Source organism: Phalacrocorax aristotelis, chromosome 6, assembly GCF_949628215.1.
Source record: "Phalacrocorax aristotelis chromosome 6, bGulAri2.1, whole genome shotgun sequence".
NCBI lineage: Eukaryota > Metazoa > Chordata > Aves > Suliformes > Phalacrocoracidae > Phalacrocorax > Phalacrocorax aristotelis.
In genome coordinates, this window is record NC_134281.1 from 41,130,600 (window position 1) to 41,241,799 (window position 111,200).

Consider the following 111,200-nt stretch of genomic DNA (forward strand, 5'->3'; position numbering starts at 1 on the left):
TCTAGACAGACTTTTCTAGCCTCAAGTTTCTTTGCTACCAGTGTGAGTTCCTTGAGTAACTACCCGTTTCACCCACACTTTAGACCACTCAGTACCACTCCTCTGTCCACACGCGCAGATTTAAATTCTAGTACTACCTGACAGTCAGGTATCTCTCCCTCTCTGAATATACCTTTCACCACACTGCTGCTTGAAACAAAGCAATGCTTTACCTCCCACTTCCTCACTTCCACAGTAATTTTCAAGGCTTGCATGGTATCCTCTTGTATGGCTTATTTTCTCTTAAGGACATTACTTCATTCAAATCTCTCAAAGACCTGCTTCTGCTGTAACACATGTATCCATTACCTGCTTGCTCTCTTTTTCAAGAGCTGTGGATAAAAGTCACATTTTACTTCACAAGTAGTGGAGTAAATCATATTTTGACCCTTTTGCACTTCAGTGTTTGTCCTCATGAATAAAGGGCTCTGAGAAAAGAGCTGACATGTATGTAAGGCAACACCACATATTTAACAGGAACTCCCAATTAAAAAACAAAACCCAGAAATTATGTCAAGGAACTTAAAGTGAGGACTGAGCCCTGCTAGAAAAATGCACCTTTACTCTTGCTTTTGCTTATCCTTTTTCTTGGAAAAGGCAGCAAGAGTTTAGAACCAGCATACAAGAGACTGTTAAGTCCCAGGTATGTGCAACTGAGGTTTTTTACACTGGTTTATTATTTTGAACAATATTATTTTAAAATAAATGCAAAAAGCAGTATCTCTGCTTCATAAGGTACGAAGAAAAATATTTAGATTTACCTACTGCAAGCCTTTCTCAGTAAACAGACTTGACCATATCATGCTGTCTTTTGTATTGTGTAAATAGTTCTACCATAGCTGTATAAACAAACCTACTGATTGGCTTTAATTTATTTATTGACTTTCCGTAATTCATGATCCATTTCCTCAAAGTAGCATCAGCCAATTTCACTCCTTATTAAAATAACCACCATCTCTAATTGACAAATTCTATTTTTAAAATATTTCTGTATTCTAATACAACAGTTTGGGAATTCTGACTACATACAGTTTGTGTCTGAGGTTAGGAAGACATTGAAGCTTTTGTATCCCACACTTTCATAGTGTAAGCAAAAGCTGTCACAAACTGTCTAGTCTGCCGTGTCTCTGATAGGCGAGGTCCAAAGAGGGACCACTAGAAAATAATTTTCTATTTAGGTTAGAACATCTTGAGACAGACATTTGACAAAGTAAGCTTGCTTTCTCTTCCGCGTGTAGCACTGGTGGTCACTGAACCAGGAAAAAAATCTTACTTACGTAACTTACACTAGTGCATATTTATTTATTTATTTAAGGTTTTTATTTTCCTCCCTTAATATCTAAACTAAATCTTCCTGACTTTTAATCCTTGTACTTTTTCCACGTACTTGAGAAAGACAGAAGACAGGTAATTCCTCCTTTCAGAAGTCCTCTGATGTATGTTGTGCTTTTGTCTCATACTGATCATCCTTTGTGTAAACTGAAGTTCCATTTCTTTCAGTCTTTCTGTATAGCTCCTCTTTTCTGGGGACCTGGTAAGGCTTACTCGTCTCCTTTGGACTTATTCCTGTCAGTCTCTCTCTTCTGAAGAGCAATGCCCGCAAGTACTCCAACCAAAGTCCTGGTAGTGCTATTTAGGGGGAAGAAATATCTCACTTTTTACACGATGCAACCATGTTTAGACATCCCATAAGGTCGTTTGCTTTTTTAAGTCCCAACAGCGCGCCTGTGTTGACGCAGGCTCTGTTTGCACATCTCCCTAACCCTCGGATCCTTCCTGCAGAACTCTTGTTTGTGCAGTTTCTCAGTTTGTCTCTCAGCTAAGTGCCTTGCACTTGTCTTTATTGAATTACAGCCTATTTATTTCAGACCACTTCAGCAGTTTGTCAAGATCACTTTAAATTCTAATCTCGTTCTCTAAAGTGTTTGCAACTGTTGCTAGTATTTCATTATCCAAAGATTTAATATAACATACCCTTTTCAACTGTTGAAGGACTTACTGAAAATATCAAATAGTTTTAGACTTCAGGTGTACCCCTGAACAACCACCCCATATACAGTCTTCCAATCTGTGACTTGTTGACTGCCCTTTTTTTTTTTTTTTTTAAAGTGCCTTTATGTCCAAGTGAACGCTTTACAGTCATTTAAGGTAGCCTAGACTTCCCTAGCTTGCTTAGGAGAAAGTAACATGAGACAGCATAAAAAACATCACTAAAGATAATATGTTATGGTGTTATAAGTTTTCTGTAGGTAGGAATTCCTCTCACTACCAAGAACAATGTCTTGGACACCTTGAGCGACCCTTTTAGTCCTATTTTTTCTGTCCTTTGTCTTTCTGATTTACCTCTATATGCTTGTGTTATTTTTTCACCAAGTTCTCTTCAATAACTTAACCTAGCTTTCAATTCCAATTAAAGTTTCACATTACTGAGGAAAATATCATTTGCTCCTCTACTAAACTTTCCTGCCTTTAATTCATATTGAGCAGGCACTTTCCTGCCTCTCATGTGTATTTCTTTCAAGAAAATGCCAACGCTTCTAGACAACCTTTCTTCTCAGACTTACTTTCAATTTGATGTTCACTGTATGTGAATTTATTGACATTTTCTTTCTCAACTACTTTCATCTCTGTTCTGCTGTAACCTTACATCTTCACATTCTCAACTGGTTCCTCTTTCTCAGTCCAGAAAAAAAAAATATCTAGAAAAATCTTCTCAAGATGTTAACCAGCTCTGGTTAAGAAAATCCTCATCCACCTGACTTCTTCGGCAATACACAATAAACACTTACCTTCATCTTTTACTTCATATCTTTGCCCAAAGTGAAAGTTCCTTCACCTCCTATATATGCTGGATCTCAGCAAAAATCATACACGTCCTAGTGAGAAAGACTCCATTCCTCCCATGCCTTCAGACCTCTCTGAACAAGTCTTTCCTTTCCCATGTGAATTATCTCACAAAGTTTCTATTTTGCCAGTGCAGTGTTGTTTTGACTCAATAAAAAGATTTTCAGTTTCTCCATAGTTTATTCATGTGTATACAGGCGTCCAGGATGTTAAGCAAACTGACCCATGATTTTCCTTCTTTTGCTCCTGTAACTGTATCTTGAGTGAGCTCCACAGCTTTTGCACCTTTACCATGTTATCAAAATGTGTACTTAACCATTGGGCCTATGACATTGGGCCCTGCCAGTCCTAATTCAAAGGAATCCACTCCAGTTTAGCAAGCTTGTGATCAAAGATGACGTTCTCCAGCTTCAGCACAGCATCCCCTCTTCTTAGGGCCTCACTCTTTGTGGAAGCGGAACATTTTTTTTGAGAGTGGTTTTTATAAATACAAACAACAAGGACATTTATTCTCTCTCAGCATCTGCATTTCACCTCAGATTTTCTCCCTTGAAGCATTATAAAAATAACAAAGGTCCAGAAGCCTTTTAAAGAGTTACACATTGAAGAACAACACCAAGTCCCAAGTGTTTTTGCAAAGCACATGACAAGACTTTGGTGACCTACGTGCATGCTTTGCAATTGACTGTGAGCAAGAAACATGTAACTGTAAATGAAGTTTCACTGACAGAACAAAAGTACTCAATGTTATTTAGCCTTGAAGGTTTATTTATTTTAAAAACACAAAATTAAAACAATTCCTTCCCTTCCACCAATCATGCTGGATACAGTCGTACAGGGCACTGTGTTGGCAGGTGATAGTACTCTGACCTCTTACAAATAAAAACATCTGTGATCTCCTGCACAGCTTTACATCCATATAGATGTCTATTGAGATGCTAATCTTGCTGCCAGGTAGTACTGCAACCAAGTCTCTTCTAGGCTTGTAGAAAGACCTGCAAACTTCCCACTCAAGAGCGTAAAAAAAAACCCCACACCAACAAAAAAGCAACCCCCAAGTTATTTTCCTCCTGTAGCGAGGAAGAACACTACAGCCATCTGCCCCAACAGTGACAGGTTAGTGACAACCTAAGTCTAAACAGAAGTACTTTTCTGAGGTTTCCAGTTCTGAATAAAGATGCAGAAATATAAAGCATACTAACCTTATGTCATGGTTTTAGCTGGGATAGAGTTAATTTTCTTCACTCTAGCTGGTATAGTGCTGTGCTTTGAAATTAGCATGGAAAAAAAAAACCTGTTGAGATAACACACAGATGTTTAGGCTGTTGCTGGGTAGCGCTTATACTAGTCAAGGACGTGTCCAGCCTCCCATGCTCTGCTGGGTGCACAAGAAGCTGGGAGGGGAGGGGGCACAGCTAAGAGAGCGGATTCAAACTGACCAAAGGGATATTCCATATCATGTAACATCATTCCCAGTATGTTACCTGGGAGGGGCTGGCTGGGGGAGGGGGGAGCAATCACGGCTCGGGAACGGGCAGCGTCAGTCGGCGGGTGGTGAGCGGTTGTATCGTTTGTGTTTCTGTGGTTTTTTTCCTGTTTTCCCTATCCCTTCCTTTTCCCTTTTATTATATTAACATTATTGTCATTATTATCATAATCATTTATCATTATAATTTTATTGTAATCATTAAACTGTGCTTATCTCAACCCACAAGTTCTTTTGCTGGTCCGATTCTCTTCCCCATCCCACAGGGGTGGGGGGGTGAGCGAGTGGCTGCGTGGTGTTCAGTTGCCAGCTGAGGCTGAACCACGACACCTTAGCTACTTGGTGCAAACTGAGCTATTATGCATCTGAAAGAGCCAGAAAAGGTGTTAGAAATTCAGTGTCAGTCCTACCAGGTTAAATGTCATTTCAACATTTTTCTCTTGGGTTTTTTCCCCTCTAATCTATCCAATTTGATTCATGCCAAGTTAACCAGTTTATTGTAGAACGGTTTGGTTGGAAGGCACCTTAAAGATCATCTAGTCTCAACCCCCCTGCCATGGGCAGGGACACTTTCCGCTAGACCAGGTTGCTCAAACCCCCATCCAACCTGGCCTTGAACACTTCCAGGGATGGGGCAGCCACAGCTTCTCTGGGCAACCTGTTCCAGTGCCTCACCACCCTCAGAGTGAAGAATTTTTTCTTGTATCTAATCTAAATCTACCCTCTTTCACTTTAAAGCCATCACCCCTTGTTCTATTATTACATGCCCTTGTAAAATGTCCTTTTCCAGCTTTCCTGTAGGCCCCCTTCATGTACTGGAAGGCTGCTATAAGGTCTCCCCAGAGCCTTCTCTTCTCCAGTCGTTTAAACAGGTCAAAGAGACTAACTATGGATGGAACTGCTACAGAAAAATCAAATACTGTTATTCTACATAAAAACAACTCACATGTATGCATGTATGCATCAGAAGTTTTTCTGAATCATTTAATGACCACCAAAGGTGAAGTCTGTTTTCATAGCTGTCGTGGTTTAGCCCAGTGGGCAACTAAGCACCACGCAGCCGCTCGCTCACTCCCCCCTGGCGGGATGGCGGAGAGAATCAGAAGAGTGAAAGTGAGGTAACCCATGGTTTGAGATAAAGACAGTTTAATAGGTAAAGCAAAAGCTGCGCACAGAAGCAAAGCAAAACAAGGAATTCGTTCACTACTGCCCATGGGCAGGCAGGTGTTCAGCCGTCTCCAGGAAAGCAGGGCTCCATCACACATAGCGGTTACTTGGGAAGACAAACGCCATCACTCCCGATGTCCCCCCCTTCCTCCTTCTTCCCCAGCTTTATATACTGAGCATGACGTCATATGGTATGGAATATCCCATTGGTCAGTTTGGGTCAGCTGTCCCGGCTGTGCCCCCTCCCAGCTTCTTGTGCACCCGGCAGAGCACAGAGAGCTGAAAAAGTCCTTGACCAGTGTAAGCGCTACTTAGCAACAACTAAAACATCTCCACATTATCACCACTGTTTCCAGCAAAAATCCAAAACATAGCCCCATACTAGCTACTACGAAGAAATTTAACTCTATCACAGCTGAAACCAGGACAATAACGAAGTTAACACAAAGATGGGCTCTGCCTCCACAAGGGGATGTTTTCAGTAGTACATTATTGCTGCTGCAAGAATATTTTGCACTTACCTCTCTGCCAGCATCCAAGCTTAATCAGTCAACCAAGAGCTTGCTACTGTATTAAGACCATGAACAAAATGAAACTTTACTTTCTGTGGGTGCACAGAAATGCTCTCTGCAATCTGCATTACAAATTAAAAACAGCAGAGGTGGTGATTAAACATGTTCTGTGCAAAAAAAATTTGTTCTTTCCCCTGAAAGATTCATCTGTTTCCCACAGTTGTACACATACTGCAGTCCCGTACTTTGACTGATACAATAAATTGCCATGAAATACACTAACAAACTAGAATTTTAGTTGCAGAATCAAAAAAAATAGAGTTGACTTATAACCAAAATAAAGAACAACTGAAGAGACATTAAAACTTCTTAGACATACCATCAAATGCCAACAGGTAATTACACGTATGTTCCTCCTTTGCTGGAAACCCCTAGCAACTGCATGCTCAAATTTCCTCTCCAGATTGATGCAAGTGTAACTATATTAATTTAATAAAGATAAATTAGAAAGGTTGTCTGTTGGATTAGAGCAGAATAACTCCTCCCCATTATTCCGAAGTCCCCTGCTGATTCATTTTGTTTTAGGACAAAAAATAGTGTTGCCTTGGACTGGAGAAACAATTGCAGCTCTGGAAGCACACGTTTACCTTCCAGGACAGAATCATTCATCGTTAGGTGTCTAAACCTCATTGACAGTGATTCACCTTGGAGGCATACACGAATGAATCACATCTGTTAACAGCAGAGATACTAGCAGCAAAACAGGGATCTTAAAACACTGACTCACTCCCAGACATTTATGCCAGCATCAAGAGAAACTTTTGAACAACAGTGTAGTATGAATAGATCTTCTCTTTTTTAAAAGATCTGTGAAACTTGTATCTTTGTCTCACATGATGGCAGGGTAAGACCAGTTTGGCTGTGAACAGTGGAACAGTTGAACCATCCTGTCTGCAGAGCAATTATCGAAGAGTGCCCTGGTAACGTGCTATTAAGATGCCCTCGGGGGAAAAGAGAAGTGGGATTCCAAGTCTGTGTCTTTATATGAAAGGATAAAATTCATCCCTCTGACACATTGGACAAGCACCTAAAAGGGAGTAGATCCTCCTCCTGTGAGAAACTAATCCAGGTGAAACTATTGACAAATGATTACCAAGATCTGTCTTTGGGGTTAAATTTAATATTAATGAAAAACCTGCCTCACTCTGCATAATTGTATTAACCTTAGATCCGTTTACCAATGCACTGTGAGAGGATTCTCCCTGTCCCAAAAAGCACGCAGAAAAAACCAGAAGGATACCAAGAGACAGATTAAAACCTTGTGAAATAATAGGCTAATATTCAACAAAACTTTGACTTAGAACTGTTTGGCTTTTCACTGTAGTTCCCCTAGCATGAGTATTCCCACCCTGGCTGTCCCAAGATGGATGTGGCCATCCATATTGGATCTAGCAGCATGTTGCTAAACACCTGATGGAAACACACAGAAGCGAAGGGAAGAAATCGCCACCAGGCTAAAGTAAGAAGTGTTGTCATCAGGATATTTATGTTCAGCTGCATATTCTAGATGCTCAGAAATGTGTACATTGAAATATTCCATTCCTAATATAGAGAGAAAAAAAATTGAGACAACTAAATGTATGTAGATTGTGATATATACTACTATTGCCATCTTAAATGAAAGTTTTTGAGGCAAGAAAAGAGTTGTAGAGGATTGAGTAATTCAGTGAGTCATATAGATAGAAATTACGCAAAGCCAAGAAGTCTCTGAGGATAATAGAGACTTTGAAAATTATTAATGAGAGAAGTGTAAGAAGTTTGATTCATATGAGACAAATTGCCCGCTTTTGCATCATGCTTTTTTTCCACACATTAATAATTGAATTCAATAGACACATCAGGTTTCTAAATTTTTATATTTCCTTGTGCTTTTAAGCATCTGTATTACTTCCATGAACCATCTCAGAGTTTGCCAAATAAGTGTGTCTGAAGCGTCTTTACAAAAAATACTAAAAATACTTACAGAACGGCAGGCATTTTTGCAGAAAAAATGTCATCATCTGGATGTATCAATGCCAAACTGGTTCACAAATTGGTGAGTAGTGCACAAATTCCCAAGGGGAGGTTATCAAGACAGAACCAGGCTCTTCAATGTGGTGCATGGTCAGAAGAGACAACAGGCATAAATTCAAATGACAGGGTTCAGAAATGATACAAAAAACTTTTTCCCCCATGAGAACAGTCAAGCAGTGGAACAGGCAGAGCAGTCTCCATCCTTGGAGATTTCCAAAACCAGAATGGATAAAGGCCTGAGGCACCTGGGCTTGTCTCAGAGCTGGCTCTGCCTGAGCATAAAGTTGTTTTAGACAATTCCTGAAGTCCCTTCTAACCTTAAATACCCAGTGATCCTATCATCCTGTGGGAGTTGTACCTCATCATCAAGAGTAATTAATGATAATGTAGTCAATATATGCTTTTAAAAAAATAACTGGGAAAGAGATTAAAACAAAAAACCTAAAATATTAAAGTTCTCCCTTATGAATGCATATCTTTACACAGCCAGAGATGCATTTGATATTTGGTGTTATCCTGAAGAAAGTTTTTCTCTTTCCTAAGGCAGCCAAGCTGTGCTGGTTTTGGCTGAGAAGGGGTTAATTCTCCTCACTGTGGGGGTCGCTACCTTTCCAGCTTCCCGCGCTCTGCCACGTGGCGGGGGGGCTGGGAGGGGCGGGGCCAGGGCGGGGGCAGCTGACCCCGACTGGCCAATGGCAGGTTCATTCCATACCATGTGACACCATGACCAGTATATTAAGGGGGGGGCAGTTGGAGGCTCGGGAGTGGCTGCGTCGCGTGCGGTTTGTTTCGGCGGTAATTCCCCTCCCTCCCTTCCTCCCCCCACCCCCCGGGGCTTTGCACCTCTCGTTGTTCTCTTTTACACTGCATTTCTGTTGTTGTTTCTTTTAATTATTAAACTGTTCTTATCCCAACCCACGAGCATTACCCTTCCGATTCTCTCCCCCAGCTACCGGTGGGGGAGTGAGGGAGCGGCTGTGTGGGGCTGAGCTGCCGGCTAAACCACGGCACAAGCTTACAAGGTTTAAGCTGAGTTTGTAACTGTGCTCACTGACAGGGCAGCCTGAGCACAGCGCAAAAGGCCAGCTCTGGCCATGCTAACAGGTCTCCTAAGTGCTGGGGAGCACGTTGCTGCAGCTCTGCAAGCTGAGCCTACTGCCTCAAGTGCAGTCCCAGGAGAAAAGGTCTGTGGTGGTCTTGGGCCTACACTGTAAATTTGCATGGTGTCACACTGGCCGTGTGGACTTGTCAGCCAAGGCCTCTGCTATTTGCACCATGTTTATGTAGATTTGGTTAGTCTGATCATAAGTGAGTCACTGGAAATCGACTCAGCCCATCTGGTACTCATTGTTAATACTGGCAATTCTTCTCATCTTGCCTGCTAAAGTATAAACCTCCTCAGGGCAAGTGATAATCAGCAATATCAAAGCAGAGTTTTAACTAACAGCTTGAGAAAGATCACTATTGACAGCAAGTGAGACTTAAGCTGCATCTCTGTCATAACCCCAGATGCACTGTTGCAAACTAACATTGATTTTTCTGTGGCCTAGGTCAGATTACAGGCACTATGCATATAATTTTCCTACTTGCCATAGCCAGGAATCTAACCAGACAACACAGTGCACTGTTGCCATGTGGAGAAGCACCTCAGTCTCCCTCCATCCCATTGCAAGCTGCAGAAAAGCTTTCCCTCTCTGTCCTGGCCAGGTGAGTTGCATCCCGATTCTCCAGTTTTCTGCTTGCTACTGCCCTGTCTCCCCAGGTGAGAGTCTTAAAATATATTTGAGCTTCCTTCCCTAGCTTCAGGTTAGTTCCTTCCATTTATAAACAGGCTTCACACCCATTTGCTCTGGTCTCTTGGCTCGTAATCTTCCCAATCCTTTGTCAGGACTTTTTCTTCAGCCTGCCTGGGGGCTCAGATCCCGTTGACAATCATTCTAAAAACTCTCATAGGAGGCTTGTTCCCTTCACACCTCCTTCCTCAGATCACATCCTTCCCAGCAGAGAGGAACCCTGCAGGACATACCCCATGTTTAAAGCCTGAAGGGTACCAAAAACCCTCGGAGAACTTAGAGCTGGCAAATGCAAAGGTTGTATCCCAACCTCTTTGCAAGAACCTGCTAAGCTTTTGACATTCCCATATGCTTCTGAGTATGATCTTTTAGAAAACAAGCTATGTCAAATACAGCACAAGATGGGTTTCCTCCTGGCACTCAACCTTAGATGCATCAATGGTCTAGTCACAAAAGCCTCAGAGTCCGCCACAAGATATGTAATATCAATATCAGGTTGAACAGCAAGACCCCACTCACTCATTTTTAGGCAAACAGCTAACATTAATTTATGCTAGCAAGCACAGGGAAGGTTTCAAAATGAAAAATATTAGCACAGAAAGCAGAATATATCCCTGATATTCATAAGACATAATTCCTCATTTATGCAAATCTGTAATTACTTTATAATCAAAGCATACAATGCAAAGTTGAGAGAGCAGAGCTGACACCTCAGGGGACAGTCAGCTCTGATGGCAGCCCTGGCTGTGGCCAGCACAGGGTCAGGAGGGGCAGAGTCACACCAGCTGCTCAGATGGAGCAAGAGGAAGGGAGAGAGGTAAACAGAGCAGCACTAAACACACTTGGCTTCTCAAGGGACCCGTCTCTCCTGTTCAGCTGAATCAATGGAATAGAAGGGAGGGGTACAGAATTAAGAATATGTTATGAAATACTCTTTTTATAGTTAGGTAGCTCTAGCTCTTAGAAATAATCTTTCAGGGGAGGCAGAAGGGAATGATCTACAGAAAAATCCCTAGAAGGAATCTTCATCCCTCTTTAAGCCTTCACATGGCTGCGTGAGAAGTCCCAGGTAATTAGTGCTGTCACCATTACTGAAGACTGAGTGCCAAGTGGCAGTTTGGCTACAAGAAAATACTGAGTGCATTTGGGGGAAATTGCAGCAAAAATACAAGTTTGGCAATAAAAGTGTTCCTTCAACTAGCAAGCTCTGCAGTTCAACTTATATTTTGACAAGCTACATGGGTTTGATATGTCAATTTACTGGGCTTTTAAATAAAAACACTAGTTACTATAGTAACATTTACATCATAGGTTGTACTTATGTTGCCTCCGAGATACAGAAAACCAATCTGCTATGTGAACCTTTGTACCTCATTTCTGCAGTATTTTAAATGGCAAACCTGTTTTCTAATAAATTGTCTTTTTCTCTAATTATTTTACTTCTCAGATTATAAATTAGAGTACATTTGATCTAATTTTCTTTTAAATTACTAAGCCCCATGTGGGGGAACATGAAACCTTCCAGGTTCCAGGGAGAACAAGGAGAATGTAGGTAGAAAGAAAACTGCAATATGGAGAAATAAGACAAATCTTGCTTTTCTGGTCCTTCTGTAATTTAGTTTCCTCTTGTAGGAATCATGGTAAAATGACAGATTATTATTTCTTTGGACAAATAGTCTTCTCCTTTGTAGCTTTTATTTTAGCCTGTTAGAACAGCAAAGCAGCATGGCCCATTCTGAGCTCTGCCTCTACTGTCCTTCCCACTATTTTCCCAGCCTCTTATTAGTTGATTTGTTACCATTTTCAAGTGCTTCTGTATGTCTGCTCTATTTGCATCCCTGCATACCTATCAGTTTACTTTATTAAAGTTACAGTTAGTAATCACAAGACAGACATAGATAACCTTGCTCAGCTATCTTAGGAAGACCTATTCTGCTCTCCATAACGTCTTATTTCTGCAAGTCGGCATGGTTAAATTCTATTCTAACTCTACAGAAGCAAGATATTTTGATAGCAAAATGTGTCCCTCTTTGGCAGATAAGGAAGAAATGAACCAAGGACATACAATGCTATAGTACAGGTGCCTACAGCTGCACCTTTCCATTGTTCATATCATTATGGGCAGGAATAAAGACCAAGAGTACAAAGACAAGTTAAACTAAAAGCAACTATTGAAAACCCTCCTCTCATGTGTCCCTGTGGTGGGGAAAAGAGAAACAAGCTCTCCATATGTTCTTATGTGTTGATTTCCCTCCCTGAACTCTTCACCTTACAGCATTTACCTAGAAGTCAGTTTATGGACTGTGTGTGATTTAATATGTTTCCAACTTTTAGCAGCAGAATGAGATCTTGCAGGATTTCTCCCCTCTGATGTGCTTAAACACTTACCAGGCAAAAGTGCTGAGGGGAAGGAAGTGCATAAAAAAAGGGAATTAAAAAAATGCAGCTTGACAGAATAACAGATCATTGGTGCTTTAGCCAGGGTTCTTGGTTCCATTAAAAACACTTTGTAATCATGCATTTGCCTAAGAGCAATTAGCAGCTAGAAAATATAGAGAGCAGAGGACGATGGAAAGAGTGAAGGTAACTTATGTAGAGCTATCAGACACCTCTCCAATGTGCTGGCCTGCTTTTTCCTTCAATTTTTCTTCCTGATGTGTATTCACTCAATTCAGACCATAGTGAAAAAGTACATGAATGAGACTGTAGCACAGGCAAAACACTGCTGGTCATGTAAAGTTACTCTTTGCTGATGCTATAACCATGGGAAAAAAACCAACATTCTTGCTTTTGGTTCAGAAGAGGAGCATTGTTTAGTCTATTATCTCCATAATCCCTGCCAGGATGAGAGCACTACACAACCACATTTCAGTGAAACAGAAGTAACACCACTGCTTTTTCCCTAAGGGGGTGGTGGTGGAAATCTATCTCCAAAAGCACTTTATAAAACCTGGAACCAACCCAAGTTTCTCAAGTGTGTCACCTAGTACAGAGGATATGAATTCACAGAATATAACTGGCAAGAGAGCTAAAAGGTGGAGAAAATGAGAAGGAATTTTGAACAAATAACTTAAAGGGAAAAAAAAAAACCCAAGACCTTTTAGCAACTTAGACATTTCTAAACCTGGCAGAAATTCAGCCTGTTGCCCAGTGTGACATTCATGCACTCAATACTACACAGGAAAAATACCACATGGAACAGTGGTCTAATCCAAATCTTTTGTGATTTTGGCCATGGAAAGAAGATTTTATTTCAAATGTTTATGTATCAGTGATGAGTTTCATCCAACACAAAATAGAAACCTCACCTACTTCATGCCCACAATAAATGAAAATGCCACCATTTTTTCATGAAAGCAGGGGAAGTTTGAGAATGAGTACAAGGATCCTCACCAACCTTGTCCCACCATCCCAAAAGGGAAAAAAATCCATAAATAAGAGAGACCCTCATGTGTCTTTCATAGCTCTTCTCAGATGCATTTCTCTTCTCTAAAAAAGGAAAGGGTCATATGTCTATCCACTATAGCTTAAGAGGCCTTTTTACAGGAGTACACAAAAGGCATTCCAGAAAAGAAGCAAACCCAACAATAATCTTTGGTAAATGTAACCGCAGCAGAGATTCACATCAATGCACACAAAGACTGGCAGGATCTGATCATCATTTCATTTTCACGTTCTGTTTATAGTTAGAATCTCTTTGTTACTATTTCCCTATACTTTAAGGGTAGCCAGTGCTTTCATAAACCACTTATCAGACTTTACCCTGCAAAACAGAAGCCACACAACTACACTGGCAATTCCTAACCAAACCAATTCCTAATCCATCAAGACATATTTAATGTCATTAGTCTCGTATGACTTCAGCCAGTCCTATATCTCATCTTCTGTCCTTTAAGTGCCTGCAAGGCCACAGTGCCTCCACCCACAAGGTCAGCCTTAATTCTGCCTCTTCTCCCACTCCCTACATATTACCTTCTCCCAAGCTGCACTGTGTATATATCTTCTCTAGCCTACTAGCTGTGACCCCCAACTGCTTAGTCAAAGACTCCCTCAGAATTTGTTTTCTCCAAAATCAATTTCTACCTCTCATGTAACAGAGTATGAAGGAAGAACACCTCTGCTTGAATGGATATTTAAATAGAAATTTTTTTAAAACAAATAAGGAAGAAGAGATTAACTAGAATTTTGAGTGTTCAGGTGGACTGTAGCACTGTGGAGTCTCTGTGACTGTAAATTCCTCCAGGCAGAATCCATCTGGTTTACATGACTTGTACAATATTGAGCTGATGCCATGTAAATGTAGTGATTAAATTGTAAGTTAGTATACCTACATGCCTAGAATACACTATACATGGAAAAGATTTCCTTGTTATGCATTTGGAATGGGTGCATTCTGACACATATTCTGAGTGTCAGGGTCAAAAGTACATGGAGATCGTGGCAATATATGACCTGCTGGTATGAACACTGCATGCATTCATGACAGATCAGTAACACCTACTTCTGATCATAATCACCTGTAGAATATGGTTAAAATCCTAGTAATAGCTGCAGAGCATTTTATAACGCCAAGATGATGTGCTCTGGCAGCCCAAGATGCCATGCTCCTGTTCTTACAGGAGCATGTTCTTACCTGTTCTTACATATGACTCCATTTGCACATGAATTCAACTCACTGAAGATAGCAGGTTATCTTAAAAGCACCATCCTATGTTTGCTGCTCCAGTTTAGTAATTGTTACTATTTGGAGTGATTTGTCAAGCAACTATTAATTTCATGGGGCTTTTTGGCAGCAGACCTTTTGCTGAGCTCTCTCAGCCTTAGAATCTTCTTCAGTGTTTGGATCTGTTTCATAATTGAGTGTCTACTGAGAACATGATTTTTTCTCCTAACTTCGAGAATTGTGTAATTTGCCCCAAAGTAGCTGCAACAATGAAAAATCTAAAAATCAGATTATTTTACCTAAATATTGAGCAAAGTCCTAGCACACATGTCCAGTTTTCAGCAACTAGTTTTTCAATGTTCTCCAAACCACATCTTAGGCACTAATTTTAGGGGGAATTTGACATCTACCCTTGAGGACCTGGACCTTGGTCTCCAAGATCTGGCAGTATTTCATCTATATTAAGATGCACTGTGATCAAGACCTACTAGAAAGCACATCTTACATGCATCTCAAAACCAGATGTACTGGGTTGCTGAGACATTATGTACAGCAGTGAAGACATTTGTATCTCGGTAACTTTTCAGACCGAGATCTGACAATTTCAAAAGATCAGTGAATATTCCAACGTAAGTGGCCAATAGTTTTGGAAGGAAATCATTAAAATAGAGTGAAAAAGAAAGTGGGGAATGGGTGGACCCCTTTCTATGCTAAGATGTTGACATTTTACCTGACGTATTTTTAGACAAATAATAATGGGTGAGAGGAAAGAGGCATAGCATGGCAAAACAGCATGGGAAAAAACCCAAAGGTTATAGAAAGTGTGTGGTGGGAAGACAGGGAAAAATGGGCTAGGAAGGGCCAGATGTGGGAAGAAGCAAGAACAAGCAGCAGCAGATGGATCCCGCCAGGGTGGAAATGACGTTGTATATAGATAGCCCTGGCACAAGAGGAGGTGTGACTGAAGGGAAGACCATGGGATTCTGATATGAGGGAAAGGGTTAGCAGGAAGACAGAGCCCCAGCAAAAGCAGAGGGTGAAGCCCCTGTGGGGGGCCTCATGCTACCGGCACAAAGCATCTACACGTTGCCAGCAGGCAGGTGCTATTTCCTCGTACTTAGGGGCAGGTGAGACCACTTTGCAGCACTGGATTTTGAAATTTTTGCCCTCTGTGCTTGGCAGCAAAAATTGAAGCAGTAAGGCATGGGCACCAAGCCAACAAGCACTGAACTGGACAGCTGTTTCCTATTGTAACCACCCCAGTTTTCAGTGCTATGTGGACTAGGCTCAGAGTACACTGACACATGGAGGGAGGCCTGCGGGGAGGGAGGTGATCTGTATGCCATGTTTCATTCCCACATGAACCCCACATGGGAAATGTTCCCTCAGACAATATTACCTCCCTTTGCCAAATGCTCTTGCTTCTGCACGAGGAGGTAAAGGCTAAGCCACTGCTGATGCTGGAGAAGACAAGAAGAGGAGGAAGGGAAGGAGTAAGCCCTCTCACGCTGGTTTCTACTGGCAAGGACTCAAACACCAGTGAACCTAGAATCTGTATCACAAGGAGAACAGGCATGAATTTCAGTTCTTCCACACACAGATAAAAATGCTGTGCTGGATGCAGACCAGAGGTCTTCATCCAAGACTTGATTAGACTAGAAGAGATTCAGCTACAGAACATACTCTAGTCTTTTACTCACATCCCCTGCCTTGCATCCTGTTTAAAATGTCACAGTCCTTAGTTTTGCACATTTAGAGGTACTCTGCACCTCCAAACATCAAAATTCTTCCCTATTGATTAGGTATCTTAGCCCAAAAGCCTCCACTTGAAGTGTTTCAAACACAAATCTGATTATTCTGTGATGCGTCTGGCAGCAGGACATCTGAACAGCAGCTAATACTGTGGCACCCACAGATAACCCCAGCTACACATCTGTTGCCTTTCCCTCCACCTTGCCACTTCTCATTTCCACCATTCCAGTTTCTTTATTCGTGGGTTGAAGAGAGATAAAATTGATTATTGAACGTTAATAAAACTAACTTCAAAAGGTTTCATTTTGGGAAGGAAGTTTTGATGTTTAAATGAGAACTAAATAGCCTAAATCCTGTTCCCACACTGTCTCCAAATAGAAATACAGCAATAACAAATGGCCTATTAGTGCAATTTAAAAGTTTTCAGAAGGCCAGGGAAATGCTATCAAGTTAACGTGATTACTAAAAGCGCTACAGGAAAACACGTATTGACTCATCCTCATAATGAGTTTACCTACAGACTTCCTCATTACCTGCACATTACAGAAGAGATTTAGCGAAGAGAATACAATTAGCTTCAGTAACTTATAATACCTTACCCATAACTGAGAAGAGTTGTGTACAATAAAAATGAGCACTTAAATGTCAGACAAACAGTTGGAAGAATGATGGGTTTACCCTTTGATTTACAAAGCCTTTTACAAAGAATCAGAAAGTTCAGGATCTATTTGTAAACAATCCACAAAAAAATGAACTTTATGTTTATTTCTGCCTATCAGTGTAATTATTCTTGTCACTAAAAAAAGGAGTATGCATAGATATCTGTGCTGTCATTAACCATGACTTCCATCACTCAGAAGCAGCATTCACCGTATAAATGGAAGACAAAGTTAATATTAATTGGGCCATTTTTCATACCAAATCAAAAAGGTATAGATTTTTAAAATACCTTATGGCTCACAAAGTTTGAGAAACCATTTTTGAACAAACTTCACACAGCAAAACACAGTAAATCATAAACACTGACAGAGCATATACTTTCAAGAATTATAAAGCAGACATTACGTTCTTATATTTAATGAAAATTCTTCCATTCTGTACACAGCTTAGGACATGAGTAAGAGATTATATTTAAAACATTGAAAACCATCCAAATATGCCAAATCAGAGCTAGTGAAAAAATTTGTTTTAAAATTATTTTTAAAATTATTAACACAGCCTTTAAGATTTATCACAAGGAATTTACAGTATATCTCACCACCAAAGGCAGATAAGACATTACAGCCCAATTACAATCATCTGTGACTTTTTTTTAAAGTCAAAAATATCACTACTGCGTCTTAAGAGAAACTGTAAACTTTAACCCATCTGTAGACACCAGTGTAGAACCACAGCTACTGATGGTCTCATGTGGAGCTGCACCATGAGGAACTATTACCTTTTCATTTGCACTGCACTCCATTGCATTTTGCCTCCTCAAAAGCCACCAGACATCACATTAATATATTTCAGCTGCACTCTCTCAAGTTTAATTAAGATTTTCACTGAAATTAGATTGGACTATGAGGTACCAAACTATGTACTGCTCACTGAGGGAACAGAAAATTCAGGCCTAACCTGAAACCCCGTGATTTTAACAAGAGATGAATCAAACTCTGAGAAGAACAGGATTGACTGACTTATGCTGGAATCCTCTCACTAGTAAATGATCAATCTAGCACCATTGTTTAGTCCAATTCAACCCCTGGACATTTCACTGACTTGCAAGAGAGAAGTTATTCTGTAAGATTTTTTTTTTTGTCTTTGTTGGTGACTTGCTGCAGGGAAACAGATTTTTCTTTTTAATGTACACACTGATTTTATTTTCCGTCAGATATTTTCTTCCCTGTTCAAATCTAAGTTCTGTCATAGTGAAAGAGTGGACTCTTCCCTCATCCTGGAGTCATTACATATAATCTACGTTTTAGAAAGAAATTATACCTAAAAAGTCTGCATAGGAATATATGAAAATACATATATGTACTTATACATTTAACAGGAATTAACTACCATTTTTCCCCATTACCATGATAACTCCCAGCTGTGTCTATACAAATATATCTTTACATGCTGCTAGAAAAGCACAAGTCCTGACCTACTACAGGACTTCCATTATCAGATATTCTGTGGCAAACTCAGTACTCAAATCCCAAAGGTGGAAGTGTTGTTGCAAGTTTGTAAAACTATTCCTGCCAGGACCACATACAGAATTAACTGAAACCACCATGAGGCTTTCACTGATTTTTAGGGAATTTTGGGTTAAGCTTTGAAGTGAAGACAAACGGTGAACTTCCAAGAAAAAAAAAAAATTTTCTCTCTACACGGGGGCAAATCAGGGACATAATCTAGGCGCTTCTGCTGTACCTGTTGTACTGGAGTAAGGTTAAGGAAACGCATCCCGGTATAGTGATTACTGGCCTTATCTAGTAATGCTGGATTCATATCAGGTATTAATACATGATGCTTAAAAAGCACATTCTTTAGGAGCACGTGCTAATTTCTCTGAAAATAAGGACTTAATCTAAAGGCGACCCATAGATCTGTTCTGTTTAGTCTTACCACATCTAAAAAGAGGCTCTGGATAATCCTTATTACATGCCAAGAGACCTTGTGGGGAATGAACTTTATGCTTCTGCCCAAGCTCTGTGGCTCATTAATACATTTGACAGAAAAGTGACTACAACAACAGGAGTTAGCATTCAGCACCTCAACATAAACTGTTGTGCAGCTCTCAAATTCAAGGCCAAGCATCCACCTTAGATGGACAAGGTGTTTTAAAAGTTAGCCAGCATTGTGGTTAGAAAAGCAAACTCAATTTTTTCCTTAAATGAGGTTGTGCAAAAGAAAAAAATAATTGCTTTTTTTATATGCATGTTGCTATAGCAAGTTATAAACAAATCCTGGTTTTAACAGCAAATAAACCAAAAAGCAAATAAGGGAAATAGGACAATCAAGACAACAGCACTCAAAAGGAGAAACTATAATTGCCCAAGCTGTTTCTCTCTGGTTAAAGAAACTGTCATCTCAGAATGGCTTCTTGGTATATCTGAGAAAGTCAGTCCTTACAGAAAAGGACAGAGTATTTTTAGTCTTTCTATTAAACACAAGTTTTAAGTAATTAGAAACTGGAAGTCAGAGCCATCAATTCACATCTAGAACCAATTAGTATTTTATGACACAGTTATTTCTAAATTGCCACTTGCCTGTCCCTCTTTCCACCTTGTTAATACTATCCATAAATCAGTGTTTGTTGTTTTGAATGTATGACTCACTTTTGGCTCAGCTTCTTGTGACACCCGGAGTAGACAATAGCTCAGTCCAATCAGGCAGGGAAGCAAGGCCCAACTGCAGTTACTGACTGTGGGAGTTTAAAATTCACTCTCTTATTTGGAGAGCCTGGAACTGCCAGCAATTGGGGGAGGGTAGCTTTGGGTTGGTTTTTACTGAAACTGTTACTAAAGGCACCTGTGGAGTAGGGAGGGGACCCGCTAGGCCCTGCTATAGGCTAGGGTTAGGTAAGGTATCTGAGGATCTTCTGAGCAACCCCAAGAGTTAGGATGAGAGCTGGAGTCAGGACAGAGCTGCAGCTCAATATCTCTTTGGAGCTGGGACCTTCTGTGTTTTGCTTACAGGGCTGGGCCCTGGGGTAAAAGGACTAAATAAAGAGAACAGGCTAATGATAGAGTACAACCACTGTAAAAGAGGAGAGGAACAGAGACACCTGCATCAATCTTTAGGTATCTAAAGGGATCTGAACAACCAACATCCTACCTGAGGATATTTCCTGAATCCTAATACTAACTTTATACATTGCTCACTTATGAGACTACCAGATAAAGACTGTTCATTTTGAAATTGTTTCTAATGAGTATCTGTCTAGCTATTAAAAGATCCTTATAAACTAATATATTTTCTGCTGTAGATTTTAATTAAACATCAAAATATTTGTTACGAATGCAGTCTTCTCTGAAGGAATGAATAGAAGAGATAGCATGCTCTGGATTGCCTAAGGTGTATTATTTTGTACTGTTTGATTCAAAAGGTAAAATTTACTTTATGTATACAGAAATATTCTGTGTTTCTTAATATTTTAAAATTAAACTAAAAGCAGACTTCTCTTTCAAGACTTACCAAATGGGAAATTGTTTTATCATCATGGAGTATTGTTTAAAACATCCTAATGTCTTACTGCAATTATTAGCATTTATTTAGTTAGAAAAAAACAAAATACCAAAGAAAGCTTGGCCATGGAGGGTGACACTGAACCATGTTACTACAAACAAGGACAAGCTGTTAAATCTTCTCTGGGAGTAAAGTGCCCTCTCCTGAAATACAGGCATATAGATTTTTGGAGCCAACTTCACCCCCATATCCTGTGTAGTGCAGCCAGCAGAAACAGACACTCAGACAAGATGGACCATCTATTCCATAGGAGTGACTCATAAGCACGCTCACAAACTGCCCTCAGGCAAGTGTTTCAAGGCATCCAAGGGGATAAGGCCTCTTTCATCTCTCCTTCCCTACCCCAGTGACCCCAACAGCAAATTCCCACCAGCTTCAAAAGGGGAGAACTTGATCAGTAGCCAATAAGTTACAACTATTGTGGCTTTTGTGTCCATGTTGTGTAAAGCTCCCCCCCCCCCTTTTTTTTTTTTAAGATGGAAGACTGGTAACAAAGGCTCCTATTATATTGTGAAATACCAGTCTTAGGCAGGAATTAAACGAATAACAAAATCACAAATCCAATTGAACAGTCATAACAAAGGGCAAGCAAAACATACAAATGTCATGATCAACCCTCTTATTCCAAGCATACCCTTTCTAAAGCATAATACCTTTTAAGTTCTCCCCAAATCCTCAAGCAAACAAAAATATCCAAGCAGCATCTGTCATTTATTCATACTGACCATGAAAATGAAAGGACCATAGCCAGTGTACTGGAAAATGAAGCTCAAAGCAGGTGATAAAACCAAAATTCAGACATTGATGGCCTTAGCTGACCTCCTGGACCTACCAGGAGACATTAACATCGCTTTTTGCCTCAAGCTCTGTTCGGGCCTCAGCACTCTATTCTCTACTTCAGGGTTTCAGATGAACTATATACAACTTGAACTTGGATATGATTTTGGGGTGTGCGTGTTCAGTTTGTTTTTTCTTTAAACTCCACAAAAGCAAGCCATTAATTTCATTAGCATTCCCAGGGAAAACATGCAATTAAAAATACAATATAACAGAGGCAACCTCCACCACTGAATACCAGTTCAGCTGCTACCATGCAAACAACTAACAAAGAAAATACCAGGGTTTCAGATCACAACTCCTGGGAGGACTGCTGTTAACTGCTGTGCTGGTTTTGGCTGAGAAGGGGTTAATTCTCCTCACTGTGGGGGTCAGCTACCTTTCCAGCTTCCCGCGCTCTGCCGCGTGGCGTGGCAGGGGGGGCTGGGAGGGGCAGGGCCATGGTGGGGGCGGCTGACCCCGACTGGCCAATGGCAGGTTCATTCCATACCATGTGACACCATGACCAGTATATTGAGGGGGGGCAGTGGCAGCGCGCGGGCGGCGCGGCGTCGGGTCGGCGGGCGGCGAGCGGCTGCGGCGCGTGCGGTTTGTTCCGGCGGTTCGTTCCCCCTCTCCCCTCCCCTCCCTTCCCCCCTCCCCCGGGGCTTTGCGCCTCTCGTTGTTCTCCTTCACATTGCATTTCTACTGTTGTTTCTTTTAATTTTCATTATTAAACTGTTCTTATCCCAACCCACGAGCGTTACCCTTCTGATTCTCTCCCCCATCTACCGGTGGGGGAGTGAGCGAGCGACTGTGTGGGGCTGAGCTGCCGCTAAACCACGACAGTCTTTTTGGCGCCCAACGTGGGGCCCGAGGGTTGGAGATAACAACAGCTGCTGGTCACAGCACCATGTTGTCCTTTTTGCAGTGGGTGTTAAAAATCGGTGTTGGTTGTTTGAGTCTGCTGTGTTCTGCTGTGATTAGTAATGTTTTGCCTACGAGATTTGTTATACAAACACTCGTTTTCAGCTTTACCTGGTATTTGGGGTTTTTGCTGAAACCGTTACTGTACTTCGGATACCACCTTGTTGAGGCAATTAGCAATTATACCTCCTCCTCTGAGAGATTTTATATGGAGGAAATACAGAATAATACCTTTGCAACTTTGTTCTATGATGTCTGTGCCTTTGTTACAACAACGTTTTTGTATCTTGAACATCCTTGGGTGGTTAAGGTGCAGTCATTGTTAGTTTTTGGGCATGTTGTTTTGGTTTTGACTAAGCAACTTAAGAATATCACCCAGAAATCTGCCCCGAGGCTTGATAGTTACGAGTGGCAGGGCATGTGGGATAGCATGGGCAAATACCTAGGGCAGTGGGCACCCCCAGTGTTTTGGAGTTTCACCCCCGAGCAAGTGCAGAATCCTAAAAAACTAGTAGAATATTTGGAGAAAGTATGTTGTTACGCTGGGAACTCCAGAGAGACACAGATAACTGCAACGTGCTGGGGTCTGGCCCATGCATACCGAGCCCTGCTCAACAGTATTCAGTGCCCCCAGGGGGAAGAGAATGTCTCTGGATTGAAATGCAAAGTGACTGGCACTGTAGACAATCCAGCCCTGACAACAGGCACTGCAGCCACTCAAACCCCCACAACAAGTACCGGAGCTAGCTCAGAAAATAAACCCGTACCAGTATCAGTTGCCCCCATACATAAGACGAAATATTGGAAGCGGACATCAACCCGTTTAGAACGGGATGATGAAGAACCAGGGCCATCGCGGGGAGAGGAGGGAGAAGTAATAAATGAAATAGAGACCACCCGATCTCTGTCCTTAAGCGAGTTGCGAGATATGCGAAAAGATTATAGCCGTCGTTCAGGTGAGCACATTGTCACCTGGCTGCTCCGATGCTGGGATAATGGGGCCAGTAGCCTGGAACTAGAGGGAAAAGAAGCCAAACAATTGGGATCCCTTTCTGGGGAAGGGGGCGTTGACAAAGCAATTGGAAAAAAAACCACAAGCCCTCAGCCTCTGGAGGCGACTCCTGTCTGGAGTGAAGGAAAGGTATCCCTTTAAAGAAGATGTTACATATCGCCCAGGAAAATGGACAACTATGGAGAAAGGCATCCAGTATCTCAGGGAATTAGCTGTGTTTGAGGTGATTTATGGTGACCTGGATGATCAACGGTCATCCAAAGATCCAGATGAAGCCGAGTGCACACGACCCATGTGGCGGAAGTTTGTACGGAGCGCACCATCTTCGCATGCAAACTCATTGGCAGTGATGTCCTGGAAAGATGACGAGACACCAACGGTGGCAGAGGTGATAGATAGGCTCCGGGATTATGACACAAATATCTCTTCCTCGCTTGTCTCTGCTGTGGAGAAACTATCCCAAGAGGTCCAGCAACTCAAAGAAGATCTGTCCTACTCCCCACCTCGACAGAGCAGTGTCTCAGCTGTTAGGAATAAGCGTCCTTTGGCTCAAAGAAGGGGATACACACCACGGGCCACCCTATGGTTCTACCTGCGTGACCACGGAGAGGACATGATGAGGTGGGATGGCAAGCCTACTTCGACCCTACAGGCACGAGTACATGAACTGCAAGGAAGAACAGTCACTCAGGGAGGTTCTTCCAGGAAAGCTGCTGCTCCAGTTTCCAGCGAGCAAGTCCCCAGACAGAGGAGTAGAAGCGCAGATTTTATTTCTAAGTGTAATAGAGGGACTCCTGATTCACATTTACAGGAAGTGAGTTGTGACTGCCATGATCAGGACTAGAGGGGCCCTGCCTCCAGCCGGGTGGAGGAAAGGGATAACCGGGCTTACTGGACTGTGTGGATCCGATGGCCTGGCACGTCCGACCCACAGGAGTATAAAGCTTTAGTGGACACCGGCGCACAGTGCACCTTAATGCCATCAAACTATATAGGGGCAGAACCCATCAGCATTGCTGGAGTGACAGGGGGATCCCAAGAGCTAACTGTATTGGAGGCCGAAGTGAGCCTAACTGGCAATGAGTGGCAGAAGCACCCCATTGTGACTGGCCCAGAGGCTCCGTGCATCCTTGGTATAGACTACCTCAGGAGAGGGTATTTCAAGGACCCAAAAGGTTACAAGTGGGCTTTTGGTGTAGCTGCCTTGGAGACGGAGGAAACTGAACAGCTGTCTACCTTGCCCGGTCTCTCAAAGGACCCTTCTGTGGTGGGGTTGCTGAAGGTCAAAGAACAACAGGTGCCAATCGCCACCACAACAGTGCACCGGCGGCAATATCGCACCAACAGAGACTCTCTGATCCCCATCCATAAACTCATTCACCAACTGAGGAGCCAAGGAGTCATCAGTAAGACCCACTCACCCTTTAACAGTCCCATATGGCCAGTCCGGAAGTCTAATGGAGAGTGGAGACTAACAGTAGACTATCGTGGCCTGAATGAAGTCACTCCACCGTTGAGTGCTGCTGTGCCAGACATGCTAGAACTTCAATACGAACTGGAGTCAAAGGCGGCCAAGTGGTATGCCACAATTGATATTGCTAATGCATTCTTCTCAATCCCTCTGGCAGCAGAGTGCAGGCCACAGTTTGCTTTCACATGGAGGGGCGTCCAGTACACCTGGAATCGACTGCCCCAGGGGTGGAAACACAGTCCTACCATTTGCCATGGACTGATTCAGACTGTACTGGAACAGGGAGAAGCTCCAGAACACCTTCAATACATTGATGACATCATTGTGTGGGGCAGCACAGCAGAAGAAGTTTTTGAGAAAGGTGAGAAAATAGTCCAAATCCTTCTGAAAGCTGGTTTTGCCATAAAACAAAGTAAGGTGAAGGGACCTGCACGAGAAATCCAGTTCTTAGGAATTAAATGGCAAGACGGTCGTCGTCAGATTCCAATGGATGTGATCAACAAAATAGCAGCCATGTCTCCACCAACTAGCAAAAAGGAAACACAAGCTTTCTTGGGCGTTGTGGGTTTTTGGAGAATGCATATTCCAAATTACAGTCTGATCGTGAGCCCTCTCTATCAAGTGACCCGGAAAAAGAATGATTTCAAATGGGGCCCTGAGCAACGACAAGCCTTTGAACAGATTAAACGAGAAATAGTCCATGCAGTAGCTCTTGGGCCAGTCCGGGCAGGACAAGATGTAAAAAATGTGCTCTACACTGCAGCCGGGGAGAATGGCCCTACCTGGAGTCTCTGGCAGAAAGCACCTGGGGAGACCCGGGGTCGACCCCTAGGGTTTTGGAGTCGGGGATACAGAGGGTCTGAAGCCCGCTATACTCCAACTGAAAAAGAGATATTGGCAGCATATGAAGGGGTTCGAGCTGCTTCAGAAGTGGTTGGTACTGAAGCACAGTTGCTCCTGGCACCCCGACTGCCAGTGCTGGGCTGGATGTTCAAAGGAAACATCCCCTCTACACACCATGCAACTGATGCTACGTGGAGTAAATGGGTTGCACTGATCACCCAGCGGGCTCGAGTAGGAAACCCCAGTCGCCCAGGAATCTTGGAAGTGATTATGGACTGGCCAGAAGGCAAAGATTTTGGATTATCACCAGAGGAGGAGGTGACACGTGCTGAAGAAGCCCCACTGTATAACAAACTGCCAGAAGATGAGAAGCAATATGCCCTGTTCACTGATGGGTCCTGTCGCCTTGTGGGAAAGCACCGGAGATGGAAGGCTGCTGTATGGAGTCCTACACGACAAGTAGCAGAAACTGCTGAAGGAGAAGGTGAATCGAGCCAGTTTGCAGAGGTAAAGGCCATCCAGCTGGCCTTAGACATCGCTGAACGGGAAAAGTGGCCAGTGCTCTATCTCTATACTGACTCCTGGATGGTGGCAAATGCCCTGTGGGGCTGGCTGCAGCAATGGAAGCAAAGCAACTGGCAGCGCAGAGGCAAACCCATCTGGGCTGCCACATTGTGGCAAGATATTGCTGCCCGGGTAGAGAAACTGGTTGTAAAGGTACGGCATGTGGATGCTCACGTCCCCAAGAGTCGGGCCACTGAAGAACATCGAAACAACCAGCAGGTAGATCGGGCTGCCAAGATTGAAGTGGCTGAGGTGGATCTGGACTGGCAGCATAAGGGTGAACTATTTCTAGCTCGGTGGGCCCATGACACCTCAGGCCATCAAGGGAGAGATGCAACATACAGGTGGGCTCGTGATCGAGGGGTGGACTTGACCATGGGTATTATTGCACAGGTTATCCACGAATGTGACACATGCGCTGCAATCAAGCAAGCGAAGCGGGTAAAGCCTCTGTGGTATGGGGGACGATGGCTGAAATATAAATATGGGGAGGCCTGGCAAATTGACTATATCACACTCCCACAGGCCCGCCAAGGCAAGCGCCATGTGCTTACAATGGTAGAAACAACGACTGGCTGGCTGGAAACATATCCTGTCCCCCACGCCACTGCCCGGAACACTATCCTGGGTCTTGAGAAACAAGTCCTGTGGCGACATGGCACCCCAGAGAGGATTGAGTCAGACAATGGGACTCATTTCCGAAATAGCCTCATAGACACCTGGGCCAAAGAGCACGGCATTGAGTGGGTGTATCACATCCCCTATCACGCACCAGCCTCTGGGAAAATTGAAAGGTACAATGGACTGTTAAAAACCACACTGAGAGCAATGGGGGGTGGGACATTCAAGCACTGGGATACACATTTAGCAAAAGCCACGTGGTTAGTCAACACGAGGGGATCTGCCAACCGAGCTGGCCCTGCCCAGTCAGAAATCCTACATACTGTGGAAGGGGATAGAGTCCCTGTAGTGCACACAAAAAGTATGCTGGGCAAAACAGTCTGGGTTCTTCCTGCCTCTGGCAAAGGCAAACCCATTCGTGGGATTGTTTTTGCTCGAGGACCTGGGTGCACTTGGTGGGTGATGCGGGAGGATGGAGAAATCCGATGTGTGCCTCAAGGGGATTTGATTTTGGGTGAAAACAGTCAATGAACTGAATGGCACAATGTGAACTGCTATATAATATTGTGTGTCACCTCTGTGTTGTATCAATGATATCAGAGTACGAGCCTCCCAACCCATGGAAGATCAACTATGAAACAAGCCGTGCAGCAGTGATGGAACGATGACTGACTCGGTATGCAGCAACCCAACGCCACACACCATCTCTCCCACCCGGAAAGACTGATACAACAGATGGAGCCCAGAGTCATGGACTGCGTGAACTCAATGGACATTTTAATGGACATTTTACAGGGAAGATCCATGAACTAAGGGAATGATGTCTGTGTATTATGTTAAAGGATGGGAAGGGGAGGGGTGGTGGTTGGTACGGTTGTATTGCATCATATGGGACCTGGGCATGGTGTAAGTGGTATGGAATAAGGGGTGGAGAATGTGCTGGTTTTGGCTGAGAAGGGGTTAATTCTCCTCACTGTGGGGGTCAGCTACCTTTCCAGCTTCCCGCGCTCTGCCGCGTGGCGTGGCAGGGGGGGCTGGGAGGGGCAGGGCCATGGTGGGGGCGGCTGACCCCGACTGGCCAATGGCAGGTTCATTCCATACCATGTGACACCATGACCAGTATATTGAGGGGGGGCAGTGGCAGCGCGCGGGCGGCGCGGCGTCGGGTCGGCGGGCGGCGAGCGGCTGCGGCGCGTGCGGTTTGTTCCGGCGGTTCGTTCCCCCTCTCCCCTCCCCTCCCTTCCCCCCTCCCCCGGGGCTTTGCGCCTCTCGTTGTTCTCCTTCACATTGCATTTCTACTGTTGTTTCTTTTAATTTTCATTATTAAACTGTTCTTATCCCAACCCACGAGCGTTACCCTTCTGATTCTCTCCCCCATCTACCGGTGGGGGAGTGAGCGAGCGACTGTGTGGGGCTGAGCTGCCGCTAAACCACGACAACTGCATACTTGAAATTCTTTTTAATAGGCAGCAATGTTATAAGCATACTTCACAGTAAGAAGTCTCCCCTATATGCAAAGACTCCAAAGCAAGACTATATTACATGCAATTTTGCACAACTATGTTCATGTTACATAAATTACTTTGTTTTCAAAATGAGACTAAACCTATGGCTTTGTTTAATAATCTTCCTCCTATCATCTAAGGATTTTCAGGGGGGAAATAGTATGTTTTTATAATCCCTGTGCTCTCCCCAGCAGTATCTGCCTCATAGATGGCCATAAGGACCTCCAGGTCTTGAGGGCCAGCGGGAAGAAAGCCATCTGCACAGGCAGACAAGGGATGATTGCCATCAGGGGAGAGGAAGCAGGGAACAATCAACCAGTCCATTTAAAATGAGCCCTTAGAAAGAAGCAGTATCCAGAATATTTGTTAAAATCTAGATCTAGTCTATGGGAAGTAGTAATTCCAAAAAAATAAGTGAAGTACCTCCAGCTGAAGTCCTTAGACATGAGGCATAAACAACTGTAACCAATTTTTGAAAGTAACCCAGACAGCTGAATAACCGTAACACAACTGAAATATACCTCAACATAAAGAGTGAAGCAAAACAATAAAAAAAGGTAAATATAGAACAGGCCACTGGAGAAAATATTTCTTTAAGTGTGTCCAGCTGATCTTTAAAATTTACCCGTAATTCACTAGTCAACACTTCCTTACATGTTTCATCAAGAGACACTTCTCTGTAAAGCCCTCTAGTACATACTGGCCATGTATTTGCAGGGGTCACTTAAACAAAAATAATTAGTCATTAGTACCTGGTGTGCATCCAGCTTAATGAAATAGTCTTTTCATCCATTATCATACATTGGAAACAATCCCTGCAGAGTAAATGATGCAGCATCTTAGAAGTCATGCTGTGTTAACAATTGAGATCAGGGTTATAGTAATCATTTTAGAGCTTTACATAATCTTCAGTTTAACAATAAAAATCTACATGTGGCTATCTAGGACAAGCTTGTTTGGTTAACTCCTACGTATTAATGAACTTACATTCATTTTATGGAACTAATGTCTGTTTAAAGTTTTTAGAGTTACCCAAGGTCATAACTAGTTATGAAGGTTACCAGTTTTCTTAAAGGACTGAACAGACTACAAATCCAGTGTAAGACCGACCAGTATGCCCTGCTCCTGCTCCCTTATGTCTATTTTATTTTTTTCCTTCACCGAAGTATAAATTGACAGGGAACAGCTCTGTTAACTACAAAAACAAGCAGCTACAAAAACAAAGGCAAGAGTGATAAGAAATGAGTTATACCATACAGATAATACTGGCAAATCCAGAACCAGATTAAATAAGGGAGCTCAGGAACCAAGCCTAGAGCCTGGAGTTACTCTACATGCAAGGTATGAGTTGGGCTGGGCAGTAACAGGACAGCGATCCCAAACGTTCATTTTGCAAGAAGAGGGCAAAGCCAGCAGCTAACTGATTCAATGTGCAAATATACTCACCTTCTCCAAAGCGTAGTTGTTCAAGTCATTGCTGTTAAACAGAAAGCATCAACTGTTCATAACACAGACACTAAAGCCTCCTTCTCTTGGTGGTAGGTGCTTTCACAAATTGATTAAAATCACTGAGCTTCATTTTCACAAGCACTGGTGGGATCAAAATCACCCACTTAGTGTATTCACCAACCTAACTACAGGAGTACTGACCTAGAAAAGAGAGCGAGCTTTGATGTCTTCTGTATCCCCTGGTTCCATCAGTGCTACCAGAGCAGATGTGTCTTACTATAGACTCTTTTGAAGCAAGGGAAGTAGAAGAGTATTATCTTATTATCTTACATACCATCTTTTTTTGAACATCTTTAAAAAAAGCTCTCAGACGTATCATGTATATAAGTGATGATAATTTGCCTTCATATTTGAATACGACCTCTACAATAGTGCATGATGTAACAGTAATTACACCTATCACAATTAGATCATGGCTTCTGAAATTTGTTCCCGTGTTTTGATCTCGTCAGCACTGACTGACCATCCTGATGACAGAGCAGCCAAGAACCAAAGCCACTGCAGAGCCACGAACCACAAGCACTTAATATGTATCTCCAGAAAAAGATGTGAAGGAGCTCTGAGAAAGAACACCTGGAAAAATAGTCCCCAAGGGTCCCAACACTGAGATTCCACTTGAACACCCATTTCACTACAAAGCGATTAAGAAATATCAACACCAGTACAAGAGACACTTGAACTGCTTATTAACCTCCCACTGTGGCCATGGTTGTCAGCTACAATACCATTATGAAAGCACCACTGGATACATTTCCCTTCTTTCCTCTCACAGAAGAACCTTTTGTCACCTCTTGAAATTTAAGGCAGACAAATACTTAAGCATCAGAAATGTTTATTAGACAATTCAAAAAGTCAGATTTTATTAGACAATTCAAAAAGCAAAGTACAATATGTTTTTATTTTCATGTTTTAATACTTCATTCTCTCAAGAATCTGGTGATCACAGAAAATAAAAAATAGTGTTTACAAAAGTTACAAAAGCTGCACTGCATTCCAAATTACAGAAAACATGATTAGTTGACAAGGAAGCTTTATAAAATGCAGTAACAGATTTTCACCTGATTATGAAACACAGCGATACTGCCATGTGTATGCATTCATGAAAATTAGCATAGTATTGAAATTAAGGCACTTTGGATACATAGTATTCGCTTCCATATAGGAAAACAACTTCGGAGAAATCCCAGTGAATTGCTACTGGTAGATAGTGATGGTATGCCCAGTACTGGCCATCAAAGCACCAGGTTTGTGTGAATGAGTGAAGCTCTTGATAAAAAAAAAAAAGCATTGAAAATTTTTTTTACCCTGACTATTTGATATCGAAGACTCATTCAAGCAAATTTACTTTTAAAGAGGTCAAGGAAGATTTCCATGATTTAAACATCGTTAAACACAATTTTTAAAGCTGAACATTTTAAAATAAAAGTCCATGGTGAAAACCGCATGAATTTCACATTAAGGATTAGTGCATGTAGCTGCTTCAAAAGAAGGAAAAAAAAAAAGCATTGACTTTCTCCAACATTTACCTGCCATTTCATGAGGTACCCACCAACCACAGTAACATCAAAGGAAATACAGTACAAAAGAAAAATTTATCAAAGCAGCAACCTCTCTTTCAGACTGTACTTTCTAGTCCTCCTTTTCATTTTAGATTGTCATATGTTCACTGCCTGTATCCCAATCAGCCACAAGGACACATTTACCAACAGATCTAGAACAGATTCTGCAAATTGTGGATCTCTAAAGAATAATTAGTCTCAGCTGTTTTTCACACCACTCTCTTGAAAGCAAAATTTCATCAGTAACTGAGTAGTTTTGTAGACTTCTGTTGCAGCCTTTGGTACATAAATTCTATGGAGTAACAATACTGAAGAACCTAACCCTGTAAGCACATGACTACTTTAAAAGGAGTTAAATAGAATTGTTAGCAATGACTTTAGGCATTTACAGGATCAGGCACTTAAATTGTGTATTATTTTTGCTGTTTTACTTCACCAATTTGAATGAAAAAATGCCATGGTATGAGAAAAACCCAGCTTCTTAAAAAATGAAAGCAGGAATTATACATTGAAACTATGATTACTCTAAACAACCTGCCTCATAATTAGAAGAAATAATTTCCCCAGTGGTACTTTACAAATCAGTAGGCTCCAACAGATTTCATCTAAGTCAGGAAGAAAACACTGAAAAGAACTTGCTTATGCAGAGCATCTTTACAAGCATGTTCCTGCTATGTCTTTGATAAAGCATTAACATCCAGAAAAAAGACCCTGGCATTTAATGTTAATTCTTTTACAAGAATGACAGCCTGGACACACCTCAGTATAAGACACAGCTACTCAGCATTCCTCAGCACTGAGCAATTACACACATCTGAAGTTTAAATTTAAAACATGTAGTTAACCTTCCATTCCTACTTAAGTGTATTACATTACTTGGACCACAGAATGATTTCTGTACCCTTTTTCTAGGGCACTGAGCATGAACAAAAGACCCAATATCAGAACGCTCATGTAACGTTCATTATTTTTGAACTTTTGCTCTGCACAGCAATCCACAGGACACCATTCTGTAGTACAGGAGTATTGAGGGAGTTTGGAGAGCAGCATAAGTAGTTCCATACAACTTAGGGGGAAAAAAGCACTGTGTTGGTGAAGCTGCCACATCTTGTAGGGTGGATTCTATGACCTCCTTATACAATGGCCCTCATAGCTATACAGGGCAATAGCAGTCAGCTGTGAACTAACTCACACAACCATAAAAAACTCATTTGCAATCTGCTAGTCTAATGAACTTGCAATGGTAAAACATACCCTACACAGGAATTCAGCTTTTAACTTCACAGAGCAGAAACCTCTTTATGTCCATTTTTCTAGGAAAGAATAAACTAAGGTGTCTCTTCCTTTACCCCTTTGCAGATTACTGAAATGGCTTCTAGAGTTAGGGTTGTATCAGAATGCAGTTTTAGAAAACTGCATGCCTCACAATTTGCAGGATTCAGCAAGTCAGACCAGTAATAAAGTTAACTTTTATAAGTGTGATTACATGAATCTTTACTAGAGTAATGCCATTTAAAAATATAGTGTTTTAATATAACAATCTCTTTTTGCAGAAAAAAAATAGTAGCTGAATAAGTATGTTTTAAAAGCAATGAGAACTGAGGAGATAACAAGTCCTATCCAGCAGAACACTCACTTCTCTGCAATTTGGGCATTTCACACATAAGAATACAGAGTTGTATACTACATTGGGATTGTAAGTGTCCAGAGCATAGTTTCTTCTTTTGTGAACCTTCATAATAGAAGTAACATCAGCTCTAACCATTAAAGAGGCATTAAGGTATATTATTCCCAAAATATACCTACAGTTGTTGAGTTGAATAGGGACAACGCCTGAGTATCTTGGGGGAAGAAGAATTTTTTAAATTAGCATCATAAATGGAAGAAAGATTTTTTTAAACAGTGTTATTTTGTTTTGCTTTCATTAGGTAGTAAAAGAGTGGGCATAACCTATACTTGGTTTTATGTCATCAAGAAAAAATACTAAAATTAATTACTCAAATGAAAAGTACTTATTCATCCCTAATCAAAGCAGAAAGATCAATCAAGTTGAACAATACCGAGTAGGATAATCTTTATATTGCCCTATTTTGATAACATAGTTAAAACACCAACATCATGTGTATCAATGATAGTACTGTGATTAAAACAAAAGTTAGTGCATGAGAGTGAAAAAAAATAGTAAAAAAGCTTGTCTTGTAAACTTATTTGGGGATAAATTTGCAACAGTGATTGCAGCTTTTACGGAATACATTAAGACAGCTGTCACAAGGGCCTTGTCCCTTTGGCTGAAATACATTTTTTTAAAAAAGCATGTTATGATCTGATAATGTAAAATTACATGCAGATGCGCATACATACATCTCAGCGTGCACACACACATATGTTAATATTTACACATATACACACACAGAGTATACATACGGTGATACATGCTGTAAAATATTACCAGCATCAGAGCGATGTCCTACCACTGTTCCCAGCTAAAGTCATCTCCTCTACCAAACACAAGAAAAAAGCCTAAAATAGTAAGGAAAATGACTGCATTGCCAGCCAGCACCAGACCACAGGCTCCCCATTTGATCTGAAACGCAAGGAAATGAAACAATCAAAGCAGTTCTTGTAAGATAGGTTGAGACCAGTTATCTATACGCGTTAAACTAAATGAAATACTATAGAAGGGTGCTAAAAGCATAAAGAAAAAAGACAAAATAATTGAATTTAGGTGACTAATTATTCAATTAGCAACCACTCATATTGTGACAGGCTAATAATTCTATGCCTTAGAACCAAATTGTTACCTAGCTAAACAAATGACTAAAACACATCTAAGTCAGAAAAAGATGGTTAAACTAGTGCTCTCCTCTAACTGCTATGCAATGAAATAAAAAACTGCCTTTCAAATAAACGCCGGTAACAAGCATGGAAAACAGTATGTGGTCTTAAAGGTATGTAGCTTTCTTTAACGATCAGCCCGACTAAGTTTACTCAAATAAGCGACATTTACTCTTAAAAGATATAGCTATGAATTAGAGTTCCCCCACGTGGTCACTTCTGGTTCTGCCTACTGTCGGGTCCACAGCTTAAAAACAAAACTTCAGTGTCAGGGAAATTGTGCATTACAAGTAAGTTAAAGCTAAGCACAGAAGTTTTAAGCAAAACTGAAAGACTGAAGCCAAAAACCAACACAACACATAAAAACGTCATTGGGTAGTTTGGGAGACAGGACAAAAAGAGTTTGTTGCCTTGCAAAACAAATGTGACAAGATCTCACCACTGAGGAGCAGTTCAGAAAGAAAAGAAAAAAGAAGCTAGCAGAATTTCCTCAGACTTTGAGGGGACAAAGCATGAGCTTGCGAAATGCTCTGAAAACCAAAAGGGCAGCTCTGGAAGGTTGGCCTTTTATCTTTTAACTGATCATGCACTCCAGTAACCATGTTTTCAGCATCCTAAATGAAGAAAGCAGACATTCTGAAATAAAAATAGGGAAGGTGGTGCAAGAAGCAGTGCAAAAGCTGATAAGACAGAGGCAAGAGATATAAGAGGAGATAGTACCTGGTATTGGACCAAAACAAATCTGGGGAAAAAAACCCAGCTAAAAACTTTTCAGTCAAGCAAGTCCTTTGTTCAGGTCAAAAAGCAGCAGATGAAATTTCAGCAGAGTGACTATTTTCATCAGAATCCAGAAACATCACAATAATTAAAGACAGGATTTACAAGCAGTAACAGCACACTTAAAGATTATACTTGGTAACTGGATTTTACAACAAAAATTAGCAAGCAGAACTTACCGCTTCGACCCGTGCAAGGATTATAGGAAATCCAAAGGCAGAAACAACAATTCCAGTTGTGAAGAAATATGCCAATTCCCTGCAGGCGCTGCTGGCTGCATCACTGTCATCACTTACTCTTTTTGCAATGAAGTGGGGAATGGGGCAGATGAAGTAAAATATTAAGACAAACAGAGGCCAGTATACACTGGGGAGGGGGAAAAAAGGAAATACACAATCAGTTTATATGGATGCTTTCATAAAATGTATTTTCTGTTTAGAAAAAAATAAATGCAATAGCTGTAATCCTACTTTATGGTTTGAAAAGTGGATTACATGATATAACCACAAGCTTTCACCCAAAGGGGCAATCCTACCTCGTTTTCCCTGCATACTGGCACAAGCATTCACACAGCCTCCTGTAGAGCAGGATCCACTCTTTCACACAACCAAGCCTTGCTTTATTTAAATTTGCACCATGTCACTGATTCAACTCACACGACCGCCTCACAAAAACGACAGTCGCCACACAGGGAACAGGAAACACATGCAAGCACGACAGGAACCAAGCACGTTCCCAAATTAGAGGGATCCTGGAGTATAAACAGGCTGACCACACAGGCACACCCTTGCACGCTCATTCCTTCACAAGCACTCTCAGTAGCTACACCTGTACTTTAAACTGTAATAGACACTCCACTTGGAGTCTTGTGGTAGGAAGGTTGTTTAAAGAAACAGGGAAGTAAGTGAAAGAATTGTAAGAAGTTAAAAATTACTGTTTAGCAAGATGGCACTGCTTTTCCTGAAAGAGTATAGAGCTGTTTTCAGTCATTTTTTAATGGAAATGCAAGTACTGGCTAAGGAGGCGGTATTTACTCGGAACAAACTGCCGTGTGTCAAAAGCCAGAAAACAGGTGACTGCTGGAAGGCACCTAGAGCTAAACAGCTCGGTTAGAGGAGATTAACACCTCCACTAACAGACATGAAGAGGGGGAAGCTTTGGGAGCGCAGCCAGCCTGCTCACCCGTAATACTCCAGGGCGCAGCCCAGCATGAGGAACGTCAGCCCGATGGCTCCGCTGAAGGACAGCGCCACGAGAGCTGCAACGGCACAAGGCAGGCGGTCAGGCGGGAGCCGCCTCACCCGGTACCGGCCACCGGCCACCCCCTCCCGCGACACCCGCCGCCGCGCCGAGGGGAAGCGGAGGCACCACCCAGTCAGCCCTGCTCCCCTAGAGGAAGGACCCCAACCCAGAAGCCAGCAGCACCCAGTACCTTTGATACCCGCCATGTTCGGAGCTCCGAACGACGCCAAGCTGAGGTGACTGCGCGCGACTTCCGCCTACCGCCAGCTTTTACCCCGCCCCCCTCCGGCACCACGTGACAGCCCGCTTTAAAGGGCCGGCGGCACCCATGAGGAGATACCCGGGCTGTCCCGCCCTCACGCGGGAAAGGGGGCGGTGCGCTCCTTAAGGCGGGAGCGGTGGCTGGTGGGGGACGGGGCTGGGCCGCGAGCCGCCCGTCGCCGTGGTTACGGGGCGGTGTTTCGTTGCTTCCAGTCAGGACTTGGGGCGGGCGTTTAATGTATGTTCACACAAACATATGCATATATGTCTACGCAAGGTGTATATATGTGTAAACAGGTATATATATCCATGTACGATTTAAGCACACACACACAGTTTTGAAGAGCCCCCACCCATCGCTCACTGCCATTTTGCAGGCTGCTCCTTAAAACCCATTTTCACCCCAAAAAACAGGCCCAGCTGCCTACTTGTCTGATATGGTGGCTTTGCAGGACGTAGATCAACAACCGGTGACAGGGCCCTGCACTTCTGCTACTCCACATCAGAAGGACACATCAGCATTTTTAGAGCAGTATTTTTCAAGCCTTAGATTTTTGGGACCCCATTTTTGACCCAAGAACAGCTTTTTTGAGGGAGATTTTGCGCAGCCCTTTAGACACACCTCCTGAGGGAGATTTTCTTTAGATATCTCTCATCTCTGGCTCTCAGCTCTTCTCATTTCATATCTTCTCTGATACAGATTTTTTTCCTGCTTTTGTTATTAATTTTAAATAATTTAGAGTCACAAAAGCTGTCTAATTAGAACAGCAGACTTAAATAGCTAAATGAAAATTTTGTTAGGTGCTGAGTTTGCTGACTTGCTTGGCTGTGGGTCTCTGAAGTGTAGTAGCATAAGAATAGGAAGTGACAAATTGTTTCCAGAATGTCTTAATTGGGGAAAAGCACCTGTAATGCCAAACTGAATTACTGCATGGCATTAGTGACCACTTTAAGAGGCAATATTCATACTGGCCAAGGCACAGCACCTGTGTCATGTGAGCTGGTGTATGACATTAACCTTGTGGTCTAGTCACAAGTTGTGAGCAACAATCAAGCTCAGCATGTCTGGGCTTATTTTGAGGCATGCAAACAGCAAATGACATGGACACCCTTTCACTGTACCCTCCCATACTGTAAATCCTTCAGCTGTCATCAACAAGCAAAAAACCTGTGGGAGTTAATAAAGTTTACATCTTGGTACAGCTGTTGCTAATGTAAACGGCTTTGTACCTACAATAACTATATATGTACACACCTGACTTAACTTGTCTAACCAATCAAAAGGTAGAAGCACGTTAAGGTACCACCTCTGTTTCAGCTGGGTTGAAGGATTTTTCTTGTAAAAAAAATCAGCACAAAAGGCTGCATCTTTCCCCAGTGCAAATGTCTAAATGAAGCCCTTACTGATCTTATAATCTGCCTGCAGTAATGGGAACTGGTTTCTTCATGTAGCTTGTTAGCTCTAGGAAAAAGAAGTATTTGTTTCGAGACCAAGTAATTTATGATTACCTTTATGTGTAGCACATAGGTCCCACCCAATGCTGCACTGGAGCAACAGAGGTATGAGTTGTACATATAAGGCATTGTAGACAAAAGAAGTTTCCATTTAACATCCCTGGATTTGTTATTGTTTATCCAGCATTTGCAGAGAAATTACTCTGAACTGTTTGTAAAGCAAGAAGGTAGAGTTTTTTCCCCACAATCACAGAAGATACCTGAATTTTAATTTGAGGTTTTTAATGTATATACAAATGTTTTAGACCAGTCACAATTCCATTCAGTATATACTGTATTTACAAAAAGTACAATAATTTAGTCAAGCAGTAAACCTGAACATTGATAACCTCTGTCACTACAAGATATGACAAGAAAGTTTTTTTTTTTAGTGAACTATTTTGATATACATACGTCCTAATACTTTCATGCATCCATAAAAACATCAGGGATGGAAGTAATCAAAGCTTCAGTGGGGTAGGGTTTCTTTTGGTAGATAAAGTTTAATGATGAATTTGTGTTTTGTGGACATATGAGTATCCAGAGTTATGTGCCATGACAGACTTGATACAAAGCTAATGTAGTTTTCATTATTAAAAAAGTACATTATAGTAATGAGATCCTTTTTATTATATAGGTATAGGTCACAAATATCTACAAATGTGAATGAGAAACAATAAACCAACAAATCACAGGAACATGATTCACATTCCAGTTATCTCTTTAAATAAGACAAGCACATACTGGATCAAAACATTAATAAATAACATCCAGTTTGTTACTATTATCTTAAGGTCTTTTATATAAAAGGAGACCTACGTGTTGGTTTCACATTTTCAATTAATGGTAGTAAATAATGGGCCAATACAACAAAAGGATGACTTTTATACAGAAAGCAATGTACTGTGATACACTGTCTTTGCAGTAAGTTTTGCCACTTGAAAATTAAGTGCAACAAGTGGATTGTCTTTAAAAACCACCAGCTTTAAAGACTCTCATCAGATGGCAACCTGTTCCTTAAGCAGTAAATACAAATTATTTCCTGCCTGAATATACCTGCCTTTTCAAAGCTCAAATACAGATACAACATGCTGGTAAATAAGCTACTATAGTTATTCTACAAAAAGGAGAATACAAGAATTTGGGGTGAAGAGCATAACTTGATTTTTAACTAGGAAAGATGCTTCAGCTTTACTATCAGAGATATTTCCTTGTGATATTATTGCTTTTGTCCAATATAAACTTTTTAAAGATAATCAATTTGCACTGTATTTACCTCAAAAATCAGACCATGTCTACATGACAGCTTGTACACCATGGTCTGAGAAATGAAGTTGCAACAGGTTGCATTCTGCCAAGAGCCTTTGCCAAGTGCTCTGATAAAGGCATAGAGGTGACACAAGTGGGCTGGAAAAAGTCTGCCGAACCTTCAGGAGGGGAAGTGTTATGTGTAGACTGGAAAGTTTCTAAAACTTTGTAGCAGAGTTTTAGTTTGTTGGTATTTCTTTTGTTTGATGGTTTCAAGCTATTAACGAGAACTTAATGGGAAATGCAGTACATGCTCATTCCTTACTCATTTACCTCCCCCCCCCCGAACTGCTGTTTAACAAACAAACAAGGTGCTGTTTAATCTCAGTTACTTGTTGTTTGCTTTAAAAAACACTTGCTCCATAATGCTGAGGAATTTCTTCTGCACATTTCACTGCTGGACTGTGAGGTGGAGTACAGTGTTAATGTCACACTGATCTAACCCCGGATTCAGTTTGGTCTCTATTCAGGCATACTATACTATAGGAGCAATTAAGCAGCAAATGGTGACTGTTACAAGTGTGCCTAATCCACATCTGAGCACTTAAATTTGATAGAGTTTGATCCAAATCTAGGAAGAAAGTACCTCGAAGTTTGGACTTTACCACCAGTTATTGAACTCAACTGAAGTGTTGCCATATCACAAAAAAGTAGGAAATTTGCCAGCAATACTGTGCCAGAGACAGAACAATTCCACCTTTTCCCAGAATGTGTTCTCTCACCCCACTTGAATCCAAAGGAAAATACAAAAGTTACAAGAAACTGTAGCCCCATGGCTCTCATATGGCAAGCCAGGTGGCTAGAGTTCCTCTGAGCTCAGGATTCTTGATACAAGTATAAGGAAACTTTTCTCTCATTCTTCATGATAAGTATTAGGCTCTTAGTTTTCTGAAACTTCTGAACTTCCAGCCAGAGTTCAGTTGATCTGTGACATTTGTGACAAGAGACTATATAAGCACTAGCACAGGTCTGTAGTGGAGACTGAGGAAGTAACTAATACAAGGGTTTTTGTCCTTGGTTTTCAAATTCTGACCAGGCATCATTTAGCTCCATAAATATCATCTTTGCATATTGTTCATATGGCTGCCCAGTAGCCTGGAATAAAAACAGAAAGAGGGATATCACATCTAACCAAATCAGACTACAAAAAGTTGACATTTGAGCAGCTAGATTCTCAAGCTCTTATCATTCACTCCCCACAAATGGCTTTCCCTTATTCTTTGAAAGAATGAGCTACTGTTAAGGGCTGCTTACCTTGTTTACAGCTTAAGAATTTCTTGGATCTTCGGCTTTTCTCCTTCTCAAAGCTGATAAGCCCCCCCAAGTGTGATAAAGCACTGCAGCCCCAAGGACAAAAATATTTCACCTAGGCTTTGCAAGAGGCATTTTACCTGCACTGAAGGGAAGGAGCTGCCACCTGACACAGTTTCTTGATAAAAGCAGTATTACTGCAAGTCTCTAGGCAGCCCACATCTTCTCAAGCCTTGGCCACTGCCCTGAAACTTTCAGGGCCTCCATTTCCTTAAGAGTGGAGGCCACATCACCGTAGGGTTTCCCAGATGGTATCATTGCACTCTGGTTGGCAAATATAAGCAGCAAGTTCACAAGCCACAAGTTGGATAATCAGATAAAAATCAAACTTCTAAAATGGAAAAATCAGGTTAAGATCCTTGTCCTTTCATATGCCTTTGTCACACCCCCACCTCCTTTAGCAGGCAGAATAGTCTGGACTGTTGTTCACCACCAGTATGGCTTACAGTCAAAGTGAGGGTGACAAAAGCTGAAGACCTGAATGTCTGTTCCTTGGAGCAGCATGTACCAAGCACAGTCTTGGGGCTAAGAGTGGTTACAGTTCTCACTTTTCAGAAACTGGCAAAAATCTTAACTACTACTTTCTACAAAGATGTTTGCACCAATAAATTAAATAATCACATTCAACACTTCATAATTAAGAGAACAGTGACAATTTCTGAACAGCGTGAAACTAGGAAAACCTTACCTTGTCAGGATGAACGACAAGCACTGCCCGCCGGTAGACCTTCTTCACTTGCTCTGGTGTTACAAGATCTGCCATACTAACAGGTTTCCACTTGGTCTCCCCTGCCCATAAGACTGTATGCATTGTAGACAGCAGGGCCCTTATATTTCTCTCCTTCCCTTCAATCCATTCCAGGACCTAGAGGGAAGAATAAGAGTCTCAATTTATGCCTTACATTAGATATTCTGATAGGAAAAAGTTTCTTCATTTGAATAGCAATGACTCCAAAGAACATCTTATGTTTCTTTTCAAGCTTTAGAAAAGCTTTGGACAATATTTTCGGTCTCTACTTTGTCAATTTTTATATCACTGCATGAAAGTTAAGACACACCTTGAGCAACATCCCTGCTAAAAATACTGAGTTGGTAACGCTTATGAGCAATCATTAAATGGAACTGTCAAAAGATAAATGAACTGTGTGGCTCTTTAGCAAGCTTAATTACCTACCTAAAGTAAGCTCAACTAACCTCTGCTGTGAATGTGTATCTTTTGTGCATGTTTAGAGTCAAGTCTTCTAAAGACTCATATTGAAGGTTGGCTTCAATACAAATCCTTTTAAGCTCTAAAGTCAGAAGCCTCAATTTTCTCCATGTGTCTATTTGCTACCTGCAATCCAGCAGTCAAATAAAGCAATAGGTAGTCCACTTTCCTAAATGATGTAATCCCCCTTACTGGTTGCCATCTTGGCCTACAGCTGGGGAACGGGAGGAAGAAAGGGAAGTAAATGTGAAAACCGAAGTCTGAATAGATTTAACAGTTCCAGGCTGAACTGAAGTGATTCAATGAAATAAAATGCATCAGGGCAGAGGGAATTGTATTGGGAAGGGAGAATCACCTAGGTGCTTTGGTTTGCTGGGGGGTACTTGTTGCACACATTAAGTAGTACCTCATGAATCACTGAAGTTGTATAGCTTATGTGTTGGGAAAAGTATTGCCCACTTGGTGTTACAGCTGTCCATCTTGGTTGGTGACTGATGTCCATGTCCAGCATGGTTGCTGGCACATGCTTTCCAAAGGTTAAAACCTTTCCCAAGGTTAAAAAAAGAAAATAATTCACTCATTCTATTTTCTAGAAGTTTGCTTGGGCTTTTCCTCACAGTTCTGTATCCTTCTTTAATTATAATTCATTGTTTCATATTTCAAATATAGAGTGGGACAGACTAAATTTCCTTCCCTTCATAACAGATCTGTAGTTTGGTAATTTATTGAGGAGATATGAGGGAATTCTAAAGGCAAGATTAATGAGACAGAGGATTAGTTCAATTAGCTGTGCCTGCTAAGCAGAGCTGGAGTGATGTGGAAGACCAGCAGCCCTGACAGTAACACTGAACAAGCCACTGTTTGCCACAGTCTGGTTTAGGCAGAAATGTAACCTTGGGAGTTTTAAATCTATTCCAAAGGATGTTCACATCTCCAGGGAGGGCATGTGGATTTGTTATCTAACAGCAGGTAGTTTTCACTTTCTGCCCCAAGACAATCTCATCATAAGTAGAACATCCCTTATTTTACCAAAACCTGGGTTTGGCAGAAGGACACCTACTTTATGGAAAGCACACATGAGAGAGAGCACCTGGTCCTTGGGATCCAGCAATGCTGTGGAGGCTGCACACTAAAGTAAGTGCTAAGACAGGAGGACAGCTTCTGGGACTAAACAATCTAAAAGATTTGCTCAGCTGCCTCTCAAATGCAGGAAGGCTGGTGGCTTACTGCCCCCTCCACCTTCCCTTGAAAGTGATTCAAGCAGCCTCCAGCACGATGACAACGAAAGACACACTGAATGATTGTAAGAGCATAAACAAGAATATTGCTTACTTTTAGTTTTTCAGGGTCCATCTCCTTAGCCATTTCTTCTTTTCTCATCTCAGCTATTGTTTTGGGGCCCTTCTTGTCCTTGTGAGCATTAAAACCTTGACCAGATAATAGATCTTCAAAATCTGCAGACACTTTTGGTTTTGAATCTTGAAAAACAAAAAGATTTGAAGTTATTATCAAAATACAGGTTTATTTAACACTGCTTTTCTACCCAAGCCACCCCCCACACTTATCACTATCAGTCTCCCAGTGCTAATGAGCATGCGGGTTCTTACAGACGAGGTAAAGTCTAATGTTACTTTTGAATTATTACTGAAGCCCATTTAGAATAAAGGATTTCCTAAATATTAGCAAGCTTTGGAGTCTGGGACAGGACAACTAGGGTTGAACTGTATGTATCATTAAATGATGAGCATGACTTACTGGCTTACACCCTAGCCTGTTAAGGTGTTTGAGCATTAAAGCAATATTAGAAGGAGCCAACATTTCGGATGCTGAACTCTGAAAAGCTTACCGACATTGGCTGGTCCTTTTCCACGTTCGTTTTGGGCTCCTGGCATTGCTGAGAAACTCACGTTGTAATTGGGTTTGTTCTGGGGAGAAGCATGAGGCATGCTTGGCTGAGCTTTGGGTTGTGCCTGCTGCCAGCCATAGCCAGCTCCTTGCTGCCAACCACCGCCGCCCATGGGCTGGGGAGATGGTTTCTGTGGTGAAGGGGGGAATCCTCCACCCATGCCTGTTGGTGTGGTTGGTTTACTAGCAAATGAAGGGCCACCTGCAGAGTAGGGGGAAGGAGTGATAGTGGGCATTAGCAAACAGGATACCGACTTGCCTTCTGAAAAGGGAACATAAATAAAATCCCCGAGGCAGCTGGCTTCTATTTTCAGCTCTGCCACAAACGTAGTTTATTTTTGCAACATCAGGCAAAACCCTTCAACTTTCCTGTCACTAAGCTGCTTAAAAAACAGCACCTGCCTTTGAAGATTGCGCAGGAATTAGCAGCTTATTGGGGAAATGCAGGGAAAGCTACATGCAGCTAGCTGGAAACCACAGCTACTGTGCATTACAGTGGTAACATCAAGTTGACATGTGTTCAAATACTATCTCCTTATGCTGTGCTGATGTAATACTATCTCAGAGTTGTGTGTTTCAGCACCTTATTACTTGAGAGGATACTCCTCTGGCTTACTTTGTGGTAGAAGGTACACAGGGTTAATGCGTTATTTGAGACTAACATCCATGCTCAACTTTGAGCTCTGAAACATGTCATGGAAACGGGATCAAGTGCTTTTGACTTAGCAATGAACAACAAAAATATGGTTAAATATTCTGTGGATGCCAAGTCATTTGTTTTTAAACTCCATAACTTTGCTACAGAATACATGCTTTAAAAGCACCTCAATGGCTCTGACATGGGTTTTGGCATACTTTTTATTTTGCTCCTGCAGAGCAGCTAGCGATCCAGCAGAGGGAACTGGGAAACCTAATTCCAGAACCATGCTGGTACTGACGCAAAGGAGAAAACAAATATCAGATAAAACCACAATTGCTTGCAAAGAGCTGAGGGCAGTGACAAAGGGAAGAAAATCTATTTGCCAGAGTCGGAGAAGCCAGACATGCTGGGTTTTAAGGAAAACTTAAATAATTTGTCAGAACGGCCTTTTTAACACTGGGATGGAGGCCTTGCTGATCGTTTTCTGAGATAAAACAAGGAGAAAATACTTGTCTAAGCAGTCAAGCAAAAAGACCTTTGTAACCAGGTGCAAGTGAAAATGGATTCAGAATCCACTTTTAGATAGTACTGCAAATTATTAGGCAGATTAGTGAGGTTCCACTGGTTTCTTCACAAAGGACAAAAATGAGTCAAGTCTAGAAGGAAGCAATTCTTCAAGGACCCCAGTAGCTTTGAAGAGCCAAAGTCTCCTCCCAGACACTGCTGCAAGGTCTGTAGCAACAGTTGTCCAGTCAGTGTTAGACACAGAGCATCCTTAGCTAGAGACTGTTTAGACTTACAAGATAGAGGTTATACTTTGCAATCCATTGGGACCTTGGTAGGCTATACAGGTTACTAGCAGTTTTTTTTTCTGGAGGATCAGTAAAAGCACAGATTTGTGAGAACTTAGAGAATCAGGCAGGAGGAAAAATTTTAAAGTGGCAATAGCATGCAGGCAAGCTTAGCGGACCGATAGAGTTCTCTGTCACATACCAGGCTATTCATCCTATTTCTTTAAAACAGAGCAAACTGGTATTTGTTTGGTTTGTTGTTGGGTTGGGTTTATTGTTTGTTTATTTTTCTTTTTTTTTTTTTTTTTAAATAAAAGGTGCAAACCTGCTAAACTTGCTCCAAGAGTCCCGAGATCAGCAAATGGATCCAGTGTTTGGGGTTTAGGCTGATGAGTGGGAGTACTATGGAGGGATCCTGTAGGACTGGTGGCAGCTGACTTACTTCCCACACCTAGGCCACCTTAGAGGGAGACAAAAAAAAAAAAAAAAAAAAGAACACCCTCAGTTTTTATCCCTCTTTTACGTGAGTGCAGCTTTTCCTCAGTGCTCAGTCACATGTTAGAAGACTGCTGTTAAAATTAAGTGTACTATTGTCAGGTTCCTAAGCAGTCTCAACTCAGTGTTGGCCCAGACTAGTTGCACACCCACTCACAATTAGGCTCAGCAACAAGAATGTTCCCTAGACTGTCTGCAGTGACAGAGTAATTATGACAAATGGATATATTTTAAGAACTAAAAGCTGTCAGGAAGCAACTTTTGATAAGATGTATATAACATCCCAAGGTTAGAAAATCATGCTATTATTTAGTGAAATCCCAGGAATGCATAGGACTTCTCAGGTCATTCTCTTGGCTCTACACTGGAATGAAACACAACTATGCACATCCTCACTGAGCACCTGTCCTGTTTTAGGCCATTGTTTCTTGAGGAAGAAAACCTAGATTTTTTAAGAGAAAGAGTTTGGTAGCCTCTAGCCAGATACTCACTTGGATGACTGGGAGACCAGGACAACAGGCAGCATACCTGCTGCCGCTGAGATGAGGCTATCATGATTGATGTTTTGTTGTATTAGTCAAAGTACTAAGCAGCAAAGAGGGAACCTGTTCTGTGCAGTCAGTGGTAGCATCTTCCATCTGCCTCTCCTCTCTCAGGGCTCCTTAAGGGGTTTTTTCTTAAGTGTCCTAGATTTTTATGATACATACCTGGTTTGTTGGGCCAGTCCCAACCACTGGAAACATCTGGTTGTATGGAAACTGTTGGTGTGCTAGAAGCTAAGCAGAAGGATTACATATAAATATCTCAAACTAGTAGAGCAAAACCAACATAATCCAGTGTCTAAGGAAGGGCTGGGGGCAAGCAGGAAGAGAGACATTTGCTAATTTGAACTGAACTTCTCCCCCATGATGGGCATCACAAATTTAACATTTATTTCTGATCTCATACTATACAGAGGTGAGTAGGGAAGGATGCAGATTTATAGCGTTCATTTTATGGTGGCTTTATGTACTTATTTATAAAAGCCTTACCACCATAATAACACATGGAGTTTAATGTTTCTGAATACATCTCAACCCAAGGAAATATTCTACATGCAAAAGGCAAGGATGGAGAAAACAAATACAGTGAAACAGCCCACACAGATGTAAACCAGAAAGAACAAGTCCTTCCTTTAACCCTGTACATATACACAGATCACCCTGCCAGCAGTTCATTATCCACAGATACTAGCACTGTAATTTAATACCTCATCATTCTTCTCAGTGCAGCCAGCTCCAAGTGTGACCCAACCGCCTTATTCACAGAGTTAATATCCAATACCCAAGTTTGGCAAAGCAAGGATGCAAGCAGTGCCAGCAGCACACTAGTTCCCTTCTTTGTCATTTTGGCTTTCCAGTGAGACTGTTGCCCCCAAGGGACACGTGTTAGATGATCAGACACAAACAAATTAATATCTGAATGTGTTTCAGAGGAGCTTACAACATTAAGCTTTAGCATGGCGGAGAAGGGGACAACTAAGGGACATTTCAAACACACAGAAGAAAAAGAGTTCAATAAAGACAAAAATTCCTTCTCTTCAAATAAGAGTCAAATTCAACTGTGAATTTGTCCAAAATTACTATCAGATCTAAAGAAAGCAGATGCCTGTAACTAAAATCACCAAAGGACGTGTGTTTTCTCTAGCAGGCTTAATATGCCATGCTCTATTTAGCTCAGTTAATGGTAGTTTGGTTCAAACGAGACCTCATAACCACATTAATATGCAGGCAAACATTCTTCATGGTCTTTTTTCATGTATACAAATAGCTTATTAATTAAGTATAAGACTTGAGCAAAACAAGTCTCATCCTACCACACTTCAAATTATGAATATGCTTTAAGTCTAGAGACAAAGAGTTCTTTCCTGTTTTGTGGGGTTTCTGTGGTTTAGAGTAATTTTATGGTAAGCATCAGTTTGTACTTAGTAGCTCCCTCACTATTTAAAAGCAGCATTTCATGTTTACTTAAATACACTAGAAAAGCCTCACTTTCTTACCCATGTGAAAGGGATCACTGTGCACAGTTGGTGAAGGACTTCTTGTTGCTTGAAGGAAAGGATCACCAGGGACAGTTGATGATCCAAGAAAGGAACCCAGGAGGTCTGGACCAGTTTGCTTCGGGCTACTTCCAAATGGATCAAAGGCAGTTGCTGTAAAAACATATTTGAGAAAACTAAATCATTAACTTGTACAATGAACATGCTTCAGGGAAAAGACAGCCATGTGTCGGCAAGAAAACCTAATACCTGCAGATACCAAATAGGAGACAGCATGCGACTGCAAGAGAGCAACTGGAAAATATCAGTACCCTAGCCAAATGCTAGGCTCATAGAAAGCCACACGTCTTGGTCACAGCAACACATTTGTTGATCCCATCTGTCTTTTCCAATGAAAGGAGCAGTCAAAGCGAGTATTTAGATACTTCGACACTTCAGATGAGGTTTCAACTTGCACATACCGCCAATACATAAATGGACAGTGAGGGACAGCCTGGAGCTTGGAGTTAGCACCCTGGCACAATTCCTGCTTCCTCTCAAGAGCTGAACGCAGTCTAAGATGATTTTAGGCTGTCAAAAGTTATACATGTCGAGGGTAAGAGGACCATCTTTTAGAAATCACTTTAGAAAATAACTAGTATCTTTCCTACATAGAATGAACTGGACTTTGTAACAAGTGATGCTCAAACTCCATTTTTGATCAATTTGTTTAGCTTACTGCCTTTCATGTAGAAAAACCCAGCAAATCCAACTAACAAATACACTCCTATGAATTCACTCAAACTCTTACTTGCTGACAATTTTAAGGTATTTTGAACAGATATGCAATACACATTACTATAAGAAAGATACAATTCTGAGACTCTATGCATTGTAATAATGATTATCATCATTAACAAGTATCCTAAGCAATGAGTAATGTAAATAAATTACTAGTTTTCACTATCTCCCAAGTTTTTATTCTTGCTTTCCTGGCCTGGGACAATTGAGCTGTGTCATACCTTTCCTATCCCTTTTAAGCACCAGTCTGGCCCCTGCAAAGCAGCACAATACAACTTCTGTTGTTATGCTGCTCAGCAACAATATCTAAAAGTCTTCTCCTGATACTGTTGCTCCTCTGCCTTGTGAGGTACATGTCTCTACAACCTGCCCACCCCCAGGTGAAAGCTCTTAGACTGAGCATACAACAGTCAGCAAGATGAGCCTTCTCCATATACAAGTGCCCTAATTTCTTCCACTGAAAATTGTATTCTTCTCCCCTCTCCTGCTTCCAATCTTCAGTCTCCTCCTTCCTTCTTGTACCAAGACTTGTGAAGGGAGATTTTAACTGCTCCTGTCCCTTTCACTTCAGAAAACACCATAGGCAAATCGGGTGTTTGAGTGTACTAGCAGACATACCTCCCCCAGCCCGCAGGGTTTTTTATTCTAGCCGAGAAAGGAGAACTCAAGAACAATCTTCATAAATTGGCTGCATGGCCAATTTTTGGTAGGTGCTACTGGTGTCAGCCCCAGCATCACACAAGGCTGCACCTCCTTACCAAAATGAAAAACAAAACAAAACATTTCTGTACAAGAAAGTTGGCAGGTGTTGCAAATGCATTAGGTTATTAGTTGCTGAGGAAAAAAGTTACATAAGCATGCTGTGCTCTTTGAATCAGGTACAGATCCCTCTTTCTAATATCTGTACAACCACTCCTCCTGCCAGCCTGATCTCAGCCTGGCTTTGAAGAAGAAAAATGATCATCACATATTGCGTATCTTAATCTGCAGAAAGGCCAGAAACAGCAGAACTGTGGAGCCATATTTCATAGTCCAGGACCAGCGTCATAGCTCCAAACCTCCTAAGTTAAAAAAGAAGTTCAATTCAAACTACTATGGGTCTACCCAAAAGCCTGAGAGGCTTTTTTCTGATTTTTAAAGTGATACTTATTCTCCTCATATACGTTATTGGACACATAGGAAGTGCAAAACTGACTGTCTCCAGTGGCTGTCAGTGTAAGGAGCCAACCAAACACTTGGTTGAACTCCAGTAGAGACTTTAGGGAACAAACTAGATAATCTGGTTTGTTTTCTTGATGGTGAAGATGCACTAACTCCTGCCTGCAAGTAGAATTGCTGGCTGACCTCTTGGGATCCCTTGCAGCTTTTAATTTTCATCGAACAAGTGTAGCCAAGAGGAATCCAACAGCCTAGAGCAGATCACCCAGCTCGGATTCTGAAAACACGTGCTCCATCAAGTCACGCACTAGACATAGCCACTATTACCTTCTCCAACTCTTGGGGACGGGGATGGGGATGCTGAAGCTGCAGAACGCCGAGGGGTTGACTGCACAGACCCAGGTCCCCCTACATGGAAGGCCTCCTCAGCAGCTGGCTGCCCACTTTGATTCTGGGAACTTGGCCCACCAACCCCAAACAAATCATTCAGCAAGTCTGAGTTAGAGGGGGCAGCAGTGGGCTGCGAGGGAAAACTCTTGCTCATAGGGCTACCATCCAGGCCCAGCAGGTCCACATCTTCAGGCAGAGGTGGTACTGGAGGCTCTTGCTGCTTTTTGCTGTGTTTTGGTGTCCCGTGAGGCTTGTCACCGCTAGCATTACTGTGCTGACTGGAAAGGGACAAGAGTTCGTCATCTGACTGTTCGCTTTCCTCATGCACCAACGCTGCTCGATCCTCTGAGGTGGGGTGAGAGCTACTTTTGTCAGATTTCTGATCTAAACAATGATTAAAAATAAAATTAGGTAGCTGTTAGTTTTGTCATCACAAAGATCCCATAAAAATCATCTTACATGCAGAATAAAAGGCTACTGGGAAAACCACATCAGCATTTTGTTGGATTTTTAAGTGAGAGTCCTTTGCAAAGATTAACTTAAAGTCTATTCTGGTCTGTATTGTAAGGAGCCAGCTTTATCGATCAGGAAACACAGACAGAGGTTAATTGACTCTCCTCAAACCTGAAGCACCAGCAAGCATAAGGCCTGCAGATGTAAACTGAACAAGTCTCTGGGTCAGGACCAAGCATGCAGGATGATCTCCAGCCATGCCTCAAAATCCAGGCAAAACAAGGCTCACAGAAAAGAAGCAGGGACATAAACAACCCTCCTAGCTGTGTCCACAAGAATCTCTTATGCTGGGCTCCCACCTAGCATGGTGCTGATACCAGAAGAGGAATGCTGCATCCAGCAGCAGCTCAATATTTTCAAGGTGTTCAGCACTATTAAATGGCCTCTGAGACAAACACTCTCAGTCCTATGTTCTCATAGCACTGTATATAAAGTGCAACATTAGGAAAAAGCAGCTTAAATTTGGTTTTAGCTTCGAGGAGGCCTAGGGCAAAGCTTTACACTGGAACAATATTAGTAACTCATATAGAGCACAAGTGGGCAATATTTGAAGAGGACATTGTAGGAAATTAATTCTCACTCAGTTGCAACATAAGGGTGTGACCAGCAATACACTGTGATCTAATGGGAAAGACATGTTACAATCAGAACCTTCAGCCTGACTCCATGCTCTGGGGATGGGGGAGGAAGCTGTTTATCTTGTTTGAAGCAGATTTTATTTTGAAGACCAAGTCTGCATACCTTGCCAGCTGAGAGATGAGAAGAATGCACTCTGTCCAACATTTCTTATGTTATCCTGGGGTGAATCAGTGGGACCTCTGCCTGCAGCAGAAAGCACCAAATAAATTATCAAGCAAAGAGAAGTTGACCATGCAGGTAAGCATGTAAATTAAGTGAGCAAACCTGTGCAGCTCTTACCTGCCAAAGCAAGAGTGTCCTGATGCTCCTGATGAGAGGAGAAGAGAATGGTTGGATTGATGTCTTTTGTTGTGAAGTTCTCCCATGGGGGAGTTAATTCGGTTTGCCTATCAGTAGATTGTATTTCTATCTCCAGTATAACATGAAAGAGCTGAGGATACTTGTCTGGAGAGTCACAGGCATCAAGTTCAGGCCTAAACAGGGACAAGAGTTGTTCAATTAAAAAAGGAAAGGATATTTCTGCAAAGCTAAATAAAGTCTTTCAATATATGCATGCACACAGACTTTTCAGACTTCATCTGTGAATATTCTCCTTCAGCCTTCATAAGGCTTTTACGCTTCAGGTTTGATTAATGTTCAGCTTAAAATACTCACTTGGTGAATTTTAGTGTGGTTGTTCCCAGGGCTATGAATCCAGTATGAAATTGAATTTGGAATATTTGTGTGTTGGTCATCTGAAAAAAAACACAGAGCATCAGATTGAACAAGTGCTTAAATTCATTAAAGTATTTGTTTATAGCACATACAGACAGTTAAGTCTACCTTACTACCAGTTACTATATAGACTAATTATAACTGCTATATAAGCTAACTCATTCTGCTTGTTCTACAGAAAGCAGAGCTTTTCCTTCTCAAACCCAAATATTTCCATCTGCCTTAAATTCTGCTGCTGCTGCCTCCACACAGCAGAGCACCTTCACAGTGTTTAGGAATATGTCTTCATCCCCTGCTTGTCTTCATTTCTGGAATCTTCTTGACATTTTAGTTCTTAAGTGAAACCAATGTCTGTTTCCACCGAATACACTGGAGCAACAGGTTTGTACCACAGGAAAATGTAAGACCATTTAACTTGCAGTAGAGGCTTCAGTGAAGCATCAGCTGTACAGCAAACCACCAATTACAAATCAAGAAGAAAAAAAACCCCAAAACATTCATTGGTCACTCTGCAACTTTAATACTAAGGTTTCGAACATATCATCAGGAAAATTATCAAGATCACAGATTAAAGTATCAGTGGATAAAACGACCATTCAAGAATGCAGCCACCACACCCAGTTAGTTGTGGGAGTCTGGGAGCTGTTCTGCCTGACCAGCCATGCAGCATCCATCTGCAGGGAGCAAATGAGGTGGTATTCAAAGCACGTGGGACAAAACTTGGTTCTTCCCTCATTTTTTGTGCTTTAAATGACTACAGTTTAAACATGTTATTTCACCAAGCGAGCCAATCAACCCTCATCACTACAAAAGGTTAATGGAGCAACTTAGTGTATGACAACTACTGATTCAGCTTTTGCAGATCCAAGTTTTCAATCTGAACAGATTGCATTTCTAAATTCCTATTCTGCAATTACAAGAGCCAGGGAACAGCATTTTAAAGTCTGTCTCAAAGCCTAGAGCAACATGGACCAATACATATTTTCACTTCCAGTGCTGCTCCTACATTACAGGAAGGAGATACCAGTGTGTGCTCAAACCAGCATCCCTCTATTCTCTCCCGTTTCCACTGTCTCCCAGTACCTTGATCTGCTAGGCTTTTTGGCTATGAAGAGGGTGGCTGTCTGGCCAGCCTGCAGCATAGACAGACTTTCCTATCCCCCTGACTGACCAATCCACACAGGTTGCCTTTCGTCCTAATGACCAAGAAAGGTGAAGGCTGCCCTACACCAAGCAAAACAGACACCATGCAGGAGTGAAGGCTCAGTAAGTCATACTAATTTGAGCAGAAGAATATCTTCTTCCATATTCTTAGAGTGCGTAGGTAGAGGCTTTGGTTGTGATTTGCCCTGAGCCTGTTACTGATGGATGATTTCTGTCTTCTACATCAGCTGGAAGGATCCTACACCCTATCAGTAGGCAGCATCTCCATAAAGAGATGCCAGAGGCATCATCAACTTCTCCATATGCAGTTCTTTGTTTTCACTTGGCACTGCTCAAATTTTTGTTATGTCTACTGTCAAGTAAGGAAACTTTCATCACAAGTGCTATGTGCATTCTTAGACCCCATATTTAGCCGCCTCTTAGTTAGCTACATTGCCTCTATCATGCAAGAGAAGTTAAACAAAGTCCTACTTTTGCTTGAAGGCGGCCCCCGATGGTTGATCTCATATGGTAGACAGAAACAACAACGTCTCCATGGACAGTGGCTCCCAGTGGAATTAGGACTTTCCCTTCCTGCACACGGTATTCTCTTTGAGGGGAAGAGAAGGAAATCCACAGTTAAGCTCCCTTCCACAATGCCTTTACCACCCCTCAACAATGTCAACATAAAAACTATCATCTTGTTCAGGCCAAGCAAACAGAAGGTGTATTCAGTGCTCTGCTTAATGTTAGGCTTAGTTGAAACAGAAAACATTTCACAGGAAAAACCAGTGCAGCACTGAACTACCTCTATGAAGGTATCCTACTGCATGACAACTTCAGATTCACTCTGGCAGTTTATTTCAACACTAGGCACCAACTTTCAATTAATATATGCATTTCTTCATTTACCAGGCAGCCTGGCAATGACTGCAGCACAGATATTAGACACATTACAGCCTCCTTGTGTTAAGCTCCTAAGGACAGTAGGAGATTCATAGCAACTCACTTCATTCTTTCATACTCCTGCGAAGTGGTAAGGATTCTGGTTTCTCCACTGAGAATGTCACAGAAGGGCCGGCACCCATTTCGTTGCTTGTTGAAACAGGGGACTGGACTGAGGGTGACTGACTTGATAGTAAGTGGTTTGCAGTGAGGAATGACAGGCTTGTCTGCTATTAGATCACAGATGTATCCTATATATCTGCAGACAGAAAAAGCCGTTACTGAAATCTCCATCCCAGGTGACCAATTTTCATTCATTCATTTCAAGTCTACCCTGAAATCCAGTGAAAGTGTGATTCTTTCACAGTTCCAGGACTGGAGTTTCTATGTACTCCAGCATCCTTGCACCTGGCACAAAAATCTACATTTCTGTTTGTTTAGTTACAAGAACTGGAGCTCAAGAGGAAGGAAGCTGGCCTTTAGCTCTGAGCTGAAGATCATTTATCCTCACTTTTTAGGAGGGAAGGTGCTGAGCAACGGTTTTTCTGGTTTACCGGTAGAAGTTTGCCTTCTATTTTACATGCACACAGCAGATGAATTATTTTGTTAGTCATGTGCTGAAAGGTCATTATTGTTATACATAACACTATATCTTTGGTTTGCTCTGACACGCAGTTTTTCCTCTGCTTAATGGAAATTGTAAAAGATTATAATTTTGCAGTGTAAACTCCTGTAAGGATGAAGCTGACATAGGGAGGAGGATTCACCCGGGCCCTGTTAACTACAGGTTTGTCGACTTTCCTGAACTAGTGTACAAAGCTGTTGTAATATTTGATTTTGTTACTCCATTACTGTTATATCAGCGTGGGTAAAATGGAAGTGGCCATGAACATCAGTTAAGACCTGTCAAAGCTAAGTACTCTCTCTCATGCATGAGTACTGCTCATGCTGCAGTGGGAATTCTGGAGTTTTCAGTACTGCTCATGCACCTTCAGGCTGGCCTGGGTAGAGAGACTGGGGCATGCAGCACATACACACTTCAGGTCACATACATTATTTTATAAAATAATAGAATGATTCAGGTTGGAAGAGACCTCTGAAGATCACCTGGTCCAGCTGTCTGCTCAGAGCAGGACTGCTTCAAAGCTGTATCTCAGAATTGGATTATGCTGCTGGGGGCGATACACAGCAAAGGACCTCCAAGGACAGAGATTCCACAGCCGCTCTGGACAACCTGTTCCAGCACCTGATCACCACTTTAATACTTATTTCTGGGGAACAAAGTGAAATCTGAATGCCTATCTCAGCCTAGGGCTTGGGAAGACATTGCCAAAACACACACATCAGGTACTTGGGCAGGTTTTAGTGCGAGGAATATAGCCTGCTTGTGTAGCGTTTAGCCAGTATACTCTACCTCCTGTGAGACGGCCACAGTACAATTCCAGGTCTCTTTGTGTTCAGCAACTGCATAGCAGGGCCGGGATTAGAGAAGAGGTGACAGAAACAGAACATCGCACTGACCAGAACGGCTGAGGCTGCACGGCCATCCTGTTAAGGAAAGGGGCAGGACAAGAAAAATGCATAAGTATCAGAGACAGCCTTTAAATTTCAGCAGAACACTCTCCATTCTTTCTTAAGTCACATGAAATAATTTTCTCCAGAAAGACTAGGATTAAGACTGCATGATGATGAGGAATTTCCAGTGCTGTGTGATTCGTTTAATACTTGGGACTTCAGTGACAAGCACTGGCCTGGATTAAAGCTAAGATAATGCCCAGTAAGCAGTCTGAGGACTGAGCAGACTTGTTTTGAAAGCCCAGAAGTACATTTTGTCTAGAAATGTTGGTGTTTCATGGCTGCTCCCAAGCTGTAATATTATCATTATTTCAAACATAGGCCTGGAACTGTCCACAGGGGTCAGAGTACACCCGTCCCACAGCTACAGGCAGTCGTCTAATAGAAACTTAACCTAGAAGAGTTCACAAACAAAGGAAGAAAAAAAAAAAATCATACCCAAGACTCCCTCACCCAAACAGCTCCAGAGCCCTCAACCTACAGATTGCTCCTGAACAAGTCTACATTTTATTTAGGGTGATAATGAAGGGAATTGTGTTTGCCAAGTCAGACTGATGAAAAAAACAAAAATCCAGAAAGAGCAGGAGAGAATCAAAGTACCCCCAGTGCCGTGGGTCCCTGCTATAGCCAGGACCATGAGGTGATGAGCCAAACAGACCATAGCCCAGCTCTGGAGACAAACAAAAAGAAAAATCCCTTCCACCAGTTTCCATCAAAATCCAAGTCTGATGCCTGCTTTGTTTTGTATGCACGTTCACGGTGCAGCAACAGGTACAAGAGCCTGCTCAGTAAGTGACAGAAGACCCCAGAAGTCAAGGCTCATCTACAAGGAAGGACCAGGAGCCTGCTGCCCTGTCAGGCAGACAGTCACCCTCAAAGTCTGAAACAAGTGGAAAAGTTATACAGGCTCCTTGCAGTTACTTATTTCAGAGATGTTTTAGGCACTCCAGCTATACTGTAGGATTTGCCATACCAGAACTGACCCAAACCCCAATAACCTGGTAAGCTTGAGCACGTGCTTAAGGTTAATAGGCTATTTGCTTTTTTAAGGTTTAGCCTCTGCCAGTTGCTCTGAAAAGATCTCTCAGGTTCATATAAACTAAGTGGGCTTCTGCAGACTCCTTAGAAAGTGTTAAAAAGGGCTCCCTGGCCTTTACAGCATTATTCAGATGTTCATTACTCAAAGGACTGTAAAGTAATTTTATTCTTAAGATAGATTTCCAGAACTAGAGGCATTAAGTACATCTTCATGTGTGTTTGAATAGAATTTATATCCCATAGCCACTGGCTGTGCTACGCAAGGCAGAAACGCCAGATGCACATGTAAGGTCTATGCAGTTTGGGACCAGTCATTTGCCCCATTCCTTCCAGTTCGTGCTGATCAGGGCTGACAGCCTCCCAGATTTAGGCTCCAGGAGAGTTCTGGTTTGGTCCTTTTGTCAACATTGAAAGTTGTATGGGGTAAATTACAAGTCAGTCATACAGAATCACACCACTCATGCATCCTATCTACCGGTTGCCCAGTACTGAATAGCCGTTACAGGTGATTTAGCAACCATTTCAGCTGTGGTGCACAAAGAGGAGCAGAAGGCAACTGGAATTCCTCAGCCAGGCCTGGCAAGTAGTGACCACAAGGGACTACAGTCTCAGTTTCACAGCTTGACAGAATTCTCAACTATATGTTTTCTTCTCAACACCCATTGGTAACCTTCAGTCTAGAGGCTGCATTTTGTCCCATGATTACTTACAATAAAATGCAAAGCCATAACAGGCTGACAATCCTTATGGTCAGTTCTCAGGTAAAGTTCAAAGCTTTTTGCTACTCTCCGCCTCAGTAGTTCACTGCTAGAACAATTGTGACCTCTCTTGCTCTGTATTCCTGCTTCTCATTCAGTGTTAGGTCTTCCGACTTGGCTATGTGGCTGTGCATGGAAGGCAATGTCCTTTTCTATAGGGGTCCATTTTATTACATTTCTTATTCTTTTAGAAATTGTCACCATCCTTATATACAGACTGTAGTAGACATGCAACATGCAATATGATTTATGACTCATAGGTCTAAAAGTGTGGTTACTTTCTGGTGTACTTACCATGCAGTGAATGACACACACGTTTTTGGGGTTCTGCTGTAGCCAGTTGTGCATGTTCTTACAGACGGCATAGAGGTTGTGCAGACTGGGCGCCTGTCGTACTGGCCAGCTACATTCAGATACCTGCAGGAATCGCACAGTGAACAAAAGGCAGCTTCATAAGAGCATTAAGCAATGCATGCTTTTACAAATGCTTTCTGCCAAGAAACATACTTCTCTTTTACAACCTAGTTATATATTTGAAACCTACGCCATTTCTTCTCATGCATAATTCTGCTCCATGACTTTCATGAATTATGAGGAGACAAACAAAAGAATTCTCAGTTAAATAACATAATATTGATGTATTGTCACTGACTATGCATTTTAAAAAATACACATTCCAAATCAGATTATCTCAAGTGGTCTTTCAAAACACTCCAGTCTCACAGCAGTGCATTGATTTCTGCTATGTCTAAAGCCTTTGTACAACTTGTCCCTAAAAACTACAGCTCTGATTTTCAAAGGACACTGAGCATCTGTTGTTCACAGTCATTTCATGTCATAGGTTTTTCAAGCCCTATTTGATAGATATTAGGCTGATGAAATGGAAACTTCTGTTAAAAAAAATCATATCTGGATAAGTATAGTTAAGATATGAGCCAGATAAATTAATGACGTAGAGCTGAAAAACTACAAATCCTAAAGTATGTCTAGTTACTATTCATCAGTGTACTGATACTGAGTCTTAACACTTATCTCAAGCACAGTCCTTGCAGTCTCAAACAGCACATCAAATAGCCTTCTACAGGCATCTCCATTTCATCTGGTTTTAATTGAAATATCTTTTTAAAAGGCATTTCTGGCTGGAAGAAATTTAAAGGAGAAACCATGAGGCTTGTCCTCAGACAAAGAATTGGTTCATCTGCCTCGGCTGACATTTGGATCCTGCTTAATGAGAACTGGGGACAGGAAGAGATGATTTGCCCAGATTTTTTTAAATAGCCATATGATTTCCATACCTGACCATTTCATCTCTCAGAGGAAGGAAGTGCTCCAGGTTTCATAAAAACTTGTTTTTAAGGTTCTCTCTTACATACACCTGCACAACACCTTACAGCAGAAACAGGAATCCTGACTCAAACCGGAGAACTATCAAGCTGTGTTTTGTCAAACAAGGGCTCCAATGACACCCAGAGCATACAGGGACAGAGCAAGCAGGCAGCACTGCCTAACTCAGCACACCCATCCTGCTGCCAGCGTGAGCTGGCAGACCTCTGCTTAACATTTGGGAGATTTTTGTCTAATCCAATATCTAATTAGATATTTGCCTGATCACCTTCTAGAGCCATGAAAGTTTTTGGTCTCCACAATATCCTGAAATTCAGCTGTGTACTTGGTGAGCAAGCGCAGGTTTGTGTTGTAGAAGCTACCTAATAAGTCAATTCACATTCAAGCTTTGGAAAGCAGCAGATGACCAGTCCCTATTTATCCTCTCTACAGCATTATCCTCATCCCCCATCTTCTCCTGTCTCGAGCGCTGTAGTTTATTTCATTCCTTCTGTGGTATACGCTTGATTTTCCCTTGCGTATTCCTTTACTGTGCATTTTCAGGAAGGGCTAAGGGGGCAAAAAATACACAAAGGCTCACTGTGCAGAAACAGCCAGCGTTAGCTTTCTGTTCCGTGGACCTCACGGAGTATGCACTGCTGTAGTTATGAGACCATTGTAAAATCTGAATTACAGAGTGATCATAAACATTTATTCAATTGTTTAATCAAGCCAGAGTACTGATGCCATAAAATATGTATATTATTTTATATTACCAATTATTTTGTATTGTCACGCCAATTAGTCTATTATTTTATGTCAAGCAAAAGTCTTCGCCTCCCAACCCCAACTACTTTTGCAGCAGGCTTCTGGAGGCACAAGATCCATTTGCAGTTAGACCACTAACACACAATTCAGATTCCAAGTAGCTGTCAAAATATGACCAGTGACCCTTTCACTGATGATTTTCTGAACAGACCTCATGACAACACACTGTCAAGCATCTGGAAAAGCCATTATGACTTATCAAGTAAATATACGTTTCCCAACAGTCCATAATTATATATTTACTTTGCCTATAATTACGTATCTGCCTGCTGGTTTGCAATTCGGAAATTAAATACACACTATGTAACATCTCATTTATTTCAAACATAACCTCACCACCGCTCATGAAAGGCGACCTTACAGAAAAGTAACAGGAATTCTTCTAGAGCTTTGGAAATAAGCAGCCAGAGCTTGTTTTACTTTAGCAGTAGGGCAGCAAAAGCCAAGAATGTGACCCATCAGGGACTTTGAAGTTTGGTTTTGTTGTTTAACGCTATATTTGAGTTACATGTTTTCAAACTGCTCACACTTCCTCGAGCAGCCCTGAGCTCTCCTCTCCTGCTGGGGAGGTGAGGCAGGGAGGAGAACAGAGCACAACCAGATTTGAGCAGCAGGTTTAATGTTCATAGTCCCCTCTTCTCCTCAATAGGCTGGGCACTTGGGGCTTCATGCCCAGCACAGCCATGTCAGGGCAGGAAAATGGCCCAACAGGACATTAACTCTCATCTCCCTCATGTGCCACTATGCAACAGAGTGGCCTACTTTGATCTTAGCGGGGAAAAAAGTTTTAAAGAAGATCGGAATTAAAAAGCCTTTCACTTCAAATAACACATATGCGTCTCAAAACTTCAGCTTATCTGGCATCCTCATCCAGAAAATACTCTTAATGTGATTTTACCTCCTTCATAGCCCATTAGTATTTTTTTTCCAATATAGATGAAGTTCCACCTCATATTTACAATTGTTTCATGTTTCATTTGATCTCATGTATTGTGCTGTACACATTTCATTTTCCTGAAAAGTGCTTGGAGTCAGTATTTCCTAGCCCAAAACCTGAAAGTATAATGTTTTATTAAAAGACACATCATATTCTTCCTCTGTGTGTCAAGGCAATAACTTACACAGCACCTACTGCTTCAAGAGTGACAAAGTAATCTGTTAAGCTGTTGGTTAGGGTAGGAGATAAAGAACAGGGGATGGAGGACATATGACTAGGTCAAGCAATATACCAGCAGAAGTTTAATGCTGGGCTTTCAAAAGTAGATATGTCTTTCTCCTTCCACCAACAGCAAGAGGGATACACCAGAACCAAGTGAGACTGAAGATTCAGAGCCCTTGATATCTTTTAATTAATGTCTCTGTTCATTGACCCATGTTTGTAGTCATGGCTGGTTACTGATTGCCACTGAGAAATTTGCTTCAGGTGTGAGTGATTGATTTCTGGTGATCAGAGCAATTGCTGAAGACAGATTCAGCTATACGTCAACTTAAAATGACATTAGGCTTATGCAGCATGAGATTTGCTTACCCTGACCGAGGGCTAAGCCTGGCAACTGCTGTTGCTTTTTTTGTTGAAGGCAAAAGAAAATGTAAAATTTAAAAACAAACAAACAAAACCACCCTCATCGCTCCCTCGGTGTAGAAGTGGGAGTAAGGGGGGAGAGGGAAAGGGAAAAAATAGGAAGTTTTCTGAAAGATTAGATCTAATCTTGCATTTCAACAGCAGTATTTCATACAGATTTCCTCTAAAAGCCATTAATGAACCAGAGCCTTGCAATGATCCTGTATGCTGTTCTGGTTTTAGAGAAGGAAACTGGGGCAGAGAGTGGAGGTGTGTTTTTAAAGTCATACACTAGTCAAAGAGCCAAAGCACCCCTTAGATCCAGTTTCCAGTCCTGTGCTTTGCCTGCTAAGAGCTCCTGCTTGATCAAAGCACAACTAAAGGATTGTTCAAATGACAATAATCTACCTTCTTTTATTGGTAATGTCTTTTGAAGTGCTTTTGTTATTTCTCCTTATTTCCTTATTGCTCCTTATTTCTCTGCAGCAGCTTCTAACAGCTTTGTAGAAGCCAAGAGCAACAGGACAGGCTCGGCTTAGTGCAATGACACTTATTCTCACAGGCTCCTAAAACAAGCATTATGCCCTGAACTTTCCAGCTCTTTAATCCCTGTGGTCCCAGGCATCAGCTAAAACCCAGAAACGACCACAGCAGCTTAGAAATATCTATAATTCCTTTTTCATCTTCTTACATTCTACCATGCTCAGGCTAGAGAGAAGCAGGACCTGGTGTCCCTTTCCCCTTTCCCCTCCGCTCTTGTTAACCTCTCAGAATGCACTCACCCGGTTGTGAAACTTGGCACTGCGATAATACTTGGGTGACAAGTTGAAGACCGTGTAGTGGTCAGGATGTCTGGAATCCAAAAATGTCCGTACATCTTCAATGTGGTTCCTGAATCCCAGTTCAACACCTTCAGCCGGAAAAGACATCACTGGAAATGTAAGGAGAAGCCAGGCTGAGTGTGCACCATAACATGTTTATGGAACCCTGGGATACAAGTTTTATTTATCTGATAAGCAGTACTTACCTATGATTCTTGAGGTAATGTATGAAATATCTAGCTCCCCCTTGGTGTAACTAAAAGACAAAGGAGACAGACATTATGCACAAGTTTACAGAAGGCAGCACATTAGAGGAACCAGGAGAGAGTGTTCTCCCGCAAAGATCTGCTTATGACACAAGGACAGAGTGATCCTAAAACCAATTCTTTGTACTTTGTCGCTATGCCTTAGGAAGAGAGTGCAAATAGCTTCCTGCAGACAGTGACCCAGCCTTCCCTTCTACATACACAATTAACTGGGCAGAAGCTCACAAAAAAGTCCCTTTTCCCTTTTGTCATTAATTTTGAGTGCCAGTTTTCAGGAGAAATCTCTAGTAGTTTGCCACTTTGCAGATCCCTCAAAGCCTCTGAGGTCTTGCATGCATTAAATTTCTATAATTTATTGTTGCCTCCTGTACCTTGGAGGCAGGTAGAGTGCCAAGCATAGGGGACAACCCCAGCAGAGGTAACCAAAGCAAAGTCACCTCAGCTCGCTCTTCAACTCAAAAGGTGGCTTTATTAAAAGGAACAGTTACATCAGCAAGAATAGTCTCCTTGCACAGTATAGAGAAGGCATACAACATTACCTAATTTTCAGTGGCAAAATATTCTACTCAGCCACCACTTGAAGGACCCCACAAGGGTCACTGAAGGAATCAGAGACCAAGTGCTCCACTGTCACTAGGGGGCCTTTTCCAGATTTTAGGATGTTGACGCTCATTTACAATAAAGCTTAGATTTTTTTCTTTGGTTTTCCTGCTTTCTTGAGGCCAAATACCAATTATGAGAGATTCAAAGTAGTCACTTGTGATTTTCACCTTCCTTCATTATGTTAGCTGGAAGTTGTGCTGTGCTAGTTAAAATGGCAGCTCAGACCGGCACTTTGCAGCTAGCAATTTTACCTGCGTTAGGCAGCTTCAGCTGTACTGTACCTGGCAACAGATTGCATGACCTTTGAAGATGTATCTTTCAGGGTATCCTTCAGGTTATCCTTCAAATTGCTGAAGAGTCTCCCTGCTCCTCCTTTCACCATATCTAGCAAGCCTCCCCCATAGCTGGACTCCATGTCTGGTGATGAGGCACCTTCAAGCACAACAAAACCAAAGCCAACATCACTTGTTTGGAATAAAGCCACAGAGCCAAACCCCCTGCTCTATTCAGACTGAATGTATTCTCTTGCGCTGCTGCATGTCAAGCGTAGGGCAAAAGTAGTTTTACTATTAAAGCCATGATTTTCCAGAGATGAGACACGGCACATTCTTGCCAGCTGGGCTCAGAAACCATCATCAACTCCCAACATTGTACATACATTGACTGTATAGTATCGGTACAGCATGGACAACCACCATACAAGCTCCCTCACCTCCCATCCCAACCCAAAGCAGGTCCAGCTCTTCAGCGTGCAGCTAATTTGCTGATCACAACCGAGACCAAATCAACCACCACCTCCACACAGATAAGAAAAAGGCACTAGCAGCTTAACTCACAGCTGCCAGTGTGACTGCAGCTAAACAGCTGAGGGTTGTCTTATGACTATCCATTTCTACAGATATAGGAGAAGTCAGACTGATTTTAAGTCACTTAAGAGTCCAGTTAGATTTGCTCGAGTGGAAGATGATCAAAGTTTAGGTTTTGGCAAGAAAAGGAAGAAGTTCAGGAATTAAACTTTCCAGCCAAGAATGAGAACCTTTTTGGATATTTATGTTTGCAGCCTTAGGACAGGACTCCACAAACTGCTAAGGCTAAAGCAGAGCAGGTCTGACCTCCTTGGTAAGCTTTTTCTTTCACAGCTTTTAATGGCACAAAGCTCCAAAGTCAATAGGAGACTAACACAGACCAAGAGCCATTTAAAAGGTTGTTTTGGTGGACTGCAATATGCCTTAGTTACAAAATGTGAACACATGAGGTATAAAATAGAATAACTATTCCACTGTCTTAACTAAGAACTGATTTGTTGCAGCCTTCCTTATTACAGCAGTGCTATGTTAACAGCGTAATTCTTAGAAAAGTAGAAGTATAATAAAATGGATGCAGACTTGAGTAAATGTGGGTTTGTTTTATTGCAGAATTGAGTCGTTAGACAAAAACCTAGTAAAATTATATTTTAACTGCTTATTAGCTACAAATTAAGCTCTTGACTACTTAAAAATTGCTTTCTGTTCACTAGGCCTCAACTATTTTGATCTTAGTGAACTCTAACTACATTACTTTAAATATACATTTGTTACCTCATTATGTCAGATTAGTCAGAAGACCTAGATCCTCTAGCACAGCAAATTAAGCAACAAGCAACCTATGTAAATGCATGCCACCCTCTCAGATAGTCTTGTAATCGACATGGCATCCACCTAGCATTGCCTTTCCCAGAGCACCTGGAAAGTCTGAGAACGTTTGTCCTGTTGTAGAGCCATGGGACAGATGCCTTGTAAAATGAACACGCTGGTTATTAAGTACTCTGGTACCCAGAAACAGGGAAGATTTATTATTGTTAGGGCAGGCTGGTGACCTTGCCAGTGCTCGTTATGTTTTACAAAGAGACCTTACAGCTGTCACTTTTCTGGTTCTATAGCATGCCCATGAGTGCTGTTAGATATAGACCACTGAAATATTGCTCACACAGTCATCATTACTAGAGAAATATTCTAGAGTCATTCAGACTATTAAGAAACATGAAAAAAACTTACATCTAAAAATAGCTCCTACTCATTTACTGGGTAGATTACCAAACCCATTTTAATGACATTCACTCTTTCAAATGTGGAGTGAGCTATCAATAAATATTTATCTTCAAACTGGAGGCTCCATTGGTAAAGTGATTATCTTCATTGCCCTATGCAGAGAGGGTGCTTAATGCACTCTGATGTGATCTTGATCCACATGCACACGATCCATGTGCTAGACTGGTAAAATTAGAGGCTATATCTCCTCCTCTGAATTGTGCTTGTAAAGAGATAGATAATATTCTGCCAGCTTCAGAACAGAAGATGCCTTCTCAAGGCACAGTAATATTTCTTTTGCCAAACCATTTGCAAGTATTTACTTCAAGTATGATAAAAAAAGAAAAAAAAAACCTGAAGTAGCTCATTGGCTTCCAAGTAGGGATTCAGTGTTTGAGCGCTTTTCAGAAACTTTGCTTTCATACTCTCTGTGCTAGGAGATCCAGGGGTAGAAGGAGGAGGTAATGTTCAAAAGGTACTTTCAGTTCTTCAGGTCAACTGTTAGAAGAAAGGAAGGCAGAAACTGGTAACTTGGAACAGCGGAAGGGGGCCAAAGGGATCAGAGGACCAATGGTACTGGACTAATTTTTATGGTTGGAACTGATTTAGGAGAGCAACAGAAAGGCTTCAACAGTATGGAAAGCCTAGAATCTTTAGAAATCAACCGGGGGGGGGAGGGGGGGTTGGGGGAAGAAGCAGGAGAAGAGAGAAGAGAGAATGAGAATTTCACTATATTTCTAAAAGAAGCAGCAGCAATTCATTTCCAAGTTTACTATGTACACTAAAACAGAGAAACTGAAAGGATGTCTGATGAAGAAATGCAAGCTGGTGCTACTTAACCAAGAGGACAAAACTAGTATTTAGGATTTAACATGAGACAAGTATGACTTGGCTATTGTGAAGCTATTGAGGAAGCTTACAATGTAGCAGCACTTGGTACTATACAGGTGCAATAATTTGCTCAGGTATCTTTTAGTGACTGGATGAGAGCAGCATCCTCGGTGCTGACAAAGACAGTCTTTCTCAGTTACTAGGAAAGACACAGTCTTCACAAACTATTCACAGAAGGACAAAAGAAATACATTCAAGGACTACTCTGCCAGGGTGCTTCTCCTACAAAGCATAAAGATGTATAAAGGAGCAGAAGGGGTTAATGAATTAACACACAAACCTGACAACATATACAGAATCCCACAAGAACAGCCAAACAAAATTTGATTTAAAAAAAAGGTAGCCTGCCCTTGCATTTTTTGCTGAATAAAACATTTCTGTGCTAAGTCCCTCTTGTAAATGGAGACCTTCAGAGCTACTGCAGACCCTTCCAAAGGACGGCTCTGGTTCCCTGGGCCACGTGCAACAGCCACTGGAAAAGGGCAGCAGGACAGAGAGGGCTGAGCCTCAAGCCTGTTATTTCTGCTGTGGAAATCAGCCACCTGTCTGGGCATGACCTACCACTGCCATTGCACATCCCTGAACCATGATCAGAGACAGCTGTCTTCATAGGTTTGCTCTTCTTGAGCACAGAAGTCCTGAAAGAAGTGCAGTTGATCTTTCCCTCAAGCACACTGGCCAGCCTGCAGAGGACTATGACCTGTTCTGAGGTAGAAAAATGTCCAAGGACACTTGCCAAGTCTGAAGGAATGAGCCTGTTGTTGCCCCCTCTCAGAGCCCAGCAAGAAGGAGGTTCAAGTTTCACCATGCAGATAAGCTGTAATGGCATTTCCCTACTCAGAAATACCTTTCTACCAGAGTTGGGCAGTAAATTCAGAGGGGAGAAGTAGTTCTATCCCTTAACACAATGGCAAAAGGCACATTTTGTATTGAAATGAAGTGCCCAGTGCCTGTGACACCCCCTCCATCCCACCAGGAACTGCATCCTGTGTGCACATTTGCTTATGCCACGGCCAAAGCCAAAATTAACACTCACAGACACCACACAAGCTCCAAAAGCATCTTCTGCTATGACAGAAACAGGAGCTTGCAAGCTTGTCTGCGTAGAAATAGTTTGCTGCAAGAGAGCAACCCAGAAGACTGCCACATGCCTCAGATCCCAGCTTTCAGCATATTACGACATAGCAGTTCAGGTAATGTTGGCCATGGGCTGGAGTTGCTGTCTAGAAGTCTCCTTATGGAGATTTAATCTCTATGTATGAGATGTATCTTGTTCCTTCCATGGCAAGAACTCTTTATTAACCCAGTTATTGGATATTCCCTGAAACGCTTAGTGCACTTCAGAGACACACTCCTGACCTGTATTCGTAGCACAGGTTTCAGAGGGATCTCTTGCTCACTGCAGCCTTTTCACTTCCTAATAAAGGAACTTTTAATGTAACAGTTTTAATGCTGTGTGTGCGCTGCAAAGAGTGCCTGAGATGCATGGGACAGCTCTTCTTGAATAGCTCTGTTAGGTGATGGCAACAAAGATCTCCTCACTGAAGTGCTTCAAGGAAATTGGAACAGTGTGAAAAAAGACAACTTCATCCATTTGGTTGACAAGGTGAAGTCTGTATTTGTTCTGGCTGAAGGTAATTGCTCTGAGAAGAGACTATTCTGCATTCAGAATAAACCTCCAGCAGTCACCAAATAAAGCGGCAGCCTGCTGCATCTCCTCACAAAACTAAAGTCATTAGTAGCATTGCTATCACAGTCCTTTCATCAGCAGCCCAAAGGGTGGGGTTTCTCTGGACAGATTACAGCTGAAGGAGCCTCTGCTGACAGCACCGGCAGCCTTGTGCTATACAGGATGGAAGCTGGAGAGCATAGAAATCTTAGTTAAAGCACTTAAGCTCTCTCCTTGCTCTGTAGTTGATTTTACAGAGTATCAGAAGGATGTGCAGCGCACAAGGAGAACTTCTCCCAAGGCAGAGAGACTGCTGAGAAAGCATACCAAATGCTTCATCCTATAGACATGTCCCACTGCAGAGGGTGCACAGCTTTGAAGGAGAATGCTGTGGTGGCCGGAGAAGTTCAGAAGGATGCACTCCTGTACAGGAACAGCTGAGCATGGCTCCTCTGCCTGCTGTCCCACCATGACCTGCTCACCAAAGTCACAGGCATTACGCCAGAATGACATGAAGTGCTTTAGCGGGACAGCTTTGGGGTGTTGGGAGCTTAAGGAGAGACTGATACTCACTGACACTGTCAAAAGAAACTCGCTGTCATATGTCTTCCCTTAGTACAGCAAACCCATCAGATTGTATATATTAGACTAGGAAACTCATCTTCTGCATATGGACAGAGAAAGAAACCACACTGTATCCAGAAGTGAAATACTTGCCCCTCCTATACCCCCCCAAAGGACCACTTGCCTCAACTCTTCTGTCTGCAGACCCACAAGTAGTGTGTGTGCCTAGTGCCAAAAGCAAAGACTCCTAAACCATTCTTGTTTTAAAGGCTGGGTTTTGGGGCCACAAATGGGTGAATGAAGCAGGTGTGATCCTATGAGATGGGGGAATGTTTCTGTACCAGCCACCATCACCTGCCGCAGAAGTTTCACAGGGGACCACAGAGGGACCAGCAGCAGAGGGTACCACACTGCCACCAGTTGATGGAGATGCTCACTGGTCAGAACAAGTGAGAATTGCCTGGTGTGGAAGCTTTCCCTACAAGATCTGCACATTGTGGCCCTCATCTACCTGGGAGGCCCCTGAGCACCACCACACCCCCAGGCAACCCACAAACCCTACAAACCACAGGGCATGAATTCCAGCTCTCCAGAGAATTAGAGGGGGAAATGAGCCAACATTTAAAAGGTATTTAAGACCATGTCAGTCTGAATATTTATGCTGATGAAGCAATACTTAGCTCGAGAGCAGGGAAGTGAAAGCAAGACATCTAGAAATTGAAGATCAGCAGAGAAGTACTGCATTTCATGGGTTACTTAGCAAGAGTAAACAGACCCTTTTTGCCTGTAAAAGGCAGACAAAAAGCAGACATGAAACCATAGGAATCAGGTTTACTTCAGTCTGCCCAGACTATGTGTAACAGTACCTTCAATGTACATTTTTTCCTTTCCTCTGAGAAAGGAAAAGCCTGTGCTTTCTTTAGAGACAGAGCAAGGAAAGAGCTAAGCCTTCCCCATTCCTCACAACGGCTCTTCTCTAGAAAAGCATTAAAGCCTTCATCTCCCACCCTCCCAAGAATGAGGTTAGTTTGGGAGTATTACATGCTCCACTGTATATTCTTTCATAGTACCATGACAGCTTGACACAAAGTTTTTTTCTCGCCTTAATCTGCTGTGTACATGTCCCAGGTTCCACATTTCAGGAAGTTTTTAGCTGCTCACCACAGCCTTTTCCCTCCCCACAAAGTATTTTGTGGGGGGTGGGGGTGGGAGAAGGGTTGTTTGCTTGTCTTTTCCCCCCAGACTATTACCAGGGCATGCCGTGAAAGGGGAGCAAGGGATGCAGTGGAGGCTGCCCTGTGCCTTGGTAGAAAGGGCCCTTTTTAAGGTCTCTGAACTGAAAGAAGTTGAGCCACCGTTGTTGTGGCTTCAGCAACAAAGCCTGAATTGTTTTAAGGAACACTCAGCAAAAAATGATACTATTTGTGCTTCTGCCTCCCCCAAGCAGCCCCGCCAGCTCACGTTCCTCCCACACACAGCTCTCCCAGCAAAGCCTGTGTAACATGGGACACAATTTCACACCAGCATTAAGGGGACATAAAGCCAGGCTGCTGTGGCCCTATCATCGTATTTATGGGTTTCACCTTGGCATTGCATGAGAGCCCACGCAGCATGTGGAGGGGAGGAGAAGCAACCCTGATGCAGGCACCCCTACCACAACATTATTAGAGCATCCTTATATACCCCTCCATATGTAATGTACCCATATGTGTGCAAAAAATGGGTAGACAGCCAAACTGATCCAGGCACAGCAGAGTCCCCACATCCCTGGGAACCCTCAGCATCCCCAGATCCTGCTGTTCCCCACACTGAGTCTATCTTTCATGCTCGGCACTGTGTCTTTCAGGGGATTGCAAATCAATTTGCAGACATTACTGGAAGAGTTGAAACTCCCATTTCAAGGGAGAGGGTGGCAGGTATTTCTAAATTAAAATCTCTGGACAGGTGGCTCCTTTGCATCCAGTGATAATCGATAGCGTTTAGATCTGAGTGCTTCATTTGTCAACTACATTTTAAGAGCACAATCTCAGCACCCTAAAGCTCAATCCTCCCTAACCGTTCCTTCCAGCACGTAGCTCTCATCTGGACAGCTGAGCTTTATCACATTTAAGCAAAGACTCGAAACCAGCGATGCTATTATATGTGTTTACATCCTCTCTTAGATCAGACATAGCCCAAGTGTCATAATTACATCAACTTTTTAATAGGCACTGAGGGATGGTTTGCAAAGGGGCTGGGGAGAAATCAGCAGCAACAGAGGCAGCTAAAACAGCGATAGAGGCATTTGCAGGAAAGGAGAGTGATTCTACCTGAATAAATTACTTGGGAAGTTCCCCAGACTTGCACAGACCCTGAAGACTGGGTTTTTTTCTTTTTTTTTTTTTTGTTTTGCTGCTAGTCTCATCTGTCCCCTCCTCCACCACTGCCCCAGATTCCTGGTAGAGTTAGATTCCCTACAAGGCTGAGCAGAGATATCTTGAAGTGTTATTCTGTAAAAATAAACAGCAAAACATGTGCAGGGTAGAACTGCAGGACAACAGCAGCAGAACAGGCTCCTACCATTTGATAATGCCATTGCTGATACCCCCAAACCCAGATTTCACTCATCCTGAAGCTTTAAAACACATAGTGGAGGCATGCAAGCAGAGGTCTGCTTTAGCAAGCATAATCCGCAAGAAAAGAGGTTAAAGCCTATGGAAATGACTTCAGCGTGGCCAAAGGGAAGTTTAAGATCAAGCCGTAAAGATGTTTGGACTCTCTAAGGGCACAGGGAAACAGGAAACACACTATGAGCCAAGGAGTCTAATGCAAGATAAGGGCTCATCAGATCACAAATCCCATGAGATTATAAACCAGTATTATCCCTCACCCCAAAACCAGCACAGTTTGGCTATTTTGCAATAAGCATATTAATGATGAGACTGCTCAAGACAAAACCCAGTTCTTCAGCCAGACGGGAAAGCTGGATTCACCGGAGACAAGTTGAGGGCTGACTAACCAGAGGGGAAACATGGCCACTGGGAGCTCCCCCAGAGCACAACCAGCTTCAAAACACAGGGGGAAAGCCAGAGTATTTCTCTCCTAAGCAGGAAATTAGCATAAGACACAGACACAGCTGCAGTTTGTATTACTGCCTCTATAAGGAATACTAGGCAAGGTTGGGAGAGGATGGTCTACCAGAGGTAAGCACAGAAAGAGTTTCCAGCTTTCAGGAGGCAAGGAGAGGCAGCACAGGGCAGCTGCCAAAGCCACTGCTCCCCAGTCAATATCTGCCCCTTCCATCATAAGGACCAGTTCAGTGCACTAAGTGTTCAACACAGACCCATCTTGTGGTGCAGACATCCCAAGCATTAATATATCATGAATAATTTATTCAAGTGAGGGAGTAGTTGGGACATTTTTGTTGTTGTTTGCGGGGTTTTGTTGGTTTGTTTGGGGTTTTTACTGCAACTTTCCAGCAATTAGCAGGCACTGCACCTATTCGGGCCTTTTGCCTGGAATAGGTAGAAACTGCCTCAAGACTCAAAGTTGCATTACTACCTGCCCAAGAACTTCTTGGCAGCTTCACCTCTAACAGAAGGGTCGCCTCCTGTTGTTCTGCCCCTCTCACTCCCAAGAGCTAACAGCACCTTTTTCAGATGAAGTTAGGCAGGGAAAACAAAATCATTATAATCTTACAAGGGGCTCTTACTCTCTAGACATTTGGAGGAAGGAGAGGAGATAGGAAGAACCAAGAAGCTCCTACTCAAAGCACCTCCTTTAAGAATATGTTCGGTTCATACCTTAAGGAAGCACTGGTACAGGGAGATTTCTGTGTATTTCTGCTGCTGTTGGGCAACACACCACCAGGCTGGCTCATTGCCTCCCTCCTCAAGTACTGCTCCAGCTCCCACAAGAAGTCATGGTCCCTTTCTCTGTGTGGGCTGAGACAGGGTCCCTGACTTCCCCTGGAAAGCACTCGGAGCCACTGGCAGCATGTAGCACACTGTAGGGTAGAGAAGCTCAAGAGCTTCTGTTTGTGCTCTTCTGTGATAAAATTCCAGAGCTAATATTGTACAAGCCCAAGGCTTTTTATTTGAAGGTTCATTTGAGACTGCCTAAATATAAACTTCATGGAAACTTGAAGAATTAAGATATTTCTGCTTTTGCTTGAGAAATAGTAACTAAAGAACGCTGCTTGCACCATCAGCTAAGCAATATGGAAAATTTCCAAAGAGGTGGTTTTGATTTGTTTTTTTTAAAATAGTAGTGATGTTGAGGAAGGAAAAGAAAAAAATCGCCCCCAGCAGTGTGCCAGATTTGTTTCATTTGTTATATATTTTCCCGTATGAAGCTCGTACTACAGTGAACAAAATGCACGAGGCTGGAATACTGAACTACTAGCACAAGCCATGAAATTGGTCTTTGAAGTTGACTGACATTCTCTCTGCTTCTCCTCCCTGTCAAAACAGCAAAAAAAGAAAAGCACTACTGCCAACACCAAACCATTCAAGTGTCCCAAAAACACCAACTAAACAAAAGAGTTATTAAACCGAACCTCCCCATTTGAAAATGCAGCTAGAAGAGAATACAAGACAACATTGTCAGCAACAGTCTTTGTCCCTGTGCCAGTGGCATGGAGATGTCTCTCTTCTGACTCAGTGAAAAGGAATCACCAGAGTACAAGAGATTATGTTTGCAAGTGTAAAACAGCTCAAGAAATCTCAGCTTCAACACTTCCAATTTATTTGAAACACTTTTCTTTTGCGGTTACTCTGCCTGAGGAAGCACGTAGCACAAACAAGTCTATCCCAAGTGTTTAAAAGCTATTCTGTAGATTGGCTAGTTTATAAACACCACAGAAGACCATAGAAAGTTTTTTCCTTTTGTAACACGTATCCTTGCTGTTACTTTTATATCTTATTTCCTAGAACCTCTTCTTCTTTCAATGCTCAGCCAGCTGCTAAAAAAGCATTATTGAATGCCACAGCAAAACACTAAATTGCTTCTTCACTGCCTGCTTCTCATCTTGTGAGCACTTTCTGCAATTTAAAAATAAAGAGACAAAAGGAGCACTACATAGATGCTCTTCATGGAATTTGTTTTTTGAACTCACAATGTTTTGTGCCCTTTTCTCCTCTTCCTTCCATCCTCCAACTTCCAACCCAAGCCCAGCACACTTTCTGGAGGAAATGGCAGTTATGTTAATGTATAGGTCCCATTACAGTTATGCACTATGATCATGCTACTACACTGCATCTAGCATATTCCACAGGAGTTGTTTAAAACATTACATCAGGAGCTGAACATTCAGCAGTTAAGGGCACGTGCTGAAGTTGCACAGAGCTTTAATGCCCACTCGAGGCATCACAGAACTTAAGCATAACCCTGTATGAACAGACCACACCGTGAGTTCTAAATCTGAGATTAAAACCACACACTGACCAATACTTCATTCTGACTGGTTTAAATTTGGCAAAGTTTAAAGCAACCAAAGACAAGGTCATCACACAAGCATCACCAGATTCCAGTGGTAACTGATACAACCGCTCTACCTGAAATAATGTTTTTGCTCTTGACTCCTTTGAGCTAAACTCAAGCTAACAGGGAGACACTCAGCATCACTGTGGGTAGGAGTTTCCATCTGTGCTGCCTGTGAGCACACAGGTACTCCAGCTACACTTTGAGCAACTTTAATTCTCACTACTTCAGTTAAAGAGCTCATGTTAGTGCTCCTCCACGTGGCATGGGTGATGGTGGCAGAAGAATTTTAAACTATCTGACCCAAGAAGTGTTCACCAGTAACAGAGACTTTGAAAATCATCTCTTCCCAGGCTCAGCCACTGAACATAGCCTGGCCAGACCCTCCATCCCAGTGCTTGCACCCCCAGCATGCTAGCACAGAGGCATGGTAGGGTCAAAAAGCCCCTCAGGAGGCCCTCTGTACCAGCTCTCTTTCGAACCATGATTGGATTCTGCCTTCCAACAGCAACTCCGTCCCGCACACACAATGCTCCTGGTTCATGGCTTTTTTTCTTTTGACACTAAGCAATACCAGTCCAAAAAAATATTAAGCCAATAATAGTACTCAGAAGTTACAGCATAGCCATAACTACTGATTATTTTCATTGCAAAAAGCTGTTTATGAGATTGCAAGCCCACATTAAGGGGTGATACTCTAAGATCTAATCCTTTGATTTAGTTTTTTTCTAATAGAAAAACTCAAGAGGAGCCCACTTTATTAACTCATATGTGTTAGTGTCATTGCAGCAATAGCAAATACAGCCATGCTAGCTCAACCAATGGCAATTCACCCCAGAATTGCCAGCACTTTGCCAGCACAAATCCTCACTCATCTAACTTCTATAATTGCTTAATATACATATACATGCACATCTTCCAGGTGCAAAGGCCATTTTTCTATGCCTTGAGTGCACTACCCTGATGCAGGTGAAAAGTAATACCTAGGGAAAGAAAAGGAACATTTGATTCTCCAACTATTCAACTTCATCAAAGATGCTATTTAACTGCACCCAGAGATGTTTGGCTGAAGTGCAGTGATAACACTGCCAGACAGGGAAACGAAGGCGCTGCACTCAGTATCCCGAATTGCCTGGTGACAGTGAGCTGTACCTCAGGACTGTTTCAGTCCTCAACTGCAAACAGCCATTTTGGTAACTCAGGCAGCAGCTGTTCCACCACACATGAAACGATTATTTAAAACCAGGAAAAGAAAAAAAGAAAAACTGAAAAATTAGGGAGGTCAGGTGTGAGGGAAGTACAAAATGGGCTCTGATTTGGCCAGGGCACCTCAGGGATTTCACTTTCAGGGTCTGCCACTTAATTACGCAGAAGAAAGGCTCCCCTGCCTAGGGGGGATAGAGTGGGAGAGTACCCTAGGAAGGGATAGGGTGTAACCTCAGCAAGTTCACTGACCATGCCAAGCTGGGAGGAGCGGCTGATACACCATAAGGCTGTGCTGCCATTCAGCGAGACCTGGACAGGCTGGAGAGCTGGGCCGAGGAGAACCTCATGAGATTCAACAAGAGCAAGTGCAAGGTCCTGCCCCTGGGGAGGAACAACCCCATGCACCAGTACAGGTTGGGGGCTGACCTGCTGGAAAGTGGCTCTACTGTGAATGACCTGGGAGTGCTGGTGGACAGCAGGCTGACCCTGAGCCAGCCGTGTGCCCTTGTGGCCAAGGCAGCCAACAATATCCTGGGGTGCATTAAAAGGAGTGTGGCCAGCAGGTCAAGGAAGGTTATCCTCCCCCTCTACTCTGCCCTAGTGAGACCATATCTGGAGTACTGCATCCAGTTCAAGAAAGACAGGGAACTACTAGAGACAGTCCAGAGGAGAACTACCAAGATGATCAGGGGCATCTGTCTTATGAGGAAAGGCTGAAAGACCTGGGTCTGTTTAGCATGGAGAAGAGAAGACTGAGGGGGGACCTTGCCAATACTTATAAATACCTGAAGGATGGGTGGTCAAGAGGATGGGACTAGACTCTTTTCAATAGTGCCCAACAACAGGACAAGGGGGAATGGGCACAAGTTGGAACACAGGAAGTTCCACCTCAATATGAGACAAAACTTCTTTCCTGTGAGGGTGACAGAGCAGTGGAACAGGCTGCCCAGGGAGGTTGTGGGGTCTCCTTCCCTGGAGACATTGAAAACCCACACAGACACATTCCTGTGCCCCCTGCTCTAGGTGTCCCTGCTGAAGCAGGGGGGTTGGCCAAGATGATCTCCAGAGGTCCCTTCCAACCCCTACCATTCTGTGATTCTGTGCCACCAAAAACCAGCAGCATATATCCCTTGCACTGTAATGTGTCACCAATTTATCTCACCTTTCTTCCCAAGGAATTTGGGTCTCTTCCCAACTGAAATATGCTCTACCACTGCCCATCTTGGGAATTTAGACTTTGACATCATTAGTGAGATTAGACATCATTAGCCTCAAGTATTTATAACATGGATATATTCTCTATTTAAAAAAATAAAACACAGAAGATGGGTGGTGGTTTTTTCCTTGCTCCTATTAAGCCAAAACCCCAGCCACCTTATTTTCCTGTCTTTCTCTTACACTGGTCCCTGATTCCCCCTCCATAACTATCCATCTTCACACTGTGTTAAAGAAAAATCACATCCCACAATTCACCAACAGCTGCAATTACCAAATCACTAAAAATCACAAGCACACCTGAGGGGTGGATACAATTAATGAGCAGCTTCAATTACCAAATCACTAGAAATCACAAGCACACCTGAAGGGCAGATACAGTTCTTTAAGCTTTTAGAATTTCATACTTGGCAAAGAAAAAAGTCTTTGCAATGAGCTGATAAAAATCACAGCTTTATCAGCATAAAGTGTACAAATGAACAAGGCATATGTAAGTAAGCACTTCAGGTTTAGGACAGAGCATCACATTCCATACAGCTTTTTTGAACTTCACATGAAGATTTAGAAGCACCCACCAAAAAAGCCCTTATTAAACAGATAAGGTACTAAAAAAAATTCCCATAAACTCAATTCAAGGGCCATATTAAGGCCTGAGGTTTGTTACTGCTGAAGTGTCAGATGTGTCAGTGTTTACAGAGCCTGTAAAATTTAGGCAGTGAGAGTACCAAAGTGAACCAAAGGAAGCAAATTCTGGTTAACACAGATCTCTTAACCATTAGCTTCCAAATCCCAGAGACAGCCCTTGAGCAAACCCGTGTGTTTAAGGGAAGAACATCCTAGAAACTGATAGAGGGCATTAACACGATTGATGCTTACAAGTGTCTTCAGGGTCAGTACCTGAATATTGCACAAAACCTGTAAATAAAGGTACTGTCTAGCTATCTATGAGCACTTTATTTTTTTTCCTTGCTCGGCAGGGAGTGGAATGGCTTGAAGAAACAGAACAGAATGATTGTAACAGCAACACTCAAATAATACACTGAGCTGACGCTAGACAAAAGCCACGATTTGACACGAGCTGCAGCATGCTCCCACACCTGGCTGGATGCAAATGCCACCTTCCACAACACTAATGCCTTTGGTTCTTAAAGTTCTAGGAAACTCATTCAGGTAATTACTTTAATGATAGATATTAAACTGACGTGCAATATATAACCATCTCAGCAGATGCCAATCTAAGAATCCAAATAACTGTAACACAGCAGCCTACTGTAAGAATCTACTGACACATACTAGGATTACAATCAACAGTAGCAGAGATATCATAGCAGCAAATTCAAATATTTATAGAGTTCAGAGGTTAAAAAAAAAAAAAGAGTTAAAAAACAAAGCCGACCCCCAAAATAACTATTGAAAGCAAATTCAAATGGCAAGGTTGAAGAGGAAGGCATGACTCTCATTACATCAGAGAAAATGAGGAAAAAAATTCAAGGTAACACTCTCCCCGCCCAAGTCCAAACATAGGTCATTAGGGTTTTTTTTCCCCCTTGAGAAGAGGTTACTATATCAAAATAAAGATAATGTATTTTAAGTACTTGCTGTTTTGGGCCCACCCCTTTCTTTACAGTGCAGGTATTACTGCAAGATCCCCCTGTTACCGTGGGCAGACATAAAATTCGGTCCCCCTCAACTAAACAGGGTATTTCCCTGGGCAAGTTTGATCTTTAGAAGTTCTCTGCAAAGGCTGTAGGCGTTCATTGCAATGGCCACATCTAACCAACCAGAACCAGTTCATTTCAAGAGATCACATAAGAGCCATCAGATGAGTACTCGATTACTGGTGATCCAGGCAAATTTGAACCTGTGATTTAGAGGTGAAGAGCTCTCTATCCCATCACCAGTCATAAAGACCATCTGGTCCCCTACTTCCTGATTAAAAAAAAAAAATGGTGCACGCAGTGCATCATCTATCAGAATTAATCCAACTCAGTTTGATGAGTGCTTTTTAGAGGAGGGGAAAAAATAAGTAACAATGATTCCATGAAATAAGTCAGTTGGGGAAAGATCCCAAAACACTCCATCCATTTTAGCTTTAGAGCAATCTTTTCCTCATCGTAGCTGAAAACAGCAGCCAACCGTGAGGACTTATTAGCCACTGATTTCTGCAGTGCTCCCCACCCGGCTCCCCCAGCCTCGGGTGGATTTCCTTCATCCCACTGCCCTCCCCACCGCCCGCGCTTGGACAAAGGGCCGCTATTGTCCCCGGCTATAAAGGCTCCTCATCCCCACGCAAGTACCACAACAACAGCAACTCCACCATTGCGCAGCAGACCCTCCACGGCAGATACACCCCGACTCCCCCAGCCCACCCCCCTTCCCCACGCGCGTCGTGGGGACCCCCATGGAGGCCGCGGGCCCACCCCTACCTGAGCTGTCCATGGTGCTGCCGCCCTCGGCGCGCTGCTGCTGCTGCTGCTGCTGGTGCGGGTGGTGCCGCGCCGGGCTCCGGCCGCCCGCCGCCCCCGCCGCCGCCCCGGCGCCCCCGGGCTTGCCCCCGCCGTCAGCGCTGCTGTCCACCAGCTGCAAAGATTCATAGCCGTCACTGCCAGGCTTTTTCCGGTAGCTCCCGAGCAGGCTCATGGGCGAGCCGGGCGGAGAACCTCCTCTAACGCCGCGGGCAGGAGGGGAAGACAAGTGCTCCGGCCTCCCCGAAGGGAGGGGAGGGGAGGGGAAGGGCGGGGAGGGGCGGGGCGGGGCGGGGCAGGGCGGGGCGGGGCCGCCCCCTCCCGCCCCCCCGGGGCCCGGAAGCAATCGCGGAGGCCGCAGCCCGGGCGCCCGAGGTGGCCGCGTTGCAGGCCGCCGGTAGAAACATCTTCAAACCGATTAGGTGATGGGGTGCTGGAAACGCGACAGAGGTCAGAGCGGTTTCGGCAGGGGAGGGACCTGTCCCGTGTCGTGTTCCGTTCCCCCCCCCCCCGGCTGATGCGAGCGAGCAGTTAGCAAAAAGTGCTGGATCTACACCATTTCCTCCTGCCGGGCTCTTATTCACGCCTTCGGGCAAACACATCCCTCTCCCAAAAGAGGTCCTTCAGCTCGGAGGGTTAGGCTGTACAGCTGGCGTGAAGAGGTTCTCGAAATAGCGACTGACATTAAGATCTTTCTGTCACGCCAGTGTAGGGTGCGTTCTTTGGGAACAGGCCAAGGTCACCAGGTTACGGGTTGACACAACCAGTTCTGCATTTTAAAGGAAGAGTGAAGGCACAGCAGTTCTGCACTGAGCCTCCAAAAAACTAAAGAGCATATCTGGTTCAGTGTAACACCGTGTCTGTCTGCAGGCAAGTAACCGGAGGGGTCCCGATTCCCAGCCCTGCATCATAGCAGGCACCGAGGGATGCATCTGCATCCCAAGCTCCTGCCTGTGCAACCGTTGGCTTAACACTGGTGGCACCCAGCTGAAGAAGTGCTACCACCGATTGCTAAGCCATTTTTGTTGTTAGGTCTCACCAACCTATTTTTAGCTGTTCATGTGTAAACAGACTTTAGACCAACACAAAGTGTGTCCTTGAACAACTGATGAGCCATATCTCCCTCGACGCATTTTGCAGCCACAGCTAGTAGATCATAATTTCATTTCACTTAGAGCAGAGGAATTGAGGGATGCTCCAAAGGAAATGACCACTATTAAACTCTTCTAAATGGATTTATTTTTAATTTAAGGAAAAACAAAGGCAAAGAGAAGCCTTAGCATCCAGACACAAGTATGCTTTCAATCTCCTACAGAAAAGACAGAAAGTACTCTGCTTAGAAAAATAGTGTGTGTTTGCTTCTAAAGCAATAACATCAATAAGCACATCTGTAGCAATAACCATAAGTTGAAGTATTACTGACGCTTCACTTTCCTGCTTAACACTCCAAGGCAGTGGGCACCTGGTACAGCCATATCTTGTCATGTGCCATTGTTTATATAACTCCTGCAATTTTATTTTACAGTGCAGACAAGGTACATCTGTGACCCAGAATTTTCTCAGAAAAATCCAAGCAGATTTTATGAGCAGCAAACTAAAATGAACTAACCTGACGTAAACAGTTCACAGTTAGCAGCGGTAACAGCTTGAACTCAAGGTTAGAATTGTGTATTTTCTACCCGCTCATTACTGGGCTCTTAATACATCAGGCTGCGTGGAGCAACATACAGATTGCAATGCTCGCCGGTAGGAATGAGTCCCCCTCCCTCTTGGCATCTGTATGCAGCAACTTAATAAAGGAAAAATAAAAGCTCAGGGATTTTTACTAGTGATCACATAGGTTAATTTCTCCTAGTCAACCTAGGACACAACAATTCCTGTGCTCTAGGATAAAAATGGGAAGTTTGGTGGGTCAAGGTGGATTTTCATTTATTTTGCTTGCTCAGCTAACAGCTCAAACACAAAAAAACCACAGGCTCTCGGGTGAAGCACATTAAGGCTATGTAACATTTCCATGAGTACTTAAGCACGCTCCCACTGGAGGCAACCACAGCCTGTTAGAGGGAACAAGCTGGGGAACCTGGCACAACACAACACCCTACATAACCTATCCCCCACCTTAAACTGCACCCTGTAGTCTCTAGCTTGCTCTGCTGCCTTTATCCATCAGCTTGAGCGGCTCAGCTTAGATAACTTCATATCCTAAATCCAGAAGTCATCTCTCTCACAGGTGAGCAGCTAGGGTCTGTTACAAAGGACTACCTGCAGCAGGCAGTGAAAGGGAAGTCCTACCAAAAATGTTCTCATGGAAAAAGGGTACAAGCAAGAGGAGAAGGTCACTTCAGCATGAATTATAGCTTGCCCTTTTCCAAGTAGCGTAGCAGGTCCAGAATTCCCAGCTGCAGTCTCATTGTCACTGCCCACTGGAGCCTCACAGTGTGTCTTTGGCTCAACATTTCCTACCCAATGTTGATGCTGCTGTCGTGTCTGCAAAGTACAGCCATACTTAGGGAAAAAAAAGATATTTCTTCTCCTTGTTGCATCCATTATGCATTTCTTTCCACATTTGTCCCAGAGTTTGGGGGATCATAGCTTGCTTTCCCTCCAAGGAGTCCCAAAGGGGAATCACCAGCCTGGAGAAAGAGGGTTCTGCAAAGCATGAGCGCAGGCACTGAGCAGGGACAGAGCAGCCTCTCTAGGGGATTTGGGGGCAGAGGAGGGAGGAGGAAACAGACTTCCAAGTCCCGTCCTTGCTTGTATTTACCATTGCTACAAACACAGAGAGATGGGATTAGGGAAGCCTTTTGTGTGGGGTTTGGTTGAAGCTGCACTTACTTATACATTTTCCAGCCCTATGGGAAGTTTAGCTGAAGAGAACATATGAAGTAATATTCACCTCTCCCCTGATTCTCCCTTTAAGTTTGGCTAATGAAGGACCACGTGGTTTCTCTCTTTTGGAGGTTTACAGCATAAAAAATGCTACATACAAAAAAACCCAAATCAAATAACATGTTAAATTTCACATGATTTTTCTTAAAAAAAAAAAAAAAAAGACACTTAAAAAAAGGAAGATCTAGGGAAACAACTACTTAGAAAAAATTCATTAACATCCTTGAGGATTTATTGAGTGGTGGCCAATGATACTACAGAATGTATATAGAGGTATTCTGTTTGAATGGTAAGGCTGGCAGGTGCCATTAAGGCTGCGGGAGACATTAACGACTTGCTAAGGAGGATTGTGTGTTGCTCAAGACTCCAGAGATAAAAACTATCTCCCCATTCCTGACCTTGGAAAAGTTAATTGATTTGCCCAGCCTCTATCTCTGTCTGGGTTGCAGCCTCTCCTGGGTAAAGCTTCTTTTTGTGACTGTAATAAAGCACCAACTATAGTGAGGTGCAATTTCATTTTTTTCCACCTCTCACTCCAACTAGATGAACAGTTAAAGTGAAATATTATACTCTTAATTCTTCATGAACTCATTCAAACTGTGGAGTGTTGCAAGAACTACAAATATAGCTTGAAATTTAATATCTGGAGCAACGCCTTGAAGAGTCAATAAGCTAAGCATTTTTTCCGAAGTTACTACACTGTGATCAACAAACTCTCCCTGCACTACGTGTTTCTGCAAGAAGTCCAAACCCAGGTGTATGTGCATAGGTAAGAATATAGGAAGTACAAGATATGCTGTATGATATGGGCTGCTATCACTGCCTGAAAAAGATGCATGCATTATTAAGGAAGAGAAGACTTGCTCAACGACCTATCATATTCTTCAAGCAGATTTCATATTTCCATTTTCAGAAGCACCTAGTACTGCTGCGTGAGGCAGCTCTTTCTCTGCAAACCAAGCTACAGTAATTTCTTCCCTCTTTCCTGTCTCCTCATGCTTAGATGCACCTCATTCCTTGCAGTGGGACACTGGGCCATTGAAACATACTCTAGAGAACTAACATTTTTGCCTTTTGCTTCTTCAAAGCACTCTAATCCTAATCAAATAACCAGACTCCTGAGTTTAGGCTACCTTCAACATTCCTATAATAAGCACTATGTAAAATGGGCATTCAAAAAACCCCTGTGCTAGCTCGTTAGCTCTGCTTACCCTCCTTGAAATCTTACAAGGAGCAGCCAAGGCACCCAGCCACAGTTACATTCTGAAGCACCCTTTAGCAGCCCAGTAACCCACCCTGTCACACACTGCATCCTGATTTGAGCCGTGCTATGAGCCATCCTGCCAGTGGAAGGAAGCTTAAGCACCTGTATAAATTGAAGCAGTTTGATAAACTTCTGGTGATCTAAAAAAGAAAAACCCAACACCTTTTTGTGTTTGTTTAGTATCCAGACCTATTGCACAGCCTTTGCTTTACACATTAGGTAGCAAGGTATTGCTTCAGATTTTGGCATTTTATCTAGTTAGTAATGAAAAGTTTGGTGTAGTAAAGGCATCCTTTCCTGCCCTAAAAACTAACTGGGTGTGGAAATGACAGCTGAACCTATCTCAACATCACATTTACCCCAGAAGCACCATGTCTTGCTAAAAACACAGACCAAACCTAAACTCTACCCCTTCCCCAGCAACCACACTGAGCCATGGGGTCACAACTCTGTTCACAGCAGCTCAATCCCAGCAGGTAGGGAAAAGCATGCTCCACAGGGGGCCAGCTTTGACCCTTGTGCATACAACACTCTTCCAGCAGGAAAAACAAGAGCAACACCACATTTTTCTATTGGGTCTTTCCTCCTGGACCTGCCCCATACCAAGTTTACTCCAGCAAGTATCCATTCCCTATACCCTTAGGAGAAGGGTCTGTCCCACTGCCCTCCTACCTAGGGAGCACTGATGCCAGCACCTGCACCCCCAGGACACTCAGGGCCTCTACAGCTGCCACCCTTTTAAATAAGAGCCACCTGTTTAACTCTGGTTAAGCAAATCTGATCAAATTGCTTACAGCCAGCAAGCTCCTTGTCTGGGCTAGGACTGCCCCAGTTACCATCAGCACAGATGAACTGTAAGAAATAATGCCATTGCTTTTTGGGTTATTACTGCCACAGATAAAGAATATATTAATTTGTCTATTTTATTTTTGGCCAAGTGTGTTTAAACATAAACCAAAGATCTTAAAAATTTAAGCCACATAGCGTCATTCAAATTAGCTTTGAGAAATTGTTACCTCTTGATTGCATCTGCTGCTCTCCATTCAACTCACCTGGTTCTTGTCACCTTAGAAGAGTATTGCATTTCCCTCCTGATGAAAGCTTAGTGTGGTGAAGAACAAAAGCAAAGCTATGGTGAGAGCCAAAACAATTCCACCTCAGAAGAGGCTCATAGGGGTTTTTTTGTTGGCTTTTTTTTTTAAAAGACAACAATTCAGAAATCACAGCAGCTAACTAAGGTCATCAGGAGGCTATGTGATATCACATCTTTTGCTTTACTTCTTGTCCTAAGAATACTGGAACCAAAATACCTCCTTCTGTCTTCCCATCAAGACAGCAATCGTCAAATCAGTCTCAACCTTCACAAGAAGCAATGAACAAACTTTTACATATACAGCCAAAGGATTTACCTTACAACACATCTGAGGCCAGCTTAGAAAAACTAGTGTCTTCTAAAAATCATTTTCTGTAAATGTAGCCAGACCCCCAGTCTGGGACTGTCTTGAACTTAGGTTGAGTCCTACTGTGTTAGTGTTAACCACACCCTCCCTCCCTCCAGCAGCAGCCTTCCCATCACTCTTACGTTTTATCTATAGGCACCAGCTTCCAGTCTTGCAGGCTCTGAATGCATTGAGGCGATCAGGGAGGATGTGTAAGTGTTTCTTTCCTGACAGTTCATTGTCATAGCAGTGGCGGTAGGTGACAAACTAAAACCCCAGGAGCCATCCGGTTGCAATTCCTACTCCTGTGGGATAAAGTCTTCACATATCCATGTTCAGATGAGATGTGGGTCAAGCACAAATGACTTTGGGGTGTATGTGACATGTACAGCAAGGATCACACATCTTGCCCTCTCATTTGGAGGCTTCATTCATTACTTGGTGAGTGCCATGGGCTGGCCAGGAGCATTGATTCCCGTGCCCTACTCTGGGAAGGAGCACGTGATAGCAAAATGGGTACAGGCTCTCAGTATAGAGCCAGAAATATTATTTCAATGCAGTGTCCAGATTTGTGCTAAGGATAAGTAAGTGGTATTTGGCCTGGAGTCAAGGGTAGCCATGTGGTTCATTTTTCTGTATGTGGGAATGGCCATGCCTGCATTTGCTGGAGAAATAAGGAGCTATCACAGCATGCCTATGAGTGGTGGGTATGCCAGGCAGTGTAGTGTAGGTTACTGGTCTGGGATGCGGTGTGCCACAGGTAAATAGGGCTGGTTTATGGGCATCCAGGTGGACAGAGAGGCATCAAATGATCTAATCCTTTGTTAACACCCCCTGATATTCAGGAACTTCCAAACTGGCAGTTCCTGTCTTCATCTCTGGTGAAAAGAAAATGTGGTCCTGATAAAGTTTCAGAGATGTTTTTAAGTGTTAGACATAAGGCTCACCAGTTAAACCTTTGCTTCCTTCATCAGAGGAAGGCTTGAGCCTTTGCTGTAGTGAAACCTAACTGCCGTACTCAACGCCTTGCTGACAAGCTGTGGGAATATGTGGATGGACACTGAAGAACATATTCACAAGTGTTTGTCAAGCAATGGCCATAATGTCATTGCAGAGGTGTTCACGATCCATATGCAAGCAACTGTAGAAGGAAATCCTTGTTGCCAAGAATGCTTACGGCAGAGAAAGCATCGCAACTACTCCCACAAAAGCATTTCCTTTCGTCATAGTACCAAAACTTGAGTATAATTATCTGAGAGCATCTGGGGATATTGAGAGGGACAGTTTCGCTGCACACTATCAGGAACCTTGGAAAGGTTGTGCTTGCCTTGCTTATCTGTCAAATCAATTGGGGCCCACCGGTGAGCCTGCATGGCTGCTTATCATTATTCTGTTTTCCAGTGACTTAGGATGTGACTAGTGTTTGACTCTCTTGTTATCATCTTACTCATCCTTTGCTTTCTGTGATAGCACACACCATTAAGTGTATTGCTGTGTCTGCATATTTTTTATTTCTTGCCTTTTAGTCTTGTTAAAGTGCTGTCAGGGATGATACACAACTTACTCATTTGAGCTCAAGACTTTGTTTCAGAGTATTCAAGGATTTGACTGGCTCCTCAGCAACGCCAAGCTGTGCAGCTGCTTGCCAAAGGCTGTTGTAGATGCTAAAAATGTATATGCGTCACAAAGAGAGTGGACAAATGTATGGGAAAAACAAATCTATAAGGGGCCATTAAATAGGAGGGTATTGCTGTTCGCTCAGGAAGTCCCCAGCCTGCAAACTATTGGAAAATTGGAGGCATTACAGCCATTCATACAGTTCCTCAGGCCAAAATCAGACATTTAGGTAAAAATCAGATATTTTGCTGCCTAACGATCGTTCATTCATCATTTCCCATTCACTGTGAGGTAAGTGGCTAAATACCAAGAAAAATCTGGGCATAGCCCTCCTAAAGCCTGTTTGTGAGCCTGCAAAATATGTGTATGTGTAATCCCCTTTTCAATGAAAGGCACAGGTTCAGAAACACACAAACATTTCCATTAGCAACAAGCGAATTTCTACATTCAATAACCAAGGCAAAAGTGGGACTATAGTTGGTACCTTGGAAAAATCTCAGCTTCATATTAAACCTACCTGCCTGCAACTTGCAATGAGTTACAAAACTGAATTACTCAGCTGCAGCTTGCATTAGCTCTTGCATTTAAAACAATATAATGCCAAGATCTTTGCATTTTTAAACACACAGAAAAGTCCAAAATGTAGTTTTGAATTTCTTTTCAGGAGGTTGTTGTTTGCTTTGGAAAATGGCTGGTGGTAAAAATGAGAAAAATTATACAAGCCAGTCATCACGGGATAACTTCAGCTACTGCTGCTGTGCTCAGGGTCAGACTCCAGCAGCAAGTAATATGATGAAAAGAGTCAGGTCACTGATCTCAGGTATCCCTGACCAAGAACCCCTCAATGCAGTGAGTCTTTCCATGAAAACAGGATGGAAATTACAGGTGGCACTGTGCCAGCCCCTGCCAACGGCTGTTGCACACCTCGCCCACTCCCATCGCTACTTCCTTTTAGGATGTATGAGGTGAAGGTTTCCTTTGGGAGAATGGGCCAGGGGACAAGTATTCTCACTACAAACTTCAAAGTGATGGTTTCTTTTGAATGAAAATATAAGTGAGGTTCCTCTGACGAAGGGTAGGAAGGTGGGTCTGGTAGCACATGGCATTTTGCCAGAAGCTCAACACATCCCCATTAAAGTAGTTCTACCTTACAGATTTTGGTAGTATATTTTTTATCTAATTCTAATAGGAAAAAATTATATTATTAGAGCCTTGTTGTTCTGGCTGCTGTATAAAATATTTTAAAATGGTGTCTGTCTCAGCTCAAAGTTTCTACTGACTTATGGGTACTGCATATCACACCTAACTGATGCAGTTCGGGTTCAGATTTATAACTGCTCATCATTTCCAAAGTAATACTCAAGCAGATTCTACAAGGATCATACACTCTCTCCCACAATGCTCTTTTCAATCCACAGGGCGCTCTGCAGTTTTGGAAGAAGAGCTTGGCTGTAATTCAAGGGGAGAGACACCCAGTTGCACTGGTGTGGGAATAGCTTGCAGCAGATCATCATGACTTTGGATGCAGGCAGTAAATTCAGTGGTACAGGAGCCAGAAGTCTGGTCCTCAGTGACATTACAGCCCCCTTAAGTAAGGCAGGGAGCAGTGCTGGGTATGAATGCCCTCAGTCTTCTCCTAGTGACCCATTTACACCACAAAAGGTAACAAGCCCCACTTCCCTAATTCCTACAACACTAACTGAATCAGCCTCTTGTGGATCCCAGAGCTTGGTCACCTGTCTGGGAGTGCCTTCAAGGTGCCCAGCAATAGAAAAGCTTCGTGAACATCCAGATGAAGCATGCTTGACTCAGCAGAAAGGATTCAAAACAATCTTCCTCTCCTGGTGATGCCTCCTGCACTGGTGTAATAGTTCGGTGAGAGCTGCTCCACACCACAGAATGCTCTCCCCAAGGCTGCAAACAGCCCTGAGCGAGGGGCAGGTGATGGAGCTGGGGGAAACCCATGGCTCCACACAGATCCAGCTCAGGTTTTCAATACCATTTAGGGCAGGAAAGAATTTATCATCACATATGTTAACTCAAAAAGTAATATTGCAGGGGCTAGTTTATACCACTTGGCTTTAAAATAATTATGCCCTGTGGCTCCCAGGCTGGGAGTTTTGTGTGGATGTGTTTTACCTTAAAAAATCTGTTGGGCTGGAAAATCAATGCCAGGAGTAAATATGTGCAGAGTCAGAGAGTCTGCCTTCATCCCACTCCACGGTGCCTTGACAAGTGTCCCTGCACCGGGGCAGAGACCTGTGCATAGATGTACTGAAGAGAAACCTTTGCTAGCTAGAAAGCAAATTGCTCTTTCTGCAAAGTTTTTCATGAAAACTATTACTTGGAAAAGTGTTTGGGTCATTTTTCTTCTGCTTCAAAACATGGCCTGAGGAAGGGAGTAAACATCAGAAGTTTCCTGCACAGCAAAAACCCCATTTCAGAGGATTTGGAGAAAATCCTGGCCCTCATCTCAGTCTGCCTGCATGATTTTGTTCTGCACACCCAGTTTCTCCATCTCTCTGCCTCCCAGCCATGATTCAGGAATGTAAGTGATACCATTTCCCATCCTCATTATTTCTGGTTCCTGAAAACAAGAACTTATTCAGGAGAAAGAAGTCTCTATATTGTTTGTTGTTTCTATCAAAACAGAGCCTCATATACCGTTGCCATGTAAGCTACTGTGAGAGTTCATAAAATATTATTTATATTTTAGCATAAATAATAAAAAGTGATATTTATAGCATTGTAATGTTGAGAGGTTCCCACAGCTGCTTTATCCACCCCTGAAAAAGCATCTATAATCTAATATTTACGGCAGATGGAAATTGCAGTATCTTGGTCCAGTATGGGCACAGCTGGGATTTCCAGACTGTGTTCCCTACAGCCAGAGATTTTTCTTCTCCAAATCCAAGTCCTGTGGGACACCACACACCCAGCAAAGACCAGACCCCCATGAGCAGCTCTGCAGCAGTTTCAGACATCTCCCCATCTCTGGAGCATCCCCGGAAAGGAGCAGCCACCCCTTTGGGTCCAGCCATTCATTAGGTTCTTCACTACACCCCTCACACGCTGGTGATGCTAATTCCCTTTACAAGGCAAATTTCAGAGCTGGGGGTGTGTTAAAACACAATCCTACGGTGTCAGCACTGAGCCCGTGAGCCCCAGTAGCCCAATTTTGATCCAAAAACATGAGCGGCACATCTGGGTACCAAACCCTCCACCACTATGGTTGAGCAATTCCCTTTTCCACGCAGCCCCCAGGCTGCCACCATATTTTTGCAGCAAGACAGGATGGATTTTAGCAAATCCTGCCCAAAAATCCAGCTTTGAGGACTCGTGCAAAGCACCACAGTGGGTGCAGCGGGAGGCCTTGGGATTAATCTGCAGCAGGGAAAAGCCTTCCATGAGGCAGATTAGTCGGGTCAGCAATTAAACATTGGTGCTTACACTGCTGGCGGTGTGCAGGAAAAACCTGTCGCTCAAGGACAAAATGTGGTTCCTCCTTAAAGGCTGTGGCTGCTCTGAAATGCTGCATCTTTCGGCTGGGAGCATTTCTGGGACCATAAACAAGCCAGTTGTGTCATGGCTGGCTAAATATAGTGCAGCCCGGGTTGCCTTCATGCTGCCTGTGCCATCTGAATTACTTGGTACGCTGTTTTTATTTTTTTTATTTTTTTTTCTCAGGGAAGACTATGACTAAGAGAAATCCATGGTTGAAGGGATATCAGAAGATGGAAGCCCTAGTCCAAATGCAGAAGGTGAATAAAGTCTGTAGTGTGCAGACCTGGGGGCCTCTCCAAAATATTCCTATTACCCCTCCTCCTCCTCCTCCTCTCCTTGGCATTATCCAAAATAAGACTATAGTAACAACAGCCACAAAGACATCAGCAAGAAATTAAATATTTCCTGATTTAAAGTCGTGATGCTCCTGAGGTGATGCCAAGGGGGATAAACACCTACCTGAGGCAGCAGTACCGCAGGGAGCAGGCAGCCCTGATGGCTGCTCCGTCCCTGCCGTCTCCTCGCAGAGCGCCTGGCTGGGGCTGCCTCAGCAGGGCTGAAGGCAAATGCAGTGGTGTATGCATTTACCCATGTATTTTTTTCTCCCTTTTCTGGCCCAAAGTAGGGTTTTTAATGTGAATGCAGCTCTGTGTTTGTCTTGGCATAATAAAATGGGGGTTTTGAAGGTCAGCTTCACAGTGGATGCACTGCAAAAGGCTGGATATCAGTATTTCATAGCAGCATTTATATACTCACATATACACCCAGTTACCCTTCCTGTAGGAAGTACAGCTATGTTCAGATATAAGCTACAATTATTGAAAGCCTGAAAATCATTTCATTTTTCTTCTCTGAAGGTAATATGCCCAAATAGCTCTCACAGTCCTAAAATATACAAACACCTGTTTTGGGGTGCAGGAAGAGATGCTCATGTCCTGCATGGAGTTATTGAACTATCCAAAGCAGGAGGCAGCTTGAGGTTATTAAATGCGATATGCCAGGTATACATTGCCGAATTTCAGCCCCTTAACTTGCCATCAGACAGCAGTATGTGCTACGCTGCCGAGGGAAGCAGTTTTCAGTGCAATATCTTCCCTCAAACCTATTATATAACAAGGCTCTGAAGCCGGATTTTTTTGCTTTGTCCCAAGCTGCAGGATCCGAGCGTGCCTTCCTGATGATTAGTCAGCACAAATTTGCTGTAAACAACATCCCATATTTGATCGTGCACTGTCTTGCTTTTCTTCCATCGCACCCCGCTCATGGCTAAGCTTTCCTTACCTCGTTTCTCAGATACGTGCATCCTCCTCTCGCAGCTCCTGCAGCAGAGCAGCGGGGAGCCCGGCTGCACTCCCGCACGCCGGCTTTCGACTCGTCATTTGGCGGCAGTCCTGGGTCATGGGGCGACAGCCATGGGCTGGGGCACTGCTGCCTGGGAACTGCGCGCTGCTCTGGGCCCTGCCGGGTTATATTTGGGATTACAGAGACTCAGGAAAGGATGAGGATGGAGGCAGACATATCACATCTTCTAAAATGTGGCATGGAGTGGGATCTGGAGTCTGCAGGTCTGATCCATCAAGTGCAAACCGAAGCAATCTTCTCTTCCCCACCCCCCCCCCCGGATTTTTTTATTTTTGGAGAAGGTTAACTCCTTCAGACAGACTCAGCTGGGATGCAGCATGCCAAAGCTTTGCAGAGCTGGGAACAGGGTGGTGTGCTGGTCGAGGCACACCTGGGACACTTCCCTGGGTACCCTGCGAGGCTAGCACTAGCTGGTGCTATGAACACATTATTAATTGCCCCCAAATCTTTATCACAGCATAACTATAGATGCAACAGCATTACCAGCTATCAGTGTCACTTCTTCCAAGCAGTCATCAGTAATTCCAGTTATCCTTCTTGAGTATCCTCTCTCCCCACCGTATTGGAGCATCCCAGAACTTCTAATCTCCGCACGCAACACCCAGGGGAAGCAGAGCAGTGTAATGACTGATGGGGAAATGATAGAGGAGTTCAAGGCACAGGTCCGCGGAGGCAGATACGTGAAAGGACAAGTTAAAATAACTGGGCTGTAAATAAGCAGTGTGGAGTGCAGAACGCAAATAAAGAGTAATATACTACAAACCTTACGTGAAGGGATCAATATTGCACAATTTATACAAATATAAAAGAAAGGTGGGAATTTTAATGCTTTCAGTGTTGTTCTGAAGTTCAAAGAAATATTTAGCAGCCCCACAGGCTGCTTTGCAGATGCTGGGCTGGTTTGTTTGAGTCCCCAGCCGTGCTGGGTTTGCATGTCCCCTGCAGCTGGGGAGAAGCCCCCCTCTTTGGGGGGCTAGAGGCACCCCAGCATGTGCTGCAGGTCAGGCTGTAGGGATGGGGGTGCTGACCTTTGTGCCACCCCGGCTCCCCTGACGGTACTCAGAGGAAGCCAAGGCTTTGCTCTCAGCTTGATTTTGGCACTCCTCACATTTTCCTCTGCTTTCTGACCTCCAAACTTTTGTTTTTAGACTGAGTTCATTTTCTAGCTTACATAGCTCTTTCTTCTCCTTGTATTTATCTGCCCTTGCATCCTCAGACAGGGTTGCACAGAGGCATTACACCCCTCCTCTGCCTCTGGGCTGCCACAACCCTGCACCCTGGCATCACTTGCACCCCGGCATCACTTGCACCCCTCCCACCGGGTTCAGCTCCTTCACCCACAGATGCTAAGGCCGGGCCTCTGCTTTCTCACCTGCCAGGCAGTGGTTTCACTGCTTATCACCCTTTTCTGAATTTCTCATCATCATCTCTGATCTCTGCTTACTCCACAGAGGAGACCAAGGGCCCTGAACATGCTATTTGGGAATTAAAGAAACAAGCAAAAAACGATAACATTTGCAAGTCGGTAGTGATGGGCAGAGGCACTTCAGTTTATGGCTTTTAATTCCCTCTACCAAAATGCACGTGATGGATTACACAGGGCACAGACAATATAGCCAGAGCCTTACTGTGCTTAATGCTCTCCATTACTTTTATTAGGGGAAGTTAAATAGGAAAATAAAAACCACTTTATGTGCAACAAGGATGGGAGTGCAGGAGCAACCGGCTTCATCTGCACTGTCAGAACTGGCTTTTTAACTGACGTTTTGGTTTATATCAATTAAAGGAGTTGGCTTTAAAGCAGGAACCACCTGGGGGACATCCTTTACTGAGGGATTTTCTTCTGTTTTCAAGTGGGGATGCTCTGACTCCTCTTCTTCCCCCCCTACCCTGGCTCCTACAAAGAAACACCCAGGTCAAAAATGACCTGCTACCTGCAGGCACATCCTGCAGCCTTGGCACAGGGCAAGGGCTTGTGCAGAGCTCGGCTTTCAGCAGAGATCAGGTATAACATAAACAGACACTGCCAGCACAGGGATAAGCAGAAGAAAAAATTTATTTACCTCTTTTGACCAGTAACACAGCTTCAGCGATTCGCCAGGAAGAAAACTCCAGGAGGAAAACTCGGCATGACGTGCCAGCAGTGCCATGCCCCGTGTGCGGGGAGACCCTCCTCCCACCACACAGTATCTTGGGTCAGTATAAAATTGCCTTCGCTTTAGAAAAGGCATGAGATTCACAGTAAAGTACCAAAGGGGAGCACGGTGGGGACAAAAGGCAAGGAACATATATCGCTTTGGGACCTCATTCCTGCCAGTATTTGGTCTATGAAAATGCATTGTACAACAACTCTTGTAGAAAAATCTATCCCAAGGGCTTGTGCACAGTTGTCGTGTTTCTACATCTACTACAGGACTCAAAGCCTTTAAAACAAGTGCTCAGGCAGCTCTCCTGGGACAAAGACATCTGCAAGCCCTGTCCTGCCACTGGGCGCTGCAAGGGGCAAGCCTCTCTGCAGGAGTCATTTTGCAGCAGGAAAGGATGAGACGCAAGAGCTAGGCAAGGGAAAGCAGGGAGCAGCCCCCCTGCTCGGCACTTAGCCCCAGCAGAGCCACCCACCGTGACCAGGCTGCTTTTATAGCCTAAAACTCACCTACCCATCATCTCCTCCCCTCCAGCCCATCACTGGTAGAAAGAAAACAGCACACACATTTTGGCTATTTCTAGACTTGTGTTTAAAAGTGGCCCAGACCTTCTTCTAAGGGTCATGGGAGAATCTAAAATCTTTCTTAAACAGGATTTCATTGCAGGGTGGAAGATTTCCATCCTCCCAGCCGGGAGCTCTGAGGGGATGGAAAGGTCCCCAGGGACAGCAGTGAAACCTGATGGTCCCTCGGCTCCCACCTGAGAAATTCCCATCCAGAGTGAGATGTGGAGCCCTCCCCTGCTGCCGCTGCATCATCGCTTTCACTGGCAGGCAGGCAACGAGCAGGCAGCATGTGAGCAGAGATCCCGCTTGGCAGATGCCCGATGGCTTCTGGCTCCATTATCAGGAGAGCACCAGGGCAAAGCTGCCTCTGACAGAGAGCAAATACCAGGGGCTCCTCTGATAGCATGAGGATGCTGGTGGCTCAGCAGGGGTAAAAGATTCCTGGAATGTGCTGAAGTTTCACACACGGAGCCTGTGCAACCCTAAAAAAGCAGTCAGCTCTCCCTCTCCTGCCACAGCCACTGTCCAAACAAAAATAAAAGCAGTGACATTTCAGCAACAGAAACTTGCCCAGGCTGCTCTAATTAATCAAATGTGTGTAGGGGCCTGACAGCTTTTCTGCCTCCCTGCTGAGCTACCCATAGCAGACTGCAGCATGCTCTGCAAATGCAAGCAGCTTTGTGCAGAGTTCCCAAAAGTTGATGCTAAAATTCAGTGCTTTTTTTTAAACCTTTAAAAATACACATCTTGCTTTTTTCTTAAATATATATTTTATAAAATAAGGCAACTAGAGGAGACAAAAGAACATCCCCATTGCTTAGGTACTGCATCCTACCACCAAAGAGGGTTACAGTACTTCCAGAAGAGAAAAGCCACTCCACCTGGCCACAAAGCTCCTGCACGGAAGAGGAGTGACATGCTCAGACAACACTGTAAATCTTGGGGAAATGCCTGGGTATGGCCCTTGGCAGCCCCTGCACACGTCCCAGGGAAAGGAAGGCTCTCACCCATCCAAGGGTTCATGGGGAGGGAGCCGCTTCTGCTGGAGATGCTGCAGCCACAGTAGGTACCGCTTAGGGAACACCTCATCTCCAGGGGATCTCAGGGACAAAGGCAGCACAGAAGACGGAATGACTTGATTTCTCCCCAAAACTGAAGCACACCTTAAAATAAAGCTTTGGGAGAAACTCTTGTAACATGACTGTCTTGTACTATTAGAAACTATAAACAAGGTAAGCACAAAGGAGTGCAACTCATCCCTCAGCACAGATCCTGCTTAGTGTCACAGATCTCATGAAAACTAGACTGTACAGCAGCATTTTATAACAGGGTTTCATATCTCTCTATGGAAGAAGCACAAGTGCATGTTTTACCTCAAATGTGTTCCCTCTTTTATGTGTATTAATGCTGGAAATGTGATCTTCACATTTCTGAGCTTCGTAGCGTACACTTTCCACGTGTAGCGTACATTTTCCATGTTGCTCACCATTCCCACTGGGCTAAGTCTTGCTGTTTAGAACTTTATTTCTCTGAGAAATAAATTTAATAGAAAATAATTTATAGGAAAAAAAACCAACCTAGAGAGTAATCTGCAGTAAACGGTACTGTAGAGCAATGGGATGGCACACTGTAGGCTCAGAGACTGTGGTTTGTAGAAGGGTGGCAGGGACACCATGGCAAGCTCTGTAAACCTGGCATGATCGTTACCCAAGTTTGCAACACTGATCTGTGTGTATACTTGGACCATAGGCAGGAATACTTCATAGCCTCAAAAGAATAAAAAACCCTTGTTCTAGCAGACTTGACCTTATAAGCACAGATCTGTTCACCTTGATACTGGCTGTAACCGTGTATCCACCAATGTCACCCAGTACACTCAGGGAAGGGACTTTAGATACTGCACGATTGCCTAATCTGAGCACAGCCCCAGCACCACGCAGAGAAACCAAATCCATGATGGCATTAACTCTTGGTCCTTGGCACAAGCTGTTTAGTTCTCCTCGTCCGAAAGAATAGGTGGTATCTTGCTGGAAAGCAGGGTGTACACGTATGGCCAGATCTTGTTGGTCTCTGTCCCCGAGAAGGAGTGAAGGATGCCCCTGCTCCTGGAAAAGAGATGGAAGGAGAAGTCAGTACCAGGGGTATTTGCAATCCTGAGGACCGGGGTATTAGCAGTCAGGTTGGCCATCGGCAGGAGGCAGCTCGGCCAGGCTGGAAGCTCACTGACGGATGGCTTTTTGGGCAAGAAAAAGGAGATAAAGGGGATGAGCGGCAGCTGCTCCCATCCGCAGCATTCGCTGGGAGGAGTCCGGCTGCACTCGCACAGGGATGAGCCAAACCCAGAAAACCACAAATAATCACATTACCCAGAAGAGCTCCCCCTTGTCACCCTAAAGACCACTCAATCTCTGAAGTGTTTTATGGACATAAATCAGCAGGATTTATTCATGTGCTTAAGCGAGTGGGAAATTCAGGGCCCCAATTCTCCCCCCGCCCCTCCAAGGGCACTTTTGGCCCCCCATGGACCACATCTGCTTTTAAAAATGCTCCCAGGTGCTCACTCCCTTTCAGCAGTAGATTGCCACCCTATGGCAATCCATCTATTCCCAACTTGGCCAGGGGGCGGCTGCCCAAACTACCAGCAGTGCAGAAGGGACAAGCCCTGAAACATATCTGTGCCCACAGCAGACCCATCCCAGCCAGCCCTGTGGTCTCACCCTTCTCCTGTCCTCTTGCCAATTGCCCTGTACTTCACTAGGGCCTTGGGGCCCTGGACTGATTTTTGGCAGGGTGACTGCACAGCATGTACTGCCCTGGATCTGCACAGCACAGAGCAAATGGATTTGTCTGAAGCAGGGTAGAAAGCGGCTCATGGGTGTGTGCAGGAGAGGAGCTGCTCTCTGCAACATCACCGTTCTCAGATACCTGTAGACCCTTGGCTCGCACAGCGATGGCTCCGCGTGGGCAGGGCTGAGTCTGAGGCATCTCAGAGCTTCTCCATCTCTTGTGCTGGAGGACACTTGCCCAAAAGGAAGCTAAAACTCTTAACTGGTTGGATTTTGTAGCACTGATGGGCAGCACCTCTGCAAAGCAAAAAGGCTTCCCAACCTGTACAGCGGAGCTGGGGGACAGAAGGGATTTGCAGGTGCCTTTGGCCACAGCCAAAAAATCCCTCCCATCACCAACACTGGCAAAGCCCTTTGTGGAGCTCAGCAAGACAAACAGGAGCTGTGAATTTCTTTACATCCTCATTCCAAACAGGGCCAGGGTTTAGCTGCAATGAAGGGCTGGGCTTTGTGCTGCTAAGTGCAGTGATCTGCCCCCCAGAATCTGCTGGGGGCCATGCTGGAGCTCCTCAGGCTGTCAGGATGGGGACACAGGACTGGCTGGTGGCAACAGCACTTATGCCTGTTTTCACAGCCATGCCATGATTTACTTGCAAGGTCCAACTCACTTGTATAACTCTATCACTGGCTTTGCAGCATCTTTGTATTTTCTGAGCCTGGCAGCAACAGCCTCAGGTTTGTCATCCTCGCGCTGGACCAGTGGCTCGCCTGTCAGGTCATCGATGCCCTGCAAGAAGGCAAACACCATCAAGGGGATGCAGCCACCAGCCCCATTGCCCACACTGCAGCTCCCTGCCATGCAACCACTGCCAAATCCCTCATCCTGCTCCACATCGATTGAGCATCCTTGGATGGCATTTAACATAAATCCCATTTTCCTAATTAACATTTAGCACAACTTCTTCAGGCCAGCTCCCAAGGGCAAAGCCCTCTGGTGCTCAGTGCTTACTACCTGGGATTTCATCCCCAATGCTTTTTTATAATCTCAGCTCACACAGAGAAAGGCTTCTCTGTCCTTCTCCTTCTGTGAATTGCTCCCAGCCACCACCACTGTGATGCTACGAGCTCTTACCTGGACATGGGGAGGATTGAAGTCCATATTGTACACCCTCCCGCTGGCCGGGTGGACCCAGCGGGCACTCAGGCGATCCTTCAGCGTCTCAAAGGGTATGTTTAAGCTGATCACCAGGTCCAGCTTGCAGATCCTGTCCAGCGCCTCAGCTTGCCCCAGTGTGCGAGGAAAACCTGTGCAGCACCAACACAGAAGGGGGCTGTCATGAGAGGCAGGAAAGCAGCAGTGATGGAGCCAAAACCACCCACCCAACAGTCCCGGAGCTGCAAAACCACCATGGCTCCTTGCTATAGCACAAGCGGTGTGAAAGACAGGCATCCACCATATGGCCACAATAAAAAATAGCTCCTACAGCACTGACTCCCGAAATATAACATGCGGGTTACCGTGGGCTCATGTTTTCCTGCAAAGTCGTGTCTGGTGCAGGGCTGGTGTCCCTGCACAGGGGCTGGAGGCAAGTAAGAGGGCACAAGCAACAACAAAACACAGATAAATGCTGGAATTACGAAGAAATACCTGAAGGAAACAAAATGCTGGGCACAGATGAGTAACACACCGCTGGGTTACTTGGGGAGCATCAAGAATATTGTGATGAAATGGTTTGTACAGCCATCACCCAGCTTTCTGAAACCCCCATCCTCTGAAGGTACCGGGCAGTACCTTTTGTTCAGAAAAGCCAACTAGCAGGTGGGAGCATCCTCTCTTGCTGCCGGGCCATAACCAGGGGTGACTGCGCCAGTTCCCTCTCCAGTTTTCTCTGCTGACAACACCCTTTTTTTCTTTTTTTTTTAAGCTTTTTTTACATCCATAAAACCCTCTAAGACCTCCCAGGCTTTCCCAAGAAGAGTACTGTTAGCTGAGAGTTTGTCAGGGCATTGGCACAGGGAATGAATTAGCCATTATGAGAAAGAATACATTTAGTCTGTCTTATGAAGTCAAGTCGGTCTGTTATTTATGCTATCAAACGGATCACTTGAAATACATGTGCTTCTTGACACAGTACTGCTGTAGCGGGGCTCTGACTGCAGCCAATGCTTGCACCCCAGGCAGATTAATGCCCCCAAAATTGGGAGGAAGAATGTGACAGCACAGTACTGCCAGGATCACTGCTGCCTGCATTCAGATTTTAGCTTCAGGGGCAGCCTGCCCCTCACACATCTTGGTATAAGCAGAAGTCAGCATACAAAGCAGGCGGTTCCCAAAATCCTTGTTACCAGCCCATGGCCAGAATTGCTTCTCCCTTGCGGCATCCTCAGCAGGACGTCTGGATGCAAAGCTGTGACGAAACAGGATCTGGTCCCCAGGCCAGACTGCTGGGGGTCATACCACGATAAATCAACATCCCAAGCTGCAAGAACCTGGATCTGAATGTGTCAGTGCAAACCCCCATGAATGTGTTGAAACACCAGAGTTTTAATACAACAAAATATGTATTTGTTTACACAGTGCTTGTTCCTGTAATATTTGTTACTTGCCGTGTTCCCAGATGAATAAGTGGCATTATGGTTAGAATAATGAAATTTTAATAGTGGGGATTCACAGGCATCTTCAAGGCAGCATGAACCTACAGGGCCTGAGGTCTCTGACATCCTCCCTGCGAGCCCAGTGGGGTGACACTGCCAGAACCCTGGTGCCAACACTGCCAGACCCCTGGTGTCCGCCTGAGTGAGAAGACCTCGGCCGGACCCCAAGCCCCAGCACAAGCCACCCCTCCTCTGGGGCCACCTTGGGCAATGTGGGGAAGAAGCCCAGCTCCAGTCCACAGCACTAAACCGCAGACTTATTTTAGGTGTAAACTATTCTGTATTTTCCTTATCAGGAGCCTGAGAGCTCTCTGAAAGCCCAAGTCTGTTATAAATCAACTGCCTCAGTCTTGTCTATGTATTCACTGACTCTTTCAAAGAGCTTCAGCAGACTGACAAAGGAGGGTTTCTCCCCCTACAGCAGCCACGGCCATTTGTCCCTATATGTCACACTTGCCTGTGTCCAACACCGCAGATAAGTGCAACCTGCCAAGCCCTGTCCCATCCCCTAACCAAGCCCCACAGCGATTTCTAGGGCTGCCATTGGCACTCGCCAGCTCCCAGGCCACCAGCAGTGATGCACCACGGCTGCTGGCACACAGCTTCACCGCTGAGGGCTGCAGGAACCTCTGGCGAACCCTCTGCTGCTCCTCTCACTGCTTGCCTTGCCGGTTTGCTCTCAGAGTCTTCTCCACCCATATCTCAGGTGGCTTTCAGGCTTGGGATGAGTAGCTCCTTCGCACACATATGGAGGTGGTAAGAGGCTTTTCTTGGCTTGCCTCCAGCCCCGCTCTGCTTGCTGGCTCTGCTTTATGAGGCACCCATCTCCCTTCCCTGCCTTTCCCTCTCCCTGATGTGTGCCAAGGGCTCAGCTGGACACACACGTGCTGCTGCTCAGGGCAGAGGGAAGAAACAGCTGCAGGCAGATGTCTCTGCCAGCAGACTGGCTCCTGCCTCTCCTCCCATGGCCAGCAGGACCTGCAAAGGCACCTTCTAGTTTTTTTTGTCTCCTGGTGCTGCCAAATCATTAGCAGCAAAATAATGTTTTAAAGGGGGCTGGGATTTTCCTGTCCAGAAGGGACACCAGCAGTGCACTCACCATCGAGCAGCCAGTGCTGCTCTCGCCGCTTCTCCAGCTCTGTCATCATCACGCGCGTGATGACGTGGTCCGGCACCAGAAGGCCTTGCTCAAGGTACTGCTTTGCCAAGATGCCAACTTCTGTTCAAGAGAAGAAAAAAAAACACATACACACAAAAAAAGCGTGACATTTCCGCTTAGAAAATATCTCTCCCCCTCAAATTCTGCCTGTCCTCCCAAACCACTCACTCAGGAGTCTTTTGGCAGCATCCTCTGCTCATAGCTGCTGCTCCTGGTAGTCAGGGGCACGCAGTCCTTTTGGTGCTATAGAAATTGAAACACCTGAAATAACTGAGATCAGGAACACAGTGAGCACTGGCCAAGCCTACACGGCCCTTCCAGCCAGCTGACAGTAGCAAGGGGGACTGGTGCTGCCCCTGCCACACTGGACACACACACTGCGTGCTATGCATGAAGCTCCTTTGGTTTTGGAGCAGGCATCAGCGTGGTTACAGGTGACACTGGCATAGATACTAATGCCATGAAGAAACTGGACCAGCTGCAAAGGATGCAGCCAACCTCCACACACCTCTGGTGGTGGGATGGTCACCCCATCCTGGACCACAGATCTGGCCAGCATCCCACTGCCTAGCTCGTTGCTTGCTTTAAAGCAATGTCAGTGCCAAATAGAGGATGCTAATAATGCCTATTCCTATATGCACTGAGCCACAGCTGCAACTTCTTCTGCCTTGGAGTTTTCCAGTAAAGCCATGAGGACAAACGATGCATTCGAGCAACGCTTGCAGATCTGGCAGCATTTGGCACAAAGTTTCTGTGTACAACCATCCTCAGGCAAAGATGACATCATCATTTATAAACGATCTGAAGAGGTACAAATTCACCATTTCACGTGTGAAATGTGGCAGTAAACAGGCATCACCAGCAAGCTCATGTGAAACCCAAACCTCAAAGCCTTTGTTAAATAGCTGCTGAAAGCAGAAGACAGCTTCCCATCCAAAGGGCTTTAAGACTTCAGAGCCTCAACTTAAGATACGCTCCGATAAGAAAACTATTTCCACGATCAAATCCTTGAGAACATAATTGCAGTGTCACTGCAAGGTAAATATACCTTACCAGGTGCCTGCTGGGTCTCCCCTGCATCGCTCATCTGGAGCCGACTGTGCAGGAGGAGAAGCCAGCGGTGGTTTCTGCACAGGTAACAGCGTGTCTGGATCCACCTTCACAGCAGCCTGGCATCACTCAGGCAGCCACTGCCGGCAGCCAATGTAATAAGGGTTTATTCTGCTTACATTTTTATTGCAGCTGGGGTACAGCAGATGTTACTTGAAGGAGAAATGCAATAAATTCAGTTGCTTCTTATATTACAGTTTGCCTGTGATTTTCTTTCAGCCACTCAGAGACACAAAGGAACTGTTTGGAAAATGCAAATATTCTTTGCCATTGCATATGACAAGTCCTGATCCTGCCACCAGAAGAAGTCCAGCCTTTTCCTCTTGGACCAGGACCCAGTCCAACCAAGACCAGGTCCAGGTCTGACCAGGACCTCTTCTGCTCTCTTCTCACAGCAGCTGAAATAGCATTTTTCACACTAAATGAACAATTTTGCAACCAATTTTTGCAAGAGTTTTGCTGAGGACAGCACATTTTAGCCCTCTCAAAGTATGTGTCCTCTCTGGAAAAAGCCAGACTCCTGCATTTGGAGGCAGATTCTGGTTTTCCAGACTGCAGCAAGATGTCAGACCAGGCAGGCATGCACACCTGGCCACAGGCTGAATTCTAAGGTGCAGGAGGGATTTTTTGGCAAGATATTCAGTTCCTGGAGAGAGTTCATCTGATCTAATGGGAGAGCATGACGCAGCCTGCACGGATTGCCCAAGGAGCGTGGGACCGGGACATGCACAGGAAACCTCACAGGCTCCCAAAACGGTCTGTGGATGATGCCTGGCAGGAAAGCAGGGCAGGTCAGGGTTGCCAGAGGAGCCACGCTCCCCATTGGAAACCTGTCTCCGAATGGGGCAGGCAGCAGGCGCTGACTCACCATCCTGCAGGGCTGAGTCACTGGACCACCGCACATCCCCCTCCCTCCGCTCCATTAAGGCATTTCAGCTCACCCTGCTGAGCAGCTCTTTGCTCAGAGCCACGGTGACTGCCAGGCACAGCGAGCAGAAAATACCTTTTTTCAATGACAGGTTTTTTGTCACTGCCCAAACGTCGCCAGCACTGCTGGCAGCTCTCCTGCTTGGGGAAGCAAAGGACGCAGGGATGGAAAAAATACATTATGTCTTATGCAACCAGCACAGAGACCTGCTAGGGCATAAATATTATCACATCCGCCTACATTTTTTAATATTTATTCACATGGTCTGCACATTGCCATAGGCTTGCAGGGAATGCACTCACTGGCAGGGCAGAGCTGCTCCCAGGGCAGAGCCCAGCAGCCGTGGAGGCTGGAGCTGCAGCAGAAGGTCCTGCTGCCGTCCCAAGTAGGGCTGGCCATCCAAGGGACCGGCTGCTGCTCAGTGGGGCTGCTGGAGCCGGGCCTGGTGCTGCAAACCAAAAATACACCAAGAGACAGTTTGTATTTTCAGAAGTCTGGAAATACAGCAGGGGCCCACAGTTCTGCATCATGGAGGCAGCAGTTTTCCCATGCCCCTGCTATGGGTGGACAGCTCTCTACTGCTCTGTGATGGACAACTCCTGCTGCTAGGGATGCTGCTCCTCCATGCCCCCATGCATGCTGGGGTGGGGGGAATGCACCAGCACAGGGGAGCATGCACCAGAATGGGTGTGCACACACAGGCATGGGGTGCACATAGCAACATGGGGGGCAGACGCTGGCATTGGGGGAACACACTACCATGGGGGTCAATGCACCAGCACAGGGTGCTGACTGCTTCCAGACAGCTACTGAAGCCCTCCAGCCTCTCCCTCCCTGCTCAGCCTCCTCCAAAGCACCCACAGCACTGCCATCCCTCCTCTCACCAAGGAGTAACGGGCATATATCGTGCATGAAGGACCTGCAGAGCTGCCCAACCCCCGGCCCCCCAACACTAGTGATGCTCCAGAACACATCACCCCTGCAGCACAGCCCTGCTCCCAAGGGGTTTCTTCAAGGCAGCCTCTGCAATTTTTACATTTGCCATCCCCTTCCCAGCCTTACCAGCCATCAGCCCCGGAGCCCAACCTCCTCCATACAAGCCCCCCTGGTGAAGTGCTCCCCAGCCACCAGCCAAAGGACAGCAGCGTTTGGGCAGTTCTTCCTGAGCAGGGTGGAAGATGCCAGTCCCTGCCCAGCAGCTCCCTGCAGATCCCAGTCCCATCGCGTGACGAGCTGGAGCTCGCCCCTACTGCACTGCACAGCACCTATGCAAGAAGCAAAATCCCCACTGCTATGGCCAGCTGCAGAGAGGGGTTGTAAGCAATGCTCTGCAGTTACTTCAGGTAGCACGGGGCTCCTTAGCCACTACTTGTGCTGCCTGAGCTGGGCCATTGGGTGCTCCCAGCAGTACTGAGCTCCGTGCAAAGCGGCCTCTTGACTCACAGCTTAATCCCATTAATCTAATGACTGAGTTTAATCCACCCTTTAACGCACCGGATTTCAGACTCTCTGTGGCTTCCCTGACACAACCCTGATCTGCAGCCGTCTCTCCTTATCAAAGCAACACTGAGTTACAGCCCTGAGGGTCATCCCCTGCACCAGAGGCCATGAGCAACAAAACAACCACCCAGGATGAGGCAGGATGGGCTGGAGGAAAGGCTGTTCCCAAACACAGTGCTTGGCAGCCCCCAGACCCTGCACGATAACCCCAGACTTTCTACCCTGTGGCACAACCTTCTACAGGGTATTGTTATTTAGGCTACAGCAAAGCAATCTGGAGTTAACGGAGAGGAGAAACCCTGGGTGGTTAATAGGGCACCGACTGCAGCTGCCTGTGCACCAGTGCAGTTAAGCTGCAACAACCCCAGCTGGCTGGGGCCAGATGTCACCCCAGTTTTGGGACCCTGGGACCTCTTTCCCAATGCAGATGCCGCATCCAGGGCCCTTGCTCCCACCCCATCCCTGCCAGCAGGATGTCACTTTAGGGACCTGGAGCCCGGTGTGGCTCCAAATTCAGGCCATGACCCACTTGCTGGATGAATAGCGGGGTCCATCTGCAGGGTGGCAGCCAGTGCCGGGGGTAAACTGCTGCAGCCAGAGCATCGCTGCTGCTCCCACATGTAAAGATATAGCACCAACCCTATGGAAAACCAAAGGGCTGGCAGGTTGTGTCTCCTGGGCTCAGCTTCAACAGGCAGCTCGGTCAATGCGTGGCTCTGCCAGTGAAGACCATCACCCATGGGAAAGGCAGGGAGAAGGACTTCAGGACTTGGCCATGCACATCCCACAACCCCCTTGGCCTCTTTTTTTGTGTCACTTTTGTCAACACTAACAAATTAAATCCGTCCTGAGGACGGGACAGGAGCCACTTCTCCTTCCAACACAGCACATTAAAGGGCATGGTGGGACAGACACAAGACCCACGTGTGCCTGGGCAGATGCCGACCCTCAGCCAAAGGCACTGGGAAAAGAAATGTAAGCTGTATTGCAAATTAACTGCTGGGTCCTGCTAAGACTCCGTGGTGCTGCCAACACCAGAGACAACCACCTGGGTACCAGGGCAAGTTTGGGCCAAGGAAATTGCTCGCCACCCTCCATCACTCCTGCCTAGCACCAAAACCACAGTTTCGGAGATCTTAAAAACTCCCTTTCTGCAAAGCAGCCACTTAGCTAAGCCAGACACTAATTAACAGACAAATGTGCAGCACTGGATGTACTTGTAGAGTCACTGTAGTAAAACTTCAAACACTTCAGCAGCAGCCATGCGTTCAGCTGCTTCACTCAGCTGCAAAGTGAAGTCCTGGTTCCCCGAGACTGCTGACACAGGCAGTGAGCCGGGTGTGCTCTCCATGCCAGGCAGCTCGGGCTTCCTCCGGAGGCTGGAGTCCTCCGCGCCGCCCGAGCCTGAACCCTGCAGCCATGCCTACTTTACATCTTGCAACAGCAAGCAGAAAAACCCCCTGTGCTTCGACGCCTGCTTGCCATCCTTGGACCGAGATTACTCTATAAACACCAGACTGATGGGTCCCTTCGGCATGATTCTGTAAGGCAACTGTCTGTATCAAAGGGCCCCAAATCCCCTAAAATACAAAGCCAGTGGCGCAGATGATAAACTCAGGAGGACAGTCTACTTCCAACTAGTTCCCCCTGGAGCTGGCACACTGCAGCACTGTCATGTAACAGCTTGTCCAAAGCAAATAGCAAAAAAAAAAAGGCAAATAGCTGCAGTTTACTCAGAGCTGTAACCAGAGGCTGAGTCAAAGGTGGGACCTGAACATCATGCCAGCTGTACCAAACTAAGGCTGATTTACTTCTGAGTAATTTTACCCACACTTGACAATATTGTTTCCTTTGAGAAACTGAATTTACCCGATGCGCTTTGGGAAATACCTTCTGCTAACTCCATTCAGCCCCTTCTTCCTCCTTGGGTGATCCCAGAGAAACTCTACAGCAAGAATATGAACAGAAATATACAACCCAGGAAAGCCGCTTGTTTAAACCTTGATTGTGCAAGCTCCTGGGTGGACACGCAGTCTCACTGCACTGCCCCGCTCCTGCACGCTATGCTTCTGCTTGCTTTTCGCCCAGGCATTTTGCCCTTTAGCCAAAGCAGTCATCGGGATTTTCCTAATTTTGAGCCTCCCTCCAAAGGAAATATCATTGTCCTTTTTATTTATAAAAGGAAATCTGGATATTTTTAAATGACTGACCAGCACAGGGCTGTTCGCAATGCCCCTGCCAGAACACACAGCTGTCCAAAACTTTACTCTCCCTTTTTTATCTCCCTCTTTTTCGTGCCCTTCTAAAAAGGGAAATAACTTCTGGGTTCTCTCAGCTTGTTTTGTATCGATGCCGGTTTACCGTTTCTCTGCCCTGTGAGTCAGCTTCCCCTCTGGGTCACTCTTTCACACATTAGCAGAGGAGAGAGGGGTTGTTGGAAAAACACTACCTAATGGCAGCTGTAGAGGAACCCGAGCACAAGCCGGGGTGCAGCACGCCCGCTCCCGAGCCTGGCTGGAGCCAGGGAGCATCTCACCAGACGACAGCGCTGCCTGGGCCACAAACACGGCAAAGACCATCAGTTCTCCCAAGGGCCTTGGACATGGGTGTCAAACATGGGATGTGCAGGAGCAGAGAGCCACTGAGGCAAGGCCATGCTCCTGCAGACAGGGTTTGCCCTGCCGAGGGGCTGCCCGCTACACCCTCTGCCTCAAGCCCTAAAAAGCCGTGTCTCAGGGGGTGACCTGTGCAGTGTGGGTGCTGCTGCCCACCTCCTCCACCTCTCTGATTTCTGGAAGGGAGTTTCACAAGGAGCGGGGGAGACGCACCAGCGCCCTGTAACACCCCACCGCCCTTGCCGCAGGGGCTGGCACGGCACAGCACATCACGGCATCGCCCCCAGCCACAGCACCTCGTGGCCCACAGCAATCTTCCCAGTCGGTTTCCCCGTGGAGGAACGCACGTTCCCAGTCCAGCCCTCCCACCGTGGGTGTCGCAAAGCGCAGAGCATACCAGCACTTCAGCCACCTGCTGTCCACGGCTCTGCAGTTTTTACCCTGTTCCTGTACAACCACCTGAGGCAGAATGAAGTTATTAATAACACGTGACCTATGTCCCCGGACGCCACCATTAACTGTTGGTGCACAAGCAGGAGGGTTATTCATACGGGCTTTTTCGGAGCCGTGCCCACCCAGTGCAGAATGAAACTATTACATACCCGCAGCATTGGATCCCACTTTCATTGGGCAGCTCCATGAGCTCAGGCTGGAGGGAAAGGGCGATGAATGAGCTGTGCCAACCCCACGGAAAGATATACCTGTGGCATATCTGGGGAGGTCCCCCATCTCTATCCCATCTCCATCCCCACCCCGTCGAGGATGCCCGGGACTGGAGACCCCCGCCCCGATCCCCGCCGCCCCCCCGACGGGGCGGCACCACGGGCACTCACCGCCGCCCCCGCAGAGGCTCTCCCGCAGGAATTGGCCGCTGGAGAGGTGCTGGAGCCCGAAGCTGCGGGCGATCCTCTCGCACATCGTCCCCTTGCCGGAGCCGGGGGGACCCAGCACCACCGCCCGCAGTAGCTTGGAGGCCATGGCCGGCGGCCGGAGTCCGGGCCGGCTCCCCGCGGGGCAGGACAGCGCGTCTGACGGCCCCGCCGCCGGCCGAGCCGCGCCGCCCGCCCCGCATCCAGCCGCCGCCGCGGCCCGTACACATCAGCAGGGCGGGGGGAGCACCGGCAAACCCCGGCCGCGCCGCCCGCCCGCCCCCTCGGGCCGCGGCACCCTGGGACTTGTAGTCCCGGAGCCCGCCCGCCCCGGGCCGCGGCCCGACGGGGCTCCCCGTCGCACGGCCCGCCCCGAGGGTCTCCGGCGGAGCGGGGGACTGCGACTGGGGGCCCGGAGGCCGGGCTGAAGGTTGTACAGAGCCAGCCGGCGGCACGGGCGGCTCTTGGGGCGGCGGGGCACGTCCCGCACGGCCACCACGCCGGCGCCGCGGCGGGGGCGGGCTGTGACTCCAGGCACACGCGGCCGTGCCCGCACACAGCCGGACGGGCCGTTTGGGGCTGCGGCCACGGTCGCGCACACGCGGGCGGCGAACGCAGAGCCTGCAGGCACGGTCTGTGAACATTCAGCCTGCAAAGGCACGGCCTGCAAAGGCAGTCTGCAGACGTGCAGCCTGCAAACGCACAACCTGCAGACGTACAGCCTGCAAAATGCACAACCTGCAAACGCAGCCTGCTCCCGCGCGGCTTGCAAACGCACCACCCGCAGGCGCACGGCCCGCCACGTTCACGCGGGCTGCTCAAAGCTGGTGACAATGAGTGGGGACGCTCCTTGCACTGCCCTGGAACGCGGTGCTGCTGTGGGTATGCGTATGCGCGCGCGTGGCCCCACGCGAGACACCACCGATGGCGCGAGGTCCCCGCGGGACGCGGCAAGGCTGTGGATCCACGGGGGCGGCCTGGGGTGTGCAGGAGTACATGCCCACCCCCTATGCCTCACGGCGCGTCCCTGCGCACCACCGTGACGGCGGCTGCGCGTGCCCCGCGCCGCGTCCCGCCCCACGCCGCGCGCCGCATCCCACCCACCCCGCCCGCGCACCGCCGCGCCCGCGCGCCCCTCCCCGCCCCCGGAAGCGCCCGTCACATGGCCGCGCGGCGCTGCCATAAACACGCCAAGATGGCGGCCCTCACGCCGCCAGCCCGTGCTGCGTCATGCCGCCCCCGGCCCCGCCGGGCTCCGCGCCCGCAGGTGGGTCCGGGCCCGGCCCCGCACCGGCCCCCGCGCCGGCCCGGCAGCGCGCCGCCCGCCCGCCGGCCGGGGGGAGCGGGGGGCCGGGGCGAGCGGGGGGCCGGGGCGCGGCGCTCCCCCGTTGCGCACTATTATTTTCCGGGCGGGCGGCGGTGTTTACGCGGGCGGGGCCTGCCGCCGCCGCCGCGGGGGTGCAGCCGCCCGCCGGGCCCCGCCGAGGCCGCGGGAGGAGCGGGGCCGAGGGCGCCGGCCCTTCCTCGGGTGGCTTCCAGCGCTCCGGACGGACGGAGGACGGCGAGTGGGGCGAGGGGAGCGGGGTGGGCGAGGCGGGGGCTGGGCCGGTCCCCCGGCCTCCCGGCGCGGCGGGGGCGAGCGGACAGGAGCGGGGGCTGGGGGGGCTCTGTGGGAGCGGTCTGCTGGCGGTGGCTCCATCCCATCCGTCCCGCGGCCGTGTTGCTAAGGCTGCCGCCTGCCCCCTGGTTTCAGGTAACGTGCTTCGGGAAGCGCCGTCGAAGGAAAGAAAGTTGGGAGGGATCAGCTGTGGCGATCCGGGGACCTGCCGGCGACCCTTGTTTCTCCCAGCCTCCCCCCTCCTCAAGCACAGCCCCTGTCCCCGTCGTCGAAGCCGCGTAATCGCTTGTCAGGCCGTTGCATCCTTGTAACTTGCTGTTTGTTTTCTTCCCCTTCAGACTTCTACAGGTTTTTGTTAAAATCGTGCTAATCAAGATGGAAGTCTGGTTTGCTACCTGTGCACTTTATAAGCCTCTGCAGAGGCAGGGCTAGAGTGGCTTGTAGTAGCCTAAAGATACCTGACCTGTGCATAGGGGTGGGGATCACAAGCCTTGCAGATTGTGGTCAGGGCATATCAGCAATTGTGTTAGTGTGATGCTGAGAGAATCTTGGTTCATATGAAACAAGTTTAAAAAATACATAGAATCGCCAGCCCCAGAGGAGCAGGAGGTGGAACCAGAGTTTAAAAAACAGCCAGACGAACTTAGAAGGCTTTCAAAAGTGAGAACTGGCAGCAAACACTGGAAACTAGAGGTTTTTTTTTAAAAAAGTGTATGGAAATACCCAATGCCTTAGCAATACCAAGAACAAAAATGCATACTAGACTCCAAAACTGATGTGGGTTTTTCTTAAAAAGGGCGTTCTTCAGATAATAATGGGGAGTCATGCTTTTTGCATCGAGTCTGTGTATCTTTAGTCTGACTGAAGCAAAGGAAAAATGAGCATGTGCATGTTAGGTGCAAGGAAACAAACCATGTTTGTAGTGGAGTAAGAACTAGATCCTCTCTAGAGAAAATGGCATCACCCTTTAGAATATGTGTGTAACTCGAACAGTCTTTGTGCCAGAGGGTGCTGGGGAGGGATTGTTCACCTTTGAGGTCATGTATCTTCTCCCTTTAAATAGCTTAATAGTAACTGTTGGAGCATGGATTAAAATCTTGAAACAGAGGTCAGGGCATACTTGAACTATAAAATAGCGATCCTTCTCTCATTGCTTCAGCCGATGAAATGTAGGACTCCTGATCCTTTTTTTATGCCATTCTACTGAAATCAGTAGAATTCTTCTTCTGGAATAGTAGTGGTCGTATAAAAATGCTTCAAAGTGAGAGCCAATGGTTCATCAGTTACGCAGCTTCCTTCCTTTTCAAAAGTCACCATTGTACATACAGAATTTATTAATATTTTACCAAGTTTTTTGTTTTTTTTCTAGCAACAGTGGATTCTTTAATGATTAATCTACAAATGGTGGTAAATCTGCTTGTTTTAGGGTATATGTTTAAGTCATCCGTGTTGTCTTATGTCAGTATTGCGTAATCTGTTGACTGTCCCCTTTTTATGTAATGTATGTTTGTAGTTTAAGATGTACAAATATTTTTTTTCCACTGCGTGCTTCTCCTCAGATATTTTATGTTTGTCTCTCCATTGCCCTCTTGAGTTAAAAACTTGTAAGACACGATTTTGATAGCTGGATCAAGTTGAGTGTTACATGTTTCTTTTTTAAAAACAGTCTCCCGAACATCTCAGGACATGCTTTTTTCCAGGTAAGTTATTTAGAATGTTACACCACTTCCGGAGTTTCTGCTTCCTCCTGGTAGAAATGTGAAAGCAATTTGTACCGGTGAAGTCCATCAACATCATAAGTAAACTTTTTGTAAAAAAAACTGAGTAATGCATTAACTTTTACTGTGTAAAACCACTGTGTTTTTTAAACTCATTTCAGGATTCAGTGTGTTTGATTCCTGTAACCAAAGGGGGTGTTTGGGGGGTATAGAAATAGTTCCATGATCTTTTCAGCAATGTCTGTTTTTAGTGAAGGAAAAATGAAAAAGGGGGTGTAGAATACAGGTTGGCGTAAGCTTATAATTTAAGTAGTTTGCAGTGGAATTGTTTATTTCACAATTTTGCATTTGGAGCCTATGACTAAAAAAGGCCAGCTGCATACTTGAAGCACCTCAACCCTCTTCTGCTTGCTCCAGCTGCAGTCCCTTGTGAACTCAGCTGGCTGACTGGCATTGGGTGCTGTTCCTGTTGAAGCCATCAGTAGGCATAGGAACGGGTGTCTGCGATGCTGGCTCCAGAAGCACATGTGACAAACTCTGATTAAGCCCAGCTGAATGTGTTTGCAGTGCTGTAAAATTCCACCGCCTGCCAGCCTGCTCTGCTGGTGAAAGCCTGGCAGGCCCAGTGCAGTATGCAGTGTGGTCATGGTGTGGTGCTACCTTCGTGCTTGTGCTGTTAGTGATCCTGCTCCTCAGCTGTCGCAAGCCATATAGCTCCATTAACTTACCTGGCGCTCTGCCATTATACCCACTGACTGTCTGGTTCATGACATTCACTACTTAGCAGCATTTGGTTTATGCTACTTACCTCCAGTGTATTTAAGGGGGAAAGACGGGTTCCCCTGTTCTCTCTGATGATCTCTGTAGAGTGGTTAGTTACCCTTTCTCCATCAATTCAAGCATTGGTGGATTTGGCCAGAAGAAGCTACTACTTAAAAACACTTTGAGCTGCATTGCAGAAGCCACTGTAGTCATTAAGATAGCACTAATTATCTGGATGATTTTCTGGACTTAAACCTCAGATGCAAAGCCACATCTGTTAAATGCTCTTGAGCCTTTCACCTGGCAGCTGGGCATCTGTTGGGGTGATGCAGTGGTTTTGACACCCATGAGGGATGAGACGGAGGATGTGCCAGCTGGGCTCGGCAGTGTTGCAGAGGGGCCGCAATGACTGACAGGCTGCCC

At 44.6% G+C, this 111,200-nt stretch overlaps 3 protein-coding genes across 5 annotated transcripts; all 3 read right to left on the reverse strand.

Annotated features, from left to right (window-relative positions):
* Positions 1-30,633: 30,633 nt before the first annotated feature.
* LEPROT (leptin receptor overlapping transcript) lies at positions 30,634-36,520 on the reverse strand. Its single transcript, XM_075097345.1, has 4 exons — positions 36,422-36,520; positions 36,172-36,247; positions 35,169-35,355; positions 30,634-33,961 (listed from the first exon to the last, which is right to left on the reverse strand). The coding sequence occupies exons 1-4, from the start codon at positions 36,435-36,437 to the stop codon at positions 33,845-33,847; spliced, it is 396 nt and encodes a 131-aa protein (XP_074953446.1). The 5' UTR covers positions 36,438-36,520; the 3' UTR covers positions 30,634-33,844.
* A 1,692-nt stretch (positions 36,521-38,212) lies between these two features.
* Positions 38,213-78,461, reverse strand: DNAJC6 (DnaJ heat shock protein family (Hsp40) member C6). Its single transcript, XM_075097346.1, has 19 exons — positions 78,234-78,461; positions 63,018-63,168; positions 62,074-62,123; positions 61,829-61,977; positions 57,629-57,751; positions 55,378-55,511; positions 54,028-54,222; positions 53,511-53,628; positions 51,816-51,895; positions 51,441-51,634; positions 51,264-51,344; positions 49,947-50,393; positions 47,682-47,834; positions 46,351-46,419; positions 45,474-45,608; positions 43,659-43,919; positions 43,145-43,290; positions 41,294-41,470; positions 38,213-40,389 (listed from the first exon to the last, which is right to left on the reverse strand). The coding sequence occupies exons 1-19, from the start codon at positions 78,445-78,447 to the stop codon at positions 40,288-40,290; spliced, it is 2,979 nt and encodes a 992-aa protein (XP_074953447.1). The 5' UTR covers positions 78,448-78,461; the 3' UTR covers positions 38,213-40,287.
* A 13,924-nt stretch (positions 78,462-92,385) lies between these two features.
* AK4 (adenylate kinase 4) lies at positions 92,386-107,153 on the reverse strand. Of its 3 annotated transcripts, none has more exons than XM_075097347.1 (5): positions 106,644-107,153; positions 99,598-99,717; positions 96,976-97,148; positions 96,512-96,630; positions 92,386-95,162 (listed from the first exon to the last, which is right to left on the reverse strand). In XM_075097347.1, exons 1-5 carry the CDS (start codon positions 106,786-106,788, stop codon positions 95,048-95,050), a joined length of 672 nt encoding a protein of 223 aa, XP_074953448.1. In that variant the 5' UTR covers positions 106,789-107,153; the 3' UTR covers positions 92,386-95,047. The 3 variants fall into 3 exon arrangements, with proteins under 3 accessions (XP_074953448.1, XP_074953449.1, XP_074953450.1); XM_075097348.1 differs by lacking the exon at positions 106,644-107,153 and adding an exon at positions 106,413-106,554; XM_075097349.1 differs by lacking the exon at positions 106,644-107,153 and adding an exon at positions 105,086-105,598.
* Positions 107,154-111,200: the final 4,047 nt, after the last annotated feature.

Coding starts and splice junctions, on each gene's coding strand:
- LEPROT (XM_075097345.1), bottom strand. Junction 35,356..36,171: donor TGCGCCCTGGAGTATTACGG/GTGAGCAGGCTG, acceptor CCCCCTCCCCAG/TGTATACTGGCCTCTGTTTG. Junction 33,962..35,168: donor TCCTTGCACGGGTCGAAGCG/GTAAGTTCTGCT, acceptor CTTGCGTTTCAG/ATCAAATGGGGAGCCTGTGG.
- AK4 (XM_075097347.1), bottom strand. CDS start 106,788: ATGGCCTCCAAGCTACTGCGGGCGGTGGTGCTGGGTCCCCCCGGCTCC. Junction 99,718..106,643: donor GAGCCTCTGCGGGGGCGGCG/GTGAGTGCCCGT, acceptor TCTCTTGAACAG/AAGTTGGCATCTTGGCAAAG. Junction 95,163..96,511: donor CCAGTGATAGAGTTATACAA/GTGAGTTGGACC, acceptor TCTCTTTTCCAG/GAGCAGGGGCATCCTTCACT.
- DNAJC6 (XM_075097346.1), bottom strand. CDS start 78,447: ATGAGCCTGCTCGGGAGCTACCGGAAAAAGCCTGGCAGTGACGGCTAT. Junction 47,835..49,946: donor GTCCCCAAGAGTTGGAGAAG/GTAATAGTGGCT, acceptor ATGTTTTTACAG/CAACTGCCTTTGATCCATTT. Junction 43,920..45,473: donor TCTTGGAGCAAGTTTAGCAG/GTTTGCACCTTT, acceptor CCTACTCTGCAG/GTGGCCCTTCATTTGCTAGT.